The 144,179-nt window shown below is 43.9% G+C and overlaps 8 protein-coding genes and 1 pseudogene across 12 annotated transcripts in view; 5 read left to right on the top strand and 4 right to left on the bottom strand.

Annotated features, from left to right (window-relative positions):
• Window positions 1-4,967: 4,967 nt before the first annotated feature.
• Window positions 4,968-6,913, top strand: LOC311141251 (apelin receptor A-like). The gene has a single exon (XM_084176512.1). The coding sequence runs from the start codon at window positions 5,116-5,118 to the stop codon at window positions 6,199-6,201; it is 1,086 nt and encodes a 361-aa protein (XP_084032638.1). The 5' UTR covers window positions 4,968-5,115; the 3' UTR covers window positions 6,202-6,913.
• A 35,533-nt stretch (window positions 6,914-42,446) lies between these two features.
• On the top strand, window positions 42,447-48,332 carry LOC311141038 (4-hydroxyphenylpyruvate dioxygenase-like). Its single transcript, XM_084176314.1, has 14 exons — window positions 42,447-42,515; window positions 42,694-42,720; window positions 42,987-43,049; window positions 43,420-43,524; window positions 43,653-43,695; window positions 43,821-43,903; window positions 44,118-44,207; window positions 44,298-44,401; window positions 44,535-44,612; window positions 45,158-45,320; window positions 45,493-45,564; window positions 45,677-45,799; window positions 45,980-46,096; window positions 46,287-48,332. Exons 1-14 carry the CDS (start codon window positions 42,513-42,515, stop codon window positions 46,395-46,397), a joined length of 1,182 nt encoding a protein of 393 aa, XP_084032440.1. The 5' UTR covers window positions 42,447-42,512; the 3' UTR covers window positions 46,398-48,332.
• A 590-nt stretch (window positions 48,333-48,922) lies between these two features.
• Window positions 48,923-57,372, bottom strand: LOC311140944 (histone-lysine N-methyltransferase SETD1B-A-like; the record flags this gene model as incomplete). The annotated part of the gene is made up of 18 exons (XM_084176206.1): window positions 48,923-49,096; window positions 49,930-50,067; window positions 50,250-50,369; window positions 50,475-50,600; window positions 50,693-50,837; window positions 51,009-52,125; window positions 52,299-52,766; window positions 52,887-53,004; window positions 53,190-53,311; window positions 53,428-53,521; window positions 53,624-53,740; window positions 53,877-54,295; window positions 54,871-55,546; window positions 55,703-55,948; window positions 56,148-56,260; window positions 56,582-56,846; window positions 56,959-57,063; window positions 57,235-57,372. The coding sequence occupies 18 exons, from the start codon at window positions 57,370-57,372 to the stop codon at window positions 48,923-48,925; spliced, it is 4,701 nt and encodes a 1,566-aa protein (XP_084032332.1).
• Window positions 57,373-58,817: 1,445 nt separating this feature from the next.
• LOC311140943 (rho-related GTP-binding protein RhoF-like) lies at window positions 58,818-63,927 on the top strand (the record flags this gene model as incomplete). The annotated part of the gene is made up of 3 exons (XM_084176205.1): window positions 58,818-58,838; window positions 59,861-59,995; window positions 63,751-63,927. The coding sequence occupies 3 exons, from the start codon at window positions 58,818-58,820 to the stop codon at window positions 63,925-63,927; spliced, it is 333 nt and encodes a 110-aa protein (XP_084032331.1).
• A 4,293-nt stretch (window positions 63,928-68,220) lies between these two features.
• On the bottom strand, window positions 68,221-71,905 carry LOC311141364 (calcium release-activated calcium channel protein 1-like). Of its 2 annotated transcripts, none has more exons than XM_084176662.1 (2): window positions 71,570-71,895; window positions 68,221-70,324 (listed from the first exon to the last, which is right to left on the bottom strand). In XM_084176662.1, exons 1-2 carry the CDS (start codon window positions 71,681-71,683, stop codon window positions 69,770-69,772), a joined length of 669 nt encoding a protein of 222 aa, XP_084032788.1. In that variant the 5' UTR covers window positions 71,684-71,895; the 3' UTR covers window positions 68,221-69,769. The 2 variants fall into 2 exon arrangements, with proteins under 2 accessions (XP_084032788.1, XP_084032789.1); XM_084176663.1 differs by having other exon boundaries at window positions 69,061-70,324; window positions 71,884-71,905.
• Window positions 71,906-73,993: 2,088 nt separating this feature from the next.
• On the top strand, window positions 73,994-93,079 carry LOC311141748 (lysine-specific demethylase 2B-like). The gene is made up of 10 exons (XM_084177182.1): window positions 73,994-74,188; window positions 83,612-83,836; window positions 84,264-84,401; window positions 85,260-85,346; window positions 86,016-86,312; window positions 86,500-87,308; window positions 87,653-87,816; window positions 90,113-90,274; window positions 90,512-90,730; window positions 91,250-93,079. Exons 1-10 carry the CDS (start codon window positions 74,135-74,137, stop codon window positions 91,429-91,431), a joined length of 2,337 nt encoding a protein of 778 aa, XP_084033308.1. The 5' UTR covers window positions 73,994-74,134; the 3' UTR covers window positions 91,432-93,079.
• A 2,251-nt stretch (window positions 93,080-95,330) lies between these two features.
• Window positions 95,331-111,731, bottom strand: LOC311141749 (E3 ubiquitin-protein ligase RNF34-like). Of its 3 annotated transcripts, none has more exons than XM_084177183.1 (8): window positions 111,606-111,731; window positions 107,226-107,444; window positions 105,426-105,491; window positions 104,795-105,184; window positions 101,235-101,297; window positions 100,877-101,078; window positions 100,705-100,734; window positions 95,331-96,739 (listed from the first exon to the last, which is right to left on the bottom strand). In XM_084177183.1, the coding sequence occupies exons 1-8, from the start codon at window positions 111,609-111,611 to the stop codon at window positions 96,552-96,554; spliced, it is 1,164 nt and encodes a 387-aa protein (XP_084033309.1). In that variant the 5' UTR covers window positions 111,612-111,731; the 3' UTR covers window positions 95,331-96,551. The 3 variants fall into 3 exon arrangements, with proteins under 3 accessions (XP_084033309.1, XP_084033310.1, XP_084033311.1); XM_084177184.1 differs by lacking the exon at window positions 105,426-105,491 and adding an exon at window positions 100,363-100,407 and having other exon boundaries at window positions 111,606-111,694; XM_084177185.1 differs by lacking the exon at window positions 105,426-105,491 and having other exon boundaries at window positions 111,606-111,725.
• Window positions 111,732-129,191: 17,460 nt separating this feature from the next.
• Window positions 129,192-138,098, top strand: LOC311140942 (anaphase-promoting complex subunit 5-like; annotated as a pseudogene). The gene is made up of 17 exons: window positions 129,192-129,389; window positions 129,481-129,560; window positions 129,670-129,779; window positions 129,941-130,221; window positions 130,316-130,440; window positions 130,575-130,761; window positions 130,877-130,958; window positions 131,106-131,173; window positions 133,517-133,723; window positions 134,428-134,538; window positions 135,642-135,716; window positions 135,911-136,031; window positions 136,354-136,461; window positions 136,614-136,755; window positions 136,973-136,992; window positions 137,550-137,665; window positions 137,887-138,098. The product of its transcript is annotated as an anaphase-promoting complex subunit 5-like (transcript).
• Window positions 138,099-143,306: 5,208 nt separating this feature from the next.
• The window catches only part of LOC311141322 (glutathione hydrolase 1 proenzyme-like), a gene marked incomplete at its 3' end in the record, with an annotated part of 8,695 nt that continues 7,822 nt past the window's right edge, over window positions 143,307-144,179 (bottom strand). Inside the window, exons 9-12 of the mRNA XM_084176618.1 lie at window positions 144,106-144,179; window positions 143,844-143,956; window positions 143,598-143,711; window positions 143,307-143,453 (exon numbers count right to left, since the gene is read on the bottom strand). The exon at window positions 144,106-144,179 is cut by the window's right edge and continues 54 nt beyond it. Of these exons, the coding sequence (XP_084032744.1) occupies window positions 143,307-143,453; window positions 143,598-143,711; window positions 143,844-143,956; window positions 144,106-144,179 (448 nt within the window). The remainder of the gene's footprint in view (window positions 143,454-143,597; window positions 143,712-143,843; window positions 143,957-144,105) is intronic.

Raw genomic sequence — 144,179 nt, 5'->3', positions numbered from 1 at the left:
TCCGCACTACCCTCTGTAGCTCCTTGCGGTCGGAAGCCAAGCAGTTGCCATACCAAGCGGTGATGCAGCCAGTCAAGATGCTCTCAATGGTGCAGTTGATCTGAGGACCCATGCCAAATATTTTCAGCCTCTTGAGGGGGAAGAGGCTTAGTCGTGCCCTCTTTATGACTGTGTTGGTGTGCTTGGACCATGATACTATAGACCCTTAGTGATGTGGACACTGAGTAACTTCAAATCAAATGCATTGGTCACATACACATGGTTAGCAGATGTTATTGCGAGTGTAGCGAAATGCTTGTGCTTCTAGTTCCGACAGTGCAGCAATATCTAGCAAGTAATATCTAACAGTACCATAACAAAACCTAATACACACAAATCTAAGTAAAGAAATGGAATAAGAATATATAAATATATGGATGAGCAATGTCATTATCAGAGTGGCATAGTCTAAGATGCAATAGATAGTATAGAATACAGTATATACACATGAGATGGGTAATGCAAGATATGTAAACATTATTAAGATAGTATAGAATACAGTATATACCTATGAGATGGGTCATTCAAGATATGTAAACATTAAAGTGGCATTAGTAGAGTGACTAGTGTTCCATTTATTAAAGTGGCCAGTGATTTTCAAGTCTGTTTGTAAGCAGCAGCCTCTCTGTGCTAGTGATGGCTGTTTAACAGTCTGATGGCCTTGAGATAGAAGCTGTTTTTCAGTCTCTCTGTCCCAGCTTTGATGCACCTGTACTGTCCTCGCCTTCTGGATGATAGCGGGGTGAACAGGTAGTGGCTCGGGTGGTAGTTGTCCTTGATGATCTTTTTGGCCTTCCTGTGACATCGGGTGCTGTAGGTGTCCTGGAGGGCAGGTAGTTTGCCCCCGGTGATGCGTTGTACAGACCACACCACCCTCTGGAGAGCCCTGCGGTTGTGGGCTGTGCAGTTGCCGTACCAGGCGGTGATACAGCCCAACAGGATGCTCTCAATTGTGCATCTGTAAACATTTGTGGGTTTTAGGTGACAGGCCAAATTTCTTCAGCCTCCTGAGGTTGAAGAGACGCTGTTGCGCCTGCTCGGCCCTCCATTTCCTGTTGTCCACAATCAGCTCCTTTGTCTTGTTGACGTTGAGGGAGATGTTGTTGTCCTGGCACCACACTGCCAGGTATCTGACCTCCTCCCTATAGGCTGTCTCATCGTCATCTGTGATCAGGCCTACCACCGTTGTGTCGTCAGCAAACTTAATGATAGTGTTGGAGTCGTGCACTGCCATGACACCACTTTTGGACAAGCTATGTTGTCTAAACTTAAATTTTTTCACAACATCCTGAAATATATGTAGACATATTTGTTATAAAGAATACTATATTTCCCTTGATGGAGTGATGCTGAATGTAAAAAATGGCTCACCGTACCTCACTCTCCCCTAAGACTTGTTTCTCGGAGTCTGCAGTCTGAGCAACACAGCCGTGGTGTGACCAGGGTCACTGTGAGACAGAAGCAGGCACATTGCAACAGCAGGGTCATTTGAACGCCATTTCAAAAGCACCCACAGCTGTGTCAGGGCCACCTTAGCCAGCTCTCACATGTATGGTCTAACCCAGAGACAGCAAAACAACACAGGGACAGGGAAACACTTCCACCACTGTTACATGAACCAGTAAAATGGACAGTGTTAGGAATCTGTACAAATATGTGAATAGATTAAGCAAGGAAAATCTGTTAAATCTGATTTGACTGTAATCTAATAAACACAAATGAAAACTAATGATCAGATGGAAAGGTAGCTTAATGTGCTTCAAAAGTTCATTATAGGTTAGTATGTTTTATCTGTAAGACCCAGACAATGGGCTAATCTGACCATCTGTTTCTTATCTGCCCTCCTTTATTTATTTTTTAATTTGTGAATTTATTTATCTAACGGATTCTGGGCCTGAAAACAGCAGGCAGCCAATCCTCTCCCTGGGGAGTGAGATAGAGGCAGAGCCCAACCTAGGTGTGTGTGTGTGAGCATGTGTGTGTGTGTATCTTAATTGTATGACTTTATATTTGTGGTGTATCTGGGACTAGATGTTATTTTTTTGCCTGACAATATTTCCTTCCCCTTTATTGTTTTGCCTTTGCAAACCATATGCATTGAAAATAAAAAATTCAGACAAGATTATAATGTACTCTCTCAAACACACACATACACACACACACACAATAGCTGAGAGCTGTTGTTGACTTTCAGGAGGACATTAGACAGTAGTGAGAGCTGCTGAGCTGAGGGGTAGTTGTGTCTCCGCTAAGGAGCGACTGGGCGCCAGCGTCTCCATGCCGATGAGCGATGGATCAGAAGTGTAGAGTGAGTCCAATCATCTGTGTGCCCTGGATCCTCCCAGATCTCCCCATGCTACCCTGCATGCCTCATGTTGGGATTGCCTTCTCTCTCTCTCTCTCTCTCTCTCTTTCTCTCTCTCTCTCTCTCTCTCTCTCTCTCTCTCTCTCTCTCTCTCTCTCTCTCTCTCTCTCTCTCTCTCTCTCTCTCTCTCTCTCTCTCTCTCTCTCTCTCTCTCTCTCTCTCTCTCTCTCTCTCTCTCTCTCTCTCTCTCTCTCTCTCTCTCTCTCACTCTCTCGCTCTCCCTCACTCTCTCTCTTAAGGGTTAATCAACTACTACTGTCCAAAACATTAGATTACACTGGTTGTCTGTTGGATTGACCTGCAGCCAAAGGTGTTGCCTTGGAAGAGGGAGTGGTGTCAATGGCCACCGGGCATCAGCGCTGGAGGGATTTCATCACTGTGATGTTGTCCTCGATGAGAATGTTGAGAATATACATGTTGTTTTTTCAGATCGACTCTTTTGGAGGAGTATTACAAAATAGCATGCATTATGTGTCAGAGCCCCTGCACAACACCACGGTCTCCACCGGGAGGAGCAGTTCCTTATGGAGCCCAAAAAGTGTCCAACTGCTCTAGTAGTAGCCTATAGTACCCTATAGGGTAGCTTTGTGTGGTTCAAAAGCATTAGCCTATGAGTAGCTGAAATAACATTATTTCAAAACAATGTCTTGGAATGATTTTAGAATGTGGATCTTTGTTATAACATTGATGTATAATTTCAACTCAAGGTCTTGTGTATATGATGACAATTGGACCAATGACCCTCCAAACCTTGAGTTATATTTTCCTCAAAATACTTTTATGTGATGAGAAAGATTTGTCATGCAAACTTGGAATTAAAGACATTTATGTTCCTTGATTGTTTGATGAACATCATAATGTACTTTCTGTAAGCTTTTCATTACCCATTCATCTCAAAGATTTGAGGAGGCTTTACCTGTATGTGATCAGCAATTTCAAAGAGGAGTGGGTTTCTCCTATTTGTCCTATTTCATGTGTGAATCCCAACGGAATTATTTTTGCATATCCCAACTCCCCCTGAGACACCCTCGGAGAGTGGGTTCACGGCCAGGGTCAGCCATTATCAATGGCAACCCTGGAGCAATTAGAGTTATGTGCCTTGCTCAAGGGCACATTTGCAGATGTTTCACTTAGTCGGCTCAGGTATTCAAACTAGCGATCTTTCGCTCTAACCGCTAGGATAGGGGATGATGAGGTTAAATCTTATAATCAATTGCCAAATGACCTTGATTAGGCTATGCATTCATTCCTACAATGGTTTTTTAAAGAGCTCAGTAGCTGTAGCCTGTTGTTTAAAAATCACTGCACTGGTTTCCTCAAGCGCATAGGCACTGAGCAGAGCTTGGGTGGTGGGGAGAGGGCCAAATAGGCCTAACATTTTCTCTTGTACATTTTTTTAAACACAATTTCGAAATAATTGTATTTAAAAGCCGGAGTAGTTTAGGCCTATATGTTAAACATTTTGCATTAGCAGGTTAAGCCTATAGGCCTACCACGATCAAAGTAAAGCAAGTTAAGCCGAATGTGACATTTCCTTTTGTTTTTGTCTTTTATCATGGAAATGAATCCCTAGAGGTGAGAATTTAATTCACACATCCCTTGAGCTGTCTGTTTACATTTAATTTAATCATTAAACCTGTTTAACTAATTCTAAAGTGCCCGCCTATCAATCTAATTTCCATTTGGCGTTTTTATCCAGACACACCGAAGCTCTGCATGTTGCATTGGCAGCTGAATAGTATTCCTTATTATTGTCATATTTTAATTAACCTATTGCTAAATTGTTACACTTTACTACATTTTAAATAGAGCATTTTGATAACCACATTTAAGTGACAAGACCATCAGGTTAGGAAATCTCCAAGCATTTACTTTAGGCGTTGAGGCATTGTCATTGTAATTTAGTAGTTAATCTCTGAATTAGAAAACTTGCCTGTCCAGACATGCCATGAACCCTTAAGATTGAGCAATAATTCTCAAAATCTATTGAAAATCTTTTAAAAGGTGTGTTTGATTTATTGTTGATTTTAAAGCAGGGGCAGCATGGTGCACCAAACATATATATATATATATATATTTTTTTTATATTTTTTTTTACAGTATGTAAAAAAAACGTTTACATTGAATGTCTCAACAACTTGTCTAGTTGCACTATTTTACATGTGGGGGTTTTCTGCACTATTTTGAAAATGAAAGGTTATTAAGCATCAATAAACGTAACAGAAATTGATGTAAATTCTTTACAATAATGTCTTCAAGAATATTTCAAAATAGATCACTTTTTAGGGAGGCAATTTAAGTTTATATTTTCCCATTCAATTTTCAAATGCTATGAATAAAGCAAGACATGCTTCACGATTCATCGCAACTGGATAAAGGCTGGTGTGTGCTGCGCTAGAGAGAGGAGAGAAGAGGGGGTGCAGGGCTAAGTGTTTAATGGGGGAGTGGGATTCGTCCTGGGAGGGAGGGAACTAGGGGTGTGGAGCACTGAGTTTAAAAAGCCAAGCAGCATTGCCCCACTCACTCATACTGCCTGTGCTCTCCTCCAGCGACTGATAGGGACTCACCATTCTTGAAACATTACTTTTTCTCTAGTTTTCAGTGTTGACATTTGGTTTGTTCGAATTTTACTGAACCAGCTCTGGACTGTACAGAAAGGATTTTAAAAGTTTGAATTTATTTTCCATTCCAAACTCAAAATTGACTTGAACATGGATCCCACTGTGGAGTATAGAGATACCTATGATTATGATTATGGTGACAATGAAACTATGTGTGACTACTCAGAGTGGGAGCCGTCCTACTCCCTCATCCCTGTTCTCTACATGCTCATCTTCATCCTGGGCCTGTCTGGGAATGGAGTGGTCATCTTCACCGTCTGGAGGTCCAAGTCCAAGCGCCGAGCAGCAGACGTCTACATAGGCAACCTGGCCCTGGCTGACCTCACCTTTGTGATCACTCTGCCCCTCTGGGCAGTGTACACAGCACTGGGCTACCACTGGCCCTTTGGTGTGGCCCTGTGTAAGATCAGCAGCTACGTGGTGTTGGTCAACATGTACGCCAGTGTCTTCTGCCTCACCTGCCTGAGCTTTGACCGTTACCTGGCTATCGTCCACTCTCTGTCCAGCAGCCGGCTGCGGTCGCGGGGCACAATGCTGGCCTCCCTGGGGGCCATCTGGCTCATCTCAGGCCTGCTGGCTGTGCCCACTCTGCTGTTCCGCACCACTGTGGACGACATCAACAGCAACCGCACCACCTGTGCCATGGACTTCAGCCTGGTCACCCTGAACGAGAGGCATGAGTCCCTGTGGATCGCAGGGCTCAGCCTGTCCTCCTCCGCCCTGGGCTTCCTCCTGCCTTTCCTGGCCATGACCATCTTCTACTGCTTCATCGGCTGCACCGTTACGCGTCACTTTAACAACCTGCGCAAGGAGGACCAGAAGAAGCGTCGTCTGCTGAAGATCATCACCACCCTGGTGGTTGTGTTTGCCATCTGCTGGACCCCATTCCACTTGCTGAAGAGCATGGACGCCCTCTCCTACCTGAACCTGTCTCCCAGCTCCTGTGGGTTTGAGCGCTTCCTCCTGGTGGCCCACCCTTATGCTACCTGCCTGGCTTACGTCAACAGCTGCCTCAACCCCTTCCTGTACGCCTTCTTCGACCTGCGCTTCCGCTCCCAGTGCCTGTGCCTGCTCAACCTGAAGAAGGCCATGCATGGCCAGATGAGCTCCATGTCCTCCACGCTCAGCGCCCAGACACAGAAGTCAGAGATACAGTCTCTGGCCACCAAAGTGTAAAGAGAGGGGAGGGATAGGTGGAGTGGGACCGCTGGCTGGTTCCCTGCTGCCACCACAGGAACACTGACTGGTAAATACACAGTCTTTTGGTGTCCTTTATTCAAATGCTTTTAAGGCGTAACAGACAATTAACCATATCAGATTAATTGACTTTGTTTTCCTGAAAATGGGTTTGCGTATACAGTATGTTTTCATTATTGCGTATATGTACATTTCTCACCCATTTTCAACCCAATGGGTGCGTCAGTGGGTAGGGGAGAAGCCCAGGGAGTCCTCAGCCCTACAGAGGTTCCCTCTGACCCCTGTACTGGACCCTGAAGCTGGGGCCAGCTGGCTGAGCTCCGTGTAGCTGCTTTTTTTTCTTCCTCAAACTCTCAGAAAATGACAGAGGTAAATATACTTTTCAGACAGACTCTATTTTCCTCTTCTCCCTTTCAACTGTTATTCTTTACTGTACGAGGGACCAGAACCCTGAACAAAAAGACAGACGGTCATAGAGGGTTTATTTGTGTTGTTGTTACGTATATCACATGCAAACCTGTTTACACTGGGTAAATCACAAATGTGTACAGTATTTTCATACTTTTGCTGTTTCAGATGTGTTGATATTTTGTTTTATTACAAGCACTTGTTAAATGAATTAAATGTAAAAGAGGGGAAAATGTGTTTGCAAAGAGACCATATCTTTTTAAGCTTGTTGTTTGTGAAGGTAGGAGACTGGACAGAGGAGAGGGGGGTGTAAGAGGAGTAAAGGTGTTGCAGCTTAATTACAGAGTTTGAGGAGGGGGGGGGCAGACAGATGGCAGCTGACAAATGTTGTCAGGGAAGTGGGTGGGGGCTTTACAGTGCCCTCTGGTGCCGGAGAGGAAAGGGAACTTCATGAATTTTTTATTGTATTGCATATATGTTTTATTTTTTGACATCTGTGTAACTAACTACTGTATTAAAGAAATATGATCTATGAAATGGATCTCCTTGTTGATCTTTATGTAGAATTTTCTCTCAAGGAATAAGGCTATGTGTATTCTCTTTAACTTTAGTCCTGTTTGAAGTAACACACAAAGTTATGTCTTTCAGGAAATTCATGATTAATCGTTATGGTGTGTTAATGGTTCATTCATCCTGCACATGTGAACTTTCACATTAGTTTATTCAGAGAATATAGAATTTCAACATCATCCTATTATTTCAGTGATAAGGATGCCCAGAGGGCTGCAGCTCTGCTATGAATGTATTGCTCTTGGTTTACAGCACTGGACCAAACACTATACCCTATTCAATCAAAACCAATATACAGATCTGAACAATAAGGAAAAAACATTCCTCCTGCAAATGTATATTCCATGCAGAGGTTTGAAAAAAAGTGTAGTACTTAATGGTGTCTAAAAATTATTACATCAAGTATTTTGTTTGTCACATGCTTTGTAAACAACAGGTGTAGACTAACAGTGAAATGCTTACTTACTGGTCCTTTTCCAACAATGCAGAGTTAAAGAAAAAGAAAAAAATATATATAAATATATATATAGTGACATGAGGAATAAATACACAGTGAATAACGAATAACAAAATGTTGTAAAAATACAGGGACCACATGTATCATGCCCTATAAATAAAAACAAATATTGTCACATCATGAATCACCATCTACCCCATAGCACCAGTAGGGGAACCTCTAGTTCCAGTTTTACTGGACTGGGCTGTATTCACTGAGCAGTTTGCGGGCCAAGCCCCCACATGTTGGCTGAATAATGGGGTCATTACCAATGAGTGACTCCTCTAAGGGGCCCTTTGATTTGACAGTAATGAGCTCTGTTGGACATAATCACTGAGTTTAGATTGGATGGTTCCTAATCCTGGCAGAAGTTGGGCTGCAGGACAAGTCAATGTTTGTCCCTGTTGACAAGAGATTGCAGTTAGAAGCACTGAGGTGGGGGGAGGAGTGGGGTGTCTGCAGATGCTCAAACTGACAGACGCCGGTGATAAGAGCGGAGGACTCTTCCTGTGGTGATCAGGAGGGGGGGGGGGGGGGGGGGGGGGGGAGACAGAGAGGTAGAGAGTTTATTGGAAAGTATCATACATTTACAGTTTTGTCATATTTCATCCTTTAGCACAGCCAAAACAAACTCCATATGTGAAATGGTGAGAGAGAGAAGTGATTCATCTTTTTGTGTGTGAATGATCATATTACACATTTACCATCTGGGGAATTTGAAAATATTCCACAATGATAAAGCATTAAATAAATCACATATGACTGTAATTCTGTCCTTATGCCACAACCTCAACCCTTAAAGGACACAAGTAAATTCAAGCATTCAAGTTTGACAGACTACGCATGTTGATCATTACACCTGATTAGCTGATTATAAACAAATGACTGATAACGGATAATGTAATAAAAGATAGGGTGTAGCCAATCTTGCTCATGGTAGACTGGCCAGACCTGTTGTTGTTATTGAGACGAATTGGACTGACAGCTTGTCTGATGTTGTTAGCCAGTAAGGCTGCTTTGGGATAACTCACCCAGAATACAAGCTGACCAAGGCAGCGTGGGGATATGAAAGCTAAAGCCAGTGAAAAAACATAAAGGTTAGCTCTTTAAAAGCACAGACATGTTTTCTGCGATTGTGTGTGTGTGTGCGTGAGTGTGCGTGTTTGTGTTTTAGAAGCATCATACATGTTTACATTTATGCTCTGTATTCTAAATGCTGTCATCTTTGATGTTTTGTTGTTCAACCTTTTTTTTCAATGTTCAAGGCCCCAACCCTATGAATAACTGAAATGCCTCATCAGGGTGTGGGCTTGCTTGGGAGGACTGTTGTGTTTATTATCAATGGTCACACAGCTGTCACCCCTTATCAAGATGGAGAAAGCCCTGCAGCATATACCCTGCTTAATCGATGTTCACCACCAGTCCAACAGGTGTCTGTCCTCAAGTGATGTCATCGGTGTAAGCTGCCACACCCAAATGGACCCTCTGAGCACCCCACAACTAAACACAACACAAAGACAGGCCGCTACTCCGGACCTCCCCTCAGATCTCCCTGCTTTCCTATCCCACCCACACAGTGACAAATGCACACACATTTCGAGCGCACCCAAGCGCATAGACACAAAGTAATTAGTGTGTGTTTGTGTGTAAACAGAGATCTGACACATTCCACAGCCTGTCAACACTATGCCTACTTCCCCCCAGCATCCGTCCACCTGTCTCATGAACATACATACACATACGCACACACAGTATCATATGTCAAAATAAAGTTGTAAAAAACACCCTGAGATCAGAGAATGTAGCCCATAACACATTTACACACATATATAGGCATATAGAAATACGAACAGTTCCTCAAATAATCCAATGTTCATCGAACAAAAAATTTACATTCTAAAGGCATGTGTGTACACATTAAGACTCACATCACTAAACCCATTAGTGAAGTTACCATGTTGATACTAAATTGTAAATTGTAATTATTTTGCACTATGGCCTATTTATTGCCTTACCTCCATAACTCACTACATTTGCACACACTGTATATATATTTTCTGTTGTATTTTTGACTTTATGTTTTGTTTACCCCATATGTAACTCTGTGTTGTTGTTTTTATCGCACTGCTTTACTTTATCTTGGCCAGGTCGCAGTTGTAAATGAGAACTTGATCTCAACTGGCTTACCTGGTTAAATAAAGGTGCTTTTTTTTGTTGGAACAAGTGATCTGTGAGGACAGAGGTTTAGGGACCCCTCACCTCCCCCACTCCATCCACAGATCAAAGAGGCCTGGGGTGTCATCCTGCTTAGCACAGGGCATAATAATTAGACCCTGACCTGGCTACCTGTTGGCTGGAACACCCTGGATCTACTGGAGCCCACGGTCAGGGGATCAGGTTAGGGGGACTTTAATGGGACACAATTTGGTCCCACTTGGGAAGGAAAGAAAAGGAGGGATAGATAGAAAGAATGAAAGGACAGGATATCTATCAAATGAAAAGTTAGCATTCTGAATTCAGGGGGTAGGCTAAATGTAGAATGACAGAGTGTGTGTCAGATTCAACAAGTCTTTCCTTGTCAAACAAGATTTTAGTGACCATTTAAAAAATACAACCAACATCAGATATGACCATAAGCCACAGATAGGTTTGAAGTGAAGCATGATATAATTGGATGTACAGTATATTGACAGTGATCTCTAGCACAAGCAGTGTGTTATTGGTGATTATATAAGTGTATGTTGGCTAATGATAAAAACAGGCTGAGTTGAGACTGCGGCCTTGTGGAGGGACTGAAGTCTGCTTGTCCGTGAAGGGAAACCCTATCTGGCTGGAGGATTAGGACTCACACAACACTGTTAATAACTTAATGTGTCTGTGCATGGGCTCCACGCCAGTCTAGACATTAGAGCCTCTGATCCATCAAAACAAGTGGGCTCGACATGACCAAGTCTGTGCTCTGTAAGAGGACCCCAGAAAGTAGCAGGTACCCCTTTCCTGTCTGGGTGGGTTAAACTGTCTGATTTCCTCTCTAGAAGATGAAGGAGTTAGCTTTATCCTCCATAAGGACATCTTGGTAATTCATTAAAAGTGCTTGTATAGCCTATATTTCAAGTTATTTGCAGTTTAAATACACCCTTCCACTCTGTGGGTTGTCTCTCTCTTCTCTCACAGAGGTGCCCCCAAAGTGAGATCCTTTGATGTTGTAAATACCCCCCCACCCAACCCTGCTTCTCCACTGTAATGAACAGTTAGAGAATAAAAGAGAGAAAAGTACATTAGCTTGAGGTTAAACAACACTTTAACAACACAGGAGACTACTCAACCAATGTCAACGATCTCTGACTTTACCCCAGTTCAAAGGAGCCATCTATCCTTCTGCAAACAAGAGCAGACAGTGTTACAGTGTAATAAATATTCAAAGAGCTTACAAAAATAAAATAAAAGTAAATAACTGAAACTGAAAACAGTTAATCTTTTGGGAACCTCAAAGTTCAATATCCTAATATCTCCTCTCAGATTTAAACCTCTGCTTGAGTCTTCAAGATTAAATTTCATAATTTTAGTCTAATTTCATGCCATATACCTTTTCACACTCTGGAAAATTCATTTTGCAAGGCAAGCCTCCATAGCAGTGCTTGAACAATTGATCAGCTATGTCCGATGCACTTCAGCCTTACCAGCTGCCTTGTGTTGTGTGGAAACATCAGTCTCTGTTGCATGCATTCTGATCACTCTCCCCTGTTCTAAACGTGTGTGAAGCACTCACTCTGCACAAATGCTCCCACCGTGGTGTTTGTGAGCCCTGTCTCTGACACACAACCAGCATTCTCACGTGTGTGTAGCATCTCCCCAGAAATTGCTGGTTGTGAGTGAATGAAAAGAGGAGAAACATAGATGAGCAAAACGCAGACAGAGAAAATTCAGATTTCCATTGGTATTTTTCAAACCTCAGCAAAAGGGCAGGCAGGTGGGGAGCCTGTTAATCCACCTGGCTGGTTCCAATCTGTTGGGATCAAAGGGAAGACCCCCTATACACTCTGACAGTCCATAGCCGCTCTGTCAGGACCCCCTCATAATCCTTTTATGACTGCAGCACAAACATTAACTAATTTCACGAGACCAGATCCATCCACAGATCTCTCAGGGCAGACCTCATCTATCCACGGTTTGGACTCGATTCTCTCCGCTCTGAAAGGTCATAAAGGACTAAAGGAATCCAGGCATAGATGATCATTGTTGATCAATACCGCACGCTTCTCTCACCACTCTTGTTGCTTATTTGAAGATTAGGTTTTTCATATGACCCAATGTTTCATTTATAGATGTCACTATAGTTTTGAAATCGGTTTGCAGAACAAAACATTAACACAAAGCTCCATTGATAGTGATTGATAGGAATAACTATTCACAAACAATACTGTCATGGCTGCAGTCTGTCTTCTCTGTGAGACACTCGTGCTTTGATTACTAAAATAACACCCATAATGGACAATGGATGTTGAAAAATCAAGATAGCGTAATTTATTAGAGGATGGGGGAGCATTGTAAAAATCACAACATGTACAGCAAATTGTCAACAATCACTCAATGATTGGGATTTAAACCGAAACAAAGATGGCAATTAAAGTTCTTGTAATCTGAGCTAATTGAAAAATACAGGTCTTTATGCATTCAAATGGGAAGGAGGGCCATTGGATGGCCAATACACAACCATGATGTTAAAGTCTAGAACCATTCTCTTCCCTTCTCCTCCCTCCCTCTCTCTCTCTTTCTCTCTCTCTCTCACTCTCTCAATTCAATTCAATTTCAATTTCAATTTAAGGGCTTTATTGGCATGGGAAACGTATGTTAACATTGCCAAAGCAAGTGAAGTAGATAGTAAACAAAAGTGAAATAAACAATAAATATTAACAGTAAACATTATACTCAGAGGTTCCAAAAGAATAAAGACATTTCAAATGTCATATTATGTATATATACAGTGTTGTAACAATGTGCAAATAGTTAAAGTACAAATGGGAAAATAAATAAACATAAATATGGGTTGTATTTACAATGGTGTTTGTTCTTCACTGGTTGCCCCTTTCTTGTGGCAACAGGTCACAAATCTTGCAGCTGTGATGGCACACTGTGGTTTTTCACCCAGTAGATAAGGGAGTTTATCAAAATTGGGTTTGTTTTCTAATTCTTTGTGGATCGCTGTAATTTGAGGGAAATATGTGTCTCTAATATGGTCATACAGTTGGCAGGAGGTTAGGAAGTGCAGCTCAGTTTCCACCTCATTTTGTGGGCAGTGTGCACATAGCCTGTCTTCTCTTGAGAGCCAGGTCTGCCTACGACTGCCTTTCTCAATAGCAAGGCTATGCTCACTGAGTCAAAGCTTTCCTTAAGTTTGGGTCAGTCACAGTGGTCAGGTATTCTGCCACTGTGTATTCTCTGTTTAGGGCCAAATAGCATTCTAGTTTGCTCTGTTTTTTTGTTTGTTCTTTCCAATGTGTCAAGTAATTCTCTTTTTGTTTTCTCATGATTTGATTGGGTCTAATTGTGTTGTTGTTGTCCTGGGGCTCTGTGGGGTATGTTTGTGTTTGTGAACAGAGCCCCAGGACCAGCATACTTAGGGGACTCTTCTCCAAGTTCATCTCTCTGTAGGTGATGGCTTTGTTATGGAAGGTTTGGGAATCGCTTCCTTTTAAGTGGGTATAGAATTTAACGGCTATTTTCTGGATTTTGATAATTAGCGGGTATTGGCCTAATTCTCTCTCTCTCTCCCCCCTCCCTCTCTCTATTTGTTTATTTTCTCTATAGTACCCTGTACTGTGTTTCTTTCTAGAAGTTTAATGTAAGAAGTTGTTTTTCCAGATAGTCTCTGTTCCTCCAAGGCTGTGTGTTGAGTAGTGATCCATTACAGAATCACCTGTCCTGCTCGACCAGGAAGTGCCCTGCCCGCACTAACCTGTTACACCAACACATTTTACAATACAGGTGAGATGGCCAAGACATGTGTACTGTTTACAGTAAGGCAGTAGCATTGGGATGGTAATGGTAGTTTGGCCGTTTGGGCCTTCACTGGGTGGGAGATCTGAAAATTCACAAACAAGCATCTAATTAAAGCAGATTCTCTGAATGGACCGACATTGTTTAGACATGTTGTTTTGTTCCGACATTGTTTAGACATGTTGTTTTGTTCAGGCCCAGGACCACACCTTATTCCACCCACTGGTGCCAGTGTCAGACAGGTCTGTTTGGGTGAGGAGGAGGATTTCAGTCAGTTCGACAAGTGCATAAGAGGATATAAACCATGAAGACTAAGACCCTTTCATGTTGTAATACAATAAGTGAAGCATAAACACTAAATGTAAATCAGAAGGTATGGCTGCACCTCTAGCAGAATTCTGATGATGGACATTTTACAGGAAATTAAAATACTCTACATGGCGAGAAGCATACTCTACATTTTAAGTAGCGTCATAAACTCAGCAATAATACTATAATAAAAGCATGACAAGCTTTTTCTACACAATAGAGAGTACAACATGTGTATTCCTGAGAGACAGCTGTGTTGTAGCAGAGACTGATGTAAACACAGAGGGCGTGACACTGATTGACCTCAAAACGGGGGACTTCCTTCCTCATTGTCCTTCTAATTGGTGAGCTGTTAATAGGACCTGATCGTCCATTGGTGGTGTGGGTATGTGATTATTAGTAATTTCCAAATTAGATATGCATAGAATAAAGCTTAACTCATTGATGATCTGTGTTCTTTGCTGATAATTTGATATATTTGTCACTTTTCAGACATGATTGAGGAGGTAGAAATCATGCCCCATAAAAAAAAACGTTCAGGGGGATCTTTTTGACGAGAAAGCAACTATTTTATGAAGGAAGGGAGCAGTAAAATCACTCTGCTCCCATGTCAGTACAACACATCAACACCAACACAACACCAATAACTTTGTCATCAGTTTTAACTTTGCAATAAACACCAATAAGCAGCTAAGCAGGTTCAAAAAAGAGGAAGTGCATATGTGGTTTGAGGGAAATTAACAATGGCAATGGGGGGAGGGGGGGGGGGGGGTAATACGGATGGACAGACAAGGTGCCGCCTGGATCCCTCATCCTGTCAGTTAATGGCCATGTGTCTTCAGTGAGCTTTCCTGTTTTCCCACCTTGGTTTTCAAAATCATTGGGCAAGGATGGATGGGCTTGTGGAAAATCAACCTGGTTATAAAAAATATTCAAAAAATGTTTGAAGCCCTGCTGACTTCTATTATTACTCAATTAAACTGATTGATGACTAGATTCATTATAATATTGAGAAATGTCAAATACCATCTATCACAACAGAAACTAAGGCATACAGATGTTAATTAGCGTTGCTTTGGGTGGACATCGTTAGCAGAGATGCGATGCTTCCTTGGCCAGAACTGAATGTGCTCGGCTCGTGGCCCTCCGGATTTGGGCGCTCAGAGCTCATCCTCCCTGGGGTACAAAGCTCCTCTTCACAACATCCTCTATCCCATCCATTGTGAGAGAGGGGTGCCTCTGGGCACACGGCCCCCCATGCCCGTTACGGACCTAAATGCATCTCCTGTCATCGCCCATACCCAGTGCCAGTTCAGCTGGATGCATTCAGGTGCTTGTATCCTGCTAAAATATTCAAAAAGAAGAACTCTTGAATTTCAAAAAAATTAGACAAAAAGGGAACATTGCATTAAACCAATTCTCCCCAAACTCAAATGTTAAGTTCTGACATATAAGAATTGGACACATTCAGGAGATTTAGATAGTCTCACATGGCCAGCCTTCCAAATCTCGTCTCGTTGAAGTGAGAAGCCTGGGCTTCCGAGGCTATGACTTAGATAGATCAGTGATGCTCACACACAGAAACAATTGCATTATAATATATATCAGTGATGTTCTTCCATATTTCTCACCATGTCTCACCCAGTAGACCTCAAGCCCATTAAACATTATTGCCTCTAACCCTTGCCAGGTGCCCTTGACAGCTTCCTCGATTTGAGCACACATATCAATAGGGCCATTGCTGCACAAATATAACAGAACAAAGCTGCCTCAGTGATTACTTGGTGTGATGCTGTTCTCTGTCTACACCTCCTTCCTCTCACATACCCCCTCCCATTCTCCTGCATCGTGAATCCTAGGGCCTGTAGAGACAACCAACCACCGCCATATACCCCTCTCACCCCATCCTTTCTTCCTGACAGGTGCCCCAGTGTAGGTTAGCTTCATGTGCGAGCTAAGGCAAGCAGAGTGATGATCAAGAGATGCATGGCTGTTTTAAAAGTTGCAGTTGTGTATGCTATTGTAGTATAAAGTAATTACTTCAAGTTGCAAATACAAACTACAAATTGCAAACACCTACTCCAATTACATTTCCAGCAGAAACTTTTCTGTTGATGAAAATATACGTATTTTATGAAGCTGCCATCTGTTGACCAAAAATAGGTAACAGAGCAGTTTGCAATTCCCCACATTGGTCAGCAGATGGCAGCAGAGGTTGAAGAAAGAAATCCTTCCGCACCCTCAGCGCGAGCCGCGAACCAATTGAACCAATCAACGTCAACTTCCAGATTTAGGCTGCAGTTACACACCGTAGTACCACAGATAGAACAATGAGACAGATATTTCACTGGATGTATAAATGTGAAGCATCCGCTTGGCGTTTCCACTCAGTGGGAGAAGTGGGAGAAGATGGAAAGAGACGGATTTTGGCCAACATTCTGCACATTTTGTCATCGATGAAACATTTGATCTCAATACAGTTTTCTGTTCCCCAAACTAAAATCTGCTATGAACAGATTGGACTAAGGTTTGTAGACTTTACCCTTTGAAAACGTTTTTAAAAACGCGTGGTTTAGAAGGAGCGCAAAGTTATTGCACACGCGCACTTCACAGAGTAGGCGTTCCCTAACGGAAATATGCAGATGATGCTAGAACTCGCCAATAGGATCTCGCTAGCTCGTGCTTGGCTCTGCCCCCCTCCTTGCTTGTTCTGCCCACTATGGCTAGTTTGTTCTCATTTGAAACGACAGGCTCTGGTCTATCTTAGTTCAGTTATAAAAAATCTTCGGTAGTACCCGTACGAAATATGTTAATTTACTTTCCGTAGCAGGTTAGGATAATTAGGTTATGGTTAGGAAAAGGGTGAGCTAAAATGCAAAAAATATAAACTTTTGTAGTCAATTTGACATAAGCTGTAGGCTATACTATTTTTATTTTTTACATTTTAGTCATTTAGCAGACGCTTTTACCCAGAGCGACTTACAGTTAGTGAGTGCATTCATTTTCATACTGCCCCCCGTGGGAATCGAACCCACAACCTTGGCGTTGCAAACGCCATGCTCTACCAACTGAGCTACACGGGACTATCTATCTTGACATATATACACAATCAGTTAGGAAAGCAAAGGCTAGCTTTTTCAAACAGAAATTTGCATCCTGTAGCACTAACTAATAAGAGCACCTCCTCCCAGCTACCAACTGCACTGAGGCTAGGAAACACTGTCACCACCGATAAATCTACGATAATCGAGAATTTCAATAAGCATTTTGCTACGTCTGGCCATGCTTTCCACCTGGCTACCCCTACCCCGGCCACCAGCTCTGCACCCTCCGCTGCAACTTACCCATGCCCCCCCCCGAAAAACATTTGAGAAGACAACTGTCAACAGTTGTCTATAGGGAAGGGCCTTCTATGATGTAGACCAGTCTGTTTAGCTAACATGGTTGAGTTGTGCCACGTGAAATTGCACTTGAAAACAAGGATGTAAAGCAGTGAGTGAGCAATGGGTTGTTTTAATGGTTGTTTTGAACAATATATCGCTGTTTATTGTTCACCTTGTGAAGTGTATTGTGCTAATGATTTTAAAGTGTTATTATTTTCCCAAGACAGTCTTTTAACATTAATAATAACATGAAATAACATTAATATTTTCCATGACAACATGTTGAGCCTAGAAAATAGAATTAGAATTTATAACAAAGTAAAGTGGTTCGTGAAGCATATTGTAAATCTCAGCTGTGATACTAGAGCAGAAATTGTTCTATTTATGTTATATTTCCATACATTTATATACATTGTGAATTATGTATATCATTTAAACATGGGTTTTTTAAACAAAGTAATTATTGATGATTTTGAAATCCACCCCATTTCTATGAGCTTCTTTTACTGGCCAAACCAAGGGGGATGAAGTCGCTCCAACCCTTTCAGGAGGTACCTCTTAAATCTAATTAATTATTAGGAATAAGATAGATTAAACAGATTAACAGATCTAACATAAGCAATATAGTTTGTATTTGTATTTTTGTATTTATTAAGGATCCCCATTAGCTGCTGCCAAGGCAGCAGCAACTCTTCCTGGGGTCCAGCAACATTAAGGCAGCTACAGTGAGGGAAAAAAGTATTTGATCCCCTGCTGATTTTGTACGTTTGCCCACTGACAAATAAATTATCAGTCTATAATTTGAATGATAGGTTTATTTGAACAGTGAGAGACAGAATAACAACAAAAAAGGGCCAGCCATGCTGCCCTATTCTGAGCCAATTGTAATTTTCAGAGGTCCCTCTTTGTGGCACCTGACCACACAACTGAACAGTAGTCCAGGTGCGACAAAACTAGGGCCTGTAGGACTTGCCTTGTTGATAGTGTTGTTAAAAAGGCAGAGCAGCGCTTTATTATGGACAGACTTCTCCCCGTCTTAGCTACTGTTGTATCAACATGTTTTGACCATGACCGTTTACAATCCAGGGTTACTCCAAGCAGTTTAGTCACCTCAACTTGCTCAATTTCCACATAATTGAGGTTTAGGGTTTAGTGAATGATTTGTCCCAAATACAATGCTTTTAGTTTGTGAAATATTTAGGACTATCTTATTCCTTGCCACCCATTCTGAAACTAACTGCAGCTCTTTGCTAAGTGTTGCAGTGATTTCACTCGCTGTAGTAGCTGACGTGTATAGTGTTGAGTCATCTGCGTACATAGACACACTGGCTTTACTCAAAGCCAGTGGCATGCCATTAGTAAAAATTGAAAAAAGGAAGGGGGGAATTCCTGATTCTACCTGGATTATGTTGGAGAGGCTTCCATTAAAGAACACCCTCTGTGTTCTGTTAGACAGGTAACTCTTTATCCACAACATAGCAGGGGGTGTAAAGCCATAACACGTACCAGTCAAAAGTTTGGACACACCTACTCATTCAAGGGTGAGGGATTTGCTCCAGACACCCGACAGGGCCCTCATCCCCGTCATTTGCAGTAGGAATAAAAGGAGATATCGCGGAAGGAGATCTAGGTGCTTGGTAAGGAGCCGGCGACGAGTGGCTAATCTGCCTTTGCCATCGATACGATTGGCCAACTTACAATCGCTTGATAATAAAATGGACGAAATACAGGCACGAATATCCTACCAACGGGACATTAAAAACTGTAATATCTTATGTTTCACCGAGTCGTGACTGAACGATGACATGAATAACATACAGCTGGTGGGTACACTATCGGCAGGATAGAACAGCAGCCTCTGGTAAGACAAGGGGTGGCAGTCTATGTATATTTGTAAACAACAGCTGGTGCACAATATGTAAGGAAGTCTCAAGGTTTTGCTCACCTGAGGTAGAGTATCTCATGATAAGCTGTAGACCACACTATCTACCAAGATAGTTTTCATCTTTATTTTTCGTAGCTGTCTATTTACCACCACAAACCGATTCTGGCATTTAAACAGGTCAACATTCACAAGGCCGCAGGGCCAGACGGATTACCAGGACGTGTACTCCGAGCATGCGCTGACCAACTGGCAAGTGTCTTCACTGACATCTTCAACCTCTCCCTGTCTGAGTTTGTAATACCAACATGTTTCAAGCAGACCACCATAGTCCCTGTGGCCAAGAACACTAAGGGAACCTGCCTAAATGACTACCGACCCGTAGCACTCACGTCTGTAGCCATGAAGTGCTTTGAAAGGCTGGTCATGGCTCACATTAACACCATTATCCCAGAAACCCTAGACCCACTCCAATTTGCATATCGCCCCAACAGATCCACAGATGATGCAATCTCTATTGCGCTCCACACTGCCCTTTCACACCTGGACAAAAGGAACACCTATGTGAGAATGCTATTCATTGACTACAGCTCAGTGTTCAACACCATAGTGCCCTCAAAGCTCATCACTAAGCTAAGGACCCTGGGACTAAACACCTCCCTCTGCAACTGAATCCTGGACTTCCTGACGGGCCGCCCCCAGGTGGTAAGGGTAGGTAACAACACATCTGCCACGCTGATCCTCAACACGGGGACCCCTTAGGGGTGCGTGCTCAGTCCCCTCCTGTACTCCCTGTTCACTCATAACTGCATGGCCAGGCACAACTCCAACACCATCATTAAGTTTGCTGACGACACAACAGTGGTAGGCCTGATCACCGACAACAACGAGACAGCCTATATGGAGGAGGTCAGAGACCTGGCCGTGTGGTGCCAGGACAACAACCTCTCCCTCAATGTGATCAAGACAAAGGAGATGATTGTGGACTACAGGAAAAAGAAGAGGGCCGAGCACGCCCCCATTTTCATCGACGGGGCTGTAGTGGAGCAGGTTGAGAGCTTCAAGTTCCTTGGTGTCCACATCACCAACAAACTAACATGGTCCAAGCACACCAAGACAGTCGTGAAGAGGGAGACTGAAAAGATTTGGCATGGGTCCTCAGATCCTCAAAAGGTTCTACAGCTGCACCATCGAGAGCATCCTGACTGGTTGCATCACTGCCTGGTATGGCAACTGCTGGTGTCCTTTAGTAGTGGTTTCTTTGCAGCAATTCAACCATGAAGGCCTGATTCACACAGTCCCCTCTGAACAGTTTATGTTGAGATGTGTCTGTGACTTGAACTCTGTGAAGCATTTATTTGGGCTGCAATTTCTGAGTTTGGTAACTCTAATGAACTTATCCTCTGCAACAGAGGTAACACTGGGTCTTACATTCCTGTGGTGGTCTTCATGAGAGCCAGTTTCATCATAGCGCTTGATGGTTTTTGCGACTGCACTTTTTCCGTATTGACTGACCTTCATGTCTTAAAGTAATGATGGACTGTCGTTTCTCTTTGCTTATTTGAGCTGTTCTTGCCATAATATGGACTTGGCTTTTACCAAATAGGGCTATCTTCTGTATACCCCCCCCCCCCCCCCCCCCCCCCACAAATTAACTTTTTAAGAAGGCACACCTGTTAATTGAAATGCATTCCAGGTGACTACCTCATGAAGCTGGTTGAGAGAAAGCCAAGACTGGGCAAAGCTGTCATCAAGGCAAAGGGTGGCTATTTGAAGAATCTCAAATATAAAATAGATTTGTTTAACACTTTTTTGGTTACTACATGATTCCATATGTGTTATTTCATAGTTTTGATGCCTTCACTATTATTCTACAATGTAAAAATTTGTAAAAATACAGAAAAACCCTTGAATGAGTAGGTGTGTCCAAACTTTTGACTGGTAGTGTACGTTTTTCCATCAGCAGACTATGATCGATAATGTGAAAAGCCGCAATGAAGTCTAACAAAACAGCTCCCACAATCTTTTTATCATCAATTTCATTTGTGTAAGTGCCGTGCTTGTTGAATGTCCTTCACTATAAGCGTTCTGAAAGTCTGTTGTCAATTTGTTTACAGTAAAATAGCATTGTTTCTGTTTCTGGTTCCAAAAGTTCCACAGTGTCCGGTGGGTCGGACGTACGTTCCGCTCGAGGTTCAGGATCGACTTATTTATTGGGCTCACACGTCACCCTCCTCTGGACATCCAGGTATTGGCCGGACAGTGCACTGCCTTAGCGCGAAGTACTGGTGGCCAACGTTAGCCAGGGATGTGAGGGTTTATGTCTCCTCCTGTTCGGTGTGCGCCCAGTGTAAGGCGCCCAGACATCTGCCCAGGGGTAAGTTACAACCCCTGCCCGTTCCACAACGACCCTGGTCTCACCTTTCGGTGGATTTTGTTATATACCTTCCCCCCTCTCAGGGGAATACCACCATACTGATCGTTGTGGATCGGTTCTCTAAAGCCTGTCGTCTTCTCCCAATGCCAGGTCTTCCTACTGCCTTGCAGACCGCTGAGGCACTCTTCACCCACGTCTTCCGGCATTACGGGGTACCCGAGGATATAGTGTCTGATCGAGGTCCCCAGTTCACCTCCCGAGTCTGGAGAGCGTTCATGGAGCACTTGGGGGTCTCGGTGAGCCTTACCTCGGGGTACCACCCGGAGAGTAATGGGCAGGTAGAACGAGTGAACCAGGATGTGGGTAGGTTTCTGAGGTCGTATTGCCAGGGCCGGCCGGAGGAGTGGGCGAGGTATATTCCCTGGGCAGAGATGGCCCAGAACTCTCTCCGCCACTCCTCCACCAACCTAACCCCTTTCCAATGTGTGTTGGGTTACCAGCCGGTTCTGGCACCGTGGCATCAGAGCCAGATCGAGGCCCCTGCGGTGGATGAGTGGGTAAGGCACTCGGAGGAGATGTGGAACGCTGCACACGTCCATCTGCAGCGGGCCATCCGTCGACAGAAGGCGAGCGCCGATCTCCACCGCAGTGAGGGGCCGGTGTACGCACCTGGAGATCGAGTCTGGCTCTCGACCAGAAACCTACCCCTCCGCCTGCCCTGCCGGAAGCTGGGTCGGCGGTTTGTGGGGCCTTTTAAAGTCCTGAGGAGATTGAACGAGGTGTGTTACAGGTTACTACTGCCTATTGAGTATAAGAATATTAACTCCTCGTTCCATGTGTCTCTTCTCAGGCCGGTGGTAGCTGGTCCACTCCAGGAAGATGAGATTGCAGAGACTCCTCCGCCCCCACTGGACATCGAGGGGGCTCCGGCGTACACAGTTCGGTCCATCTTGGATTCGAGACGCCGGATGGGGGGTCTCCAATATCTTGTGGAGTGGGAGGGGTACGGCCCGGAGGAGCGGTGCTGGGTGCCGAGGAGGGACATCCTAGACCCGTCTCTCCTGACAGAGTTCCACCGTAGTCACCCTGCGCGCCCTGCTCCGCGTCCTCCTGGTCGTCCCCGAGGCCGGGGTCGGCGCGCGGCTCTGTCACGGTTTCGGCCGAGGCTGCTTCTCCTCCTTGCTCGGGCAGACTTCGGCGGTCGTCGTCCCCGGAGTACTAGCTACCACCGTTGTATGTTTTCGATGTTCGTTTGGTTTTGTCTTAATGTTGTACACCTGTTGTCGTTTAGCGTTGATTATGTGTCCTTTAAGTTCTCGTTTTGTTTGTCAGGTGTTGTGTGTGATTGCGCTACCTGTCTACTGAGACTGTGTTTGGTTTTTCTCCGTTGTTGTAGGAGAGGTTTCCGCACGTGTGTGCGCGTTAGTATTTTCTTTGCTAGTTTACGCCTGTGTGCGTAATCGCTCGTCTCCGGGCTCCTTTTGGCTCGTGTTGTGTTTGGAGTACTAAAGTCTGTTGGACGAAGCTTCTGTGTCCTGCGCCTGATTCCTGCACCACATCCACATACAGCACTCTTGACACTGATCATGTCTTTTTCAGTGGGCAAACGTACAAAATCAGCAGGGGATCAAATACTTTTTTCCCTCACTGTATAATTTCTCTTTGTTTCATAGTATAGTTTCTTCTTCATTTTATTCAGTTTAGTCACATGATTTCTCAATTTACAGTACATTTTCCAATCGGTTGTGCAGCCAGACATATTTGCCATTCCTTTTGCCTCATCCCTCTCATCCCTCTCAACCATACAATTTTTAAATTCCTCATCAATCCACAGGTATTTAACAGTTTTTACAGTCATTTTCTTAATGGGTGCATGCTTATTATTAACTGGAATAAGCAATTTACTTAAATGTGTCAAGTGCAGCATCTGGTTGCTCCTCATTACACACCACAGAGCAAAAAATATTTTTTACCTCAACAACATAGGAATCACTACAAAACGTATTGAATGACCTCTTATACATTATATATATAAGGGATCGGGGTTTGGCTGGGTCTAGACAGAGTCTGACACTCCCCCGATCTACAGAGAGGGGAGTCATCAGACTCGATCTGTTTCACCTGAGTTCTGAGCACACCTGTCAGTAATTAGAGTTAGGATATAAGGTGTGCTCAGAAGTTCAGTCGGTGCGAGGTATTGTTCCATTGTGACTTGCTAAGCGTTTTGTTCAGAGAGAGAGAGAGAGAGAGAGAGAGAGAGAGAGAGAGAGAGAGAGAGAGAGAGAGAGAGAGAGAGAGAGAGAGAGAGAGAGAGAGAGAGAGAGAGAGAGAGAGAGAGAGAGAGAGAGAGAGAGAGAGAGAGAGAGAGAGAGAGAGAGAGAGAGAGAGAGAGAGAGAGAGAGAGAGAGAGAGAGAGAGAGAGAGAGAGAGAGAGAGAGAGAGTGTTTGTTATTTTGATTACCAGTGTATCAGACCTGTGCTTCGTTGTTTGACTCCCCGAATTGCTTAATCCTCTGCTTGTTTCTCCCAGTGATTACCGTACTCTGATCCTGTGCCCGTGCCCTCGACTACGACTACGCCCGCTCCCTTGGTACCTCTGCCTGTCTCTGCCTTGCCCGGTCACAGCTCGCCCGACCACGATTAAGCTATTCCCTTGTCTGTACTTTAATAAAACATCGCAATTCTGCGATTGGATCTTACCACTCTGTCCGAGTATTCATTACAGAATACCTCGCCTCAACCATGGATCCAGCGGAATTACAGAGGCGATGGGAGATACAGGAGAAACGGATGGATGAACTCCTGCAGCTACTCAACGCTGGTGCGGCTGAAGGCACCACCCCGAGCACGGTCAGTCCTCGTCATGCACCTCCGATTTCTCTACCGACAAAGTACGACGGGGAACCTGGCAAATGTCAGGGGTTTCTACTCCAGACGTCCCTGTATACGTCCTATAATCGTACTATGTTTCCCGATGACCGTAGCAGGGTGGATTTCATGATTTCTCTGCTAACGGGAAGAGCACTGGATTGGGCTACTGCGCTGTGGGCAGCTGAGGTCCCCGAGTTGAATGCGGAAGTTCAGTTTAAGAAACTGTTCCGAGAGGTGTTCGACCACCCAGTATCTGGGCGTAGTGTGGGAGACCAACTATGCGAACTTCAGCAGGGCCGTCGCACAGTAGCCGACTACGCATTAGAGTTCCGTACAATAGCAGCCGGTAGCGGATGGAGCGAGACTGCTTTGCGCACCGTTTTCCGAAGAGGGCTGCGCAAAGAAGTGCAGACTGAGTTGGCTTGTCGGGGAGATATCACTGCGCTGCATGAGTTTATCAACATAGCCATCTCTATTGATAATTTGTTAGTGCAACACAAGGTATCCGCAGTCCGGGAGCCCTCGGTCACTGATCCTAAGCAATCGACAGAGCGGAGGAGAGAATCTGAGGAGGAACCCATGCAACTGGGACGGTCACCCTTACAAAGCTCGGTGAGACAACAACGTCGGCAAGACGGACTATGCCTGTACTGTGGTCAGTCGGGTCATTTCATTCGTCAATGTCCGGTACGACCAAACCGTACCCCAGAATATCGCCTCGGAACTGCCAAACCGGTGAGTGAGACTCAAGTTTTCAACATTACATCTAAACAAATGTATGTGCCAGTTACCTTATCTGTCGGAGAGAGAGTGCGCAGGTTGGAAGGTCTTATTGATTCCGGGGCGGCTGCCAGTTTTATGGATGTGGGTCTCGCTGAGGAATTGGGAGTACAACTTATCCCAATTCAACCACCCCTGCGAGACAACTCGCTAGACGGTGAGCCCATGGGTCTAGACAGAGTCTGACACTCCCCCGATCTACAGAGAGGGGGAGTCATCAGACTCGATCTGTTTCACCTGAGTTCTGAGCACACCTGTCAGTAATTAGAGTTAGGATATAAGGTGTGCTCAGAAGTTCAGTCGGTGCGAGGTATTGTTCCATTGTGACTTGCTAAGCGTTTTGTTCAGAGAGAGAGAGTTTGTTATTTTGATTACCAGTGTATCAGACCTGTGCTTCGTTGTTTGACTCCCCGAATTGCTTAATCCTCTGCTTGTTTCTCCCAGTGATTACCGTACTCTGATCCTGTGCCCGTGCCCTCGACTACGACTACGCCCGCTCCCTTGGTACCTCTGCCTGTCTCTGCCTTGCCCGGTTTTGACCACAGCTCGCCCGACCACGATTAAGCTATTCCCTTGTCTGTACTTTAATAAAACATCGCAATTCTGCAATTGGATCTTACCACTCTGTCCGAGTATTCATTACAATATAAGGCCCAGCCTTTGGAACTTTGGGTTTCCTAGATATGGCTGTTTTATTGTGATCACTACAGCCGATGGATTTGGATACTGCTTTAAATCAAATTTCTACAGCATTAGTAAAGATGTGTTCAATACATGTTGATGATTTCATTCCTGTGCTGTTTGTAACTACCCTGGTAGGTTCACTGATAACCTGAACCAGCTTGCAGGCACTGGTTACAGTTTGAAGCTTTTTCTTGAGTGGGCAGCCTGATGTAAGCCAGTCAATATTTAAATCACCCAGAAAATATACCTCTCTGTTGATATCACATACATAATCAAGCATTTCACACGTTATCCAGATACTGACTGTTAGCACATGGTGGTCTATAGCAGCGTCCCACAAGAATGTGCTTTAGGTAAGGCAGATTAACCTGTAGCCATATTACTTCAACAGTATTTAACATTTATATGCAACATACTGTAAGTGAAAGTACTATTTCACTTATAGTGAAAATATAATGTAAACAACTGCATCCCACCTGATTTTGAGCCCACTAACTCAACCATTCTGTGTGGCTGGCTGCACTGACTTCAGATAAGGCATCTTATGAGAAGGTTACATGTAGCCTATTCCTGTCTGAGCGTTGGTGTGGAGAGGCTTTTTGCGATTGTGACGTGGGGGGCAGGTAGGGGGCAGGAGTGATGGTACATGGTGCTCCGAGAAGAGAGAACAAGGAAGTCTGGATCCTTGAGGAGAAGCAGAGTACTGTTATCCCTGGAGGAGCTTAAGGTCTCTGATTTAGAGTGAGGCAAGAGGACAATCGGGGGACATGTCTTGGGGGTGAGAGTTGTCATGGTTCTGCTCAGAACTCTGGTCTTACCAGGGCCCAGTAAGGGTGTTGCTGGAAACTTCTTCTTCTTCTCAAGACTTCTGGTCTCTGACTACTCTGCTTGATACATCTGCTGGAGTATACTGTGGGAGTGTGTTTGCCTGTTCTTCACCTTGGACTCCAGACCCTTCAGAACCTGGTCTGTGTAGACTTGCATTTCTTTCCGCAGTTGGGTGATCTGCTCTTTAAACTCACCCCTCAGTACCTCTTTACTGGCCTCCAGCTCCCATTGAAAAAACGCTATAAGCTCCTCCCTTTTGACATCCATCTTACCTGTACACTCGTCTTCCAAAATCTCTGCACCTGCCTTCTCAGTGTCATTGGGGCCGTTCACCTTTGCCATCTCCAGCTCTCTGCTTTTGACCTTCTGAACTAGTTCCAGAATGGCATTCCTTGGGACGTTCATGCCCAGCTGTGATTTGACCTGCTTGCGCACCTGCTGGAAAACAGACTGCATCTTTGCTTGAGTAGTCCTCTCTGCAGGGATGCAGTCCTCCAAGCCTTCGTCACTGAGACTGACAGAATTAATCAGGAGAGAGATGGGTTGAGAAACGTCCACTGCTTTGTCAAGAGACTCCTCTCCATCCTGTTCTCCTGGTGTCCCCGCATCCAGTTGCTGTGGTGGTTTATCTGAAGATAACTCACTCATTGTTATACCTCAACTCTGTGCTTGGTCTGTGCTGATGTCTTGTTCTCCTGCACTGAATAGATACACTGATCTGTAAACTGATTGACTATACACTGTTCTCTAAACCGTGTGACTACAAGGGTCTTAATTGCCTGAGGTGTTGCTTATTTCCCCTAAGGGGTCTAGATGTCATGGGAATACACTGAAATCTGCCTCATATTCAGTTATATGAATAGTTCTCACAAACCTGGAATTTGTCACAGGCCTTTGTGTTTAAAGTGAAAAATCACTTTTGTATGTTCTAATAGTTTGGATACTTTAGGCTTAGAAGTAATAACAGCCTTTGTAACACAGTCTAATTGATTAACTAGGCTAAGTCACATTTCACTAAGTCACTGGACCGTCATACAGATACTGTACCTCATACTTTCAGGAGCCATGTGGGATCCAAGTGTTCCATTGCCTTAGACATGAGGGAACAGGAGGAAGAACACTACTTGTCTCATGTAACTACATTGCCTTGCAAAAGTATTCATCCCCCTTGGCGTTTTTCCTATTTTGTTGCATTACAACCTGTAATTTAAATGGATTTTTATTTGGATTTCTTGTAATGGACATACACAAAATAGTACAAATTGGTGAAGTGAAATGAAAAAAAGTATAAAAATAAAATAACGGAAAAGTGGTGCGTGCATATGTATTCACCCCCTTTGCTATGAAGCCCCTAAATAAGATCTGGTGCAACCAATTACCTTCAGAAGTCCCATAAATAAAGTACACCTGTGTGCAATCTAAGTGTCACATGATCTGTCACATGATCTCAGTATATATACACCTGTTCTGAAAGGCCCCAGAGTCAGCAACACCACTATGCAAGGGGCACCACCAAGCAAGCGGCACCATGAAGACCAAGGAGCTCTCCAAACAGGTCAGGGACAAAGTTGTGGAGAAGTACAGATCAGGGTTGGGTTATTAAAAAATATCAGAAACTTTGAAAATCCCACGGAGCAACATTCAATCCATTATAAAAAAAAATTGAAAGAATATGGTACCACAACAAACCTACCAAGAGAGGGCTACCCACCAAAACTCATGAACCAGGCAAGGAGGGCATTAATCAGAGAGGCAACAAAGAGACCAAAGATAACCCTGAAGGAGCTGCAAAGCTCCACAGCAGAGATTGGAGTATCTGTCCATAGGACCACTTTGGGTTCCAAGATGGCGTAGCAGTGCGGTCGTGTACTCTGTAGCATGTTTTTTGTTTAGTTTAGTTTTTTTGTAGATATTTCCCTATCACACTTTTCATCCTTCTACTAAATATACTTTCCTGCAACCCGCCTCACTCAATGTGGAACGGATTCTATTATTTACTTACCTTTTATCTAGAATCTCCAGTTGAAACAAGCTAGTTTTCACCCAGAACATCGGATTTTCTGCCGGAATAACTGAATCACTGGACCTTAACACCGGATCGCAAACAGCTAGCCGCAACCGAATGGATGTTGCTGTTGGCTAATCACCACTGCCCCCGAAGCAAGCACCAGTTAGCCTTGAGCTAGCCTCGAGCCAGGCCCATTGTCACGGATGCCGCCGAGGCTGCTCCTCCTCCTTGCTCGGGCAGGCTTCGGCGTTCGTCGTCCCCGGAGTACTAGCTACTACCGCTCGATGTTTTCGATGTTTGTTTTGTAATGTCTAGTTGGTACACCTGTTTCGTATTCTGTATTGATTATGTTACATATAAGTTCCCTTGTTTTATGTTTGCCTTTGTGTGTTATTGTCCGCGTGTCCTGTATGTATGGTTGGCATTGATCATCCTGTTTATTACGCACTCCGCGTATTATCCTCCTCTTGTGTTTTGGAGGCTTTTGTTTTGTGCGTATTTTTGGAAAGTAAAGCAGTCGTTACTGATCTTCTGTGTCCTGCGCCTGACTTCACCGCTGCATACACTTCAGCACTTTGACAGAATAACACACCACCCATGGAGTCAGCAGGAGCAGCGGCGGTGACCGAGTCACTGGAGGATCGGGTCAGCAGCCAGGACGCCATGATCCATAGACTCGGCTCCGCCATGCAAGATGTGATGGACACCCTGCGCCGATGGGAAAGAGGAGGCTTGCCCACACCTCCTCCTACATTACCACCACCATCGGCCAGCCCCTTCGTACCATCTCTGGAGTCCAGTGGGATTCGGCTCTCGCTCCCGAGGGCATATGATGGCACCGCAGCCGGGTGTCAGGGGTTCCTACTTCAAGTGGAACTCTACCTGGCAACCATACACCCGGCACCCTCGGGATACGAGAGCGTTTCCGCCCTCATCTCCTGTCTATCCGGCAAGGCGTTGGAGTGGGCCAATACCGAATGGAGGGGAATAGACGCCGCCACCATCAGCTACGCTGAGTTCTCCCGCCGCTTCAGGGCTGTTTTCGATCATCCTCCAGAGGGTAAAGCGGCGGGGGAGCGTCTGTTCCACCTCCGACAGGGGAAGAGGAGCGCACAAGAGTTCGCCCTGGACTTCCGGACTCTAGCGGCGGATGCGGGGTGGAATGAGAGGGCCCTCATCGACCACTATCGGTGCAGCCTGCGAGAGGACGTTCGACGAGAGTTGGCCTGCAGGGACACCAGTCTAAACTTCGATCAGTTGGTGGACATGTCGATCCGTCTGGATACCCTGCTGGCTACCCGCGGACGTCCGGAGTTGGGGCCGTCCATTCCATCCCCCAGCACCTCCGAGCCGAGCCCTATGGAGCTCGGGGGTGCTGGCGCTAGAGAGAGGAGGAGAGAGATCCGGAGGGAGGCCGTCCTCTGCACCAACTGTGGCCGTAGAGGACACACTGCGGTTCGGTGCTGGGGAGGGCCTCCAGGGGATCGAGGCAACAGGTCACGCACTGGGGAGTCATTCCAGGTGAGTAGGCGCCCAACTCACCCAGAGCTCTCTGTTGTTCACCTGTGTATACCAGTAGTATTTCCCCAGGTTGCATCTCATTCCCAGCATAAGGCGCTAGTCGATTCAGGCGCAGCTGGGAATTTTATTGATCGTAATTTTTGTGTTAAGTTAGGGATTCCCCTCCTACCAGTAGATGTGCCCTTTCCTATTCATGCCCTAGATAGCCGTCCGTTGGGATCTGGGTTGATTAGGGAGGTCACAGCGCCACTAAAGATGAAGACGCAGGGGGGTCATGAGGAGATCATTCAGTTGTATCTGATCGACTCTCCTGCGTATCCCGTGGTGCTGGGACTTCCTTGGTTAATCTCCCATGACCCCACCATTTCGTGGCAACAGAGGGCTCTCAAGGAGTGGTCTGACCAGTGTGTCGGGCAGTGTCTAGGTGTTTCCGTAGGGGCGACCACGGTGGAAAGTCCGAACCAAGTGCCCGCACTGCACATTCCTCCTGAGTATGATGATTTGGCACTCGTGTTCAGCAAGACGAGGGCGACGCGATTGCCACCTCATAGACAGGGGGATTGTGCGACAGACCTCCAGGCAGGTGCTGCACTTCCGCGTAGTCATGTGTATCCTCTGTCTCAAGAGGAGACGGCGGCTATGGAGACATACATAGCCGAGTCTCTGAGACAGGGATACATACGGCCCTCCACTTCTCCTGCGTCCTCAAGTTTCTTTTTTGTGAAGAAGAAGGATGGAGGGTTGCGCCCGTGTATTGATTACCGTAGTCTCAATAAGATCACTGTTAAATACAGTTATCCTCTCCCTCTGATTGCGAGTATGACGGAATCATTACACAGAGCGCGTTTCTTCACAAAACTGGATCTCAGGAGCGCCTACAACTTGGTGCGCATTAGGGATTGAGATGAATGGAAGACAGCATTTAGTACCACCTCGGGTCACTATGAGTATCTCGTCATGCCATACGGGTTAATGAATGCTCCTTCAGTCTTCCAAGCCTTTGTGGACGAGATCTTCCGGGATTTGCATGGGCAGGGTGTAGTGGTGTATATTGACGACATTCTAGTGTACTCTTCTACACGAGCCGAGCATGTAGCCCTGGTGCGTCGAGTGTTGGGTAGGCTGTTGGAGCATCACTTGTATGTCAAGGCAGAGAAATGTCTGTTTTTCCAGGAGTCCATCTCCTTCCTGGGCCATCGGTTGTCCGCGTCAGGGGTGGAGATGGAGATTGACCGCGTTTCAGCCGTGCGTAATTGGCAGACTCCAACCACGGTTAAGGAGGTGCAGCGGTTTTTGGGTTTTGCCAATTACTACCGGAGGTTTATCCGGGGTTTTGGACAGGTAGCAGCTCCCATCACCTCCCTGCTGAAGGGGGGCCCGGTGCGTTTGCAGTGGTCGGCTGAGGCGGACAGGGCGTTTGGACAACTGAAGGACCTGTTCACCTCGGCTCCGGTGCTGGCGCATCCGGACCCCGCTTTAGCGTTCCAGGTGGAGGTGGACGCGTCAGAGGCCGGTATTGGGGCTGTACTGTCTCAACGCTCAGGCACGCCTCCTAAACTCTGGCCCTGCGCTTTTTACTCTAAGAAGCTCAGCCCGGCAGAACGTAATTATGACGTGGGGGACAGGGAGCTGCTAGCCGTGGTTCAAGCCCTAAAGGTGTGGAGGCATTGGCTTGAGGGGGCTCAACACCCTTTTCTCATTCTGACTGACCATCGTAACCTGGAGTACATCCGGGCAGCTAGGAGACTGAACCCTCGTCAGGCTAGGTGGGCCATGTTTCTGGCCCGGTTTGTTTTTAAGCTCACTTACATCCCAGGGTCCCAGAACGTTAAGGCAGACGCCCTGTCCCGGCGATATGACACAGAGGAGAGGTCCATTGAGCCCACTCCCATACTGCCGGAGTCTTGTCTGGTGGCACCAGTGGTGTGGGAGGTCGATGCGGAAATCGAGCGGGCGTTACGTACCGACCCTACTCCTCCAGAGTGTCCAGTGGGGCGGACATACGTTCCGCTCGAGATTCGTGATCGTCTCATTTATTGGGCTCATACATCACCCTCCTCTGGACATCCTGGTATTGGCCGGACAGTGCACTGCCTTAGTGAAAAGTACTGGTGGCCAACATTGGCTAAGGACGTGAGGGTTTATGTCTCCTCCTGCTCGGTGTGCGCTCAGTGTAAGGCGCCTAGACACCTGCCCAGGGGGAAGTTACAACCCCTACCCGTTCCACAACGGCCGTGGTCTCACCTATCGGTAGACTTTGTCACGGACCTTCCCCCCTCCCAGGGGAATACCACTATTCTGGTCGTTGTGGATCGGTTCTCTAAGGCCTGTCGTCTCATCCCAATGCCGGGTCTCCCTACTGCCCTACAGACTGCTGAGGCTTTGTTTACCCACGTCTTCCGGCACTACGGGGTACCCAAGGATATAGTGTCTGATCGGGGTCCCCAATTCACCTCTAGAGTCTGGAGGGCGTTCATGGAACACTTGGGGGTCTCGGTTAGCCTTACCTCAGGTTTCCACCCTGAGAGTAATGGGCAGGTGGAGAGAGTGCACCAGGATGTGGGTAGGTTTCTGAGATCTTATTGCCAGGACCGGCAGGAGGAGTGGTCGGGGTATATCCCCTGGGCAGAGATTGCCCAGAACTCCCTTCGCCATTCCTCTACGAATCTGACCCCTTTCCAGTGTGTGTTGGGGTATCAGCCGGTTCTGGCACCATGGCATCAGAGCCAGATCGAGGCTCCTGCGGTGGATGAGTGGTTTCGGCGCTCGGAGGAGACATGGAACGCTGGGCATGTACATCTGCAGCGGGCTATCCGTAGGCAGAAGGCGAGCACCGATCTCCACCGCAGTGAGGGTCCAGTGGACGCACCTGGAGATCGAGTCTGGCTCTCGACTCGAAACCTGCCCTTTCGCCTGCCCTGCCGGAAGCTGGGTCGGCGGTTTGTGGGGCCATTTAAAGTCCTGAGGAGATTGAACGAGGTATGTTACAGGTTACAACTGCCTAATGATTATCACATTAACCCCTCGTTCCATGTGTCTCTCCTCAGGCCGGTGGTAGCTGGTCCACTCCAGGACAATGAGATACGGGAGACTCCTCCGCCCCCACTGGACATCGAGGGGGCTCCGGCGTACTCAGTCCGGTCCATCGTGGATTCGAGACGTCGGATGGGGGGTCTGCAGTATCTCGTGGAGTGGGAGGGGTACGGTCCGGAGGAACGGTGCTGGGTGCCTAGGAGGGACATCTTAGATCCCTCCCTCCTGACGGAGTTCCACCGGTCATCCCAAGCGCCCTGCTCCGCGTCCTCCTGGCCGTCCCCGAGGCCGGGGTCGGCGCACGGCTGGAGCCGCGCGTCAAGGGGGGGTTACTGTCACGGATGCCGCCGAGGCTGCTCCTCCTCCTTGCTCGGGCAGGCTTCGGCGTTCGTCGTCCCCGGAGTACTAGCTACTACCGCTCGATGTTTTCGATGTTTGTTTTGTAATGTCTAGTTGGTACACCTGTTTCGTATTCTGTATTGATTATGTTACATATAAGTTCCCTTGTTTTATGTTTGCCTTTGTGTGTTATTGTCCGCGTGTCCTGTATGTATGGTTGGCATTGATCATCCTGTTTATTACGCACTCCGCGTATTATCCTCCTCTTGTGTTTTGGAGGCTTTTGTTTTGTGCGTATTTTTGGAAAGTAAAGCAGTCGTTACTGATCTTCTGTGTCCTGCGCCTGACTTCACCGCTGCATACACTTCAGCACTTTGACACCCATATCCCGGCTATCTACCTCTCTGTCTACCGGACGGGAGTAGCCAGCCAACTAGCTACCTGCTATTAGCCACCGTTAGCGGTTTTTCACCATTGTCCGTGGCCTGCACTACCTACCAGCCAGCTCTAGCCTGGACTATTATCGGCCAGTCTGCACAGCGCGTTATCGACCCAGAACATATCGGATTTTCTGCTGGAATCACTGAATCACTGGACTTTAACACCGGATCATCGCAACTAGCTAGCTGCAACCGAATGGATGTTGTGGTTGGCTAATCAGCCTTGAGCTAGCCTCGAGTCAGGCCCATCTCCCGGCTATCTACCTCTCTGTAAACCGGACGGGACCTCCTAGTGTCGACACGGAGCCCCGCCGAGCCATCACGACGGGTCTGCCGACGTAATCGTCTGTGGTTTCAACAGGCTTCCCGTTGCGACGACCACGAAGATCCATCTGCTAGCCCGGCCCGCTAGCACACGCATTTCAACAGCCGTGCTTCCTGCTCACCTGTGCTGTAGCACCAATTCGAGCTGCTCTCGGACTCACATATTGCTGTTCACTGGACCTTATGATGACTCAGCTGCACAGCTGATGCCTGCTGGACTGTTCCTTTACACGGTACCCTGTCCTGTTTTATCTGTTTAGCCTCAGCCCAAACTTTCATCGCCATTACCAGTTGTTGTCTTAGTTCTCTCGAATAACACCTGTGATTGCTTTATGCCTCTATCCCATGTCAATATGCCTTGCCTATTGCTGTTCCAGTTAGTTCTTATTATAAAATTTCACTGTAGAGCCCCAAGTCCCTCTCAAACTGCCTCAAATAGCTCCTTTGTTCCACCCCCCATACACGCGGAGACCGGCTCAATCGGTGCCTCCAGTGATGTTATCTCTTTCATTGTTACCCAACGCTTAGATTTACCTCCACTGTACTCATATCCTTCCATATCCTCTGGTGGTCCTCTGTAGCTCAGCTGGTAGAGCACGGCGCTTGTAACGCCAAGGTAGTGGGTTCGAACCCCGGGACCACCCATACACAAAAAAAAAAAAATGTATGCACGCATGACTGTAAGTCGCTTTGGATAAAAGCGTCTGCTAAATGGCATAATATAATAAATATATATCCTTGTCTGTACATAATGCCCTGAATCTATTCTACAATGCCCGGAAATCTGCCCCTTTTATTCTCTGTACCCAACTCACTAGAAGACCAGTTCTTAAAGCCTTTAGCCGTATCCTTATTCTAGTCCTCCTCTGTTCCTCTGGTGATGTAGAGGTTAACCCAGGCCCTGCAGCCCCCAGTATCACTCCTACTCCCCAGGCGCTATCATTTGTTGACTTCTGTAACCGTAAAAGCCTTGGCTTTTTGCATGTTAACATCAGAAGCCTCCTCCCTAAGTTTGAGTTATTCACTGCGTTAGCACACTCCGCCAACACTGATGTTCTAGCAGTGTCTGAATCCTGGCTTAGGAAGGCCACCAAAAATTCAGACATGTCCATCCCCATTTTTTTCCGTCTAGATAGAACTGTCAAAGGGGGTGGAGTTGCAATCTACTGTAGAGATAGCCTGCAGAGCTCTATCATACTAAATTTGCATCCTGTAGCACTAACTCCAAAAAGTTTTGGGACACTGTAAAGTCCATGGAGAATAAGAGCACCTTCTCCCAGCTGCCCACTGCACTGAGGCTAGGAAACACTATCACCACCGATAAATCTACAATAATCGAGAATTTCAACAAGCATTTTGCTACCCCCCCGCTTCTCCTTCACACAAATTCAGACAGCTGATGCTCTGAAAGAGCTGCAAAATCTGGACCCCTACAAATCATCTGGGCTAGACAATCTGGACCCTTTCTTTCAAATATTAGCAGCCGAAATTGTCGCAACCCCTATTACTAGCCTGTTCAACCTCTCTTTCGTAACATCTGAGATCCCCAGAGATTGGAAAGCTGCCGCGGTCATCCCCCTCTTCAAAGAGGGTGACACTCTAGATCCAAACTGTTACAGACCTATATCCATCCTGCCCTGCCTTTCGAAAGTTTTTGAAAGCCAAGTTAACAAACAGATCACCGACCATTTCGAATCCCACCGTACCTTCTCCGCTATGCAATCCGGTTTCCGAGCTGGTCATGGGTGCACCTCAGCCACGCTCAAGGTCCTAAACGATATTATAACCGCGATCGATAATAGACAGTACTGTGCAGCCGTCTTCATCGACCTGGCCAAGGCTTTCGACTCTGTCAACCACCGCATTCTTATTGGCAGTCTAAATAGCCTTGGTTTCTCAAATGACTGCCTCGCCTGGTTCACCAACTACTTCTCAGATAGATTTCAATGTGTCAAATCGGTGGGCCTGTTGTCTGGACCTATGGCAGTCTCTATGGGGGTGCCACAGGGTTCAATTATCGGGCCAACTCTTTTCTCTGTGTATATCAATGATGTCGTTCTTGCTGCTGGTGACTCTCAGATCCAGCTCTACACAGAGGACACCATTTTGTATACATCTGGCCCTTCATTGGACACTGTGTTAACAAACCTCCAAACGAGTTTCAATGCCATACAACACTCCTTCCGTAGCCTCCAACTGCTCTTAAACACTAGTAAAACTAAATGCATGCTCTTCAATCGAATGCTGCTGGCACCTGCCCACCCAACTAGAATCACTACTCTCGGCGGGTCTGACCTAGAGTATGTGGACAACTACAAATACTTAGGTGTCTGGTTAGACTGTAAACTATCCTTCCAGACTCACATTAAGCATCTCCAATCCAAAGATAAATCTAGAATCGGCTTCCTACTTCTCAACAAAGCCTCCTTCACTCATGCTGCCAAACATGCCCTCGTAAAACTGACTATCCTACCGATCCTTGACTTTGGCGATGTCATTTACAAAATAGCCTCCAACACTCTACTCAGTAAATTGGATGTAGTCTATCACAGTGCCATCCATTTTGTCACCAAAGCCCCATATACTACCCACCACTGTGACTTGTACGCTCTTGTTGGCTGGTCCTCACTACATATTCGTCGCCAAACCCACTGGCTCCAGCTCATCTATAAATCACTGCTAGGCAAATCCCCGCCTTATCTTAGCTCTTTGGTCACCATAGCAACACCCACCCGTAGTATGCGCTCCAGCAGGTATATCTCACTAGTCATCCCCAAAGCCAACACCTCCTTTGGCCGCCATTCCTTCCAGTTCTCTGCTGCCAATGACTGGAACTAACTGCAAAAATCTCTGAAGCTGGAGACTCTTATCTCCCTCACTAACTTTAAGCATCAGTTGTCAGAGCACCTTACCGATCACTGCACCTGTACACAGCCCATCTGAAATTAGCCCACCCAACTACCTCATCCCCATATTGTTATTTATTTTGCTCATTTGCACCCCAGTATCTCTATTTGCACATCATCTCTTGCACATCTATCATTCCAGTGTTAATACTAAATTGTAATTATTTTGCACTATGGCCTATTTATTGCCTTACCTCCATAACTTGCTACATTTGCACACACTGTATATATATTTACTGTTGTATTTTTGACTTTATGTTTTGTGTACCCCATATGTAACTCTGTGTTGTTGTTTTTATCGCACTGCTTTGCTTTATCTTGGCCAGGTGGCAGTTGTAAATGAGAACTTGTTCTCAACTGGCTTACCTGGTTAAATAAAGGTTAAATAAAATAACATTTAAGCCGTACACTCCAGAGCTGGGCTTTACGGAAGAGTGGCCAGAAAAAAGCCATTGCTTAAAGAAGAAAATAAGCAAACACGTTTGGTGTTTGCCAAAAGGCATGTGGGAGACTTCCCAAACATATGGAAGAAGGTACTCTGGTCAGATGAGACTAAAATTGAGCTTTTTGGCCATCAAGGAAAGCGCTATGTCTGGCGCAAACCCAACACCTCTCATCACCCCGAGAACACCATGTTTTTCATCTGCAGGGACTGGGAAACTGCTCAGAATTGAAGGAATGATGGCGGTAAATACAGGGAAGTTCTTGAGGGAAACCTCTTTCAGTCTTCCAGAGATTTGAGACTGGGACGGAGGTTCACCTTCCAGCAGGACAATGACCCTAAGCATACTGCTAAAGCAACACTCGAGTGGTTTAAGGGGAAACATTTAAATGTCTTGGAATGGCCTAGTCAAAGCACAGACCTCAATCCAATTGAGAATCTGTGGTATGACTTAAAGATTGCGGTACACCAGTGGAACCCATCCAACTTGAAGGAGCTGGAGCAGTTTTGCCTTGAAGAATGGGAAGAAATCCCAGTGGTTAGATGTGCCAAGCTTATAGAGACACAACCCAAGAGCTGTAATTGCTGCAAAAGGTGGCTCTACAAAGTATTGACTCAAGTTTTCATTTTATTTTCAAAATATTTTGCATCTTCAAAGTGGTAGGCATGTTGTGTAAATCAAGTGATACAAACCCCCCAAAAATCAATTTTAATTCCAGTTTGTAAGGCAACAAAATAGGAAAAATGACATGGGGGGTGAATACTTTCACAAGCCACTGTATTTCATGCCCAATTGTCTCATTCTGACTTGGGTTTTTGCAAATGACCCAAGCAAATTATCGCAAGGCTATCAAACTGATGTAAATATTTGTTTTCCTAAGCCGCCTGAATTGAACATATTTGTATTATGTATTTTGTATTATGTCCTTATATATCATATGTGAATTAGACAATAATGTAATATTTGTGCCTTTTCTGGATCAGTTGACTTAAAACATAGAATAAGCAGAAATCAGTAGGCCTTGTGTCTAGACCATCAACAATCCTTCTTTATTTTAAAGGCATGCTCTGGAACTTTAGTGACTAGTAAGTATTTTTTAAACCTCCCGCTTTGGGCGGTATGTGTCAATTTGTAGTTCATACATGCATTATCTATGAGCAGAATTACTGTCTTACCGCAATTAGCCATGAAATCCCTAGCTGTGCGGCGCCATTTTCCCTACATTTTCTCCTAAGTGGACCAGCCCCCTAGCAATTCGAGTTCTAGCCAATGAGCTTCAGCCCATCGCCATTTGAGTGACAGCTAGCAAGATGCACACACAGCAGAGCGAGAGAGAGAGAGAGAGAGCAATGAGATGTGATGTAGTAAGCAATTTTCGGGGGCTAAAAAGTATACAAAAGTACCAGAGAATCTCTTTAATGTACAGAATGTAAAGAGTAACCATCTACCACTCCAACAGCACACTGTTGTATAAGCAGCACCATCTTCATTTACTGTCTCTAATTGCATCTCTTGACAGCAAAAGGCCTCCTGGTAGTAGTAAGAAAAACAAACCCCATCAGGGACAGTTGCAGAGGGAGGGTGTCAAATGCTAATTAGTGTGACATTGCACTTTCATTAATCAAATCAAATGTTATTTGTCACATGCGCTGAACCCAACAGGTGTAGACTTTACTGTGAAATGCTTACTTACGAGCCCTTTCCCAACAATGCAGAGTTAAAAAGTAAGAAACATTTGCTACAAAAAAAGGAACTAGTTACACAATAAAATAACAATAAAGAGACTATATACAAGGAGCATCGTTACCGAGTCAATGTATAGGGGTATGAGGTAGTTGAAGTAATTGAGGTAATATATATACATGTAGGTAGGGGTAAAAGTAACTAGGCAATCAGGATAGATAATAAACAGAGTAGCAGCAGCGTATGTGAAGAGTGTGAAAGAGTGTGTGTGTGTGTGTGTGTGTGTTGGAGTTTCAGTGTAGTATGTGTGAGTGTGTGGGTAGAGTCCAGTGAATGTGCATAGAGCCGGTGCAAGAGAGTCAGTGCAAATAAAAAGGGGGTCAATGCAAATAGTCGTGACCAGCCTTTCAAAGCAATTCATGGCTGCAGATGTGAGTGCTACGGGGTGATAGTCATTTAGACAGGTTACCTTGGCATTCTTGGGCACAGTGACTATGGTGGTCTGCTTGAAACATGTAGATATTAAAGACTGGATCAGGGATAGGTTGAAAATGTCAGTGAAGACACTTGCCAGCTGGTCAGCACATGCTCTTTAGTATGCGTCCTTGTAATCCGTCTGGCCCTGCGGTCTTGTGAATGTTAACCTGTTTAAAGGTCTTACTCACATCGAGTACGGAGAGAATGTTCACACAGTCGTCCAGAACAGCTGGTGCTCTCATGCATGGTTCAGTGTTGCTAGCTTCGAAGCTACCATAGAAGGCATTTAGCTCGTCTAGTAGACTTGCGTCACTAGGCAGCTCATGGCTGGGTTTCCCTTTGTAATCCATGATAGTTTGCAAGCCCTGCCACATCCGACGAGCGTCAGAGCCGGTGTAGTAGGATTCGATCTTAGTCCTGTATTGACATTTTGGCGGTTTGATGGTTCATCCGAGGGCGTAGCGAGATTTCTTATAAGCGTCCGGATTAGTGTCCCGCTCCTTGAAAGCAGCAGCTCTAGCCTTTAGCTCAGTGCGTTTGTTGTCTGTAATCCATGGCTTCTGGTTGGGATATGTACATGGTTGGGATACTTGAAGAGAATTGATAGAACAATATCTGTTCTACAGAATCTCTGGGTACATATTGTTACACCAGAGAGCTTGCATGGTCAAATATCAAATAGGGGGTGCTTATATTTGCCCTGTTTCACACATGTACAAGTGTGTAACCTATACAAGTGTGTTGGGGTGAAATGGAAATTCGTTTTTTGCATATCCCACTCCCCCTGAGACTGGGGTCACAGCCAGAGATCAGCTATTATTGACCGCGACCCTGGAGCAATAAGGGCTAAGTGCCTTGATCAAGAGCAGATTGACAGATTTCGCCTACTCGGCTCGGGGATTCGAACTAGCAACCTTTTGGTAACTGGCCCAACGCTCTGACCACCTGTCGGATAGTGTCACTTATTTTCTTGGAAACTGAGTCCTATGAATACAAGGGGTAAGTCAGTGTAATGACCATGTGCTTGAGGGAAATTACAGGGTTATGAAATGCATTGTTTCGTTGATGTACTTAATCCTATTCACCCCCACTGGGATATAAATCCACATGGCTGTAAAACAAAAAAAAAGTATAATATAATCATCACTATGACAAGGTGCAACCTCGTGTTGTGTTGATTCGGTTGACGCTATGAAACTTAAACTGCTCACAATCTAGGAAGCAATGAATAGCTTGACCGGAGTCTATTTCTGCTGTAGTGTAATTTGACAATATGTCAAATGTCATCTTCTGTAGGAATAATAAATTTTTCAGCAGCCCATTCCATGTCCACACTAGGGTTACATGGTGTCCCCATTTATGCAGGAATTTAACGAATTTATTCACATCACATTTTGAGACAGATTACTAGGTCACTTGAGGAGAAGAACTGTAGTGTTGTAGTGTATCATATTCACTACTAAGTAAATCAGTTGTGCGGGCTGTCAATATTGGCATGTTGGGCAAAAGTACATCAGGCACACACCAATAGATCAATGAAACATCTCTGGAAGAACCATTTCCATACCAATGTTAATAATAATATACCATTTAGCAGACGCTTTTATCCAAAGCGACTTACAGTCATGCGTGCATACATTTTTGTGTATGCGTGGTCGCGGGGATCGAACCCACTACCCTGGCGTTACAAACTCCGTGCTCTACCAGCTGAGCTACCACAGAGGATTTGTAAAGAATGATGCAAGAGGTATAAAACACTTTCTCATACATTGATTAGGCCTACTAATTAATTAATAGATTAGGCCACTAATTATGAAAAGGGGGAGGGGGGCTATTGTAGCCTACCAATAGTAAATTACTGCAAGGGTCCACAATAAGCATAAACTTGTTTAATGTCAAAATTGTGGATGACTGACTCCAACATACTTCCAAACGAACAGCCAATAGGAAACCTCAACGAGTGAACCTCCTCTCGAGACTAAATACAAACACATGGCCTGACAGTTGAAATGATTGTGAATGCATTATGTCTGTGTCTTTGCATTTCAGTTTGAAATAAAACATAAGAATTTAGGTGTTTGTGGCCTGACAGTTGAAATGATTGTGAATGCATTATGTCTGTGTCTTTGCATTTCAGTTTGAAATAAAACATAAGAATTTAGGTGTTTGAGTAGAGAAGGTAAGTGCGTGTTTTTCTGATATTACTTGTTGTTATATGCGATTTGAATAAGTTATGTGATTCACCTAATATAAACTTTTGGTATAAAATGTCTTCCAAGCTCTATACAGAGTCAAGCGTTCGATTACTTTTATTTGTTTATGTATATTATGACGCAAAAATGATTGTGTAACCTAAAGTGAGCATCACTATTCTTCTCTTGATCTTTCTCTCTCTCTTTCTCTTTCGCTCCCACTCTCCTCCTCCTCGAACACCGGGGGCGTGGAAGTTCGAATTTGATTCTGAACGTTTAAACACTCGACTTTATTGTACTGATTTTCTTTTCAAGCAGTTGAAAGGCTAAGGGTACAAGATGGTAAGATAAAATATATATTTATTCGAAAAGTATTATTATTCATTACATACATTGTCTGTTGTTATGTCATCTTATTCAATGTCTTATTTCAATTTCACATTCCAAGATTTGTGAGCTATTGAAAGAATGATCTTTAACGTTAATGCTTATATGTCATGTTTTGTATCAATCTATTTAGACTACCTACATGGACAGAGGTGAAAAGGTTAGTCCTTTAATTAATACTCTTTTTGAATTGCCCATAGATATTTTAATGAACACATAATTATTAGAATGACTTTTAACTAGTTCAAAGTATGATTCAATAGTTGAGAAACTTACAAATGTATTTAAAATGTGTAAATAGCCTACCAATATGTGTAAATGTGCAATAATCGTTCTCTTACATCTAAGAATGTATAATTGCTATTTCATAAATTAATGAATGGGCTGATACATACCGGTATTAAATTGTTCTGGATTTGTTCGAAGCACGACCATGGCAAGTTCGTCTGTTTCGACCACATCACATTCTGGGTTGGAAATGCCAAACAGGTATGAGAATCATGTGCCAGGATGGCTGTTTTTCACTTTTTTTTTTCATGTGGTAAAAATGTTCCTGAACTTTCTCAAAGTTAAAGGAGTATTCACTGAGGGATGGCTATTGGCTCTCTTAAGGGGTGGGGGCAATAGGCATGAAACCTCAGAGTAGACCCCACCATTCTCCCTGCTCTTAATTTGATCCAGAAGCTGGAGGTTTTCCACTCCATCACCAGGAGGTGGCGGCCCACCACAGTCCTTTACAGTTCACAACACACTATAGAACTGTTATTAAGGTTTTGTGCCTGATAGTAAATGTAAAAATATTGTATTGCTTGGTGATTGATTGTGAGTGGCAATAGTGTTTTTTCTTCTGTTTCAACAGGCAGCATCTTACTATTGTAACAAGCTTGGATTTGAACCGTTGGCCTACCAGGGTTTAGAGACAGGCTGCCGTGATGTGGTGTCCCATGTGGTCAAACAAGACAAGGTGAGCAGAGCATTGCAGCATTCTGAATTCATTATGGCACATGTTTATAATAGTGAGGTAACTTGATACAAGTGATGGAGGTCCTTGGTTGTCCACCATGTAACTTTCTGGCTCTTTTTTCCCCACAGATTATTTATGTATTCGCGTCCGCCCTCAATCCTGGAAACAAAGGTACAGTATGACACAAAAATGTAATCCTTCATGTGGTTAGATATGATGAGATAAGCTGTCACTGACTAGTGTGCTACTTCACCCACTCCGATTTGAGTATACTTTTGTCCATCTCCTTTATTCAGAAATGGGGGAGCATTTGGTCAAACATGGGGATGGAGCCAAGGACATTGCATTCACTGTGGAGAACTGTGATTACCTTGTGCAGGTACCAAAGCAGGCTTACCGTTTAAACCAATATCGCTGCTCTTTCTGGAATGAGGAGAATGCCTCTTTCCTAATGAGATGGGTTGTAAATATACTTTTGGATTGCAATCGTTTTCTTTGATTTATTGAAAAGATGCATAGCCATAGGATTAGTCTTTTTTTATCTTCCTGGATCTTCATCACATGCATATGATTATCTGTCTATTATACTCTAGAAAGCCAGAGAGCGTGGTGCCATCATAGTGAAAGAGCCGTATGTACTGGAGGACAAATATGGCAGAGTAAAGCTGGCTGTTCTCCAGACGGTAAGTCAATCAATATCTGGTGAAACTGAGTGCCGAAAAGTAGATTTACAGTATGCTCTAGATTTGGGATTTTCTCTTATATCACTATAGTATGGGGACACCACACACACATTTGTGGAGAGGATGGCGTACAACGGGCTGTTCCTCCCAGGGTTCCATCCTCCTCTCCACCGGGACCCCTTATTGGCCAAGCTGTGAGTATGAACAATTTGATCTGGTGTTAGAGAGTATAGTGCTCTTTACAGATCATTGTAAACAAGACAGAATTCGAGTGACTGTTTCAGTTAAACAGTTGACATCACTGTGAGGCCTTATCTAACGTTACAGACCCAGTGGATTACTGAACTTCATTGACCATGTTGTGGGGAACCAGCCAGATGATGAGATGGTGCCTGTAGTGGAATGGTAAGGCATTGTCTAGGCCTAGCCTAGGGCACAGGGATGTATTAACACACACACTGGCCTGTATATTTTATTCCAGACAAAAACATCCATGAACATCAGAGTTTCCTCTACCACACACTGAATGCAGTATAAAAGAAACAGCAACCTATAGCCAACATTTTAGGATTAATTTTACATTCTCTAGAATGTTCTCCATCCAATGCAACTGAGGCCAAGTTGACTACTCCTCATGGTTCTGCATGCAGCTGTAGTTAGGTGGGTGAATAGATGGGTGGATGGGGAGGCGTCAGTATTATGTAACCCAGGGTGTTTGGCATAGGCCAGATGCTACTATGACTTAACAGTTTTTGAGCCGGGTCCCTGGGGTTCCCCACATCTGGAGTCAGTTAGAGCTCCACCATGCAGCTCTGAGATAGAAAACAGGGATGGGTTTGATCTCTAAAGGGAAGGGCCAGGGAAGAGGGCTGTGGGATAGATATAGTGTAGTCTCTCACCTGTCCATCCAACACACAGGGGTTCCTGAGTAGTAAGTTCTGTTTCCATAGGTACCAGAATAACCTGCTCTTCCACCGGTTCTGGTCAGTAGACGACAAGCAGCTGCAGACAGACTTCAGTGCACTGCGCTCCATCGTTGTGGCCAATTATGAAGAGACAGTGAAGATGCCCATTAATGAGCCAGCCATGGGTAAACGCAAGTCCCAGATCCAGGCAAGTCATCGCCATGTTATTCAATATATCATATATTAAGTATGTAAAGAAAAGTTTACCAACGTAACAAAGACATCCATACACATATTCAGTACTGTACCTTTCAAAAACAGCATTACAAAAAATTGAATGAGTAGAGCTTGTACCTCGCTAAACTCACTGGACTTAACAGGAGTATGTGGAGTACTACGGTGGCCCAGGTGTCCAGCACATCGCCATGAACACATCAGACATCATCACCGCAGTAAGTCTTTTCACACAAAACGCTAAGCTCAACCTGGTTACTTTTACATACACATTAATGGAAGATGGAAGATTGAAAGATTGGTGTGGTTAGTGTATTCTCTTTGTTGTAGATCCGTAACCTGAAGGAGCGTGGCATGGAGTTTATGTGTGTGCCAGACTCCTACTACCAGCTGCTGAGAAAGAATCTCCAACAATCCCAAGTCAGGATCAGTGAGGACCTGGACATTCTGGAGGTCAGAGACACCATTTTCTCTGATGTTTTAATAAATGTTTCAATTATTTATTATATTTCAATTATCCAAATACCTGATAGTTAATTGCATTATGATGATCATTCAGTTAATTTGAACTTCCATGGTAGGTTCTTAGCTACTCAGCCTGATAAGCACTCTAATGTCCTGTTGCTCTGACAGGAGCTGAAGATCTTAGTGGATTTTGATGACAATGGCTACCTACTCCAGATCTTCACCAAGCCTGTTCAGGACCGTCCCACGGTGTTCCTGGAGGTCATTCAAAGACACAACCATCAGGTGAGAGGAGCATGAAATTTCAAAGAGCCTTACCAATGAAACAATATATAACCAGATTGAATTTAGGACTATAAGCTTTGCTAGTGGATTGAAAAGTCAATTTACAGTATGTAATGATGATAAAGATTGATGTGCAGATCTACATTTAGACTGAAAACTATGTGAAAACATGTCTTTGTACTCTTCCTAGGGCTTTGGTGCAGGCAACTTCAAGGCTCTTTTCGAGGCCATCGAGGCAGACCAGAACGCTAGAGGGAACTTGACTATCCTGACCCCTAATGGAGTGTCTAACCAAATTTGAAGTACCCCTCTGATTTACACGATTGATATAATGTCCATCATCTCTGAAGATTACATTTAATTTAGAAATATTGCAAATCATTTGTTCAACAATTTATATCTGAGGTGAACCAGAATCTAGTTGAATGACTGATGGATAAATTGCTGCTCTGTGCACACACAAATTGAAATTATGATTGACATGCCTTGTGGAGTCAAACGTAGGAATGATTGTTAATTATTTGAATAATTTAGTGACACTAAAAGACCATAAAAAATATATTTTACTTGATGCCAATTTTAAATACAGTGCCTTCAGAAAGTATTCATAACCCTTGACTTATTCCACATTTTGTTGCGTTACAGCCTGAATTCAAATGGATTAAATAAAAAAAATGTGTCACCCATCTACACACAATACCATATAATGACAAAGTGAAAACATGTTTTTAGACATTTTTGCAAATGTATTAAAAATGAAACACATAAATATCTAATTTACATAAGAATTTACAGCTGTGAGTATTTCTGGGTCTCTAAGAGCTTTGCACACCTGGATTGTACAATTTTTTTTTTATTATTATTCAAGCTCTGTCAAGTTGGTTGTTGATAATTGCTAGACAGCCATTTTCAAGTCTTGCAATAGATTTTCAAGACGATTTAAGTCAAAACTATAACTAGGTCACTCAGGAACATTCAATGTCGTCTAGGTAAGCAACTCCAGTGTATATTTGGCCTTGTGTTGTAGGTTATTATCCTGCTGAAAGGTGAATTTGTCTCCCAGTGTCTGTTGGAAAGCAGACTGAACCAGGTTTTCCTCTAGGATTTTTCCTATGCTTAGCTCTATTCCGTTTATTTTTATACAAAAAAAACTCCCTAGTCCTTGCCGATGACAAGCATACCCATAACATGATGCAGCCACCACCATGCTTTAAAATATGAACAGTTGTCCTCAGTGATGTGTTGTGTCGGATTCGCCCCAAACATAACGCTTTGTATTCAGAACATAAAGTACATTTCTTTGCCACATTTTTTGCAGTTTTACGTTAGTGCCTTATTGCAAACAGGATGCATGTTTTGGAATATTTTTATTTTGTACATGCTTCCTTCTTTTCACTCTGTCATTTAGGTTAGTATTGTGGAGTAACTACAATGTTGTTGATCCATCCTCAGTTTACTCCTATCACAGCCATTCAACTCTGTAACTGTTTTAACCTCCCTGGTCTTTGTGGTTGAATCTGTGTTTGAAATTCACTGCTAGACTGAGGGACCTTACAGATAATTGTATGTGTGAGAGATGAGGTAGTCATTTAAAAGTCATGTTAAAAACTATTATTGCGCAAAGAGGGAGTCCATGCAACTTATTATGTAACTTGTTACACAAATTTCTACTCCTGAACTTATTTAGGCTTGCCATAACAAATGGGTTGAATAGTTATTGACTCAAGACATTTCAGCTTTACATTTTTAATACATTTGTAAACATAAAGACATAATTCCACTTTGACATTATGGGGTATTGTGTGTGGCCAGTGACACAAAATCTCAATTTAATAAATTCAGGCTGTAACGCAACAAAATGTGGAAAAAGTCAAGGGGTGTGACTACTTTCTGAAGGCTGTGTATTTGTTTCTGGCTTAGAAAACACATTTTTGTGACTGATCAAAGAATTATCAAATATGTTGATGTACAATCCAAAGCAACAGCAACAGAGCAGACATCATCATTAGATTTGAGCCAGCTATGTTATAAAATCTGGTATTAACAAGCAATTTTTAAGTATGACATTAACTCTGTAGTCTTAGCTTCATATTGTCTTATTTGCCTTACTTCTAAAAAAATAATCATATTTAAGTGAAACTAAGTAATAAACCACAACATATGACTCAATAAGACGCACAATGTATTCTTTCCATGAACTAAAAGGCATTTTTACACATTACTTGTTCATTTTGATTCCTCCAATTGCTTTCGTAACCTTTTTTACTTTGACTACTTTTAGCATTAGTTTTTAAGAGCATGTAATAAAAAATACAACTGCATTGAGACTCCTTCCTCATTCACAGTATTTGTTTGTGTGTGAGAGAGAGAACTTATGAAAAAGACATAATGAACCAAATAATTTATAAATATAGTGACTACTCTGCCTAAAACAACAAACCTGAGAGAACAATTACCAAAATAACTTAATAAAATGCTTGACACAAGCAGAATATATCTGCATTAGCTCTCATGAATGAAAACATTTAACTCATCATGTACACATTTGCACAAGAAATCACCTCAACAGGGCAAGGTAATATCATACCCCATCCTGTATAGTACTTTTAAGGGAGAGGAGAACAGCGCCCATCCCTGGTGCAGTGGGGGTGTGTTTTTTTCACAAACTGTTTTAACAATAAAACACTTTTTTTTTCAGCTTGCTCCACTCTTCATGAACCTTGGTTGGAAAGGGAGGCATTATTTTTCCTATGTCAGGAACTGTAAGGCAGCAGGACAGTCAGGAGTTAATGCTTGAGAGGGGGGCTGGAGACAAGGGTTCAGAGTTCAGTTGAGGGAGCCCTGGCAGTTCTCTGCTCCACACAGACAGGGAATCTTCTCATCCTCAATGGGGAACTTGTAATCATACGTGATCTCCTCATTGACACCGATGGGCTGCCGGGAGTAGATCACTATCTTCTTCTGGGATTCCACTGTGATGATTTTTGCATAGCAATTAGGCTGAAGAGAGAAAAATGATTACTAAATCATCAGTGTGATTAGGGTTGCAAAGCTACCGGTAATTTACCAAAGTTACTGGAATATTCAGTCATTTTGGTAATTAACCGAAAATCTATGGCAATCTATTATAACTTTGGTAATTTACACTTGAATAACTTTTGAAAAATTTATTCATATATAGTATTCATTTTTTTATATCTATGTCCATATTGTCCATGAGTTTCTAGTGGATAGACCATATGGTTAAAGAGAAAATAGCCTAATTAATGAAAAAAGCATCTAATCAACAATTGCATTATTTTCTATTAACTCTGAAACTATATACTTTTTTCACAACTGTCACCAGTTTGACGCCAAAACATTGACAACAAATACATACTGACATAGTAAAATAAATAAGTGTGTAAAAAATATAAAGTATATTTCATACTGAAACCCTCATATTAAACACCAATGGTATTAACTAAGTTGATGGTTTATATTTAGGATAATGTTTTACAGCAATCATCTTTTTTAATTACTTAATTAATTATTTAATTAATTTAACACACAGAGGGACAGAGATAATTAGACACCTGTAATAATCTGAAGTACCAAAAGGGCCACTAGGTGTCTTGTGCTAGATTGAAAATGCCAAAATTCTGGTATTTTACTGGTAAACTTTGAACGTTTCCGGTAATATACCCTCCATTTACAACCCCTAAGTGTGATAGTCTGACCATTGTATCTGTTTCCAAAATGTTTTATAAATTATCAATACTATAAATCAAACCATTTACAACACATAATAGTTCTGAAATGTAAATTTTTTCCATAGACCATAAACCACTCACATTGCAGCTGTGGTTGATAAATCTGGCCAAGTTCCCATATTTAGTGGCGTCGATGATGGTATCCTGATCGACCCGGAACAGGTAGCTGCTCCCAATCCCCTCATCTTCATAGCACTTCTCCCGCATATCTGCAATCACCTGAGGAGAGGGGTGGCAGGCCCATTCACACAAGTCACTCAGTTAAGAATTAGCTCTAGATTAAATATACATGTACATTAATATGTATCAAAATTTTACACCAGTCTGCTGTGCCCCTTACTTGGCATGTCCCTTATTGTGCTACCTATTTACTGTGTACTGTGGCCCAGTCTGTGTCTCACCTGTCTGATGCACTGGCCCACATACTCAATCACCATCTCATCTGCTGCTATGGGCTCCAGGGCAAACAGGCCCCAGTCATGGATGTGACTGCGGCAGAAACGAATTCTCTTCTTGCGGAACTGAAACACAGGAATATTGTCTGTGAGTAAAGCCTCATGTTGTCTGCAGTAAGAGATACACTAAACTGTACTGTCTGTCTGGGCACAGATGAGTGGTTGACTGACCTTAAGCTGGTTAAACTTGAGCAGGTCACTGTCACAGCTGAAGGAGGAGAGCAGACGGCGTTGTTCAGACCTGAACTCAGACCCAGACCGCAGGGAGGGCTGCGGCTGGGCTGAAAGACTCACCCCCTGCAGAAATAAAATCATGTCCATTATCAAAGCTGTCAGTTATCAGGTATGGCATAGAATAACATGGGGAAGAGCTTTTCCTCTCTGAATACCTGGGTGTCTGTAGCCAAACACGTGTTGTTGAGGTATTTCATTTTGTCCATCTTGCTGATTTTGTAAAAGCCCTCGCTGCGGGCAGATCCTGTCACATGGTCCCGCATCCAATCATTGAGCTCCTTCCTCTTCTCCGTCAAGACTCTGGTGAGTGCAAAGGGGTCAAGGGAACTAGACACTCATTCACTGATGTATAGAGGGATATGTATGCAATTCTTAATTAATGTCAATGTGCAACAGTTAGTCTATAAAAATGAGTTCTAAAACATACACAATAACAGTTGAGATCCCATTAGTGTATCAGTGTCCAGTGACAGTATGGTAATAACAGCTCTGTAGTAAAGGATATGAGGGTGGGGGACCCAGAGAGTGTCACTGAGCCAGCTGAAGCCATTGTCCTGCTGTAGCAGCCTGTCATAGGTGACCTGCAGCAGCTTGGCATCCTCCTCATCCAGACCCTCCCTCCAGACACTGTGGAGGACAGTCATCTCCTCACTTCGTGACCGACGACAGGGTCTGGCAGAGAAGACAGAGGGCATGGCTGTCTGCAGTGACGTCATCCTTTGCCATCGCCTCATCCTCCGCCTCATCCTCCGCCTCATTCTCGGTTGTACCCTCCTCCAAGAGCACTTCTCCATTTCTCTGTGGTTCTCCACATCCGCCAGCCCTGACCAGTTCTCCAGGCCCTGCAGGGGCATCTTCCTCTGGGTCCCAGGATTAGGATTAAGCCACACACCCCCATGGTCAGGAGTCTCTGCTGATGACTCAGACAGGCTGCTAGGAGAGGAAGCTAGAACAGATGAGTCTGTAAGCAATTCATCACAGGATAAAGGAGCACCATTAGTCCTCTGTGAAGAGGCCACCATAAGTGTAGTATTCCTGTGTGTTCTCTTGGTTGGGATGAAGTCCCTCCCAGGGGTTCGTGGGGTCCTGATGTAGAGGCCGGTGGACAGGGAGGGGAGGGGGAAAGGGCTACAGGGAGTGGGACTAAACCCCAGGCCTCCCTCTGTGAGGCCTGTCTCTCTGCCCGGTGTCACTGGCACCCTCCAGGGGGTAAGGTGATTCCATAGACCCCTCTCATCTCTGCCTGGTGTTTTGGGCATGTCCTCGTATGCTGGGTATGAGGCTAAGGCAGGGGGATGAGTGGGATGGCTCTGGGACAAAGGCTCACTGTCTGTGGGAGAGAGGGAGAGGAGATGGTCCATAGAGTCCTCCTCACTCTCCAGGAGGGCCTCTGCTCCCCGACCAGGAGTGTGTGGCAGTTCCAACTCTTCCACAGCAGGGGGGGTTGTTTTGCTCTTGAACAGCAGGTCTGAGTCGCTGTCTCCCAGAGAGCCAGTAGGGGTGAGAGGCCGGAGGTTCTCCACATTATCTGGTGACTCAATGCTCCATTCAGGGCTATCTATCTCCACCTCAAAATCAGGCTCCACCACTGTAGGTAGAGGAAAACAAACACAATTTTTTGTTCAACCCTGTAATTGCTGTCAGGCCTAAAATGAAGACATTCTACAATGTACCCAAGCATTCATAAGAGTTGTTCAAATGTTATTGAAGAGCACTTCTATTATTATTTACCAACACATGCATGTCTTTAAATAAATCTACCTGGCAGTCCTATGGGTGAGGGGGCCTGGAGATCATGGTCGTGCTCACTGGGCAGGCGCTCCATCCCTGGGTCAGGTTGGCTGGTGCTGCTGGTGCGCCCAAAAACATCTCCAGTCAGACAGACTGAGTGCTTCTCCTCCCCAGGCTGATCCCTCAGGAGCGTCTCTGAACCATCCAATAGGTCCAGCTCTGTGCCTGGGGTATGAGGGGCTGAGGGTGTGGCCGGGGGCTCCAGATCCATCTCATCCTCATCTGATGACAACACCACACACTCTACCTCCCTGTTGACCTCATCAGCATCTCCATCTGTCTCCTCCTCTTCCTCTGTCTCCTGGTTAGAACTGGAGTCATAGTCTGAGAAGTCTTCACTTTCCTCAGAGAAGGAGTCTGAGGAGTCAGACTCTGAGAGGTATTCACTGTCTTCTGCGGAGTAAGACTCTACCTCCGAGAGGCTTACCTTGGCAACTTCTGGTAAATGAGAAAACAATAATGTGCATTTCAGTAGGTGTAACAGAATCATTGAGCATTACGTTTATTATAACTATTAAAACCCCTTAAGACAAAAACTCAAAGCTTCTTAAACATTACCCTCATTTGGAGACTGTAATCCTGTTGTAACTTTAGAGAAGACCACATCTTCATCTTCATCTTCATCATCGTCCACTTCTTCCTCTTTTTGGTCATTGTCATCATCTTCATCCCTCTGCTGAAAAAAAATCCAAACAACTGGTCATTGCAACTTAATCATGTCATTTTATTAAATACATTTGTCATTTTGGTATTTCTGTTGATTGACAGCTGGAAACCTCTGTGTACCTGGCGTTGGGGAACCTTGTCTGCTGCCTCCTCTTTCTCTCTTGTTGGCTCCCCCTCTTTCTCTCTGCTCTCCTCTTCCTCCTCTTCCCCCTCACTGTCCAGCTCCAGTGGCCTTGCATGTCTTCGCCTCAGAGCTGGAATACTTCCAGTTTTTGGGGACCTGTCCAATGTGTGATTCGCTATATTATTATCCAGCTCTGAGGGGGAAAGAGAAAGAAAGCGTGCTAAGCATTCACAATATTCTCATTTGAAAACCAATTGAAATCGTACTGGGGAATGAATATGTTGCCTTGTCCTGGTGCACAGCACTAACCAGCACTCTCATGCGCATCATTAACAGGTGTGTAGGGACACTTTCTTTTGGGGTCCTCTGAGGCAGTTCGATCGTCGGGCTCTTTCTTCTTTACCTACACATGAACACAAGTCACGATCATCATGATAATCACCCCCACAGACACAGTCACACTGTACCTTGTTTGAGCTCCTTCATGGTAGCAGCAGTAGCCTACCTTGAAGGAAGGCAGGTTGGTGGCACCACGCTGGCCAATGTTCTGTCTTAGGGAGTCTCTTGGTTTGGTCCTCACCTCCACTCCACCCTCTATGGCTCTCACAAGAGTTACAGCAGTCTGACAAATGACGAAATGAAGAAGCATTATAAACATTATAGCAACAAACCACAAGAATCAAAACAGATATTTTGCTGTGGTGTAGAAGAGTTATGTATCTTCAACTATACTGGACTTCAACTATGTAGTAGCTCACCTTAGCTTTCTGCTCCTGGCCATCCCACCACTCATCAAACGCCCTGAAGGCTACCCCCTCAACCAATTTACGGTTGATGTCTCTCTTCACGATGGACTTCAGCTCCTCCGTAATGACTGCCAGCACCTTTTCCACTGTGGCCTTATGAGAGTCCTCCTGCAGAGGCAGGTAGCCTGGCGGGGGCACAGAGGGGTTGAAGGTGGGCATGAAGGGAGGCAGGGGCCAGGGTTGCCCAGCAAACGACACTGGCACACTACCACACCCGGGCAGACCATTCACCTTGTCCATATGCACAGTGTGCAGCGTATTCAAGGGATATGGGTAAACTGGATGTACGATAGAGGGAGGGGCTGCCATAGTTGGAGGAGGCCCAAAGACAGTGAGAGGAGGAGGAATGTGTTGAGGAAGCAGAGGGAATCCTGGAGGTGGGATTGGAATAGAAAGAGGAGCTGGAATGGGAGGGATGGAAGGGGGGATTTGAGGGTGAGGGTTGGAGGGAGAGAATTGAATGGGGAGGTTGGAGTGAGTGATTGGAGGGGGACGATTGGAAGAGAGAACTGAAGAGTGAAGATTGGAGGGAGGGATTGGAGCAGGGTGATTGAGAGAGGAGATTGGAAGAGGCTGTCGCAAGGAGGGAATGGAGGAGTTGACTGTGATGCTCTTGGAACAATGGCTTTTGGGATTCGACATTCCAGATCGCCCCGCATTTGAGATGTCCTTGTCTTCCCCTGGCAAATGGAGACCCTGTGAAAGAAATGTAAAATGAATAGATTGTAACCCCCCCCCCCCACCCCCCACCCCCCAATGTGCAATGCAAGAAATCTGTCCCTAATTCTTTATCTATGATGTTGCTGGTAACGTGTGAAACATATCAATGTGTTCATCCTCTGCATTTTCTCCAATACCTGAGGAAATGATAAGGAATGGAGTCCCCGTCCCATATACTTTTCACCAGAGGTTGTCTGATCTGCATGGTCCAACTCTGTTCCTTTACTTCTCTCCCTTTGAGTGAGAGAGAGGGTCCCAGGGGGACAGGGGGGCTGTGAGGTCCATATTAGGGAAGGCATCCCTGGAAGGGACTCGTCTCCTTCCCACTCAGGGAGGGGAGTGGGACTGACATCCTCCAGACCATCACTGGTGGTGTGGTGGGTAGAGTTAACGGGAGATCCACTACGGGCTGGGGTGCGGTCAGACTCAGGAGAGTACATCGAGACAGGGGAGAATGGGGAAACAGGGCTGTCCTGAGAGTGCACTTCAGCATCCAAACCCCTTTTACCATGGAGAGGGAGGCAGGAACTCTGAGTCTTCCTGAGCAGCATCTCAATGCGTGAGTCCAGGCTGTGGCTCTCTGCCTCTGGGATGGGGCTTCCAGGAGAGTTATCGGGAGTGGAAGGGGTCGGTTCTGTAATGCCCGCATTGGGCCCAGAAGGGAGAGACTGGGGTCTCTCCTTCAGAGGTACCACGTTCATACTTGTGGCACTGGCAGAGCTGCTGCTCAGAGGGAAAGACTCAGAGGCAGGAGGTAGAGAGGGCACCCTCCAGGACTCCTGTTCAGGAAGGGAGAGGTGGAGGGGAGGCTCTGTGGCAGGGTTATCATCAGCCGAGGGCAGGCGGTTCTGATACCAGAGGAAGGAAGATTTGTAGCTGCTGCCCGCAGCCTGGGTTTGGGGCTGGAGAGGACGGTGAGGTTGGAGGTGTTTGAGGAGAGAGCTCAGCTCTGAGCTCCGATGGTGGGATCTCATATAAGTTCTCCCTGGTTGACGATAGCAGACATCGCGCCTCAAGCGTCTGTGAGTACCGTATGAGGAGTGTTCACCCTGACTGACTTGGTGGACTGGGGTGGTGTGCTGGCTGGAGTAGCAAGAGTCCTGAGAGAGGGGGGTCCCAGACAGGCAGGGGGTGTGAGGGGTGCCCTGAGAGAGGGGTGTCTGCCCAAAGCTGCCCGGTGTGTCCTGCCAGATACTGGAGTAGGCTGTGTCCAGGGAGAAAGGTGTAGCAACGCTGGTGGGACTGGAAATAGACCTTGTCAATGATGAACTCCCATCAGTCAGTTTCTGCAGAGGTTTGCTGTCCTAAAGATGGAGGAGACAAAACAGAATGGCTAAAATGAAGCAATGAAGCATCTCACATCACCTCAGCCGAGTCTACTCACATCACCACAACCAAAAACAACTTCTCTAATGAGCAGTAATAAACATAAGATTGAATTATGTCTGTCGAAGAACTAGAAATGGAACACATTAGAACAGTAGAGCAGTAGAATTATATTACCTGCAATCTCTCAGTTAGGCTATTGAGGGTATGCTCATCACTGCCCAGTGGCAATGTCCAAGGGGTGTAGAGTCCACTAACAAGGAGATGGAAGTACCGCATTCTGTTTTTACCTGAGGAGGATTAGAGTCAGATGGATCACCACCCAAAAGTCAATTGAAAATCATAAATCATAATCTATTATCACATGTATTGACATTAGTTATGTATGTGTAATTATGTATGTGTAATTAAGTGGTCCTCTGTAGCTCAATTGGTAGAGCATGGTGCTTGTAACGCCAGGGTCGTGGGTTCGATCCCCGGGACCACCCATACGTAAAAATTTATGCGCACATGACTGTAAGTCGCTTTGGATAAAAGCGTCTGCTAAATGGCATATTATTATTATTATTATTATTATTATTTTCAATTATCATTCTATTATATTAACGTACCTTTTGGATCAAGTTCCACGTGGATAATGTTCCCCATGACAGAGGTGTCATGAAGGTGTTCCACAGTGTCCTTTGCAGCCTTGACTGTGTCGAAGATGACTTTAGCAATTCCTAAATGCTTCTTGTTTTTAGGATTATACAAGATTTCCACTTCCTCAATCTGTCCGTACTTTATGCACATGTCAGTCAAGAAACACTCCCTTACATTGTCATTTAACCTGGCAAATGTCACTTCCTTGGGAGGGCCGACATAGCATTCATCAATCTATAAACATTAATCAGATAACAGATTGTCAGTTGGTAAACAATTATTATTATCCATCTATGATCAGAAATTGCATTTCACATGACTGTCGTCACAGAAAATTAGGTGTTACCTTAAATTTGGGGACCAGCAGGTCAGTGTCTCTGAATTTGGTCCAAATAGGACAGATTCTGGGATCCCGAACAGTATCCACAGGAAATACCCCTAAGTCCTGAACCTGATACAGCATACATCAAGGAGGTAAGAACACTCATGTGGGAACAGAAAAAAAGTGTGTTGTCAAAAGAAAGTTTAGGTCAAGGGCTACAGTATCTGGAACAACATTCAACAAGTAGCCAAAAAATATGAATACAACTACATGTACAAATCAATAATTAAATGTACTCACTGGCATGTTGAAATGTTGCCCATCATAACGATACACTTTATAAAACCCATTATTCAACGCAGGATCTATGATCAACTTGCAGCTCCTCCAGTGCTGAGGATGTTTTTCTCCGTGATTTACCTGATGGTTGTTTTCCATTACATTCACCACACCTGAAAACGTAAACAGTAGGCCTATTGAACATACGGCATATGCAATAGGCTATATTACACGCCATGTTGATAATATTTATATAACAACATGTAAAACAAAAAAAACATTGTTCAATGCGACACGATAAAATGTATAAATGTGATGGTAGACTGGCTACTCGTTAGAGAGATTTATTATCTGGTCCTAGCCATTGAAACACGCCCTGACAGGTGATGGAGAGATGGCGATTCCCCTGTAGCTACCAATATAATGTTATGGTAATTCGTGATGCTTGACATTTTTTGCTAGTTTTGAGCACATTTTTATCGAGCTTTTCTTTTAATCGAGAATATGTTGCAATGTTTTTTTATTTGCAAATTCTCTCTTACCTGCACGGAAAGCTGCCTCCCACGGACCTACATTGTGCACCTGTTGTCATAGCACTTTTTTCCTTCCAGTTTACGGTATTGGGGACTGGGGACGGGAACCCACTTAAGAATCACTCCGCACATTCGATACTTTAAACCGAAGAAAATAATGTTAAGCTTCTGTCAATACAATAGGCCTACATTAAAAGATAAAGGCTATACAGCTATGCTATATGGAAAGTAATAGAACTATGTAGAGTGTAGGATCTAGACGATGAATTGTTGGAGAAAGTACCTAAATCTACAATCATTCATCAGGTGGCCCAAAAAAAAAGAAAGGAAAACAAACACCTGTACATGCCGTATACAGGTCACCCACCTCAGTTATTGATCACTGTGTTTTATTAGATCATTTTTATTAGATATAAATGATTCGATTATTATTGGATTATACCTACGGTCTATGGATTCTACAAACAAGCACAGTATTCGTACATAAAGGATCTACTATCTGATTGATGTACATCCTTTAGCATTTGATCCACTAGGTGGCATATACATTTAATCTGTTTTGAACGGGTGGAACAGCACCAATTGTAACATACAGCCATAATACTAAAGGGCCTGTTTCCATGACCCATATTAAAGCATTTCAATTGTTTCACTCTCCTGCTAACAGTTGATTTTGTTCTGCAGCTAATGAACAAGGGGTTGTCAGCTTCCTTTGATTATGTCTCTTCTGGCTTTCATGTGTTCCTTGATGAGGCACTGGTAATGTGCCCATTCATTAATAAATGGGTGGGGCAGAGAAAAGGGGAGGCCCTACGTTTCTGTCATGGTAAGTACTCAACCAAGAGGAGCCTCCTTAAAACCACTGGATATTCAGCCCAGGTATATACAAGGTGACAATGGACAGGTAGTCCAGTGCTATTCACTCACTATGTTAAGCTAGTTTTCTCACTCAGGGTTTTTTGTCATTTATTCTTATCTCAAGTGTCTGCGGCCATTATCCAGATAACCAAATCTTCTTCAACAAGAGGAGGCTCTTTTGCCACATTTTCATCTAGCTTCTCAGAGAGAGCCATGCCACAGAACGTGTCAGGGGTGAGCAGAGGGCATACCAGGCGGCGAGAGGGGTTGAAGGTTGTGATAGTAGGTGATGGTGGATGTGGGAAAACCTCCCTCCTCATGGTTTACACTAAAAAAGGCTTTCCAGAGGTAAGACAACTGACAAAGCCAGCTCATCATCTGGCTGCTTCTCTTCTCTTTTTACACTTGCTTTAAGGGAAAAGTGTATATATTTTCATTCGTTTTTCAGCACTATTATTACTCTGCATGCAGACAAATTATAGTATATAATTTGTATATAACCTCTACGATACTGCAGGTAAGGTCTTGTATACCCATGCTTTTGAAAGCACCAGTGCACTTACACCTGGCTAAACAGTCTTTAATGGGCGTGTTGTGCTATTATTAAGTAGTCAAAGATATCTTAGAAATGCAATAACAAACACCCTCTGGTTGCTAAATAATCTTAATCATTTACTATAGGCCTAAGTGAAATTCAGGAGAGAGTTATAAACATTTATATTTTAAAGAAAGATAGAGGTATAACCGATTTAGGAATAACAGAGAAGACTGCCATTGATTTAAGTAGCCAATGTCTTAAGAGAGTTACGATTATTTTCAAGGCAGACTAATAATGCACATCCATCTGTTTCTGTGTATTTCTGTGCATTTCAGGTCAAGAGGACTATGACTGATTACGGCCTCTGTCCTAACCGAGTGCCAACCTGGTGTTGATCTGACAATGTCCTAATAAAGGTACTGCACTGTCTTCTCTTCATACTTTACTGCTCGTTTGTCTGTTTAAATCCACAGAATGAGGAAGAAACATTATCAACATACATGCCATATAAAGTTTTATGACATTTACAACAGATTTAATATCGCTGAAGACAGGTGACAATGTCAGCTGAGTATCAGAAAGATATTTGAATACTTGCTCAAGCAAGTATTTATCAGGTTCATGGTCAATTATTTTTGTACAGTAGATGCAGTCACTCTCACAAGAATGCATGACGTAGAATGTTTAGAATATCTAACTCTGTTTACATATCTTTCAGTGGTACCCTGAGGTGCATCACTTCTGCCATGGCGTGCCCATTATCCTGGTAGGATGCAAAACAGACCTGCGGAAAGACAAGGCCTTGGCAAGGAAACTGTGGTCTTCAGGCCAGAACCCCATCACATACATCCAGGTAGAGATTTCATGCATAGCCAAACAGTATGTAGGTACAGTACCAGTCAAAAGTTTGGACACACCTACTCATTCCAGGGTTTTTCTTTATTTTTTAAACTATTTTCTACATTGTAGAATAATACTGAAGACATCAAAACTATGAAATAACACATATGGAATCATGGGGGGGGTATACAGAAGGTAGCCCTATTTGGTAAAATACCAAGTCCATATTATGGCAAGAACAGCTCAAATAAGCAAAGACAAACAACAGTCCATCATTACCTTAAGACATGAAGGTCAGTCAATACGGAACATTTCAAGAACTTTTAAAGTTTTTTCAAGTGCAGTCGGCAAAAACCATCAAGCGCTATGATGAAACTGTCTCTCATGAGGACCGCGACAACAATGGAAGACCCAGAGTTAACTCTGCTGCAGAGGATAAGTTCATTAGAGTTACCAGCCTCAGAAATTGCAGCCCAAATAAATGCTTCACAGAGTTCAAGTAACAGACACATCTCAACATCAACTGTTCAGAGGAGACTGTGTAAATCAGGCCTTCATGGTCGAATTGCTGCAAAGAAAACACTACTAAAGGACACCAATAAGAAGAAGAGACCTGCTTGGGCCAAGAAACACGAGCAATGGACATTAGACCGGTGGAGATATGTCCTTTGGTCTGGAGCCCAAATTGGAGATTTTTGGTTCCAACCGCTGTGTCTTTGTGAGACGTGGTGTGGGTGAACGGATGATCTCCGCATATGTATTTCCCAAAAGCATGGAGGAGGAGGTGTTATGGTGTGGGGGTGCTTTGCTAGTGACACTCTCCGTAATTTATTTAGAATTCAAGGCACACTTAACCAGCATGGCTACCACAGCATTCTATAGCGATACGCCATCCCATCTGGTTTGGGCTTAGTGGGACTATAATTTGTTTTTCAACAGGACAATGACCTAACACACATCCAGGCTGTGTAAGGGCTATTTTACCAAGAAGGATGGAGTGCTGCATCAGATGACCTGGCCTCCACAATCCGCCGACCTCAACCCAATTGAGATGGTTTGGGATGAGTCGGACCGCAGAGTGAAGGAAAAGCAGCCAACAAGTGCTCAGCATATGTGGGAACTCCTTCAAGACTGTTGGAAAAGCATTCCAGGTGAAACTGGTTGAGAGAATGCCAAGAGTGTGCAAAGCTGTCATCAAGGCAAAGGGTGGAAGAATCTCAAATATAAAATATATTTTGATTTGTTTAACCGTTTTTTCGTTACTACATGATTCCATATGTGTTATTTCATAGTTGTGATGTCTTCACTATTATTCTACGATGTAAAAAATAGTAAAAATAAAGAAAAACACTTGAATGAGTAGGTGTGTCCAAACTTTTGACTGGTAGTGAATGTATAACTTAGAAACAATGCCTTCGGAAAGTATTCAGACCCCTTGACTTTTTCCAAATGTTGTTATGTTACAGCCTTATTCTAAAATGGATTAAATAAAACAAATTCCTCAGCAATCTACACACAATACCCCATAATGACAAAGCGAAAACTGGTTTATAGAAATTTGTGCACATTTACTAAAAATATAAAAAACTAAAATATCTTATTTACGTAAATATACAGACCCTTTGTTATGAGACTCGAAGTTGAGCTCAGGTGCATCCTGTTTCCATTGATCATCCTTGAGATGTTTCTACAACTTGATTGGAGTCCACCTGTGGTAAATTCAATTGATTGGACATTATTTGGAAAGGCACACACCTGTCTATATAAGGTCCCACAGTTGACAGTGCATGTCAGAGCAAAAACCAAGCCATGAGGTCGAAAGAATTGTCCGTAGAGATCCGAGACAGGATTGTGTTGAGGCACAGATCTGGAGAAGGGTACCAAAAAATGTCTGCAGCATTGAAGGTCCCCAAGAACACAGTGGCCTCCATCATCTAGAGCTGGCCGCCCGGCCAAATTGAGCAATCGGTGGAGAAGGGCCTTGGTCAGGGAGGTGACCAAGAACCCGATGGTCACTCTGACAGAGCTCTAGAGTTCCTCTGTGGAGATGGGATAACCTTCCAGAAGGACAACCATCTCTGCAGCACTCCACCAATCAGGCCTTTATGGTAGAGTGGCCAGACGGAAGCCACATCTCAGTAAAAGGCACATGACAGCCTGCTTGGAGTTTGCCGAAAGGCACCTAAAGACTCTCAGACCATGAGAAACAAGATTCTCTGGTCTGATGAAACCAAGATTGAACTCCTTGGTCTGAATGCCAAGCATTACATTTACATTTACATTTTAGTCATTTAGCAGACGCTCTTATCCAGAGCGACTTACAGTTAGTGAGTGCATACATATTTTTATTTATTTTTTCATACTGGCCCCCCATGGGAATCGAACCCACAACCCTGGCGTTGCAAACACCATGCTCTACCAACTGAGCTACATCCCTGCTGGCCATTCCCTCCCCTACCCTGGACGACGCTGGGCCAATTGTGCGCCGCCCCATGGGTCTCCCGGTCACGGCCAGCTACGACAGAGCCTGGATTCAAACCAGGATCTCTAGTGGCACAGCTAGCACTGCGATGCAGTGCCTTAGACCACTGCGCCACTCGGGAGATATTACGTCTGGAGGAAACCTGGCACCATCCCTACAGTGAAGCATGGTGGTGGCAGCATCAGGCTTTGGGGATGTTTTTCAGCGGCAGGGACTGGGACACTAGTCAGGATTGAGGCAAAGATTAACGGAGCAAAGTACAGAGAGATCCTTGATGAAAACCTGCTCCAGAGTGCTCAGGACCTCCGACTAGGGCGAAGGTTCACCTTCCAACAGGACAACGACCCTAAGCACACAACCAAGACAACGCAGGAGTGGCTTCGGGACAAGTCTCTGAATGTCCTTTAGTGGCCCAGCCATTGCCCGGACTTAAACCCGATCGAACATCTCTGGAGAGACCTGAAAGTAGCTGTGCAGCAATGCTCCACATCCAACCTGACAGAGCTTGAGAGGATCTGCAGAGAAGAATGGGAGAAACTCCGCAAATACAGGTGTGCCAAGCTTGTAGCGTCATACCCAAGATGACTCAATGCTGTAATCGCTGCCAAAGGTGCTTCAACAAAGTACTGAGTAAAGGGTCTGAATACTTATGTAAATGTGATATTTCAGGGTTTTATTAAAAAATTAGCAAACATTTCTACAAACCTGTTTTTGCTTTGTCATTATGGTGTATTATGTGTAGATTGGAAAAAAAAATGTCTTAATCAATATTAGAATAAGGCTGTAATGTAACAAAATGTGGAAAAAGTCAAGGGGTCTGAATACTTTCTGAAGGCACTGTACGTACATTGAATGTATATCTGCCATGCCACTTACTGTACATAATAATAAGTAATTAGCATTGGGTTTATTGAAAATGCAATACAAGTGGTTGAATTTGAGTTGTGTGATTGGAATGGGAGACTTTGATCAGAAGTGTTTGATTAAAAACACTTTCAAACGATCAAGAGCATTGATTATATTATGTTAATGACAGTCATGACAATGCGATTCCCCACATTTGTGAGTGATAATCAAATTTCTGAATAACCCTTTCACATGGACTCAATTTATTTATCTGCCATTTTCTTTTTGACAATAGAGCTAGTTCATGTCATGGAGGGAACTTTTATGTCATACAATATTTTCCTGATAACGCATAACAGGAAAGGTTACCTCAGAATAGTAGGACAAGGTAAATGTTTTTTTGGGCCTCTCTCAATTAGGAAGATCACTATATATGATCATCTGAGCAGGGTGAAGAGACCAAAAGGAAGATCAAAGCTGAGCTCTACTTGGAGTGTTCAGCCAAATACAAGGAGAATGTGGAGGACATATTCAGAAAGACTAACAAACGAGCCCTTGCAACAACAAGGAAGTCCAGAAAGGCAAAGAGGAGGAATGGATTCTGTGCCCTTCTGTGACCCAAGAGATAATGCTATCCACCACCATGAGCTCCTGATACAGACAATGCCCTACTCTCAGGGAAAACACAGATGATGACAGACTACTCCTCCCTATGAGTCCTTACAGTATTGTTGCTGCAGTTTACCCTTCTGTTAACCAACTTCCTTTGTTGTTCCTTCCTGCTAATTCTTGACATATTGTCAAAATGTGTTTCTTTAAAAGAAATGGACAACGCCCTCAAGTTATAGAACCACAAATGGGGAAATTTGGTCTTAGAAAATTAAGGATGCATGAGGGGGAAGTTGAAGGTACCATTGTATAATAATTGAAGGCACCATTGTATTTTTCATTTTGATGCATCCAATCTTTTAATTTATATAAAAAAGAAGGTTCACTCAAACAGTAATTCACATAGTACATCTCATAGATGTAAAAAAAAAAATATATATATATATATATATATATATACAGTGGGGAAAAAAAGTATTTAGTCAGCCACCAATTGTGCAAGTTCTCCCACTTAAAAAGATAAGAGAGGCCTGTAATTTTCATCATAGGTACACATCAACTATGACAGACAAATTGAGGAAAAAAAATCCAGAAAATCACATTGTAGGATTTTTAATGAATTTATTTGCAAATTATGGTGGAAAATAAGTATTTGGTCACCTACAAACAAGCAAGATTTCTGGCTCTCACAGACCTGTAACTTCTTCTTTAAGAGGCTCCTCTGTCCTCCACTCGTTACCTGTATTAATGACACCTGTTTGAACTTGTTATCAGTTTAAAAGACACCTGTCCACAACCTCAAACAGTCACACTCCAAACTCCACTATGGCCAAGACCAAAGAGCTGTCAAAGGACACCAGAAACAAAATTGTAGACCTGCAGCAGGCTGGGAAGACTGAATCTGCAATAGGTAAGCAGCTTGGTTTGAAGAAATCAACTGTGGGAGCAATTATTAGGAAATGGAAGACATACAAGACCACTGATAATCTCCCTCGATCTGGGGCTCCACGCAAGATCTCACCCCGTGGGGTCAAAATGATCACAAGAACGGTGAGCAGAAATCCCAGAACCACACGGGGGGACCTAGTGAATGACCTGCAGAGAGCTGGGACCAAAGTAACAAAGCCTACCATCAGTAACACACTACGCCACCAGGGACTAAAATCCTGCAGTGCCAGACGTGTCCCCCTGCTTAAGCCAGTACATGTCCAGGCCCGTCTGAAGTTTGCTAGAGTGCATTTGGATGATCCAGAAGAGGATTGGGAGAATGTCATATGGTCAGATGAAACCAAAATATAACTTTTTGGTAAAAACTCAACTCGTCGTGTTTGGAGGACAAAGAATGCTGAGTTGCATCCAAAGAACACCATACCTACTGTGAAGCATGGGGGTGGAAACATCATGCTTTGGGGCTGTTTTTCTGCAAAGGGACCAGGACGACTGATCCGTGTAAAGGAAAGAATGAATGGGGCCATGTATCGTGAAATTTTGAGTGAAAACCTCCTTCCATCAGCAAGGGCATTGAAGATGAAACGTGGATTTGTCTTTCAGCATGACAATGATCCCAAACACACCGCCCGGGCAACGAAGGAGTGGCTTCGTAAGAAGCATTTCAAGGTCCTGGAGTGGCCTAGCCAGTCTCCAGATCTCAACCCCATAGAAAATCTTTGGAGGGAGTTGAAAGTCTGTGTTGCCCAGCGACAGCCCCAAAACATCACTGCTCTAGAGGAGATCTGCATGGAGGAATGGGCCAAAATACCAGCAACAGTGTGTGAAAACTTTGTGAAGACTTACAGAAAACGTTTGACCTGTGTCATTGCCAATGAAGGGTATATAACAAAGTATTGAGAAACTTTTGTTATTGACCAAATACTTATTTTCCACCATCATTTGCAAATCAATTCATAAAAAATCCTACAATGTGATTTTCTGGATTTTTTTTCCTCATTTTGTCTGTCATAGTTGACGTGTACCTATGATGAAAATTACAGGCCTCTCTCATCTTTTTAAGTGGGAGAACTTGCACAATTGGTAGCTGACTAAATACTTTTTTTCCCCACTGTATATATACGTTAATATGAATAAATGAAGCAACATAAATCTGGATTAGCTTGTAGAATTCGTTCTTTGGTAAGCCATGGATTGTTACGCATAATAACAATTGAACATTGACTCCAGTCCTTCCAATGACAATGAATGAAATATGACATACAAAATATGTATAATGTATTTCATAATATGTATAATGGGGAGACTCACCACATTGTAACAGATTTACAGTATACGACTATGAAACTATTCAACCTCTTTGATTTGGCACCAGACACAAGGTAGTATATTCATAGATTAAACATAATTGTGTGTGGTTTAGTAAGCCCCAGGCACTCAAACACAACATCTTAAAAACATAAAATGGCATTTAAAGGGGATGTTTTAAAAAAGGCATAAACCATCATACAGTATACTGACGCATAAATAATAAAAACAGCAAATAATAATATGCCATTATTTGATTAAAGTAATATGTGCACTTGGATCACATTCAAAGGTTGACGATAAAGATCTGAAGTTTTGCCTCCATTGAAATTAATTTAGAAGCAGCTACTTGTGACTTCACATAAACGCAAAACAATCAGTGCTTTACAGTATTGTTAAGGGAAGTACATTATGTTGAGGACAATATTTCAGCGTGACATACAGTGAGGGAAAAAAGTATTTGATCCCCTGCTGATTTTGTACGTTTGCCCACTGACAAAGAAATGATCAGTCTATAATTTTAATGGTAGGTTTATTTGAACAGTGAGAGACAGAATAACAACAAAAAAATCCAGAAAAACGCATGTAAAAAATGTTATAAATTGATTTGCATTTTATTGAGGGAAATAAGTATTTGACCCCCTCTCAATCAGAAAGATTTCTGGCTCCCAGGTGTCTTTTATACAGGTAACGAGCTGAGATTAGGAGCACACTCTTAAAGGGAGTGCTCCTAGTCTCAGTTTGTTACCTGTATAAAATAAACCTGTCCACAGAAGCAATCAATCAATCAGATTCCAAACTCTCCACCATGGCCAAGACCAAAGAGCTCTCCAAGGATGTCAGGGACAAGATTGTAGACCTACACAAGGCTGGAATGGGCTACAAGACCATCGCCAAGCAGCTTGGTGAGAAGGTGACAACAGTTGGTGCGATTATTCGCAAATGGAAGAAACACAAAATAACTGTCAATCTCCCTCGGCCTGGGGCTCAATGCAAGATCTCACCTCGTGGAGTTGCAATGATCATGAGAATGGTGAGGAATCAGCCCAGAACTACACGGGAGGATCTTGTCAATGATCTCAAGGCAGCTGGGACCATAGTCACCAAGAAAACAATTGGTAACACACTACGCCGTGAAGGACTGAAATCCTGCAGCGCCCGCAAGGTCCCCCTGCTCAAGAAAGCACATATACAGGCCTGTCTGAAGTTTGCCAATGAACATCTGAATGATTCAGAGGAGAACTGTGTGAAAGTGTTGTGGTCAGATGAGACCAAAATCGAGCTCTTTGGCATCAACTCAACTCGTCGTGTTTGGAGGAGGAGGAATGCTGCCTATGACCCCAAGAATATGGAGGACTAAAAGTGCCACAATTAAATAAATAAATACACCATTAAATAATTACTTAAATGTGTCATTAATTAATTAAAATTAGAATTAAATACATAAATGTGTAATTAAATGTATCATTAATTAATTCAAATACCGATTCATTTTATGTAAAATACATATATAATTATTTCACTATTTACATTTACATTTCATGATCCTGCATTGCAGTGATTCATGAATTACTTAAAACTGTCAAACTGACCCATCAAAGTCAGTGGGCGGGGCTAACGCGAATCTAGTCTGATCCATTGCTTTGGTCTGAAGTAGAGTAGGCCAACCTGGATAGAGACAATGGAGGATCTCCGTGAACTTTCCAGGGAGTTGGTTAGAGACATTTTAAACTTAGCAGAGGATGTAGAAGCAGGACCTGCTGACATTATCCGGAATTGATTTGTCTTGGCTTGATGCAGAGGGTAACCAATCAGGCGTTAGGTTCCGCCTACCAACTTTTGATGGGTCAGTTTGACAGTTTTAAGTAATTCAGGAAGCACTCCAACGCAGGACCATGAAATGTAAATGTAAATAGTGAAATTATTATATATGTATTTTACATAAAATGAATCGGTATTTGAATTAATTAATGACACATTTAATAACACATTTATGTATTTAATTCTAATTTTAATTAATTAATGACACATTTAAGTAATTATTTAATGGTGTATTTATTTATTTAATTGTGGCACTTTTAGTCCTCCATACAAGAACACCATCCCCACCGTCAAACATAGAGGTGGAAACATTATGCTTTGGGGGTGTTTTTCTGCTAAGGGGACAGGACAACTTCACCGCATCAAAGGGACGATGGACGGGGCCATGTACTGTCAAATGTTGGGTGAGAACCTCCTTCCCTCAGCCAGGGCATTGACAATAGGTCGTGGATTGGTATTCCAGCATGACAATGACCCAAAACGCACGGCCAAGGCAACAAAGGAGTGGCTCAAGATGAAGCACATTAAGGTCCTGGAGTGGCCTAGCCAGTCTCCAGACCTTAATCCCATAGAAAATCTGTGGAGGGAGCTGAAGGTTTGAGTTCCCAAACGTCAGCCTCGAAACCTTAATGACTTGGAGAAGATCTGCAAAGAGGAGTGGGACAAAATCCCTCCTGAGATGTGTGCAAACCTGGTGGCCAACTACAAGAAACGTCTGACCTCTGTGATTGCCAACAAGGGTTTTGCCACCAAGTACTAAGTCATGTTTTGCAGAGGGGTCAAATACTTATTTCCCTCATTAAAATGCAAATCAATTTATAACATTTTTGACATGCGTTTTTCTGGATTTTTTTGTTGTTATTCTGTCTCTCACTGTTCAAATAAACCTACCATTAAAATTATAGACTGATCATGTCTTTGTCAGTGGGTAAACATACAAATCAGCAGGGGATCAAATACTTTTTTCCCCTCACTGTATCTCAACCACAGTATAATAGTTAATCTATCATGTACCAACAGTATGATGAGTGTGCTTAAAATGCATTAACTTATCAAAAAACCATCAGAGCATATCTTTAATTATCAATTATGTGGAGTTTAAAAAGTTTAAATATAAATATTCCAACCCTGATGGACAGATTAAGGTCACCTGACAAAAAATATCTGAATTCTGCACTTCCCTTGCACCAAAACTATTACAGCAGTTAATGCATGTTATGCTCTCCTGAGGAGTTTTACTTTCATGGAAATTGGTCGGTTATCGTTTGTAAATTAATAATTCTAGCTACTTCACAAAATGTTATCTTATGTTCATCCCACACTTTTGGTGTTCCCCAGCCGCCATAGACAAAACATAGTGTAGTTATGTGCATGTGATATGAATACAAATATAATCTATGTAATGAAGATATCCCAAAATATTAAACTACAGATTTTACACAGGTGCTCACTCACGTTCAGCTATTCAGATCTATTTCTGAAGACAATAGACATGCAGCACATAAAAAAAAAAAAAAGAGTGGCTTGAGTCCAATCGAATTAGCAATACAAAGCAAATTCTCCTGACCTCTCAACAACCATTTAAGCAAATAGAAAAAGCCTAGAGCAGAGTCCAAATCCCAATACAAAACATCTGTAGAAATGATATATTACTATATAAAGTATCCTTTCTCAGGGTGCTCATGCAAATAGACAAAAAAATATATAGATATCATTATAGATTTCTTACAGCTGTCTACTGCTCTATTCTCCCTACTCGTGTGTATGTTCCCGTTAGGGGAAGTGGACAGAGGAGGGCTGCAGACTGGTCGTCTCTGCCCTGTGGTCCAGCTGGTTCTGCAGCCGGGTGATATTTGACAGCTCCTCCAGCTCCTGAAACTGACGGTCAGTTTTGTGACTGACCAGAGAGCGGTAGAAGTGCACAGCGAACACGATGAACACTAGTCCAAATGGCACCATGATGGAGGTGGAGGCAATGGCTGCCGCCTCACCAGAACTGATGGTGCCATTATCACTGGGGCGCCTGAGGGGCAGGAACTTGACCCAGCACAGCAGAACCACCTCGGTCAGGAAGAGCAGGGTGCCGATGACAGTGGAGAAGGCCCAGGCCAGCTCAATGTGGTGGTGCATGCGCTCATGGGGTGACTCGTTGACCGAGTTCAAGTTGTGAACGTTGCTGACGGCCTCCAGGTTTGGCAGGATGCAGGTGCTGATCATCAGGGCGAAGAGGTGCACTGCCACTAGGACAGTGGTGCAGGCGCTGAAGGCTATCAGCAGCCCTGGGGGATACACATGATCTGGCTCCAGCTGCACCTCTACCATAGCCACCTGAAATACAGAGACGCATTTTAACACGAAACACTGACCGAGAGAGCAACGAGCAGGATTTGATTCAGAACAATTTGAACAGAGACGATCTCATTTATAGCTCAACCACTGCATGTGACAATTCTATATTTTTTCTCTGTTGGGTGCAGGCTGCACAGGAAGATGTAGCCTAACCCCTGTGACCAGGTGACAACTGTACTGGGTCTAACTGTCTGTTGGGTGAGTGACTGTCAGATTAAATGTTATTGGCTTGTATGGAACAGTAGGATTTGCTGCAGTTTATTTGTGGTAGGTTAAGGTTTAGATATGAGTCTGACTCACTAATGCCATTTTTACTTTGCATCTGGCCTTGCATAGTGGTTTAAACTTGCAGAGACATTTAAATGCATTCAACTATGCTCCATCCGTGGCCGTGGGTATGCAAATCTATGCATACTCTGTGTTGTGTTGTGCTTAAGAACAGCCCTTAGCTGACCTCGATTGGCCATAAACCACACCTCCTCGGGCCTTATTGTTTAAATATACCACACTTCATCAGGCCTAATGCTGCGTTCATAACCAAGTGGGAAGGTGGTATTTACCACATATGACTGGGAAAAATCCACTTGAAAAAACTAGATAAAATCATGACGTCAGTGATCGTCAGGTCAGCGCTCTAGAAAGATGCCTGAGTTTCCGACTTGAATTCCGAGTTGGATGACCGTTCAAATAGATTTTTCTCAGTCTGAGCTAGTTTTTTCCAGAGTTCCCAGTTGCCTTGAACGCACTGTAGTCGGAGATTTAAGAGTTCCCAGTTGTTTTGAAAGCGGCATCATCCCTGAGCTCCGACTTCTCCCACATGCTGACCTCTGACTTCCCCTACTAAGGGAATGACCTCGATAACATTTTCGATAGTTAAATGTAACAACAAAACATTATTTATAAAAAGTAATCTACTAATATGGTTTTTGAACACTATATTTTGTTTACAGACATGATAGCTGTGAGCCTACTTTTAGTTTATGGTTGATACAGCTTGTTGCCCATTACATTAGCCAATCGGCGTTTCTCAACGAGTTCAAAGCGCTTGAATTTGTATTTACGACTTCACAACTGGTAATTACTACCTTCCCACTTGATTACGAATGCTACGTTATTAGACAGTCAAATAGGCCGGTAGGTCTCATGTGTCATGAAATTGTGCGTCATATCACTCAATTTTGGCAAAGTTGTCAGAATCCGCTCCAATCGCTGAGTTGTACTCACCATTGCGAAACCCGACAGGAGAGCTGAAGTTCTGCTCGTAGCCTTTAGCTTTGCTCGACTCAAGTAAAGTTTTCTCCATGACAGAGCTTGCAAAGAGTGTTCGTTCAAACTCATTGCTGGCTACCGTTCTAACTTGTATAACTTTTCAAGCAGTCAACCTGTAGTTTCTACACGAGATGCGGACTCATGCGAATTGACATACAATTATACTTTTAAACTAGAGATTTGTAAAACAAAAAACGTTATTTCTAAAAACGTTAACCTTCTGCTACTGTAGCCATAACTAATTCAGGAAACACAATATATTATCTTACCCACAATCCAATGCTGTTTCTGTGTGCGGCGCTGCTTGAGAGGGCACTGCTTGCGGTAGTAGTAGTGCACCTATGAACATTCCTGTGTTTTTCCTCTGTGGGTGCACGTTTGAATAGGCCACATCAGCTTCGCCTAAAAAATGCAAACAATGTGTTGAATACCGTGGGGTGATTATATTTATTTGTGTGCGTCCATAGCCTATAGAATTGCACAAATGCTACCATACTTTTTCACTTGCATTTCAGCCATAGAAGACTGACAATATTCTAGTACCAGAATTCCATCTGCAATAATTCGATGCATCTGTGACATTGGACGTGATGGTAAACTATCTCTATATGTGCTGTTGGCTTGGTAGTATTCATTAAACGTTTTTATGAATTAATTATCAAAATACTGATTTGATGGGAGACATGCTATTGAGCAGCCATCTTTGACTGCCACCTAGTGGAGGCCATAGGATATTATGACAAATCAATGAAGCCCTGAGAATGAAGGCCTAGAAATGATTTTGTTGGCGAGTGCTTTTTGTCAATTATTTTCATGTTTGACTTCTTTATTGTTCTCCCTTTCGAACTATTTGGTTAACATTTTCTACTAGTACAATAATTGTTTCCCTTTTTATTGCTCTGATTTTATGTGCGTTGGGTCTCAATAATACTTGTCTCTTCCCTCACACACAGGTGCTGCTAGCTTTGAGAGTATCTGCACTGTGAAATTTAATTGGTTTTGGGAGCAGGTTTCTGCACCGACTGCACTGACCAAGTATTAAAGACAAGGTAGGTGAGCACACAATCATGTACCAAGTCCCTGATGTCAGAGAGAACAAGGCCCAGCTAGGCATGTAGAACAATCTAATCATAGCTGTTAATGCCAGTTATTGGGGGCAGGTTAAAGAAGGAGAGACATGGATTGTGTATGTGCGCCATTCAGAGGGTGAATGGACAAGAAAAAAAATGTAAGTGCATTTGAACGAGGTATGAACTGAAACGCTGCTGGGTTTTTCCATGCTCATATATGCAGCGCAATATTAGGAACGCAATAAATAGAAACTACTCAGTGTAGTTTCTATTTAGTGGGATACTTAGTGTGATGGGGGGATTTTGGGAAGGCGTGTGCAGCTGTCTCTTTATCCATCATATTTTAGTCGAACAATTGTATTAGAATATCCTGCTATTTAATCTGTTCATATGCACAGATGCAAGAATTTCACAAAATTTTAACAAGCACAAATAAGGTTCTGGGCATTATTAGATCAGACTTAAACAGTATAATGATGGTGATGATGACACTTGTTAAATTGGTAATACTTGTGCAGCAATTAGATGTAATTCTTCCAATGAAAGCACTCAATAATGTCCTAGATGAGTACTTTAGTTGCTGGCTATTAATTATTTCTGCCTTGAACTACCAAGAAATCACGAGATAGGTATTTTGTCCTCTGACTATCTGTAGACATTAAGGGCAGAGCAATCAAACCCAGAGCAGCTGATGGCTTCCTGTGTCTGTCGCAGGTTAGCGTTTTTCTTCATGAATCTTGTTCTGGAGGCAGCTCTGCAGAGTGGTCACTAGCTGGCACAGACACAGTCATAACATCTGATTTTTAAACCTAACCTTAACCACACTGCTAACCCTAATGCCTAACATTAAATTAAGACCAAAAAGCAAATGTTTAGTTTTCATGAATTTTTACAGTATAGCCAATTTTGGCCTAAGGGGAAATCGCTAAATTCTGCCTACAGGACAAGACTCATGACAATAACTGACTGTAGTAAAGTGAAATATGTCCTAAATCATTATGAAAAATGTTTGCGTCATAACATGCCCCCCCCCCCCCCCATTCCCAAGGAGCCAGATGTCTTCCCCTTGCCCGTCTTCTCTAATGACACTGTCTGTACTATTCCTGACCATTCCCTCCCTACCACTCTCCAGTCCCACCCTCTCTGACTCTGGGTGCCCTTTGTAAGCAACCCTGTAAGCAAATGCCATCTGCCTCTCCATTGGCTTTGCCTGCCCCCTCTCTCTCCTGACCTTCCCTGTGCATATTCATGAGACTTCCTGTCGCCTTGTGTGTGCCTGTACAGCTGCTTGTTCCTGAGCGGTGTGTGGAGAGCGAGCGAGAGAGAGAGGGAGGGAGAGAGTCAGGGAGAGGGTGACGACAGAGTGAGCAGGGAACAGCAGCAGGGCTGGAGGCTTCAGCCATGTCAGTTTTCTCTACAACACTGGACAGACGATGAGAAGAGAGGAACCATGGCCTTGTCACTGAGTGCAGACGAAGAGGATTATGATTCAGAATCTGAACAGGTCAGAGAATAGAATGTTAACACCGACCACGTTGGGTTTCTAATCTGCATGCTGTTTTGTCTTTCTCAAGGGGGGGGGGGGGGGGCTTTAGACCAGTAATCCTGTGAGTAGAATGTATTTTCTCTCCCCACCTTCTATCTCTTTATTTTCTCTATCTCCACTCACTCGGCACCATAAGCAGGAATAGGGTAATCATTTGAATAGGGAATGGATGGAGAAGGGAAACATGGTTTGTTGTTTCAGTAAGAGAACTAATCCACTGGGCAAGAGATAGCTATTTAAGAGGTCATAGAGACACCTTCTCCTGTCCCTGGCTCATGTTGTTGTATCCAGACGACCTATCTCAGACCCTAGCAAGAAAATAATGAGCTGCTCACCAAAGTAGTTATTTCATCCCCATAATTGCTTGGCTTTAAATGTGATCCAGTATGAAAATGTATGCACTCACTAACTGTAAGTCGCTCTGGATAAGAGTGTCTGCTAAATGACTAAACATTTAAATAAAATCCAGAATCCTCTCACCTTTGGAACAAACCTTTCTCAACAAAAACCCTGAAGAAGACACATTGCCCCTCTCTGTTGCCTACTAGCTATTTGTCACACACTGAGCTGTCAGATTGTGTTCTTGGTCAAGTTACTGTGATCATGGAAAGGGATTGGTCATTGTGACTGGTATTTTTGTGTGAACAGTCAGGGTGTGGGAGAGTAGTGTAGGAGGCAGCATGACTATACATGTGAGGCCTTTCACTACACTTCACCTGAGGCTCAGTGTTGACTGTTTCTAAAACTAAAGTAAATAGATTACGCTAAATCAGGCCATGCCTGATGTAGCACCATTGTCACATTCAGGTCTAGCTCTCTTGACAGACATACTTATTCCTTCCATGTCTAACTATCTAGATCACTGAGAAAGAAAACTCATATCCTGTGAATTGTCCTTCATTGCTCATACTCACACCTCACCATGCTCTGTGCCTTTAAGAGGGCTGGAGGCAATGTTGTTTCGCAGGAACTGAACTGAACTGGGGAGGGGGATGGGGAGAGGGAACAATGAGCTGCTCTTACAGCGATTGACCGCTCTTAACTGTTTGGAGACTTTTCGTTGTAGGTTACCTTACAATAGTGCTGAGCTATTAACCGACATGTCGTTTTTTTTCGGTTATTAAACAACAGATTGACCGACATTGGTTAAATTACTTTAAACCCATTTAGGTCGGTTTTTTGTGAGCCCATTGCGCCGTTTCTCAAGGGAAATAAAATCCTTTAAGAGTGAAATCAAGTCAAGAACTATGCGGGACGCTGGGCTGAAGGGAGTTGTAGTGTTCATGAAGCAAATATTCAACGTGGTAATTAACTAGGTTTCCATCCAATTTGCGACATATTTTCATGAAAATATTCGAAAATCTGCATAAAACAATATGCACATTTTACCACCAGAGATGTTTCAATCAAACTGACTTTTTGCGGATAAAAGGCTCGGCGTCATGACGTAGCGCACATAAACATTACTTTTACCATTAGAATGAAACAGTTAAATGGGTTTCCATCGCATTTTCAACTCTACTGATGGTTTTGTATCAACTGTTGTTATATAGTAAATGTGACCACTCTGGTCATGGCACATGCGCTCTAGCCAACAGCTCGCAGATATAACCTACGTTATGGGATTATTATGGATAAGAGCGCTATTATTTGTATTTGTCAAACGGCAGCCAAGCATCGATCATCATGTCACCAGAATAAGACCCTCGATATTTATTGGAAAGGAACATCAAGATCGTCACCTTGCACATTCACCACCCTGTGAAGTTCATAATGTATAGACCCCTTTCTGTGTTTACAAACATTGCCACACGAGGGCAATCCGCGCAAGTTGGTGGCAGAACAAGGGGGAGTTCTAGAACGCCAGCAAAAATAGCCTCTCTTTACATGTTGTTTATGAGTGCATTTCACACAACTTTTGGATTATAATTTGATTGTAAGGCTCATATAAATGTCCTGCTTAAAATAATGTTTGTCATCATCGCAAATCAACTGCGTTATACTTTAAAAACACTTCAACTTCAACCACTAAAATGGCTCTTTGGCTAGCTTTTGCTACAGCCTATATCAATGAGCGTTAGCATTCTAGCTAACAACTGCTGCATCCAAATAGTTATTTTGCAAAGATCACAACCAAATATAATATTAGCGAATGTTCAATCAAGAACCATAACATAATTGTAACAGTATGAGAACCCCAACAAGTTATTCTGTTTAGAAGTAATAAAAACGTAAATGTTGAATGGGCGCAGATGGCGATAGCTTTCTTACTGCCGCTGGGAAAGGGTATATTCCAGCTGTAGCCTAATAAACTGCATGCTTTCCCAAGTCGTAGTGGGAGGACCACACAACATATTTACATTTACGTCATTTAGCAGACGCTCTTATCCAGAGCGACTTACATTATTTTTTATACCCCCGTGGGAATCGAACCCACAACCCTGGCGTTGCAAACGCCATGCCCTACCAACTGAGCTACATCCCTGCCGGCCATTCCCTCCCCTACCCTAGATGACGCTGGGCCAATTGTGCGCCGCCCCATTGGTCTCCCGGTCACGGCCGGCTACGACAGCCTGGATTCGAACCAGGATCTCTAGTGGCACAGCTAGCACTGCGATGCAGTGCCTTAGACCACTGCGCCACTCGGGAGTGACTCCAAGTTTACTTAGATATGATGGTATGATGGTTATTATATCAATATTTGTGCATAAAGGCGTTTCGCCGATATTTCTCAGTATCGGATACACTTTTAAGCCTGCTACGTTAGGTTAGATAAACACAGACCGCATAGACCTTGAGAGAGGAATGTACACAACACAACGATGAGAGGCACATAGACATTTCGTGAAAGTATGCCTTATCTACTTTGAAGAACTAGTCAAATGATTTCGTCAGACATCTCTGCAGTTTGAAATTTACTGGTGGGGGCTGGTCCCTCCCCTTGTACTGTAAAAAACACTGCATACCCTCCGCCCTCAGAATTAACTCAAAATAATGTTTACGACCACAAATAACGATAGCGACCCTGTGTTTATAAATATGGATATCGACTTTGCCACTTCAGCATGCTCTTGTGGCACAGTTGATGCCATGCAGGGTTATGGGCCAGAAGGTACCACCACCACGGACAAGCTCACTTACTCTGTTTGTTTCATTAGGCCTACACTACGATCAAAACCGGCTGCAGACATTGATCAGCTAGGGGGAAATCAGATTTTCAACATTTTGATGCCATATTTAATTTATAATGATATAAAATATCTGCAACAAATTTTCCCCAACAGGTTTCTGTGCCAATGAGTAAAGCCAGTGTATCTATGTATGCAGATGACTCAACACTATACACGTCAGCTACAACAGCGACTGAAATGACTGCAACACTTAACAAAGAGCTGCAGTTAGTTTCAGAATGGGTGGCAAGGAATAAGTTAGTCCTAAATATTTCAAGAACTACAATCATTGTATTTGGGACAAATCATTCACTAAATCTCAACTAAATCTTGTAATGAATAATGTGGAAATTGAGCAAGTTAAGGTGACTAAACTGCTTGGAGTAACCCTGGATTGTAAACTGTCATGGTCAAAACATATTGATACAACAGTAGCTAAGATGGGGAGAAGTCTGTCCATAATAAAGTGCTGCTCTGCCTTCCTAACAACAAGGCAGGTCCTACAGGCCCTAGTTTTGTCACACCTGGATTACTGTTCAGTAGTGTGGTCAGGTGCCACAAAGAGGGATTTAGGAAAATTTCAATTGGCTCAGAACAGGGCAGCACAGCTGGCCCTTAAAAGTACACGGAGAGCTAACATCAATTATATGCATATCAATCTCTCATGGCTCAAAGTGGAGGAGAGATTGACTTCATCACTACTTGTTTTTGTAAGAGGTGTTGACAAGCTGAATGTACTGAGCTGTCTGTTTAAACTATTAGCACACAGCTCGGACACCCATGCATACCCCACAAGACATGCCACCAGAGGCCTCTTCACAATCCCCAAGTCTTGAACAGACTATGGGAGGCACACAGTACTACATGGAACTCTATTCCACATCAGGTAACTGATGCAAGCAGTAGAATCAGATTTTTTTTTAAACAGGTAAAAATACACTTTATGGAACAGCAGGGACTGTGAAGAGACACACACAAAGGTACAGACACGCATATGCACACAAGCACTTGGCAGCAGCTAATGGGGATCCCTAATAAATACAAATAAAAAGACCGTCAATCTCGACAAACAGAAAATATATCCCTCCTACCTTGTAGGCCTACCCAGTGTCAAGCCAAACCTTCGATAATCTCTGAATGTCATTCAACTTTTTGGTGTTTTTTAACAGATGTCTCTTTCCATTCATCAAATGGCCGCGCTGCACAGTTTGGATTAATTAGATTTTTATTTGCCAGTAAAAAAAATTGTGCATATACAGTGAGGGGAAAAAAGTATTTGATCCCCTGCTGATTTTGTACGTTTGCCCACTGTCAAAGACATGATCAGTCTATAATTTTAATGGTAGGTTTATTTGAAGAGTGAGAGATAGAATTAAAAAAAAAAAATCCAGAAAAACGGATGTCAAAAATGTTATAAATTGATTTGCATTTTAATGAGGGAAATAAGTATTTGACCCCTCTGCAAAACATGACTTAGTACTTGGTGGCAAAACCCTTGTTGGCAATCAGAGGTCAGACGTTTCTTGTAGTTGGCTACCAGGTTTGCACACATCTCAGGAGGGGTTTTGTCCCACTCCTCTTTGCAGATCTTCTCCAAGTCATTAAGGTTTTGAGGCTGACGTTTGGCAACTCGAACCTTCAGCTCACTCCACAGATTTTCTATGGGATTGAGGTGGAGACTGGCTAGGCCACTCCAGGACCTTCATGTGCTTCTTCTTGAGCCACTCCTTTGTTGCCTTGGCCGTGTGTTTTGGGTCATTGTCATGCTGGAATACCCATCCACGACCCATTTTCAATGCCCTGGCTGAGGGAAGGAGGTTCTCACCCAAGATTTGACGGTACATGGCCCCGTCCATCGTCCCTTTGATGCAGTGAAGTTGTCCTGTCCCCTTAGCAGAAAAACACCCCCAAAGCATGTTTCCATCTCCATGTTTGACGGTGGGGATGGTGTTCTTGGGGTCATAGGCAGCATTCCTCCTCCTCCAAACACGGCGAGTTGAGTTGATGCCAAAGAGCTCGATTTTGGTCTCATCTGACCACAACACTTTCACACAGTTCTCCTCTGAATCATTCAGATGTTCATTGGCAAACTTCAGACGGGCCTGTATATGTGCTTTCTTGAGCAGGGGGACCTTGCGGGCACTGCAGGATTTCAGTCCTTCACGGCGTAGTGTGTTACCAATTGTTTTCTTGGTGACTATGGTCCCAGCTGCCTTGAGATCATTGACAAGATCCTTCCGTGTAGTGCATGCTTTCCAGAGTCTTAGTAGGAGGACCACACAACATACCATCACATGACTCCAGGTTTACTTAGATATTATGGTTATTATATCATATTATACAACGGGTGGGTCTAATCCTGAATGCTGATTTGTTAAAACAGCATTCCAGCCGGTGTCTATTCCACAAGTTACCACCGGCTAAATCTATGATGTGAAAATTTACTCTGTTCCATTTGGCTGCGCAATCCACTCTCATCAGCCCAGCCAAGCAATTTATAAACTTGATCTCCACTATAAAAAGCATCTAGACATTCTCACAATTCTTTTAGACTAACATTTTGTTTTCAACAGCGGAGATTTGTATAAACCTTGCTGTCTGTCTCTCCGACATTTGTAACATTGTTTCAATATTCAAATTCGATCTCCAGCTGTCCAATAGTAAAGAACTCGGGAGTCGGGACGAGACAGACAGGCAGGCAGCGTTTCTCAGCCAGTCAAAATCATGAATCAGCTGGCATCATTTTAAAGGATATATACAAATAAATGTCAATTGAAAAAAGGTAAAACGAAACGAAGTGCAGCTAGTTTGCAGTCTTTCCCGCTTCAGTTCGAAGTGATTGTGTTAGCTGTGTTGTTGGCTAGCTCCTCTGAACAACAGAGTCCTGACGAGCGAGCACATTTTCTATGCTAGGCGAAATCACGCCTCATTAGCTCATTGTTATGGATGTATCCAAGTAAATATTGGCACGGTTTGCAAAATGGCTTGACAAAATATAATTCCAGCATCCTCAAAATGGCTTGACATTAACCAAGTTTCCATCCAACCTTTTTATTCGAGTCAAGTACATGTCGGATAAAAAAATGTAATGACAGTCCTGATGGAAACAGCAAATGTCAGTAAACTTTCCAAATGTCGACAAAAGAAAATACGCTAGCAAGGTGGGATCTTGTATTATGTGTGAAATGGCGGTTATTTAAGTGATAATGCCAGAGAAGCCAGTGTTTGGAGGATATATTGGCAAGGGTGTTGCAAACTGTGCCAATATATCCTCCAAACACCGGCTTCTCGAAAAAACACCTTGATATAGGTGAGGCGCATGCAAGCAGATGAGGAAATTTGGCTAGCATGGAAGACCTTATATAGTAAAACCTGCAAAAGAGCGAATGTAAATCAGGGGGAAAAATGCACTACACTCCTGTGCCCAATAAAACACCACCCTCCCCAAAGTTAGACAACTCTGCCCTATTTTGGACCAGCCCTAAATATTTTAATTTCATTATTTCATAATGCATTTAATGTAAAAAATTATAATTGAAAACCGTTATTTATTTTTAAATAATCGAACCAACCTCTAAAAGTACTAATCGCTCAGCACTACCCTACAAGTAGAAAATACCTGGTAGACCAGTGGGATCCAGGACCTTATGAAGGAAGATATAGGATTGGTTCGCTGAGCACTGGGCGGTACATGGCCCCGTCCATCGTCCCTTGCTCTTTCAGCTTGAATAACCAGATGAATGATGTGCTCCTCAGGGGTACGAGTAAGGAAGTGCAACGCATTAAACCCACTCACAGTCATTGTTTATGAAGTGGGTTATTTTGATCTTGTTCTTTTGGCACAGTTGTAGAGATGTCAGACTTCCCTCCCTTTTGTGTGGGCATCGCTGTGGTGTGCTGTGGTCCACTGAAGACAGGCAGAACGTGAACCCTGTGACTTCCTCCCACAGCACTGAGATCCACAGTAATACTGATCAGATATGGCCCCCATCTCGGCCTAGTGTTTTAGGGCCTCATCAAACCAACCTAACATTCCTAGCACATTAGTCAGCTAAGTTACAGTAAGTGCTGCTAAGCAGTCTGGAACTATTATAGGTCAAGATGCTTTTGTAAACAATCAACACATTTAGTGTTTCATAGGCCTGCTTTTGACTCAGACGACTTTAGTTTTTTAAAAAGACGATACAAATGTCTTAAAGATTGAATTTACGATTATTGAAAGAGGGGCATAGGAGGAGAATAGCCTGGCTGAGTGAGTACCTGTTCCCCTGACTCATGGATGTGTCATCCAGAGAGGATCACTCCTCATGTTTGCCACACTATTTACTGCTTTCTCCTGTAATTCAGTGGTTTCACATAAATGGCAAAGAAGACCATACTCACCCACTTGTTGGTTAAAACAAATAAAAGATAAACAAATTCATGCCCCCTTGGCAGAACAGATATTCGAAGAACGTCACTATTTTCACAACTCACATACACAGAACACTTTGTCAAGCATTCTGTCAGGCTAAAACACTGTTGCACAAATTACTTGAATATTTGGAGTAAGAGGGTATCAGCTACTTTACTCAAGATGAGTTTGTTTGAGAGGAAAATAGGTAATGTAGCACACATGGGTTTCTAGTAGTCCTACATTGATTGCTTTGGGGATTTGTTGTGTTGGATATGATGTTGTAGAGATTTTTGTTAAAAGGTCTCTAAAAAATCTGTTTGAGGAATTTCAACATTTTAAGACAATGACAGGAATGTGCCAATCACACTTGAATGTTGTGCAATGCTGATAGTCATAGCATTTGCAGCCTCAGCCCTCCTTCTGATGTCTTCTTCGTACACCTTTCCACACACTCCTTGGTTGAACAGATTTATTAGGAAAACCATCAGATTGTAGTCTGTTTCCCAATCCCAGTTGGATGTGGTGTCATCAACAACAGTGTATGCTTGAGAATCTCAGTTTGGATCTGGAAATATGCTTGAGGATGGCCAAAGATGAGACAAAGGTAAAATGTTATTATAACAACTCTCTCTCCAAACCTGAAGAAAAGCTTCCTGGTAAAGAATCTTCTTGTGGTATGTCTCCCCAGTGATATGTTATTCTGGTATTCATGAAGGAACACTTTGTTCTCAATGACCCTGCTCTAGTGTTTTTCTCTCTCTTTAAGCCCTCTGCAAGAATTCCATCTGCTTTTATAAGATGGAGGTTTGGTCCTTTAGTAGCTATATATGTTCCAGGAGGATGATTATGTAAGGGCTGTGACATGACAGTGTTTCTCAGTGTTGTGGATTAATCCTTAACTGAGGAGCATTGCCAGGTGGTAAGACATGTTTTGTGGACCTGTGTGTGTTGCTGTCTTGTGATTTTGTTTCTTTAATCTCACCACATAAACAGTGTTTTTAGTGCCAGTAAGAATAGCCTCCAGGGGAATGAATAACCCAATCTACAGTATCACATTTAACTCTGTGTTTTTCCAGCATGTCTCCTAGCGCCTGAAGCTATATGTGTACTTTATGGGAAAATAAAGTAACAGTTTTACTTCTGGAAGAGGAGCCATGAAAATGTTCAATTTTAAAACAATCATAACCCCTCCACAGCCCTCCCATTTAAAGCTAAAGTACAGTATGTCTCTGCTAGTTCTCATCTCCTTTCATTATTCTATTCAAATGGTTAGGAAAAGCAGGGGAACTGTGTTGCCAAGGAAACACTCGCCTCTGCAGCAAAAAATACATTCCTCAGTAATGGCGTAGGGAATATCTCATTTTTATTGTTCTGGTGGCTCTAGGCTCGGCTAAAGAGTATTTGAAATTATTATTTTTACCTGTGAACCTCTAACTATTTGTGGTGTCACGGGGTGGGAGAGAATATTTTTATTATATTGGACAGAGGTGGATTTACAGATTTGGCGTTTAGAGAGGTTCGAAAGGTACTGTATGTGGCTCGCAGCCGGTGGCCTCAGTACTGTTTCACTAGCTTTATAAACGTCAGGAGTAGACCATCCTAGATGTTTTGTGTTCAGTAATGAAGTAGAATGTAGGTTACTGTCTTGGGCAATAGTGTCCATTTGAATTGCCTTTATAAAGTAGTTTCCTAATGCTCAGGGTTGAATATTGATTGGGGAGGACCAGGGAGCCAATGACCGGACTCAAGAAGTCTACTTCCAGGGACAAGAGGTAATGGATGTTTTAACATAAATTTTATTATTTTTCTCTGCAGCAACGGGAAGCCAACCGGCCAAAGCCCAAAATGGGGACTTCAGCAGCGGTCAAGCTGCCATCCAATCGCAGTGCGTCTGGCGCCAGACGCAGGAGAACACGCTGCCGAAAGTGTGAGGCGTGCCTCCGAACCGAGTGTGGAGAATGTCACTTCTGTAAAGACATGAAGAAGTTTGGAGGACCAGGGCGCATGAAGCAATCCTGTATCATGAGGCAGTGCATTGCAGTGAGTAAAGCCATAGTAACCACACAGGCTTTTCATCATTCATACTATTTAGCAGATAGTTCAGTTAGCCAATATTGTCTTATCCAGTGCTACAGTGCTGTGCCACAAATGCAAAAGACTGCATTTGACATGAAAACCATAATGACAGGTTCACAGTTCAGGGTCTGAAAGAAGGGTCAGTGTAAGCGAGAACCAACCAGAAGTACAATGATACCGAGCGAGACCTCAGGAAGTTTTTGCAACAGTATGACTCATTCATGTGTAACATTTTCTTGATTATTTTGAGTCCATTCAGTGGATATTTGTTTACGGCTTGGCATTGTTGCCAATGTCTGTTAATGATTCTCCTAAAACAGGAAACAGACCAGTAGCAGCTTATCAACACTATTTGTGTCACTGAATGTGTTTTTGTGTTTGTCCTTTGCAGCCCGTCCTGCCCCACACAGCTGTGTGTGTGGTGTGCGGAGAAGCAGGGAAGGAGGACACATTGGAGGAGGACAAGTTCAGTGTCATGCTCATGGAGTGCTCCATCTGCAATGAGATTGTCCACCCCAACTGCTTAAAGGTGAGACAGGATGAGCATGTCGAGTCGTGACTGAACACGACCATGACTGAACACAAGGCCAAGCCTCCATCTGATGAGTTTGATGATTCATAATTTTTGTGAGTGAGATTCACCTGAATGTTTATGATACGGTTGAGTGATTCATATGCTTTGTGACACACAAGTGAGGGCAATATCCTGGAATGTTTGCCTTTGTACAAACGGCAGGTGATTCACTGTGTTTGACTGTCAAACTGTTTTACAAGGCAGCTTGATGAGTCATTGGTGTGGTGGGGACTTCCTGTTGTTGTTTGACACTGAACCACCTCATCACATTCCCTCCTCCAGCTTGACTTGCAGTAGGCTGTGTCCAGTTGAAATTACATGATGCTAGAATACCACTTTGCAGTGTTGTTGACATTGCCGGGTGGAGCCGGATGCAAATAAAATGTAAAGCGGCTCATGCACTCTTAGCAACCATTCTACCAAAGCATAACATGTCATAGCATGTCCTTGCTCGAACCTGTTCTAATGAAGGGAGGTTGTGATCTACATCAAATATTAGGAACACAGCCTTTGTATTTGTGGTATTCCAGGCACATAACACACTTGTGGTAAGGTATTTCTGAAGAATATTTATTTTTCATTTTGATAAGACTTTGTGAGTCTTTATATGTTAGAGGTTGTTGTTTGCTAGAGTTTCTCACTTTTTAAATGTGTCAGAAAATAAAGTGTTAAACTGCCTCACATAAAGAGGTCACAACAGTCACACTTTCAGTTCCCTGTTCATTTCTCTCTGTGGTGAACACATTGTACATTAGACTGACTCCCCTTCTGCCCTTCTCTTCTTAACTCTCTATTTTACTTCATGCTTTTCAGGTAAAAGATGCCTCTGGCGTGGTGAACGATGAACTTCCTAACTGTTGGGAATGTCCCAAATGCAACTATGCTGGGAAAACCGGAAAAGTGAGTACCTACAAATGTAGGATCTTAATTTGAGCCAGTTTGCTACAGCAGGAAAATAATCCTGCAGCAAAAGGATATGTGAATTATTATGTGGATTATATTTAATGGATATTTTGTAGGGGTTGATACATTTGAAATTATAAACTTCAGAAGCCTTTTTAAACATCAAATGCACTACAAGTTTAAAATGTCCTGCAACAGGGTGATCATACATCTATATATGAATGCATCATTTTGAGGTCTTACTGTAGGCAGCCTATCATAGAATACTATCTATTCTCAAGTTTATTAGCATTAATATGAAATGGATATTTCTGATTTTAGTTTACCCTTTCGCCAAAGATAAAGCACACACCAATTTTGTCATCTGATGTTGGATTAGGAAACAGTGCTGTGAACCACTCCAAATAATGTCTTTACTTTGTGGTTTCTTACTTCCTGTTCATCTACTTACTATATCACATGGTTCAATGCCTTGTTTCTGTTACACGGGAAGGAAACCAACACCTAATTCTCTAGAAGTGGCACCGTCACAGTCTAAGTAGTTTTTACAATGTCTGACTTGTTTCCATTGTGAAACAAGTACAGTAGCTCAGTTTGGTGACCCTGTCGTGATAGGCAAAATATATAAAGTTGTCTTCCCTGTTTTTCCACCTTTTGGTCTGCAAGCAAAAAAGGGGACCAGGATTCAAGTATGCGTCTAACCTCCCTGGCTCCCTGCTGAAGGAGCAGAAGGCAGTCAAGGAGGAGGGCGAGTCCACATCCACCTCTACGTCTACAGCCAAGAGGAAGCCTGAAGGGGATGAGACCCCCAGACACAGACCTGAGGAACGGGAGCCCCTCCACAGACACCCCCCTGTCCTGACCCCCAGCACCCTGCCTCGGCCCAGACCTGAGGACAAACTGAGGAAGAAGAGGAAGCTCTTCGACGATGATGAGGAAGAGGACTTCAGTGTGAGGAAGAAGGTAGAGAGACTGATTTCATAATGCAGTTTCTGTTTGTGTCTGTTAGTACAATGTTACTCATTGACTATGGATGGCCATTTTCATGCTGTGCCAAGCAACTCCTTTTGTAAAATGTTTGGATGTTGATATGTGCTCTGGTATCCATAGTTGAACATGCTCTCTAACTAAACCTCCCTCTCCCCCACAGGGAAAGTCAGATGAACCTCTGTTCCCCAAACTCCTTCATCAGATCAAGACTGAGGAGGAGGAAGTGGATGAGAAGGAGAAGGACTCTCTGTTCTGGCGAGGCCTGGAGAGGAGAGTGCGTTTAGGAGATACCGAGGACGAGGCAGAGGACAGGGATGACGAGGACACAAAGACAAACCTGCCAAGGCCTCCTCTCAAAACTCCTGTTCTAGACAGTGACCAGTCTCACTGCAGCTCTCCACAGGCTGGCCCCAGCAGCGAGGGGGGCAGTGAACCCCAGGAGAAGGGCCCACGCCCCAAAGCACGCCGCAAACGCCGTTTACCCAACAAGGAGCTGAGCAAAGAGCTGAGCAAAGCACTGAACCAGGAGATCCAGAAGACTGAGGACTGCCTAGCCAATGAGAACCGCCAGCCCCTCAAGGTGGAGCCAGAGAGTGAGAATGAGGAGCCCAAGAGGGGCTTCCGCATCGGCAGTGACCTGGGAGGGGAGCGCCCCCACCTCCGGACCAAGGAAATGAACGGCACCCCCTGGGAGCTGCGCCACTTCTACCCCAGCCAGATCACCCCTCTGGGCTTCAACAGGAGCTCCCCTGGTACCCGGCCCCTGCCCCCACGCTCCCCACCCAAGTGTGTCCAAATGGAGCGTCACGTCATCCGGCCACCCCCCATCAGCCCCCCGCCGGACAGACTGCCCCTGGTGGATGGGAAGACCCATGCGGTGCAGCGAGAGATCTGGATGAAGATCTTTGGACACTTCACACACAAGGAGCTGTGTGTCTGCATGTGTGTCTGCAAGACATGGAATAGATGGTTAGAGCTCTTTTACTATTCCCACTCAGATTTTTACTTTACATTAAGGGCCTATAAAACATAAATGAAAGATGCGTTATAAAAGTAGCTCTCACGAGCCAAACTGAGTCCCTGAAATTTGTGCACAATTGTGTATGTCATCCATTTCGTATGATGTGTTACGTCCTGTATATTTTTTTTTTAGGAATTCCAATTCGTAAAATATGTTACTAATTTGTAAGTGCTTAAGATCCCGTTCAATCTCTTTTAACACTCACATTCAAATATACTAATTATCTAGAACATAGTGAATTTTAGTCCAAGCCAGATAGTGACTGTGTATCTCTATTGTCTATTTCTGACAGGTGCTGTGATAAAAGACTGTGGACCAACATTGATCTGAACCGCTGTAAATCTATCACTCCCCTCATGCTGAGTGGCATCATCCGCAGACAGCCCCTCTCACTGGACCTCAGCTGGACCAACATCTCCAAGAAGCAGCTGGGCTGGCTAATTAACCGCTTACCAGGTACATACCAGGACCATGTGAACCTCTGATCTATGGGAGAGAAATATGTTTTGGCTAGACACTAGAGCAGGGGTGTCAAACTCATTTTAGCTCAGGGGCCACATGGAGGAAAATCTATTCCCAAGTGGGCCGGACCGGAAAAATCATGGTATATATAACTTAAAAACAACAACTTCAGATTGTTTTCTTTGTTTTAATACGATCAACATCCAACATAAAGCTGGAGCCTGAGGACAGTGTGTCCAAAATAGTACAAGCACAACATCACTATTAATCATAAAACACGTCAAGTTTATTTGAAAATTCTAAAGAAAAAGAACACACAAACACACAATGCCTCAGTGATTAACATAACTGTTTCACAGATCACAGAACTATATCAGGGTGTCATTTCTCAGGCAGAAATGTAGATAAAAATAATGAAATCCTGTTCCCCAAACAAGTGCAAGAACCACAGAGTCAAGAATAGGTTAAATATACAAATAAAATAAAATCAATTAAAAACAATAGCACATCAACATAAAAACATATAAACATAAATCTGAAAGCGTTGCTCAAACTCCCATAACAGTCCAGTTATTTTATCTTTGAACCGCTTCATGTCTGCCACATGTTGGGTCGCGCACACATTTTTCAGACAGGGGAAGTGAGCTGCATCACCACCGGCAAGTTGCGTCTCCCACAATGACAGCTTCAACTTGAAAGAACGTATGCTGTCATAATACTGCGTGACAACTTTGTTGCGCCCTTGCAGCTGTTTGTTCAAGTTATTGAGGTGCTCTGTAACATCCACCATAAATGCAAGGTCCGGCATCCATTCTGCGGAATGAAATTCTAACACTGGTTTGCCCTTTTCTTCCATGAACTGTTCAATTTCTTCTCGTAAATCAAAGAAACGCCTCAGCACAGCACCTCGGCTTCTGATTCAGGCTTCTGGATCGGATGAAATTAACAGTTTGGATGACCACCTTCATGACGTTATCCATCTTTAATGACTTGCAACACAAAGCCTCCTGGTGCAAAATACAGTGAAAAGTCAAAAAATCACGTCCTCCATTTGCAGATTGCACTTTCTCTCTGAACTTTGTCACAACGCCTGCTTTTTTCCCGATCATTGAGGGCGCACCATCTGTAGCCAGGCTGACAGCGCGGGACCAGTCCACTCCGACCCTGTCCAGCGCGCCGACGAGTGCGGTAAAAATATCAGCTGCTGTCGTTGTATCTGTCATCGGCACCAACTCCACGAACTCCTCGGTGACGGTCAATGTGTCATCAACTCCGCGGATGAAAAAATGGCCAGTTGTGCAACATCTGTAATGTCCGTGCTTTCATCAATTGCAACCGAAAACACAATAAATGACTTTACTTTTTGCTTCAACTGGCTGTCCAAATCCACTGAAAGATCGCAAATCCTGTCTGCAACTGTGTTTCTTGTCAGGCTGATATTTGCAAAAGCCTGCCGCTTTTCAGGGCACACAATCTCCGCTGCCTTCATCATGCATGTTTTTACAAATTCACCCTCACTAAATGGTTTTGAAGCCACTGCGATTTCATTAGCAATGAGGTAGCTAGCTTTCACTGCAGCGTCACTGATGTCTCGGCTGTGAGTAAACACAGACTGCTGTTTCTTCAGACCCGCCAACAGTTCATTCACCTTCTCTCATCTCCGCTGTCCTTGAAAGTTGTCATATTTGTCGGCATGAAGACTCACATAGTGGCGACGAAGGTTATATTCTTTCAGCACTGCAACATGCTCTGAACACACCAAACATACAGCTTTCCCATTCAATTCCGTGATTAAATAGGATGACCATTTTTCTTGGAACACTCTGCACTCTGCGTCCACTTTTCTCTTTTTTGACAGAGACATATTGGGGCAATGAGGGTGCCAAAGCACATAATGTTAAAAGTAGAAGCCGTAATAAATATCGCGGGCAAAACAAAGTAGCTCATTGGCTGCACGTGCTTGACCTACTTGCTCTGCCCCGGTATAAACAGTTTGCTTGCTTAACACAATTGCTATTGCGCCATCCAGTGGACGCAATTGGAACAGCAGTTTATTTTATTGAAAAATTGCAGCGCATTTTTATACTTAAATAAAAATAAAATATATATATTTTTTTCATTATTATTAATTTTTTTTAAATCATCTCGCGGGCCGGATTAAACCCGTTTGCGGGCCTGATCCGGCCCGCGGGCCGTATGTTTGACACCCCTGCACTAGAGACTGTCCACCCCTCTATGTGATTGTGTCTGTTGAAACCCTTCGGACACTACACCGCTCTGTGTCCTGCAGGTCTGCGGGTGTTGCTGCTCTCAGGGTGCTCGTGGGTGGCTGTATCTGCCCTCTGCACCTCTAGCTGCCCTCTGCTGCGCACCCTGGACGTGCAGTGGGTGGAGGGGCTCAAAGATGCCCAGATGAGGGACCTGCTCTCCCCACCGACCGACAACAGACCAGGTAACCACCGGCAACAAGAGGGGAGAGTTAGATGAAATTGACATGACTGTATTATAGCAGCCTCTGGTGGTTCTCCTGGGTGTGACAGGACTGGGAGGCTTTTCTTTCTAAAAACCCATTAGGCAGAAAATATGAGTGTATCTTAAAGGATGTTAACGAAAATGAATGAGATTACTCACCATGCTTGACTGCGAGATGGGAAATCACTCCTATTTTATTCCTGCTGTCCACCCTCAGGTCAGTTGGACAACCGCTGTAAGCTGAGGAACGTTTTGGACTTGTGTCTGGCCGGACTGGACATCACAGACACCTCTCTGCGTCTGATTATCAGACATATGCCGTTACTTTCCCGACTGGACCTGAGCTATTGCAACCACATCAACGACCAGTCGGTCAACCTGCTGACGGCCGCAGGGACAACAACCAGAGATTCCCTCACAGAGATCAACCTGTCAGGTAGGAACCCTCAGTCAGTCACACCACTCTCACAACCTCAGTATTAGCACTTGGGGCTAGAGTAATACAGCACCGCAGAGGATCATTTTATTTACTCTGCTATGTCACTTTTTTTTCTTCTTTTTTTACCTTCGGATGACAAAAATAAACTTTTGTTTTTACAGCTTTTTCTTTTGTTGTTACATGTACATTCTAAACACATTTTAGAATCATGCCACTTATTTTTTTTACAGTAGTTACATAGCAAGAATAAAGTAATTTGATATACATTACATCTGGATAGATAGTAATTATACATTGTCTTTTCAGTCATAACTATTATAGAACGAGCTATTTCACTTATTTTGTGTCTTCATATTAAAGAATATAGAATATGTATTTATTCTTTGTCTTATCTTGATTTTAGTTTTTTTATTTATTATAATTTGCAAGTCTTTGTTGCAGTTAGGCTTCATAATATTCAATCTGGCTCTCTACTTGTTTTCTCATGCCTGGCTCTGTTTTTGTCTCCCCCTCCAGTTTGTAATAGGGTGACAGACCATTCCCTTACCTTCTTCAAGCGCTGTGGAAGCATCTGTCACATTGACCTGCGCTATTGCAAACAGGTGACCAAGACTGCCTGTGAACAGTTCATAGCAGAGATGTCTGTGAGTGTACAGTTTGGACTCAAAGAGGACAAATTACTGCAGAAACTCAGCTAGACACTGACATTAAGGCCAAAATGTACACAGCAAAAAAGAACTACCCTTTTTACTAAATGGAGCAAGACAAGGTTTCCCCCATCAAGCCTGCACTGGTTGGTTTTGTATATTTATTTCCTCTTCATTGGAGAATCTACTGTATTAGATTTGTGAACGAACAATGTCACATTTTTGCATCAATGTCATTCTGGACGTTAAAGGGGAAGATGTACTGGACAGAAGGAGATGGGGAGGGAAAACAAAACATGCATGTGTTTATTTTTGTGTTAAGATTATACCCTTTTCAAAGGCTTGTGTTTGTTGCATTGAATTTGTTGGGGAATTTGTTTTCTATTACTTAGAAATGTTAAATGTTTAAAACATTAGATTTTTTTTTTTTATACAATAATAATTCACGCATTGGGCTAACAATTTAGGTTATAGTGAAACTCTATGTATGCAGTACCATACACACCCCAGATTTCAACTTATGAACAGTTTCCAGATAATTCTTAGAACTGAATATTGACCTACAGTACTTTAAATCAGTTTGCCTTGACACCGATGGTAATATATATTTTTGGATGCTGTGTTTTACCTGATATCATGTGCCAAATTCTGAAGGTGACATTACAAGTTAATGGTAGTTACTGACTTGGACTGGATTTACTTTAATACTTTACTTAAAACATGAACATAAGACAATTAGAAAATACATGTTTTAAATGTTTAAATAAGATTTAAATAAATGTTGCAAAGATGGTTAGGTTAATGAATATATCTTGAAATTAATCAGTCAATAAATATTGACATAAGGAATGTTAGTCAATGTATTTTTTAAATCTCTTAGTACCTTCTGCATTTTCCTCTGTTTCGTACATATTTCAATCTCATTGTGTTTCGCATGTTTTAGCACTCGAGCCCATAATGTGAGATTCTGTTTCGTACATATTTCAATCTCATTGTGTTTCGCATGTTTTAGCACTCGAGCCCATAATGTGAGATTCTGTCAAGTAATTGAATAATCCGCTTTAAAGGGACAATCCGCATTTGAAACAATAACAAAGCGTTACCCGCCTGTTTTGGTAAAAAGCTGAGGGCTGGGCCTGGAGAAATGTAATCACTCTCAAATTCGAAGACATATGGATGCAAGGACTGACCATCCATGATATCAAAATGATAGTTTTAACCACATTTTGAGGCTATACAGTTTGTTTACATTTGTTTACTAAAGCTCATGAGGCATTTGTAAGTTATATTAAAGAATCAATGAGAATATATAATTAATTTCTAAGTCCAAAAATGGGTGTAGCAACTGCAGACTGCCCCTTTACAAAACTGTTTCCACCAGTGCATACAGTAACAGTGGCCTCCACAGACTTGGCATGTTTCTATGAAAGAGCATTTGATTATCCGATTATTAATTCCAAGATTGACTTTATCTATTAATTTTGTATTTATTTATATTTGATAGTTATCATCCATAATTGTGGTTTTGTGCAAATAATGTAATTATAATTTGCCATTATCTGTTGTGACTGTGACCGACAATGTCACAAGTGAATGATGTTGGCCACCTTGACTACAGATGCACGATGTAGTTCATATTTGTAAATCTAAAATCAAGTGCGATGATTGTCATTAAAAGTATATTTCTCTGTATAACATATTTTTGACCCTCAGTTGTGGCCTTTTGATAGGGCACAGCAGAGTATTTCCTAAATGCCAGGGTAACTGGTGACCTCAGGTGGCTTAGCTTTCGATGAGCAGGAAATAACATTGGTATATGGACATATTTTTGGAACCTTCTCACCCAACTCAGGTGATGTATCAACCATGTTTTTTTGTTTTACATTCAGCGTTTGTCACATGGAAGCTGCTGTCTGCAGCTGTCCTCTCCTAGACAAAGGTATAATCTGGTAATCTAAACACTAGTTCACCCTACAGGATTGCTTTCATTTTCCTAAAGCATTTCCCTATTTATCAAATTGTTAATTTCATTTTTCAAAGGGGTGCCAAGAATGAGTGGTCTGGGCATCACCGCATACTAGACAAGTAGACAGTCTAATGTATTTAATAAAAATCTTTAATTGCCTAAATAAAAAGTTATACATTCCCAAATACAAAGACCAGACCTTGCACACTATTTGTTTAGCATACCCTTCCAAAGGGAAGTGCAACCTTCTCAGCTACTATAGGCGCTTGCATGTGACATTTTCTGAAATAGCAGCAACGTTGACTTTGAAACAGTACAGTGCTTAGTATTTTAAAAGGGCAGGAAAACGATCAGTATGGAAATAAGATCTCTAACCCAATGTCAGTGCCTATGTCAAATGGCACCCTATTCCCTGGCCTATATAGTGCACTACTTTTGACCAAAGCATCATAGGTTCTGGTCGAAAGTAGTGCACTTGACAATTCATCTTGATGGTTGTACAGTTGTCTAAAAACAAAACTGTGTAGGACCTCAGCGTTACTCTGGACCCTGATCTCTCTTTTGACGAAAATATCAAGAATATTTCAAGGACAGCTTTTTCCATCTTCGTAACATTGCAAAAATCAGAAACTCTTTGTCCAAAAATGATTCAGAAATGCTAATCCATGCTTTTGTCACTTCTAGATTAGACTACTGCAATGCTCTACTCTCCGGCTACCTGGATAAAGCACTAAATAAACTTCAGTTAGTGCTAAACACGGCTGCTAGAATCCTGACTAGAACCAAAACATGTGATCATATTACTCCAGTGCTAGCCTCTCTACATTGGCTTCCTGTTAAGGCTAGGGCTGATTAAGGTTGTATTGCTAACCTACAAAGCATTACATGGGCTTGCTCCTACCTATCTCTCCGATTTGGTCCTGCCGTACATACCTACACGTACGCTACGGTCACAAGACGCTGGCCTCCTTATTGTCGCTAGAATTTCTAAGCAAACAGCTGGAGGCAGGGCTTTCTCCTATAGAGCTCCATTTTTATGGAATGGTCTGCCTTTCCATGTGAGAGATGCAGACTCGGTCTCGACCTTTAAATCTTTACTGAAGACTCATCTCTTCAGTAGGTCCTATGATTGAGTGTAGTCTAGCCCAGGGGTGCGAAGGTAAACGGAAAGGTACTGGAGCGATAAACCGCCCTTGCTGTCTCTCCATTGGGATTCTCTGATTGACTTTGGCAAAGTGGGTGGGGTTATATCCTGCCTGGTTGGCCCTGTCCGGGGGTATCGTCAGACAGGGCCACAGTGTCCCCCCCCCCACCGTCTCAGCCTCCAGTATCTATGCTGCAATAGTCTGTGCCGGAGGGCTAGGGTCAGTCTGTTATATCTGGTGTTATTCTCCTTTCTTATCTGGTGTCCTGTGTCCTAATTCTCTCTCTCTCCCATCCCGGAGGACGTGAGCCCTAGGACCATGCCTCAGGACAACCTAGCCTGACGACTCCTTGCTGTCCCCAGTCCACCTGGTCGTGCTGCTGCTCCAGTTTCCACTCTTCTGCGGCTATGGAACCCTGACCTGTTCACCGGACGTGCTACCTTGTCCCAGACCTGCTGTTTTCAACTCTCTCTCTCTACCACACCTGCTATTTCAACCTCTAAATGCCCGGCTATGAAAAGCCAAGTGACATTTACTCCTGATGTACTGACCTGTTGCAACCTCTACAACCACTGTGATTATTATTTGACCCTGCTGGTCATCTATGAACATTTGAACATCTTGGAGGAAAATTGCTGTTTGGGGTTTTAGGCTGGGTTTCTGTATAGGACTTTGTGATATCTGCTGATGTAAAAAGGGCTTTATAAATCACATTTGATTGATTGATAAGGAATAGGGTGCCATTTCGGACATAACCGTACATCTTCATACTCTGCTTCTTGTTTGGGGACAGAAAGCTCAAGCAAACCAATGCAGTAACAACACATTTCAATCCACCTGACAGTGAAACATAACTCTTTAATAATAAACTAGCCAAATCTGAGGGACATCTTCAATAATTCAATATTACACGTTCAAATTAAATGGAAAAAATATAGGTATGTACAACTCAGTGATATGCAAATGCACAGCAAGTCACTTTTCCTTTATATATACACTTTATATTCCAGTTTCAGTTAAGTTGCAGCTCTATCTTTGATTAGTTCTGTGCTAAAACTACAATAATGTATCAATTAATAATATTCCGTTAATAAAAGCATATCCACAATTTAAGTTGGTATACTAGCTGAAACAGGAAAAACATTTGAATGTATTTAGCACCTGTTTTTCTTTTTCATCTTAACATTCAGTGCTAAGACATGACAAAAGAGCAAATAATGACATTGGATATTGCTGTTATGAATTAAAATACAAATGTGACAGACTTCCTCTGTCGAATCAAAACAGACCTCTATATGGACAGATATTCCATGATGGGCTTGGTAATTTGGACAGGAGGAACAGTGAGTTACCAGTCACAGTTAAAGGTTCACTCTGTAGATAACTGGGAACAATGGTGTACGTGAAATCAAAGTGCCACCTGATTGGTTACATCATGACATCATGACATACAGTACTAATAATTAACATTCACACTGGGGGGAGGGGTAACATTCTCATTTGGCACCTAATTCGCTCACCCCCCATCCTCCTCTGTTGCACAGTACAGTATTTTCTTCAGAATTACTAAGCTATGCAGTCATTTGCAGCAAATGCTACAGTTCATAGTAGGCAGATTCGAAAGTGATACGTCATGTTAGACAACAATGCACATGATTGAATAGCTCACATTCTTGATAGGTAGAGAAGATAAGGTAGATAGTAACAAGTCAAGGATGTGTTTAGGAATGGAATGGATTAATACGACGGTAGACTGCTGCCCTTTTCCTTCAAACACTGATTAGTCAAACTAAATAATAAAAGTGAAAAAGATATAGAACACTGCATTTCCAATATTCATGTTTAAGTGTGCAAATAATGTAAGCGTTTCAGGGGATGATAACAGAGAACACCCACAACAAAGTATTTTGGAATTTTTCTGAGCTACTTCGGTTGGCTGGTGGTGAGCATGGAGGCAGTCTCCCAGTATGGACTGTGACAGAACAACAGATCTCTGTTTCTCTGGAGGTGAATGTTTTGTTGAGGTTGTGAGACTGTGGTGGCGGTTGTGGGTTGAGACATTAGGACTTGAAGACGTGCACGGCTCTCACAACGTACTGCCTGCAGATGGGACACTCGCTCATCCGCTTACCACACTTGGTGCAGGTGACCATGTGACCACACTCCAGGAGGACGCAGTCGATCGCAGCGTCCATGCAGATCCTGCACAGACTGTCATCCAGGTTGGTCAGCTGGGCCTTCTCCCCATCTGGAGGAAGACAGAGGGGAGGAATCAGAGAAAAAAGCAAAAGAACAGAACATTCCATACAGATCAGAGTGGAGGAGAGCAATGATGATGTCATGCCCCGAAGAGGTAAAAGAGAGTGACACTGCCTATGAGAGAGATCACAATATCTCCTCTCTCTCTTATCTAGGGTGCCTTATCTTAGGAAGGTCATGGCTGGTACAAAGCAGAGGGCAAGCTCCATACAGGCTCCTGGAAATGTCAGAGCCGGTTAAAAAGGCTTCCATAAGAGGAGTTTCCATGACAATGAGACCCCTTCCTCATCCTGACTGTGTATCAGTGGATGTTTGAATTCAGACCCCAGACATCATACAGCTGGACAGAATAGAGTGTCTTCAGAAAGTAAATTGAGATTGTGTCACTTAACAAGTCACATACAGTGGGGAGAACAAGTATTTGATACACTGCCGATTTTGCAGGTTTTCCTACTTACAAAGCATGTAGAGGTCTGTAATTTTTATCATAGGTACACTTCAACTGTGAGAGACGGAATCTAAAACAAAAATCCAGAAAATCACATTGTATGATTTTTAAGTAATTAATTTACATTTTATTGCATGACATAAGTATTTGATACATCAGAAAAGCAGAACTTAATATTTGGTACAGAAACCTTTGTTTGTAATTACAGAGATCATACGTTTCCTGTAGGTCTTGACCAGGTTTGCACACACTGCAGCAGGGATTTTGGCCCACTCCTCCATACAGACCTTCTCCAGATCCTTCAGGTTTCGGGGCTGTCGCTGGGCAATACAGACTTTCAGCTCCCTCCAAAGATTTTCTATTGGGTTCAGGTCTGGAGACTGGCTAGGTCACTCCAGGACCTTGAGATGCTTCTTACGGAGCCACTCCTTAGTTGCCCTGGCTGTGTGTTTCGGGTCGTTTTCATGCTGGAAGACCCAGCCACGACCCATCTTCAATGCTCTTACTGAGGGAAGGAGGTTGTTGGCCAAAATCTCGCGATACATGGCCCCATCCATCCTCCCCTCAATACGGTGCAGTCGTCCTGTCCCCTTTGCAGAAAAGCATCCCCAAAGAATGATGTTTCCACCTCCATGCTTCACGGTTGGGATGGTGTTCTTGGGGTTGTACTCATCCTTCTTCTTCCTCCAAACACGGCGAGTGGAGTTTAGACCAAAAAGCTCTATTTTTGTCTCATCAGACCACACGACCATCTCCCATTCCTCCTCTGGATCATCCAGATGGTCATTGGCAAACTTCAGACGGGCCTGGACATGCGCTGGCTTGAGCAGGGTGACCTTGCGTACGCTGCAGGATTTTAATCCATGACGGCGTAGTGTGTTACTAATGGTTTTCTTTGAGACTGTGGTCCCAGCTCTCTTCAGGTCATTGACCAGGTCCTGCCGTGTAGTTCTGGGCTGATCCCTCACCTTCCTCATGATCATTGATGCCCTACAAGGTGAGATCTTGCATGGAGCCCCAGACCGTCATCTTGAACTTCTTCCATTTTCTAATAATTGCGCCAACAGTTGTTGCCTTCTCACCAAGCTGCTTGCCTATTGTCCTGCAGCCCATCCCAGCCTTGTGCAGGTCTACAATTTTATCCCTGATGTCCTTACACAGCTCTCTGGTCTTGGCCATTGTGGAGAGGTTGGAGTCTGTTTGATTGAGTGTGTGGACAGGTGTCTTTTATACAGGTAACGAGTTCAAACAGGTGCAGTTAATACAGGTAATGAGTGGAGAACAGGAGGGCTTCTTTAAAAAAAACTAACAGGTCTGTGAGAGCCGGAATTCTTACTGGTTGGTAGGTGATCAAATACTTATGTCATGCAATAAAATGCAAATTAATTACTTAAAAATCATACAATGTGATTTTCTGAGCAGTGAATTTCAAACACACATTCAACCACAGACCAGGGAGGTTTTCCAATGCCTTGCAAAGAAGGGCACCTATTGGTAGATGGGTAAAAAAAAAAGCAGACATTGAATATCCCTTTGAGCATGGTGAAGTTATTAATTACACTTTGGATGGCGTATCAATTCACCCAGTCACTACAAAGATACAGGCGTCCTTCCTAACTCATGAGGCCAATGGTGATTTTAAAACAGTTACAGAGTTTAATGGCTGTGATAGGAGAAAACTGAGGATGGATCAACAACATTGTAGTTACTCCAGAATACTAACCTAAATGACAGAGTGAAAAGAAGAAAGAATATTCCAAAACATGCATCCTGTTTGCAATAAGGCACTAAAGTAAAACTGGCAAAAATGTGGCAAAGAAATAAACTTTATGTCCTGAATAAAAAAGCGTTATGTTTGGGGCAAATCCAACACAACCCATTACTAAGTACTACTCTTCATATTTTCAAGCATTGTGGTGACAATCATGTTATGGGTATGCTTATCATCGGCAAGGACTAGGGAGTTTTTTTTTGGATAAAAATAAACTGAAATGTTCCATAAGCACAAAAAGCTTATTTCTCTCAAATGTTGTGCACAAATTAGTTTACATCCCTGTTAGTGAGCATTTCTCCTTTGCCAAGATAATCCACCTGACAGGTGTGGCATATCAAGAAGCTGATTAAACAGCATGAACATTACACAAGTGTACTTTGTGCTGTGGACAATAAAAGGCCCCTTTAAAATGTGCAGTTCTGTCACATAACGCCACAGATGTCTCAAGTTGAGGGAGCGTGCAATTGGCATGTTGACTGCAGGAATGTCCACCAGAGCTGTTGCCAGAGAATTGAATATTAATTTCTCTACCATAAGCCACCTTCAACGTTGTTTTAGAGTATTTGGCAGTACATCCAACTGGCCTCACAACCACAGACCACATGTAACCACGCCAGCCCAGGACCTCCACATCTGGCTTCTTCACCTGCAGGATCCGTCTGTAATAAAGCCCTTTTGTGGGGGGAAAACACATTCTGATTGGGTGGGCCTATGCCCTCTCAGGCCCACCCATGGCTGCACCCCTGCCCAGTCATGTGAAATCCATAGATTAGGGCCTAAATAATTTATTTCAATTGACTGATTTCCTTATACTGTATGAACTGTAACTCAGTAAAATCTTTGAAATTGTTGCATGTTGCGTTTATATTTTTGTTCAGTATATATGGCAAGACTTGAAAATTAATGTCTAGCAATGTTCAACAACCAACTTGACAGAGCTGAATCCTTTTTTAATTCAGGCTGTAACACAACAAGATGTGGAATAAGTCAAGGGGTATGAATACTTTCTGAAGGCACTGTATGTGTGTGAACTTATAAAATACCATCTTGGGCTTTCTAAGAGGTAATAAACTTAAGGATAGAACTTGGGTGACTGGTTCTTATTTCGCAATGGAAAGGGGCAATGATGCCTCCAATAGCTAGACATGCTCAGATTGCATGGAGGTACCTTTGGTATGGATGAGATACAAAGACACCATGATGGATGTGCAGCAGTAGTAGTGGTGGTGGTGGGACCAGATGTAGTAAGTAAGGTGAAACTGATGGTTGTATATGAGGATGGATGCCTGTGTTACATGCAGACTGAGGGGCCGGGCCATGAGAAGGTAGGAGTGACCAGGTCAACAGTTGGAGTGACCAGGGGAACACTTGCCCTTTTCAGATACCTTACCTCCAATCCCTCCAATGCAGATGGGAGGAAGGGGCAAGACCATCACTTGGAAGGAGTAAAGCAAATGTAATTAAATACTGATTCTGAATTTTAAAAAACACTACAGAAATCAACTAAGAATCAACCCCTGGTACAAAGCATTGATGGGATACAGGAACTCTGAAGGTACAATATTAATGGTAGCTACAGTAATGAACATACTGTACGTCCTGAGCTAGAATATCACTGACGAGACAGAGACTGAACGGTTACATGTCAAGTAGCTGTACTTTCCATTCCTGTTCCACAGACTTTACATATCACGTACCATCACAAATGACAGACAGAGCAGTGATCTCTTACCTGAAGTTATAGCTGTGTTCACGTTTTCCACTAGAGGAAAGTAAGAAAAAACATTTAGGTACTCAAGCTAATAAAACTAACGTACACCATTTTAATGGGCAAACATGGCGTAGTAATGACCATAGGAGTTGGCGAGACAGCTCAATCTGGGACCAGGCTCACAGCTACTCACATGACTTCCTGTTCTCTTCTGTCTCTCTGTACAAGTGGCTGACGCGATCTACCAGCTCCCACTTCTCACAGCAGCCTGAATAGTTGACAAAGTTCCTGGCCAGGATCTCCTTCAGCTGTCTGACGGACAGGCCTTCGATGTCCCTCAGGCCAGAGACGTCTGAGAGAGAGGCCTGTGCTCGCTGCCGCGTCAGAGGGCTCACCTGCAGGAGGAGAGAGGGGAGCCATAAGCCATTACATACATGACACACTGCATTGGAGAGAAAGGGGCAGATTGGACAGGACAAAGTTGCACCCCTCGGAATAAGCTCCAGATGCTGTGAGAGGTAGTAGCCTACTGGGTGATGTTCATTATTTACCTCTGGTGTGTGTTCAATGGGTTCCAGGTTCAGGATGGAGAGAGACGTGGCGTCTCCTATATCCTGTACAGCAAAAACAAACACAAAACATATGACTCAGACGGAAACCTCCACAGAGAACTAAACTCAGCAAAAAAAGAAATGCCCCTTTTTCAGGACCCTGTCTTTCAAAGTTAATTTGTAAAAATCCAAATAACTTCACAGATCTTAATTGTAAAGGGTTTAAACACTGTTTCCCATGCTTGTTCAATGAACCATAAACAATTAATGAACATGCACCTGTGGAACGGTCGTTAAGACACTAACAGCTTACAGACGGTAGGCAATTAAGGTCACAGTTATGAAAACTTAGGACACTAAAGAGGCCTTTCTACTGACTCTGAAAAACACCAAAAGAAAGATGCCCAGGGTCCCTGCTCATCTGCGTGAACGTGCATTAGGCATGCTGCAAGGAGGCTGCAGTAAAAGGACTGCAGATGTGGCCAGGGCAATAAATTGCAATGTCCGTACTGTGAGACGCCTAAGACAGCGCTACAGGGAGATAGGACGGACAGCTGATCGTCCTCGCAGTGGCAGACCACGTGTAACAACACCTGCACAGGATCGGTACATCCGAACATCACACCTGCGGGACAGGTACAGGATAGCAACAACAACTGCCCGAGTTACACCAGGAACGCACAATCCCTCCATCAGTGCTCAGACTGTCCGCAATAGGCTGAGAGAGGCTGGACGGAGGGCTTGTAGGCCTGTTGTAAGGCAGGTCCTCACCAGACATCACCGGCAAAAATGTCGCCTATGGGCACAAACCCACCGTCGCCAGACAGGACTGGCAAAAAGTACTCTTCACTGACGAGTCGCGGTTTTGTCTCACCAGGGGTGATGGTCGGATTCGCGTTTATCGTCGAAGGAATGAGCGTTATACCGAGGCCTGTACTCTGGAGCGGGATCGATTTGGAGGTGGAGGGTCCGTCACGGTCTGGGGCGGTGTGTCACAGCATCATTGGACTGAGCTTGTTGTCATTGCAGGCAATCTCAACGCTGTGCGTTACAGGGAAGACATCCTCCTCCCTCATGTGGTACCCTTCCTGCAGGCTCATCCTGACATGACCCTCCAGCATGACAATGCCACCAACCATACTGCTCGTTCTGTGCGTGATTTCCTGCAAGACAGGAATGTCAGTGTTCTGCCATGGCCAGCGAAGAGCCCGGATCGCAGGAAATCAGAGGGTGAGGACTAGGGCCATTCCCCCCAGAAATGTCAGTGAACTTGCAGGTGCCTTGGTGGAAGAGTGGGGTAACATCTCACAGCAAGAACTGGCAAATCTGGTGCAGTCCATGAGGAGGAGATGCACTGCAGTACTTAATGCAGCTGGTGGCCACACCAGATACTGACTGTTAATTTTGATTTTGACCCCCCCCCTTTGTTCCGGGACATATTATTCAATTTCTGTTAGTCACATGTCTGTGGAACTTGTTCAGTTTATGTCTCAATTGTTGAATCTTGTTATGTTCATACAAATATTTACACATGTTAAGTTTGCTGAAAATAAACGCAGTTGACAGTGAGAGGACGTTTCTTTTTTTGCTGAGTTTATAAATACTTACTGTACAGTCTAGGTAGGGATTAGGATTAGTCACCCGCTGCTTAGTCCATAAATACCTTGGGGACTACTATGTTTACCTTCCATTCCTAGTAAAGCTTTTACTGCGGTCTACACCAGCTGAGCAGGTAAAGTACAGGTATTTATAGCAGTCAACAAATGTCAGAGATGTGATGGGAAAAAAAGCTCAAAAATTGTGTAAGGAACAGCGAGGGGGAGGTCCAGAGAGGTACTTTACCCCCCTAATGAAGCTGAATAACTTTTTGATTTTTTAAAACCTGAAACAGACATTTCCTGCAATCTAGCATGAAATATCATGAATTGTGACGCATAAACCATGAGAAGACATTTAAAAGAAATATTTTGTTTACAGGAATTGAGAAACAGGACAGGACTACTTCCTATATCTTTGAGAGAGAAGAGAGGGGAGGCGAGGGGAGAGTCCAACAGGAGGCCTCATCTCTCTATGGGGGGGGGGGGGGTAGAGTCCAACAGGAGGCCTCATCTCTCTATGGGGGGGAGAGTCCAACAGGAGGCCTCATCTCTCTATGGGGGGGGGGGGGGAGAGTCCAACAGGAGGCCTCATCTCTCTATGGGGGGAGAGTCCAACAGGAGGCCTCATCTCTCTATGGGGGGGGAGAGTCCAACAGGAGGCCTCATCTCTCTATGGGGGGGAGAGTCCAACAGGAGGCCTCATCTCTCTATGGGGGGGAGAGTCCAACAGGAGGCCTCATCTCTCTATGGGGGGGAGAGTCCAACAGGAGGCCTCATCTCTCTATGGGGGGGGAGAGTCCAACAGGAGGCCTCATCTCTCTATGGGGGGGAGAGTCCAACAGGAGGCCTCATCTCTCTATGGGGGGGAGAGTCCAACAGGAGGCCTCATCTCTCTATGGGGGGGAGAGTCCAACAGGAGGCCTCATCTCTCTATGGGGGGGAGAGTCCAACAGGAGGCCTCATCTCTCTATGGGGGGGGAGAGTCCAACAGGAGGCCTCATCTCTCTATGGGGGGGAGAGTCCAACAGGAGGCCTCATCTCTCTATGGGGGGGAGAGTCCAACAGTCATGTCCACAAGGGGGAAATAGAACACAGGGCTTGACTGAAGTGTTTGAAAATGAGAACTATGAGTCTATGAATCAACAGATTTCTTTTGAATTTACTAAATTACTCCCATCGTTTTTAGTCACCAGGGGTTGACAGTCTGATAAGGACAAGCAAAATTTATGCTTTCTAAAGCTAACATAAGTAGAAAGGAACTGTGAAGCGCCATATTTCGGACATGTCTTGAATGCACTTTCACACACAAAACATCAACAGTCAGTGTTCACCTGCTCGTTGCTGGTCTGAGTACCAGACACTGGAATTCTGGATTAATCCGGAAGAATCACAACCCTGAAATGTAGACCTCACTCACAGAGTTTCTAAACCCAGAGGTGCAACATCGCCTCGAAACAGAAACAGTGAAACAGATCAAACAGACCAGGCCAGGGTTTGAGAAGTCAATGAGAGAAGTGAAAAATTATTCCTTAGTTGTTAGGAAGAAATCTAAAGGCACAATCTAAATTCAAGCCAATGTCTTAAGTAGTTGAACATGTTATTACTCCAACCTCGTGAAAGTGTCAAACTGACCCGTATTCATTTTCATCAAAAAACAACTTTATATCGAAGGAATGCCTTTGATTTGACGGCCTGCACATGCGCAGTTCGGCGTGAGACGACTGCTAGACGCGATGACGTGTTTCTGCGCATAAGCTTAGCTAACCAACGTCGCCATGACATCGCCTACAAGTGTGATTGGGTTTTCTATTGGAGAAGCACTTTCTGCCTATCTTCATACTGTACTGTCTTTGCCTCAGTCATTTCCAAAGCAGACCTAATACCTTTTACACACTCTCTACCTGCATTGCGTGTACTGTACCTGGTTGGTAGTTGGGGAGGGTGTATAAGAAGTATGTGTACCTGGTTGGTAGTCCCTGAGCTGTCACTTCTGCTGAGTGCTTCCCCGTGAGAGGCGGAGAGCACAGACAGCTCGGAGGCGGAGCGTGCGGCGGAGGGGGGCGGGGTGTAGAGGGAGCGGGAGTTGAAGCTAGCCATGTCGGGGTCCTCCTCCCCTTCGGTCCCCTGGTGACACAGCACCAGGTCCACCAGGTCCTCCTTCTCCCTGCATGTGTCTGTGGGGACGTTGCGTAGCAGCAGGTACTGCCGCAGGTCTTTGACCCTCAGCCGCATCAGCTGTGGTCTCTGGAAGGCTGTCCCCTTCAGCAGGTGACATGTGGCACATATACGCAGGTTCTCCTGAAGCATGGAGCACAGCGTGCAGAAGCTTTTCTTACAGTCGCAGCAGATATGCTGGGGGAAGAGAGCGATAGAGTGTAGGCATTAAGCAGGAGAAGATACAGGAGAAGTGACATTGACACAGTAATGTAGGCTTCAGGGCACATTGTGCCTTAATAGGATCTGCAAAGCCTGCCCAATATTCAGCATTTAGAATTTATCTCCATTAAACCATTAGTGCAGAAGGAAGATTTAAAATGATTAAATTTCAGATAAGCCTACTCAATAAGCAATCACCTCCCTCTATATACTGTACCTTGAACGGTCGTTTGTTCTTAACAAAGCAACACTGATGCTTAATCTTCAATAGAACCTTCACAGGCTGTGGTGGACAGATGAGAGGAAAGTGGGGTATTGGAGCTCAAACAAGGCATGAGGAAGCAGAATATCAATGTCTTGATACTGTTACTGCATTTTTCAATCATGTGCATCTGTTCCGCTCCCTCTCCAGACAGTCGGACAGGAGGCAGGCAGTTCATTTCTTTCATGTCACAAACATCAAACAGTAATAACATGCAAGCGGTGGGATTAGACGCTGTGTTGGCATGGTGACTCAGAGCATCAGAGGGACCAAACCAGACAGAGTAATGGAATTCAACCCTGCAATATGGAGAGGATCTCTTCCCCCCCCCCCCCATCAGCAACAAACCCCCAGACTGATCTACATTTACATTTTAGTCATTTAGCAGACGCTCTTATCCAGAGCGACTTACAGTTAGTGAGTGTATCTACAGTGCATTCGGAAAGTATTCAGACCCATTGGCATTTTCCACATTTTGTTACGTTACAGCCTTATTCTAAAATGAATGTAATTGTTTATTTTCCTCATCAATCTACACACAATACCCCATGATGACAAAGCAAAAACAGGTTTTTAGAAATGTTCTCCCATTCTTCTCTGCAGATCCTCTCAAGCTCTCACAGGTTGGATGGAGAGTGTCGCTGCACAGCTATTTTCAGTTCTCTCCAGAGATGTTAGATCGGGTTCAAGTCCGGGCTCTGGCTGGGCCACTCAAGGACATTCAGAGACTTGTCCCGAAGCCACTCCTCCGTTGTCTTGGCTGTGTGCTTAGGGTTGTTGTCCTGTTGCAAGGTGAAACTTCACCCCAGTTTGAGGTCCTGAGCGCTCTGGAGCAGGTTTTCATCAAGGATCTCTCTGTACTTTGCTCCGTTCATCTTTGCCTTGATCCTGACTAGTCTCCCAGTCCCTGCCGCTGAAAAACATCCCCACAGCATGATGCTGCCACCACCATGCTTCACCATAGGGATGGTGCCAGGTTTCCTCAAGATGTGACGCTTGGCATTTAGCCCAAAGAGTTCAATCTTGGTTTCATCAGACTAGAGAATCTTGTTTCTCATGGTCTGAGAGTCTTTAGGTGCCTTTTGGCAAACTCCAAGCAGGCTGTCATGTGCCTTTTACTGAGGAGTGGCTTCCGTCTGGCCACTCTACCATAAAGGCCTGATTGGTGGAGTGCTGCAGAGATGGTTGTCCTTCTGGAAGGTTATCCCATCTCCACAGAGGAACTCTAGAGCTCTGTCAGAGTGACCATCGGGTTCTTGGTCACCTCCCTGACCAAGGCCCTTCTCCCCCGATTGCTCAGTTTGGCCGGGCGGCCAGCTCTAGGAAGAGTCTTGGTGGTTCCAAACTTCTTCCATTTAAGAATGATGGAGGCCACTGTGTTCTTGGGGACCTTCAATGCTGAATACATTTTTTGGTACCCTTCCCCAGATCTGTGCCTCGACACAATCCTGTCTCGGAGCTCCAAGGACAATTCCTTCGACCTCATGGCTTGGATTTTGATCTGACATGCACGGTCAACTGTGGGACCTTATATAGACAGGTGTGTGCCTTTCCAAATAATGTCCAATCAATTTAATTTACCACAGGTGGACTCCAATCAAGTTGTAGAAACATCAAGGATGATCAATAGAAACAGGATGCACCGGAGCTCAATTTCGAGTCTCATAGCAAAGGGTCTGAATACTTATGTAAATGTCATATTTCCGTTTTTTATTTTTAATACATTTGCAAAAAAATCCCAAACCAAACACCTACCTTCCTCCTGAAGACAGAGAATGCCTGGCCACAGGCCTTACATACGAGGCTGGGGCTCCCTGAGGTTGTGGGCGGGTATGTGGAGTATCCTGTGCTGGGGGCGAACCGGAAGGGTCCGGCACCGGCTCCGAACCCGGGCTGCTGGCCTCTCACTGCCCCTGTGCCCATGACTTCATTCAGCAGACCACAGCATGAAGCCCACATGGATGAGGCCCCCGCCTGGAGAACACAAAACAGAGACAGCAGTTTTCAGACTGCACAGCTCCACAGATGTGAGAAGGGGTCACCACCTCAGTGAGGTATCACTGTCAAACATCACCAGTAGCAGTCCTGTAGTGTCGACAAGCCTTCTCTCCCTGAGCTGAGACCTCTCTGTGCAACACCACACAGCCTATAGTCATTATCACAGTGATACCTACAAACAGATTGGCTAGATGCTGCAATGTATTGCACACAGGTTATTGCAAGTCTGATAACATCTCCTAAAAACAGAGTGGTCATGGAAACACCGGCTATTATACTATTATGCAGCCACAGGAGAAGCTGGAGGCATCACTTTATATGGCTGAGGAAATGAAAAGCATAAGTTGAGAATAGCACAATAGACTAGACATGCCCAGGGACTGCATGCAGACCAGCCCTAATAGACCTACATCTAGCACATCCTATCTTTGTTTCTCTAAATGGGATACTTTGTCTGCAGGGGAAAATGTGTGAGAAAGCAAAGGCACGTAGTGGAGAAATGATTAATGTATCAGATAAACTAACCTCGATGAGTGGCTGCAAATGATAACTCGATATCTGTTCCCTGGAAATATAACACTAGAGAATGCATTCCCTGTATTAACATGGGGAGATAATTCCACATACTCCATTTCAGTTCAGCTCCTATCTCTATCAATGAGGTAATCTGTTTCCAAACGTAGGCCCTATCAATTGGCCATTGCATACTATAATGGTCTCTGTTACATGAACAATAGTACTGTGCAGTAGTCAAATACAGGAATATACACTACATTACCAAAAGTATGTGGACACCTGCTCTCATTCCAAAATCAGAGTTGGTCCCCCCTTTGCTGCTATAACAGCCTCCACTCTTCTGGGAAGGCTTTCCACTAGATGTTGGAACATTGTTGCTGGGATTTGCTTCCATTCAGCCACAAGAGCATTAGTGAGGTCGGGCACTGATGTTGGGCGATTAAGCCTGGCTCGCAGTCGGCGTTCCAATTCATCACAAAGGTGTTTGATGGGGTTGAGGTCATGGCTCTGTGCAGGCCAGTCAAGTTCTTCCACACCGATCTCGACAAACCATTTCTGTATGGACCTCGCTTTGTGCACGCAGGCATTGTCATGCTGAAACAGGAAAGGGCCTTCCCCAAACTGTTGCCACAAAGTTGGAAGCACAGAATCGTCTAGAATGTCATTGTATGCTGTAGCGTTAAGATTTCCCTTTACTGGAACTAAGGGGCCTAGCCCGAACCATGAAAAACAGCCCCAGATCATTATTCCTCAGGCAACAGGTCAATTTATGCATAAATTGGTGTACTATTTTGTTACTACTGTTGTAATAATGTTGCATTTTCTGCTCTCAAGTTGTTAGTCTAAATGTGAGTCTGCATTCACTTATTTTTTTATGGATGTGTTGTGGGGGTGTTTCTCTTGAAGGTGCAGTTTCTCCTGGTAAATAAGCTTGTGTACATTGACCTGTATCTGCATTGAGTCCCCTGCTGATCTGGTTCTACCAATAATCATCCATTCAGCAAAATGCCTCAGTTGTCTCTCAGTTTGAGATTGTATTATGATCAAATGAAATACAGTATTCGTTCAATATCTTTACTAATACATATTAATTGAAGAGAGATAGTACAACAATTACAAAATTGCATTAGGTGGGCAACAATGTGATAATTGTTTTTGAACATTATAACTCCCACTATAAACTTGGCTAAACATAATTTGATAGATACACACACACACACAAACTACATGTTAATGTTTTTAAATGTATGTAAATTGTAAAGACTTTTGTCTGTAATGTCTTTTTCGTTATGTGTCGGACCCCAGTAAAACCAGCTGTCGCCATTGGCGTCGGCTAATGGGGATCCTAATAAATCAAATCAAAATCATTATGCCCAATGAATTAACTTTATGATTTCTACAGATGTGCGACCAAACAGCCTACAGACAACGCTAACATACATTTAAAAAAATTGAATAATTTGTTGACAAGAAGCGTGCTTCCTAGGAGGGAGGATATGAACTGTGATATAAATATCCATTCAATCACAAATATCAGTCACAAGCAAGGAAAAATGTCAATCAATCTACTGTTCTTTCACAAAGCAGGCTACAACTAGCAGTAGGCACAGACACAAAACATCAAGCTACCCTTGGTCTTGGGAGCAATCATCAATAGTACTGATATTGGATATTAAAACTGGTTAATGATAATTTTCCTGGATGAGTAGCTAGTGTAATCTAGCTAGCTCTTACAGTTAGAAAAGAAAATCTAGCTAATAGTAGCTAGCTAACGTTATTTCGGCAGCATTGTAACTTAGCTAGCTACAGTGCCTTCAGAAAGTATTCATACCCCTTGACTTATTGCACATTTTGTTGTGTTACAGCCTGAATTCAAAATGATTCAAAAAAAATATTTTTTCTTCTCACTCATCTACACAAAAAAAATAAAAAAATAAAAAATGTTTTTATAAGTTTTTGCAAATGTATTGAAAATGAAATACAGAAATCTCTCATTTACATAAGTATTCACACCTCTGAGTCAATACTTTGTAGAAACACCTTTGGCAGCGATTACAGCTGTGAGTCTTTCTGGGTTAGTCTCTAAGAGCTTTCCACACCTGGATTGTGCAACCTTTGACCATTATTAATTTTAAAAAATTTCAAGCTCTGTTAAATTGGTTGTTGATCATTGCTAGATAATCATTTTCATGTTTGCCATAGATTTTCAAGTAGATTTAAATCAAAACTGTAACTAGGCCACTCAGAAACGTTCAATGTCGTCATGGTAAGCAACTCCTGTGTATATCTGGCCTTGTGTTCACGTTATTGTCCTGCTGAAAGGTGCATTTGTCTCCCAGTGTCTGTTAGAAAGCAGATTGAACCAAGTTTTCATCTGGGATTTTACCTCTGCTTAGCTCTACTCTGTTTCTTTTTATCCCAAAGAATCCCTAGTCCTTGCCAATGACAAGCATACCCATAACATGATGCAGCCACCATGATTGAAAATAAGAAGTGTGGTACTCAGTAATGTGTTGGATTTGCCACAAACATAACGCTTTGTATTCAGGACATAACGTTTATTTCTTTGCCACATTTGTTAGTGCTTTATTGCAAACAGGATGCATGTTTTGGAATATTTGTATTTTGTAAAGGCTTCGTTCTTTTCACTCTGTCATTTAGGTTAGTATTCTGGAGTAACTACAATGTTGTTGATACATCCTCAGTTTTCTCCTATCACAGCCATTAAACTCCTAACTGTTTTAAATTCACCATTGGCCTCATGGTGAGTTACGAAGGACGCCTGTATATTTGTAGTGACTGGGTGTATTAATACACCATCTAAAGTGTAATTAATAACTTCACCATGCTCAAAGAGATATTCAATGTCTATTTTTATTTTACTGATCTACTAATAGATGCCCTTCTTTGCGAGGCATTGGAAAACGTCCCTGGTCTTTGTGGTTGAATCTGTGTTTGAAATTCCCTGCTCGACTGAGGGACCTTACAGATAATTGTATGTGTGGGGTAAAGAGATGAGGTAGTCATTCAAAAAAACATGTTAAACACTATTATTGCACACAGAGTGAGTCCATGCAACTTATTATGTGACGTGTTAAGCAAATGTTTACTCCTGAACTTATTTATGCTTGCCATAACAAAGAGGTTGAATACTTACTGACTCAAGACATTTCAGCTTTTCATTTTTGATTAATTTGTTAAAAATAATCATAAAACATAAATTCCACTTTGACATTATTGGGTTTTGTGTGTGGGCCAGAGACACAAATGTAAATGTAATAAAATTTTTATTCAGGCTGTAACACAAAATGTGTAAAAAGTCAAGTGATGTGAATAAGTTCCTTTCCTTAGGCACTGTACATACTGACAATACAGTAGCTGGCAATAACGTTAGCTGCATTAGCTAGCTACCAAGCATCTATGCTACAGATAGAGATGATTGAACTCAGATCACTCAACATAGCTAGCTAGCTATCTCTAGCTGGGTAGATAGCTCTTGTAAAAATAACAAAACAGCGACCTAGCTAGCTAGCTAACACATTCGCTGACAGTCAACTATCTTGACAGCAATCACCTATTGATAATTGAGGAAAGCATAATTTCAACAAGAAATAATTGTACCTTCATAGCAACTCCGGGTTGTGGAATTTGTGGCAATAAATGGATAGTCTGACCATTGCAAAAACTCAGGAATCCTCACTTAATTTACGTCTTCCTTCTTTCCACCAGCATCTCGAGCTTGAAACCAGGCAGCGAGGGTAACATGATGGACATAAATTCCACCAATTGAATCTAAGTCTCGTGCAGCAGTATCTATAATGTCCAATCACAATTTAGGGGCGTTAACTTTACTGCTGCTGTTCACTGCTATCCACCATTGTACGTTTTAGTCATTTAGCTGGCGACATACAGGAGCAATAAAGGTTAAGTGCCTTGCTCAAGTCGGCTCGGGGATTCGAACCAGTTAGGCTTTCGGTTACTGGCCCAACGCGCATAACCGCTAGGCTACCTAATGTATGTGCTCGTTTAGTAGAGAGAGCTGTCTTAAGATTGATTTGTATAGGTATTACTTCTTCACTAGCTAGGTTTCCATCCAATTGGCGACAGATTTTCATGCGAATATTCTAAAATTTGATGGAAAGAGATGTCTTTCCATCAAATTGATTTTTGCTGTACCGAATCAAAATCAAAATCTTTCCACCGCCATTTCTTGCTAATTAACCAAGACACAAATGTCATGTCCAATGATAGTTACCGGAGTGTAACTCCAGTTCTATGAGTGGAGCGGAACCCAGTGGCGGTTCTAGACACATTTTACTAGGGGGGCCAAGGAGGGGCCAGTGTTTAATCAGGGGGGCACACATAAAAAAACTGGCAACACATGATATTCAAAGATTATAAACTTTATTTTACTTTAAAATCATATGACATTTATTATAACACGTATTTTGTACAAGAGTGCAGATGCAAGAGAGATAGTGCCATAAAAATGAAAAAATAAATAAATAAAAAAAAAGTAAAAAGTACAGGGTACAAATACAGGGTTCATATTCAATGTGAACAAAACTCCAGGATACAACAAAGGGTACAACAATGTGCCATTTCCTATTTATGGAAGCCCCACTACTGTGGACAGTTGATTCCACATTTTGTTTTAAGAAAGAAAACTTTCTGAGTGATTTATAAACAAAACACACTACCCTGTATCCATTTAGGTAAAATAAACCAAATCAGAAAAGAAATTCAATTCAAAGAGGCTTTACTAGCATGACCATATTGACATACAGTATTGCTAAAGCACATAAACAGGGAAACGTGTTACACATTAACATCCAGTAGTCCAATAGGATGCAGACAATAAACATTAAGTTAACATTTGTTTAAAAGCAACAATCATGTCAACACAATGTAGCAATATGAACAACACTGATGGATATCAGCAACAACATGAAAACAAGAATATTACAGGTGTCTGTGTGTGTGTGTGTGTGTGTGTGTGTGTGTCTGTGTCTTTGTGTACTTCACTGTCAGTTGATGAGCAGGTGTACAAAAAAAGGCTTTACAACATATATGGGCAAGTCCATTTAGGACAGCACATTTCCACCATAGTTCACATTAGGAAAAAATGACAGCATGAATGCTCACTAAACAAACATATACTACATATACCTTTTTATACACATTTTTTTTCAGTAATTTTTTAAGAGTGAAAGGGAAGTAAGCAATCGCTCATCATAGGATCATACATATTTCAGTTACAATATTAGTTACAATATTAGTGTTAGTTAGATCATCATGTCAAAGCTGGACCTGCAAAGTCTGAACGACACAAGTGTGCAATGATTGGAGTGATTTTGTTTCTTTTTTTTCTTGCTTTGCTTGTTTTCAAAAGGAAAAATCATAGTTGGTAAAAAATAAAATAAACTTTCGTTGAAAGGTATCACACTGTATAATTTACAAATATCTAAAGAGGTTTAGTGGATGCCATAAAACATCTGTGGAGCTTGAAGATTTGTAGTACATAGATGTTTGGCAGAGATAATTCAAAAGAATAAAATCATAAACTCTATCTATCTATCGAGAGAGAGAGAGAGAGAGAGAGAGAGAGAGAGAGAGAGAGAGAGAGAGAGAGAGAAGTGTTTCCTTAGAGCAGTACATGCAGCAATCACTTAATGGAGTGATGTCATAATGGGCCACAAAACTTTGGGGATGTGGATGGAAAGTTACAGGCAGGAGAGGGGAACCAACAGAAGCAGGTCTTGAGACATGAGTTTGCCCCTTTTTGAAAACCTCTTGAGAGAGGATTGGTGGGATATATATACATACATACAAACATACATACACTCTAGTAGTGTGTGGAACTACTGGTACTGTGAGGAAAAAAAGATAGATGATGTAAAATGAAAAATAAAACAAGCTTCAGCTTCTTAAGACACGGTGGGTTCATCTAAGTAGACACATGTAACTTCATGTGGACACCAGACTGTCTTTGTCTACACATCTAACTTCATATGGACCCCAGACCGTCTCTGTTTACACATGTAACTTCATATGGACACCAGACTCTTTGTCTACACATGTAACTTCATATGGGCACCAGACTGTCTCTGTCTACACATGTAACTTCATATGGACACCAGACTGTCTTTGTTTACACATTTAACTTCATATGGGCACCAGACTGTCTCTGTCTACACATGTAACTTCATATGGACACCAGACTGTCTTTGTTTACACATTTAACTTCATATGGGCACCAGACTGTCTCTGTCTACACATGTAACTTCATATGGACACCAGACTGTCTCTGTCTACACATGTAACTTCATATGGACACCAGACTCTTTGTCTACACACGTAACTTCATGTGGACACCAGACTAACTCCATTCATTTTACCGGTGGTATTGAGAACAGATAAACCCACCGTGTCTTAAGAAGCTCAAGCTTGTTGTTTTATTGTTCATTATATCTCTTTTTCCTCACAGCGGCACTCATACGCTACTAGCGTATATATCATATAGATACACTACAGCAACAGGATACGGCGGTTGTGCTGTCTGGCAAAACGGTCCACAAATACATCAAGATCCAGAGCCTTGGCCCTTCTGGACTCTATGCTCAGGACACCAAGATCACTGAGTCTCTCATCACTAGTGGTGGACCGCAGGAAGGTTTTTATCAGTTTCAGTGTGGAGAAACTGCGTTCGCAAGAGGCTGAGCTTACAGGAAGGGTTACAGCAATCTTGCACAGTCTAAAGAGCTCAAAGAAAACTTCCCTGTATGGCTCAATAAAACAAACCAGCTCAACTGTACTGCATGGCTTTTTGACTTCACCACTCTGTATTTTTCTGTCCAAAACTCTCTTAAATTGATGGAGCTCATGCCCTAAATCATCAATGTCTGCATTATACAAACGGCCAAATGAAAAAACATTGCTCTCCTTTAAAAAGGTATCACTCTGGGGACTGAGAGACTGTATGCTTCTCATGAGCTCACAGTTTGTATTGGAGAAACGTCTGTTCAACTCATTGAGCATGCTGTCAATTACAGGATAGAAAAATGATGTGAGAAACATATCTTTGTCACGTTCTACCTCCCTCTGACCAACAGTGCTTAGCGTGCAGTAGCCACTGAGTCTAGAGCTCAGCATTTTCTGACGTTTCGCCACTGACCTTGTTGCAGAATCACACTGCTCACAAATATTCAATGCTTCATCCCACAACTCATCAAAGAAAGACTCCTGCCTGTGGTCTTTCAATGTCAGGACTAAAGCATTTACTAAGTCAACAGCACTTGACAGATCAACAGTTTGTGACTGTAACATGTCAGACAATAGCTTTGTCTCCCCAAACAACTTACGCAGAGTAACAAGATGCACAACAAATTCTAGGTCAATTTGAGCAAGAAGACCTCGGGCCTCAACAGTTCTTTCACCATGACGTTCTTGAGCAATCTCTTGCAGTAGTCGTTTAAGGGCAGGTAGAGTGTCCATGATATTACGTAGGGCTAGAAATCGGCATGACCAACGTGTGTCGCTTAAACGTTGCAGCTCTCTGGTTCTGCCATACATTTCTCTTTGGAGAGACAGCCATTTTGGGTGCACATATGAGGAAGAAGTAAACATATAAAGACTCTGTAACAAAGAAAAAAACTCCTCCGTTTCTGGGACACTTTTGACTACATCAACTAACACTAAATTCAGACAATGAGCACTACAATGGACGTAGAAGGCAAATTTAGCCTGTTCTTTGATCCTTGCCTGAACCCCTGAATGCTTACCGCTCATAACGGCAGCGCCATCGTACGCTTGGCCTACGAGGTTATTTTTGTAGTCCAGGCCATAACGTTCCAGTAAGTGTACTATTTTTCCAGTAAGCCCTGATGCATCTAACCTCTCTGCAGATTCAAAATGGAGAAAACTCTCCTTAATGGCCCCATTGTAATAGTACCTGAGTGTGAAGGACATCTGTTCTTTTTTTGAAAGATCCTTTGTTTCATCTGCCATGACGCTAAAAACCTCACTTTTCTTCACTTCTTCTATGATTTCAGACCGAACCATTTCTGCCAAACAACCCAAAACCTCATTCTGGATGATCTTGCTTGTGTACTTTGCATTGTGAATGGAAGTTAATCTTCTCTTAACAAGTTGGTCGTGGTTAGCAACTGTGTTAAGAATTTCCCTAAAGTTTCCTTTGTTAGTGGACCCTTCAGATTCATCATGTCCTCTTTGTGCTATGTTTTGTGTAGCTGTAAGCAACAGCACTTCCCCAACTGTTTTAATGTATGCCTGATTTTCTTGTACTTGTTTAGTGTGTTCTTTGTCAAGGAGATCTGTTAGTGTTGCGTCAGTTCTAACAGCTCTTTGATAATCCCTCCATGCGATCATTGCACACTTGTGTCGTTCAGACTTTGCATGTAGTGAAAACCCTGCATTTCTCATAGTTGCCTTTTTCCAGTTTGTAAAACCAGGTGTTGAAACAAAAACGGTGTCTGGGGCATTTGGTGTGCTAAAATGTCTACATGCATAGCAACATGTAGAGTCCGTCATTACAGAATACTCAAGCCATGGATGAGTAGTGTACCAGTTTGGTCTGAAGCTTCGTCTTCTGTCCCCCATCAGTGTGGTTGGGAATATCTTCAAGTTCGGCTGTACTGGTACGTCATACTTAGACTTGCTGATATCTGAAGAAGATGGACAGTAAACATAGGGCACAACTACAACATTTATTTACTGTATATCTGCATGTATTTCAAAATGTAGGCAAAGTATTTACTTTAAAAAAAAAACAGAGCCATATTGACACAAAAAAGAATTAACAGCAGAAAGCAGCATTTTAAGGACACCCAGCAGGCCTACCATTACATTGTAATTGCATTGCTTTGCAAATAGTAAGAACCTTCCTCATCACAAACCTGATGGTGCAGTACTTGATCCACATGGATCCACTTGCTGTCCCTCTGGCTGTTCATCTCTCTGTCCCTGTATGCTTTCTTCTTCATGCTTCTCACCCTCTTCTTCATTCTCCTCGCCCTCTTCTTCATTCTCCTCACCCTCTTCTTCATCCTCCTCACCCTCTTCTTCATCCTCCTCACCCTCTGGAATTTCCCTCTCTTTGTCAGACCCCTCACTTTCATCACATGCTGGCTCTCCCTCTTCCTCAACTTTCTCAAAACCTCGATTTGTTTCTCTCACTTTTTTGTTTGCTGGGGCAAAAAATGACTTTATGTCCCTTCCTCGTTTCATGATAACTATTAGAAGAAGAAAAAACGTAGGGGCATGCATTACATTTTGTTACCTAACCATCCCTCCCTACTTAACACTGGCAGATAACCTGTTGATTACTTTACTAAAAATTTATTTGTTATCGCGATGCAACAGCCAAGACGGATGAAGTTACGTGGTTAACATCACAACATTGTGTAGACCTAGCAAGGATAGCCTACTAACATTTGGATATTTGCTTCTGCTTCGATGAGTTTGCTTAGATATGATTACATTTCTAAACAAATCGAGACCAGACATTTAAAAACTTGATTTGATTTATGTGTGAGGAACAAAAGGAACATGTAGGCTATGTGCAAGAACAACAAGTCACTTATGATATTAAATCGTTTTCTTACCTTCGACTCCTGCAAATCATAGCTCCTCTCGCAAATAGTAGTTGCTGAGCTCTCATTCACCGAAGCAGCACCACACGTGGCAGGCAGGCAGATGGCAGGATACAGTTTTTGGGTGCGCCACTCTAATTTACCCGTGTAGAACGTTGCCGTGTAGAGCGTTGCATTAGTTCCGCTTTTGGCGCTCGCGTGTAAAATAGTTATAAATTCATAATTTTTTATTTGGTCAGCACAGGGGGGCCACAGGGGTGGCCAGGGACATTTCCAGGGAGGCACGGGCCTCCCCCGGCCTCCGTGTAAAACTGCCACTGGCGGAACCCCATAGGTGAGCTCTGCTCCTATTGGTTTACCCCGCTGCCTACATTTACATTTTAGTAATTTAGCAGACGCTCTTATCCAGAGCGACTTACAGTTAGTGAGTGCATACATTATTATATTTTTTTTTTCATACTGGCACCCCGTGGGAATCGAACCCACAACCCTGGCGATGCTCTACCAACTGAGCTACATCCCTGCCGGCCATTCCCTCCCCTACCCTGGACGACGCTAGGCCAATTGTGGGTCTCCCGGTCGCGGCCAGCTACGACAGAGCCTGGATTCAAACCAGGATCTCTAGTGACACAGCTAGCACTGCCTTAGACCACTGTGCCACTCGGGAGTATGGCAGCGAACAGCCTGAGACAAAATTATGCATACACCTGCAGCCAATAGGAGTACAGTTGTCCCTATAAGAGGGGACGCTTCCCCTCAATCAGCCTCCCGAGAATTATCTTCAGCGAGACTAGAGGGTGGGCAGGGCCTTAAATCCTATGGGGCTTCGCTCCACTCAGAACTGGAGTTACACGCCGGTAACTATCGTTTTATATCGTGGAGCTCCGCCCCATAGGGGAGCTCTGCTCCTATTGGTTTAAGGCGGAGCGCAACGCTCCAAAATGTACTCCCTGCCGAGCCCAACACTTCCCATCGAAATGAAAAGGTCGGGCCTAGCAATGTCTGCGACCAAGTCCCACAGTACTGTAACACACTGTGTCACAATATACTGTGTCCTCGGTACAAATCCGCCCCACCTAGTCCAAAGGTATTGCCAATGTCTAGTGGGCAGATAACCAGAATATGAGTCATACTAATCTGAACCAGCAGATAGATGACATCACAATTCCGTCAATATTTTATGATGGTCCAATAGTAATGTAACAAAGTTACAAAAACTATTTCCCTCATCATTCCGCCCCAACCCAGTAATACTGGTGGGCAGATCAATAACATTCCCTCTACTGTACTGAACATGTCAGTCAGGAGTCATGTCATATATGTCTTCCTCTAAAAGGAGCGGACCTGAAAGAGACCTACCTCTTTAGTCCTACATTCCTTTCTCCTAGCTCAAGGCCTCCCATCAGCTACGCTGAGTACAGACCGAGCCAAAGACATGTCTCTTAGAAGACATGTCCAAGAGATAGAAACTGATAAATGGAGACGGTGACGACCACGACGCTGCTGCACAAATATCCTCTACCCCTGTTCCTCTGAAAAGGGCAGTAGAAGCCGCTACTCCACGAGTGGAGTGGGCCCTTATACCCTGAGGCAATTGTCGCCCCACCTGCCTCATAAGCTGTCTCAATGCCTTCGCAAATCCAATGAGACAGACGCTGTTTCGAAAGTGGTCTACCTAGTGCAGCCGCACCGTGACACACAAAGAGCTGAGGTGATGACCTAATCGCTGCTGTGCTCCCAACGTAACACGCCAATGCGTGTACTGGGCACAGGCGATGGAGCCTTTCCTCTCTCCTCTCCCCATGGGGAGGGGGGGGGAAAGCCCACAGCTCCACGGTCTGTGATCTATATGAGCTCTTAATAACCTTCGGCATAAATGCCGGGTTAGGACGTAACACCGCTCTGCTCAAATCGACATTAATGGCAAGGCAGTCAGGTCTCGTCGAAAGAGCACACAAATCACTGACACGCTTAGCAGTAGTCAAAGCGAGCAACAGTGCTGTCTTTAAAGACAGCATCTTGAGGGGAATCTGATTCAATGGTTCGAAAGGCGACTCACAGAGCGCTTCGAGTACCAGAGCCAAATCCCACTGAGCCTCCGTGTTCCTAAAAGGAAACGTTTCACCAGAGGGTGGCTGAAGACAGTGTCTCTGCCAAACCCCTCATGACAAGCCGAAATCGCCTCTGCAAACACCTTAATGGTGGCGGGCGAACGTTGCTTATCAAATAAAAACTGTAGGAACGAGAGAACACTCTCAACCTGACAGCACACGGGGTCCACATTTTCTGTGGCACACCACTGTGAAAACACGTTCCTTTTGCTGGCATACACCCTTCAAGTGGAACTGGCACGTGAACCCTGTATGGTCCTGATTATCAGAATCAGATAACCCACGGCGCTCTAGCCTGTCCCTCTCAGGAGCCTTCAGTGGTTGGCCAATTATGGGCAATTGCCCTATCGCACCTCCTGCCTGAGACAACGCGTCCCGTTGATGTGGAATTGGCCAAGGTGGCGCAATCAACATCTGAATCATCTCCGCGAACCATGGAGCCCCTGGGCGATCGGGAGCCACCAATATGATTGACAGTCCGCCTGATCTCACCCTGGCTAACAGTGAGAGCCCACAGCTCCACGGTCTGTGATCATTAGCGCGTTCTGAGAGAAACGGGGGCGCCGATACGTTGATTACACTCGTAACCTCGATATCCCGGCCCTCCGTGAATGCAGGACAGCGGTGGGAAAGCATACAGGAGAACTCTCGGCCACGGTCGGTGCGCAAATGCGTCCCTCCCCAGTGGCGGTTCGTCCTGAGCTCGAAGAGAGAACCAAAGAGGGAAATGCACGTTCACGCGTGACGCGAATAGATCCACCTCGGCTCTCCCGAACTGTTCCCAAATCTGGAGAACGATGTTTGGGTGCAGACGCCACTCGTCGTCTTGAGGACCTCCTCAAGACATGATGTCTGCCCCTACGTTCAAGTAGCCTGGAATGTGTGCTGCTCTCAATGAGCGAAGGTGCTCGTGAGCCTACAGCTACAATTCCTCCGCCGCCCGGTGGAGTGCAGGAGACCTGACTCCTCCCTGGCGATTGATGTGGGCTACTGTGGTTCGGTTGTCTGACCAGATCAGCACATCGCGACCCCGAAGGGTAGACGCGAAGTGGGTCAGAACCAGTAGAACGGTTTCCAATTCTAAGAGGTTGATGTGACGAGGCCACACACCTCCAATCGCTTGGGTCTGACATGTCCCTCCCCATCCAGTTAGAGAGGCATCTGTAAACACTGGAATGTAGGAGGACACTTTGCCTATTGGGACTCAGTGCGTGAGAACACGCGGGTCTCTCCAATAGTTCAGATCTGCACTGAGCGAGAGGGGAACCACCACCAACCGACGACGATGACGCACTGGGTCTAGTCGTAGTTGGGCGAACCATCGCTGTATTCTGCGCATGCGCAGAAGTCCCAGCGGAACCACGAAATGGGCCGACGACATGAGACCCAAGAGTGACATGACCGAAAGCGCCGTTACCTTGTGATTCGGACGAAACCGTCGTAGGGCTAGCAACAGAACAACCCTTCGAGGGTCTGAAATTCGACCCCTCATCGTCTCAGTGTCTATCTGTATCCCCAGATTTGACAATCTGATGACTGGGCCAGGGTGCACTCTTTTTCCAATTCACAGCGAACCCCAGACACGTGAGATGAATCACTGTGTGAGTGAACGCCAGCTCTGCTGACGGGGCGAGAACCAGTAGGTCGTCTAGGTAGGCTAGTAGCCTTATTCCCTGACGACGCAACGGTTCCAATGCCGCCTCCATACATTTGGAAAACGTACGAGGTGCCAGGGCGTACCCGAATGGCATCCTCGTGAACTCGTACGCCACCCCTTGAAAGGCGAACCGCAGAAACTTCCTGTGACGTGGCTGCACCGGCACATGAAAGTACGCGTCCTTTAGGTCTATGCTCGTACAAATGTCTCCCTTCTGGACACATTCCAGTAGATGTTTTGTCGTTAGCATTCGGAAGGGCTGTTTGGCTACGCTCTCGTTGAGAATGCGTAAATCCAATATCGGCCTCATTCCCCCTGTCTTTTTCGGCACCAGGAAATAGGGCGAATATAGCCCTTTGTTCCTTTACTCCCAGGGAACTACTGTGACCGCCTCCTTCGCTAAAAGTTCCGTAATCTCTGCAACGAGAGCGGCGACTTTTTTGGGCATTTTCATCACCGTCTCCACCACCCCCCTGAATGGGGGAGGGGTCCGATGAAATTAGATGGCATAACCTTTCTGCAACGTCTGGTCTAACCAGAGGGAGAGGGTACAGCTTTGCCGCCACTCCAAGCAATGCAGAGAAAGCGGAAGAGCGCGAAGCTGTGGTACATTCAGTAGGAAGGACCTGTATTCCTCGACGGCCCTCGCCACCGCTGTTCCCCAACACTGAAGTGGTGGAACAGCCCAAGGCGGGCCTACCAAGAAAGGGAGAGGAAACATTAGCGCGTTCTGAGAGAAACGGGGGCGCCGATACGTTGATTACACTCGTAACCTCGATATCCCGGCCCTCCGTGAACGCAGCACGGGTCTGAACTGCACTGACTGAGGCGTTAGCCTGAGACAGAGCACCGTCCCCGCACAGCGATTGCGTCATCGTTCAATTACCTGGTTGTGACTGCAGTCTGCTATGGGAGACCTTCACTACAGCACTCCTAGGAGTCTGTAGTGAGAGGTCTTTATGAGGTAAACTAAGGCGGTGCCTTGTTACCTTTCTTACACTCGCCTCTTGGTGGGCTGAGCTACACTCAGAGTGGTGGGAGAGAGACATAGAGAGTGAAGGGTTCTGAACGTTCTCAGACGTGTTATGGAAAAGGGTCTCTCTTGTGACAAAGTCAATTGGAGCCAACTCTTTATTGAACACATCGAAACATACAGTTTCCTCCGTACCCTCAACAGAAGGGTGGGGGGGAATAGTGGGCTCAGTTGGACCATGCGCTGTGCCAGCTCCCATTCTCTCCCCCTCGTCCCGTCATTGGCGCCGTCTCTTCTGGCTTCCCTTAGGGTGCTGCCAGGTCGGCTTCTTGATCACCTCTCTCGCCTGCAGAATCGTCGAGGCCTCGGGTGCTGCTGGGGGGGCGGGGCCCTCTCGCCTGCTACTTGAGGCCGACACCTGACGCCGGGCACGACGCCTCGCTGTAGATCCAGACCTACTGGAGGCGGTGGAGGTGGACGGCTTCTGCGACGCGTGGCTAGACTTCCCTGCCAGTGGCAGGTGTCTGGCCAGCTGCTTCCTCTCTTCGTCTAACTTCATAAAGCGCTCCGTCGCCTCTTTGACGGCGACTCCGAAGAGACCATTGTCAGAGATGGGGGCGTTGAGAAGTGACGCTCTGTCGGCCTCCTTCATGGCCGTCAAGGACAGCCAGAGGTGTCGCTCCGTGACCACCGAAGTGGCCATGGACCTCCCCGCACAGACGGCCGACACTTGAGTCAGGTGAAGAATAGCGCCAGAAATCCTGGACGCCTCTTCCACCTCCTCTCTCGTGAGCTCAGTCCTACCCGTTGTTAGATGAGACAGAGAAGCTGTGAGGAGGGCAATGTTGTTAGCTGCTGCTACTGCCTGGGCTCCCAACGAGAAAGACTTCTCCGCCAGCTGTGCTGTGAGTCTGTCTTTCTGCGTCGGCAATGTGGCCTTTTTGGAGGAGGGCCAGGGACTCTGACCCGGCACGAGATACGCCGCCATGGCGCTCTCAAGCCTGGGGATTCCCTTAGAACCCAGCTGTCTCCCTTCCACTCTAGTGAATGGGAGGTACGCTTTAGCCGGCGAACGCGCCGCTAAAGGTGCCTCCCATGAGCCCTCGACGTACTTTCGAACAGAGGGCATGGCTGGAGCCAGAAGCTCTGCCGCCCTCCTCGGCCGAGAATAAGGTCCGCCCTCCATCATATGCACCTCCGAAGCAGGGGGAATGGGGGGCAGCGCTATCTCTAGACGTCTAGCAGGCCTCTCAATGAGCCCAGGAAAGTCTGAGCGCAGAGAGGCTGCAGCGAAGGACAGGGCTACTGATCTCTCAGAGCCCGTGTCGTCATCGCCCAGGGAAGTACAGGACCTCTCACTCTCCAAAGGAAAGGGGGTCTTGAAGGTTCGGGTCAGAGGGTCGGACTGTTCCATAGGAATGTCCATCTCCTCCCCGTCATCCCTGTCTTCTCCAGAGTCTGAGCCTTTGGATGATGCCTCAGAAGCTGAGGCTAACACCGAAAGCACGTCCTCTAAAGGGATATCCTCCCTATAAAACGCCCAGCGCTGCTTCCTCTCCTTCAATGGAAGGAGGGCGCAGCTGGCGCAAATAGGGGGATCGCTGATGCCGTCCTTGGCTTGCTGTGGACCCAAACACACAAAACATAGGTTGTGGGGGTCCGCAGCCATCATGGAGGAGCAGCGGCAGGGAGCTATGAAAAGAGCTTTTAGGGGTGGGAAATTTCCCGGTGTGCTCATATCGGACGATGTCGAGAGCTGGAAATCGACGGCGCTATCTTCATCCTGAGTCTTCGTCTCTTCTTGGCTTTTTCAGTCTAGTCCAGTTGCGGCCGGCTGCGACAGAGCCTGGATTCGAACCAGGATCTCTAGTGGTGCAGCTAGCACTGCATCGCCTTAGACCACTGCACCACTCGGGAGGCCCCATCCCATTTGTTCCTGCATGGTAGCATTGCCTTTAAATAGTTTAACTTGGGTCAAACGTTTCGGGTAGCCTTCCACAAGCTTCCCACAATAAGTTGGGTGAATTTTGGTCCATTCCTCCTGACAGAGCTGGTAACTGAGTCAGGTTTGTAGGCCTCCTTGCTCGCACACGCTTTTTCAGTTCTGCCCACACATTTTCTATAGGATTGAGGTCAGGGCTTTGTGATGGCCACTCCAATACCTTGACTTTGTTGTCCTTAAGCCATTTTGCCACAACTTTGGAAGTATGCTTGGGGTCATTGTCCATTTGGAAGACCCATTTGCGACCAAGCTTTAACTTCCTGACTGATGTCTTGATATATATCCACAAAGTTCTATTTTTGTTTCATCAGACCAGAGGACATTTCTCCAAAAAGTACAATCTTTGTCCCCATGTGCAGTTGAAAACCGTAGTCTGGCGGTTTTGGAGCAGTGGCTTCTTCCTTGCTGAGCGGCATTTCAGGTTATGTCGATATAGGACTTGTTTTACTGTGGATATAGATACTTTTGTACCTGTTTCCTCCAGCATCTTCACAAGGTCCTTTGCTGTTGTTCTGGGATTGATTTGCACTTTTCGCACCAAAGTATGTTAATATCTAGGACACAGAACGCGTCTCCTTCCTGAGCGGTATGACGGCTGCGTGGTCCCATGGTGTTTATACTGGCGTACTATTGTTTATACAGATGAACGTGGTACCTTCAGGCGTTTGGAAATTGCTCCCAAGGATGAACCAGACTTGTGGAGGTCTACAATTGTTTTTCTGAGGTCTTGGCTGATTTCTTTTGATTTTCCCATGATGTCAAGCAAAGAGGCACTGAGTTTGAAGGTAGGCCTTGAAATACATCCACAGGTACACCTCCAATTGACTCAAATGATGTCAATTAGCCTATCAGAAGCTTCTAAAGCCATGACATCATTTTCTGGAATTTTCCAAGCTGTTTAAAGGCACAGTCAACTTAGTGTATGTAAACTTCTGACCCACTGGAATTGTGATACAGTGAATTATAAGTGAAATAATCTGTCTGTAAACAATTGTTGGAAAAATTACTTGTGTCATGCACAAAGTAGATGTCCTAACCGACTTGCCAAAACTATAGTTTGTTAACAAGAAATTTGTGGAGTGGTTGAAAAACGAATTTTAATGACTCCAACCTAAGTGTATGTAAACTTCCGACTTCAACTGTATCTCTGAATACCATCCAGTTTTGATTTCTATTTGCCATATATTTTTCAACTGTGCTATGATGTTTCACAAAAGTTCTGAACCTTTCTATTCTCATAGTTTCTACAGATTGTAAATTAAAGATAAAATTTTTTGCTAAGAGTATTATTATATTATTGATCGATTGACTATGACATTTTAAATCACCCAGCAGTGCTATTTGCAGAGTTAGCTCCAGGTAAATGTTGCAATTCTTCAGCCATTGCTGAACTTGCGAACCTGCTTACGTTTTCTAATTTATTTTAAACTTCAACAATGCCTCCTTGTAGTCTGTACTCTATTATTACAGGTGCGTATGCTGTGGTATTCTAGTAGGACAGTTTATGAAAGTGTAGTAGGCTAGTCTGAGTGTAGTTATTTGTGATGAAATATGTGATCTAACTGCCCCACAATCCAAAGTAATAAGGTTGATAGTGTAGTCTATCAAAGTAATCAGACCAATTATTTTACTAAATTTAACATTGACTATATTTAACTGCTTGGCTTAAATAAATCATTTTAAACTTCTACCACTACCAGAGAAATACTTATACTTAAAATACGTATTACTTTTCTATTATTTCTCTATTTTCTCTCTCTCTGCATTGTTGGGAACGACCCCAAATTAGCATTTCACTGTTATTTTACACTTGTTGTTTACGAGGCATTTGACTAATAATGTACTGACATGTAGTGGTGTGGCCATATAGCTACGTCACTAGAGAGGGACAGAAAAAGGTACATTTGAAGAAAAAAACTATGAAACCCATGGCAGGATTAAACAGATTTGTATACAGATAAGATGTACTTGGCTCCCATCCCATGTGGGGGTGGAGGGGAACGAGGCAGTAGATGAACAGGTTAAACAAGCAGTTAGTAGTGGGGATGTTGATGTTGAAGTTGAGCAAGGCAGAGGCAAAAAGACTGATATATACAGTGATGGTGCAGAGATGGCAGGAGCAGTGCAATAGAGATAATAAGGGAAGGCATTTATGTCAAGTACAGAGGAAAGTCGGGGAGGGGAGGACGGCAGGAAGGAACAGAAGAGAGGAGGCTATTTTTACAAGATTAAGGGTGGGACACAGCCTGTTGAATAAGACATTAAATGTGATAGGAAAGCATCCAACAGGAAAGTGTGATTATTGTCAGGAAACAGAGACCGTGGAGCATGTTGTCACGTTCGTTCATAGACGGGTCAGACCAAGGCGCAGCGTGATATGCATACATGTTTATTTTAACGAATAAACAACGACAAAACAATAAACCAACGAAACGTGACGTCCAACGGTAACACACAACAAACCTCTCACGGAACAAGATCCCACAACCCACTAGTGCCAATAGGCTGCCTAAGTATGGTCCCCAATCAGAGACAACGAGCGACAGCTGCCTCTGATTGGGAACCACACCGGCCAACATAGATCTAGACCTACTAGATCCTATAACATAGAACAAGCACAACAAGGAATATACACACCCTGACTCAACATATAAGCGTCCCCTGAGTCAGGGTGTGACAGTACCCCCCCCCAAAGGTGCGGACTCCGACCGCACAACATAAACATAACAGGGTAGGGGCCGGGTGGGCATTCCGCCTCGGAGGCGGATCCGGCTCAGGGCGTGACGACCTCTCACTCTCCGCCTCCCTGTTGCGCCCCTGGTCTGGTCTAGACCTCGGCGCGTTGCTTCCCCTCTCCTTCCTCCCACGATACGCCAGGCCCAGTCTGGACCCTGGTGTGGGAGACCCCGAACCTGGAGAGGGGCTGACGTCATGGTCTGGACTGGAGCCGCTGACCGGAGCTGGACTAGGCACCGGTGGAGCGGACTGCTCTGGCTCCGGAGTGGAGCCGCTGACCGGAGCTGGATCAGGCACTGGTGGAGCGGACTGCTCTGGCTCCGGAGTGGAACAGCTGACCGGAACTGGATCATTGGTGCGAGGAGTAGGAACAGGCCGGGCCGGGCTGGCGACGCACACCACTGACTTGGTGCGATGAGCAGGAACAGGCCGGGCCGGGCTGGCGACGCGCACCACTGGCTTGGTGCGAGGGGCAGGAACGGGTCGGGCCGTACTGGGAACACGCACCACTGGCTTAGTGCGGGGAGCAGGAACGGGCCGGACCGGACTGGCGACACGCACCACTTGCTTGGTGCGAGGAGCAGGACTGGGTTCCTTTATTAACCCCCGCTCCTTCTGCTGCCTAACCAGCTCCTCTCGCCGTGCCTCTACCTTTTCCTTCTCCCTTTTAGCTTCCTGTAGCGCCTCCCTCTGACCGAATAACTCCTGCTCCCTCTGAACCAATAGCCCCCGTAACATGGTGGCCTCCTCTCCTAACCTGCAGAACCACCCTGTCGCGGCCTCCTGCTGCCTCGTCGTCCACACGGTGTGCCCCCCACAAATTTTTTTCTTGGGGTTGCCTCTCGGGTCTCCGTCGTCGGCACTCCTCTTTCCGTGAGGACTCCTCCGGGAGCCCCCACGAGTTAGGGAGCAGAAACTCGTTGTCGTCGTCATCCTCCGACTCCTCAGTATAATATTGTTCCCACTCCTCTTCCCATGGTCGTCGGGACCCAATCTGGAAACCAACCGGGTGCAGTGGTCGGGGCTCTTCTCTCTCGCTCCCCGACCACCCCTTTAGCCCCCCCAAAATGTTTTATTGCTACAGTGTGGGCAGTATCAGAGGGAAAGAGAGAGGATGAGATCTAGTATGAGGGATAAGGGGATACAGGAAATTAGTGTAAAGAGTATATTGAGTACAACGTCATTAGATATAGTCTCAAAAATTTTGTTATCTTTTTTAAGAGCAACCTGGCTGGCAGGTAGGATTTAGTTTCTCCCTGTCTGTGGCCTACACTCCAGTACAGTAGGTGGTGGTAATGCACCATGACGTTGGATGCCAACCGCCGATCAACCCCACTGAAGAAGAAGAAGAAGAAGGTTTCAAAATGTCCAGTTGGTGGCAATACAACTTTTGGATGTAGTCTGCCATAAAACCCACAGAAGAAGAAGAAGAAAAACGATGAGCTTGTAACAGTAAACATATTTTCAAATTCATACAAATACTACTGTTAATAATGCCATATGTTGTAGACTTTAAAGAGGATAAGTCAGCCTGCCTGCAAAATTGCTCACAACAATATAAGATAGTTAGCTAGTGTTGTTTCTAAAGGATAATGCTAATTATGCTGTTAGAACAAGGAGTCCGCTTACACTGCACTTTGATTATAAAGGTTTATTTATATCACAAGATTTCAGCGTAAGTTTACAGACATCTGCAGGCATCTGGAGAACAATGACCCAAAATAATATGTTGTTCTGTCCTCCTTTGTCTCAACCAAGTATTTATAATCTTTAACATGATATGGGTGGTTTTCCCTAGAGACCAATCCCATGACTCCACACAACAGACTTCCTCTGTTTTATGGGGTGCCCCTATAAAACTGCTCCCCAGATGCTTCCCTAAGCTGAATCAACATCCTCCAAGATACCATTTGCAAACGTTAGCAAAGTCATAAATTCCTTAGACACCACACTAGTCTCTCAAGTAGTTAACTAACAAGCAATGAAATCAGCCTAGCTCGATAACATGGTTTGCGAACTGTTGCATGTTTTTCTTGATTATTTGACTTCATACAACATTGTTGAAAGGTAACCTTATAATATTTAGAAGCTAGCTAGGTAACGTTTCAATTTAAACAATGTCGAGCATACATGAAAGTTTATATTTCAACCCAATGATGACCAATGTGGTCCATGCCAATGTGTTTGGCATTAATGATTGGGTGACTCCGTACAACATCTCCGTTCTGGCCTTACTGTACCAGATGATCACGTCAAAAACAATTGCTCTTCAGGAAAGAAGGCACTTGAACAAACTCATCCTGCCTCTACAACAGGTCGGAATAGCTTATTGATCACCTTTACAACTTCAACTTTCCACTGTCAATTGCTTGCTTTTCTTTATCAAAGGTTTTGTCTGTCTATCAGGGTCCAGACTTGATTCATGGCCAATACCTGAAGACTGTGGAAGAATTGTGCCTTCAAACAGCATATGCTGTGAGATGCCAGTATGGATGAGTCCTCGATTCAATTGCAGTGACCTAGGCCTATTTGTAACGTAAGAGGTCAGTGCTGCATGTTATCTGCTCTTTCATCACACACATTTTATCCTTACAGGTTACATGAAATGGCTGATGGAGAGCTGAAGGACATGGAATGCTTCTTTGCCACCCTCCCCACTCCTTTCAGTGCTATTGATTCTGAGGCATTTAAGACCAGTGTTGTTGGCAAGTACACATAATTTGATCCAAGGGTCTAAGGGTTGGATCAAAGGAGCACTGTGTCTAGTTAGAGAGCACTGCTATATGAATTTACTTAGAATTTATGGGACAGATTGCTCACTGAATGCTAGTCTCTCATCATGACAGCGTCCTCTGTATGTTTTTAGGTCTGTTCATGAGACGCATGCTCCTGGCCTACAACAAGCAGTCCTTCAGCCAGGTGTACAAACTGTACAAAGCCCTGCAGCACTACTACCAGAGTCACTACACCCAGCCTGGTGATGGCCATGGCCAGGTGGGGCTGCCTGCCCTGGCTGCAGATGACTCTGACATGGACCTCACCAGCACAGAGGACACTGTAGGGGAGAGCATGGAGAAGGAGGAGCTGGACACAGCACCGCTGCATGAGTCGGAGCTAAGGTTTGTATAATTAAAAGTAGAGGTGGTAGTAGAGGGGAGTACTGTGTCATCAGTTTATCCTTTGCAGTTTGCACATTTCTCGTTTTCCCTATTTGAGACCTTTTTTGTTCTATAGAACTGAGGACGCCCCAAGCAAGCAGTGTACTTCCTTGCTAGACAGGCGTACCTTTTAAAGAATGATGAGAACAAAGCCATGAAGCCAGCTGCCCTGCAGGATGAGCTGAACAACCCTGACTTTGCTGAGGCGGTGAGGCTTTACTATCAATTAATATGGACTCACTCAAACAAACATGACAGGAAATTTGTCTGAAACTAGAAGTGAGCTTTTGGTTTTCTGTGAATCTGATTTGCATCTGAGGCACCTGTTTTGTGTCTCTGCAGCATTACCTGAGCTACCTGAACAGCTTGCGAGTCCAGGACATCTTCATCTCCACCCACAGTTTGTTACATTACTTTGCCTCATCCTGTCAGGGAGCGAGGGAAAGAGCAACGGGGATGAGGGCTACGGGAGAAGTCTCCGCTACGCTGCCCTCAACCTGGCAGCACTGCACTGTCGCTTTGGACACTAGTGAGTAGTGATGGGCATAGATATGGAAAGTCTGTAGTCTGTATCAATATCAGTTGCAATTTTATCAGCTGCAATATCATGGCAAAATGAAAATCAACTCCAACTCTTGACTCAGTCAACAGGCTGACCTGGCTCTACAGGAGGCTATCCGCATCGCCCAGGAGTCAAATTATCACGTGTGCCTGCAGCACTGCCTGGTAGGAGCTTTTACTTTTGTGTTATATGCCCAACATAAAGTATTTACACAAAATGTGTAGTCAAGGTTGGTCAGTGTCTATGTCACTTTCTCAGCACCAATACTGTACCTGTGTAATCATCCATGAATGTATTTGTATCTCTTTCAGAGTTGGCTTTACACAGCTCTGCGCTAACTGAGGACTCTGTGAAAATGGCTGCCCACTTCTGTCTACCGGTAAGAATAGCATGAGCCTGCAGATGAGACTGGAGCACTCCAGGTTTACTTACCGTTTTATCCAATAGATTCAGGAAACTGAGAGGCTATGGCAGTTCAGTAGATCCAGGTGTTTACTAACTCTCACATTACCACCCCCCTTGGTACCAGTGCACCAAATCTGGAACCAACAGGACCCTGAACAGGTTCTACCCCAAGCCATAAGACTGCTAAATAGCTAATCAAATGGCTACCCGGATTACCTGCATTGACCCTTTTTTGCACTAACTCTCTTGCACTGACTCTATGCACACACACACTGGACTCTACCCACACACTCACACATGCTTATACTGACACCCCAACACACAAAAACACACACACACTACATACGCCCACACACACAACACGCACACACATGCATACTGATGCCTCACACACACATTCACACTCACCACATACGCTGCTGCTACTTTCTATTGTCTATCCTGTTGCCTAGTCATTTTACCCCTAGCTATATCTACATAGCTACCTTAATTACTTTATACCCCAGCACATCGACTCGGTACTGTTACTCCCTGTATATAGCCATGCTATTTTAACTCGTTATTGTTATTAATTATTTACTGTGTATTAATTCCTCGTGTCACTATTTTTTTGTGTGTAAAAATATATATACGGTACCAGTCAAAAGTTTGGACACACCTACTCATTCAAGGGTTTTTCTTTATTTTTACTATTTTCTACATTATAGAATAATAGTGAACACATCAAAACTATGAAATAACATATATGAAATCATGTAGTAACCAAAAAAGTGTTAAACAAATCTAAATATATTTTAGATTTTAGATTCTTCAAATAGCCGCCCTTTGCACACTCTTGGCATTCTCTCAACCAGTTTCACCTGGAATGCTTTTCCAACAGTCTTGAAGGAGTTCCCACATATGTGGAGCACTTGTTGGCTGCTTTTCCTTCACTCTTCAGTCCGACTCATCCCAAACCATCTCAATTGGGTGGAGGTCGAGGGATTGTGGAGGCCAGGTCATCTGATGCAGCACTCCATCACTCTCCTTCTTGGTCAAATAGCCCTTACACAGCCTGGAGGTGTGTTGGGTCATTATCCTGTTGAAAAACAAATGATAGTCCCGCTAAGCCCAAACCAGATGGGATGGCGTATCGCTGCAGAATCCTGTGGTAGCCATGGTTAAGTGTGCCTTGAATTCTAAATAAATCACAGACAGTGTCACCAGTAAATCACCCCCACACCATAACACCTCCTCCATGCTTTACGGTGGGAAATACACATGCGGAGATCATCTGTTCACCCACACAGCGACTCACAAAGACACGGCGGTTGGAACCAAAAATCTCCAATTTGGACTCCAGACCAAAAGACAAATTTCCACAGGTCTAATGTCCATTGCTCATATTTCTTGGCCCAAGCAAGTCTCTTCTTATTGGTGTCCTTTAGTATTGGTTTCTTTGCAGCAATTCGACCATGAAGGCCTGATTCACACAGTCTCCTCTGAACAGTTGATGTTGAGATGTGTCTGTGACTTGAACTCTGTGAAGCATTTATTTGGGCTGCCATTTCTGAGGCTGGTAACTCTAATGAACTTATCCTCTGCAGCAGAGGTATCTCTGGGTCTTCCATTCCTGTGGCGGTCCTCATGAGAGCCAGTTTCATCATAGCGATTGATGGTTTTGCGACTGCACTTGAAGAAACTTTATAGGTTCTTGAAATGTTCCGGATTGACTGACCTTCATGTCTTAAAGTAATGATGGACTGTCGTTTCTCTTTGCTTATTTGAGCTGTTCTTGCCATAATATGGACTTGGTCTTTTACCAAATAGGCCTATCTTCTGTATACCCCCTCTACCTTGTCACAACACAAGTGATTGGCTCAAATGCATTAAGGAGGAAAGAAATTCCACAAATTAACTTTTTAAGAAGCCACACCTGTTAATTGAAATGCATTCCAGGTGACTACCTCATGAAGCTGGTTGAGAGAATGCCAAGAGTGTGCAAAGCTGTCATCAAGGCAAAGGGTGGCTATTTGAAAAATCTCAAATATATTTTGATTTGTTAAACACTTTTTTTGGTTACTACATGATTCCATATGTGTTATTTCATGGTTTTGATGTCTTCATTATTATTCTACAATGTAAAAATAAAGAAAAACCCTTGAATGAGTAGGTGTGTCCAAACTTTTGACTGGTAGTGTATGTAACTCTGCATTGTTGGAAAAGGACCCGTAAGTAAGTATTTCACTGTTAGTCTACACCTGTTGTTTACGAAGCATGTGACAAATAAAATTAGATTTCAGAGGGGCTTTCCTTTCATTTTATTTTCTCTCTTCAGTACCTGGCATCTCTGGGCATTCAGTCCCTGGTCCAGCAGGGGTCAATTCAGGGCAAGACAGCTCATGAGCTCATGGACGCGCTGAAGGACACAGACATCCTGCACTGGAGGCACAGCCTGTCAGAGTTCATAGACATCAGCCTGGCTCAGACTACATCCATATGGAGGATGTATGGCAAGAAGTGGGTCTCCTTCACTTATTCTGATATTACCTGACATAAGGAATCCACACTAAGCATAAACAATTCTAACCACAATGAGTTTAATATAAAATAATAAAACCTGGTTGTCAGTCACATATTTGGCAGAAATGTGAACCGCAGTTCACAGACAGTGAATGTCCATTCTTGATGTCAAGTCTTGACTAATTTAATTAATCCAACACAGATTCACTGACTGCGTGTCTGTAACATCCCTGTTCTGTCATGTCCTGTTAAACATATGCATTCCTCCAGCACCATGGCTCAGTGTCACGGTTTCGGCCGAGGCTGCTCCTCCTCCTGGTTCGGGCAGGCTTCGGCGGTCGTCGTCCCCGGAGTACTAGCTGCCACCGATCTATGTTTCATGTTCGTTTGGTTTTGTCTTTATGTTGTACACCTGTGTCTTGTTAGTCCTCGTTAGTGTCCTATTTAGTTCTCGTTGGTTGGGTTTGTCTTTGTGTGTGATTGCTCTTCTGTTTTCGTGTTGGAGCTACGTACTTCCCTCCAGTGTTTTGGAGAGGTTTTTCGCACATGTTAGTGCGCCGTTTGTTTGACGCCTGTGTGCGCCGTGATTTCGCCTTCGGGCTTATTGTGCTTATTTTCTACGTGAATATTGCACTAAAGTCTTTTGGACTGAGCTTCTGCGTCCTGCGCTTGATTCATGCACCACACCCACCTTCAGCACCCCTTGACACTCAGCAGCAGGCCTAGCTCCTTCTGAACATGAACAGCCTGGAGTAGGTCAACTTTTGGGTCCAGCAGAACAACACAGAGGCCTTTGCTGTGGCCCTCTGCCACCTGGTTGTGCTGCATGCTGAACAGATACTGTAGTTACTAGTTAGTACACCTCTTCCCACTATCTCTGTCTCCACCCCTATCTGTCTTCTGTCCCACTGTCACATCTCCCTCAGGGCTGTTTCACAAGCATTGATGTGGTCCAGATTACATCTCAAATAAAATAAAATAAAATAAAATAAAATTTTATTGGTCACATGCGCCGAATACAACAAGTGCAGACATTACAGTGAAATGCTTACTTACAGCCCTTAACCAACAGTGCATTTATTTTTAACAAAAAAAGTAAAAAATAAAACAACAACAAAAAAAGTGTTGAGAAAAAAAAGAGCAGAAGTAAAATAAAATAACAGTAGGGAGGCTATATATACAGGGGGGTACCGTTGCAGAGTCAATGTGCGGGGGCACCGGCTAGTTGAGGTAATATGTACATGTGGGTAGAGTTAAAGGGACTATGCATAAATCATTAACAGAGTAGCAGCAGCGTAAAAAGGATGGGGTGGGGGGGCAGTGCAAATAGTCCGGGTAGCCATGATTAGCTGTTCAGGAGTCTTATGGCTTGGGGGTAGAAGCTGTTGAGAAGTCTTTTGGACCTAGACTTGGCACTCCGGTACCGCTTGCCGTGCGGTAGCAGAGAGAACAGTCTATGACTAGGGTGGCTGGAGTCTTTGACAATTTTGAGGGCCTTCCTCTGACACCGCCTGGTACAGAGGTCCTGGATGGCAGGAAGCTTGGCCCCAGAGATGTACTGGGCCGTACGCACTACCCTCTGTAGTGCCTTGCGGTCCGAGGCCAAGCAGTTGCCATACCAGGCGGTGATGCAACCAGTCAGGATGCTCTCGATGGTGCAGCTGTAGAATTTTTTGAGGATCTGAGGACCCATGCCAAATCTTTTCAGTCTCCTGAGGGGGAATAGGCTTTGTCGTGCCCTCTTCACGACTGTCTTGGTGTGTTTGGACCATGATAGTTCGTTGGTGATGTGGACACCAAGGAACTTGAAGCTCTCAACCTGTTCCACTACAGCCCCGTCGATGAGAATGGGGGCGTGCTCAGTCCTCTTTTTTTTCCTCAGGAGATGTTCACTGGTACTGACTGTGAGTGAGACTTGGTTTAGTTACATGTTCCTCCAGGGCTTGTATGGGGCTGTGTCTGAGGTCCTGAAACATCTGAAGGAGCAGTTTCCCCCTCACACCCAACATGCCAAGGTGAGGCAATCTGAACTCCTACTTATCTCTATCCATCAACTTTAGACTTGACCTCGATCACCATGTTTGGCACTTTTCTATTGATATAGTATACAGAAACACCATTGCCTCCTTATAGTAGGCAATGGCACTGACATGGCTGGTATGAAGTGGACTTTAGTGAATTCTAAAGGTTTGTGTCATCTATCACCCAGCTGTGGATGCTATGTGACCTCAAGATCCAGTTTGACACAGCTATGAAGGATGGGAAATACCACTTGGCAGAACCCATGTCACAGCCATTGCTGCCTTGAACAAAACAGAGAGTCTTTATAGCTAAGGAAGTGTCTTGACTCAGAACACAGAACACCTTTACACAGTCTTCCAGTGTTCTAGTTCAAGGGTTCCCAAACTTTTTCACTCGGGGCCTCCCTTCCAGCATTGGTTAACACCTACCAACAAAACACCAAATGATGGAATTTCTCGTCAAAGAATGGTGTCGCATCCCTTCAATAGAGTTCCAGACACTTGTAGAATCTATGCCAAGGTGCATTGAAGCTGTTCTGGCGGCTCGTGGTGGCCCAACGCCCTATTAAGACACTTTATGTTGGTGTTTCCTTTATTTTGGCAGTTACCTGTGTATGTGTCATGTTAACAGGAAAGCTCAAGTGCTGAAGGCGCTGAACTGGACCACTGAAGTGTACAATATCCTGCAGAGGCTGCAGCTGTACAGTGAGAAGACCAAGTACACAGAGATGATCATCAGGTAAGCCAGGACACTAAATGAAAACACCAGACTTCATCTGTCGATGGAGTCCTAGAATGTTGTGTGAATATGTATTTATCAAATTGTCAAAGCTATTTGTTTGGGTAAGGGTTGTGTGGCTGTGTTTATATTTGTGTGTATGCCTTGTGCAGGGTGATGCTGGCCACTGCAGAGTTGCATTGAGAGTCGTCAGGTGTTGCCACAGCCCTTGCTCTCCTGCTGCAGGCTCTGGCCAGACAGCGCCACCTACAGGCCTTGGCCTCTGAGACCATCCTGCACCTGGCCTTCACTCAGGTCAACACAACACACGCCTGTTATGGCCAACACCATTGTTTGCTCGGTATACACACATATTCTCAGATATACAAATCTTCAATCCCTTGACCTTAGACGGAACTGCATACTGTATGCAAAGCAAACTCCCACATGTAGGCAAAACAAGGAAATTCATACTGGGTTATATTTAAAAACTCCATCAATAGTTTGTGTTGTTTTCTGTCACCCTGTCCAGTTGATGCTGGGAGTGCTGGAGCAAATCAAATCAAATCAAATTGTATTTGTCACATGCGCCGAATACAACAGGGATGTAGCTCAGTTGGTAGAGCATGGCATTTGCAACGCCAGGGTTGTGGGTTTGATTCCAGTATGAAAATAAATAAAAATGTATGCACTCACTAACTGTAAGTCGCTCTGGATAAGAGCGTCTGCTAAATGACTAAAATGTAAAAATGTAATGTAAATGTGTAGACCTTACAGTGAAATGCTTACTTACAAGCCCTTAACCAACAATGCAGTTTTAAGAAAGAATACCAAAAAACATCTAAAAAAATACTATATAAAATAATACTAAATAAAAGTAACAAATAATTAAAGAACAGCAGTAAAAATAACAATAGCGAGGCTATATACAGGGGGTACCGGTACCGAGTCAATGTGCGGGGGCACCGGTTAGTCGAGGTAATTGGGGTTATATGTACATGTAGGTAGAGTTATTAAAGTGACTATGCATAGATAATAAACAGAGAGTAGCAGCAGTGTAAAAGAGGGGTGGGGGGGCAATGCAAATAGTCTGGGTAGCCATTTGTCCTTCATGAGTCTATTCTGGCCAACGGAGCAGTCATGGATAAGGGCAGAGCTCTGCTGCTGGCAGCCTGCTGGCAGATGGCCATGGCTGGGTCCCGGCCCAAAGGTCAGAGGCATGCAGGTAACACACATCCCCAACACCAAAACTTCATATCACTATCTCAAAGAAATGTACACGTTTGTTGGTGGTTATGATAACTTTACCATTTGAGTACACATAGGAGTCTTTCAGCATCATATTTTTCTTTTGAGTCACATAAGCAGTACCAGCAATGAGAATTACACTACAATTTTGAACATTTACACAACCCCAACGTCTGATTCCCTGTTGTCTCCCTCCAGGTCTGGGCCAGGCTGTGCAGACGCTGGGTGAGGCTGTAGCCTACTTCTCCATGCTGGACTGTAAGGAGCGTCTCCGTGACGTCCACTACCTGCAGGCCCGACTGCACCACACCCTGGGCCAAACCCCCCAACGCAACAAATGTGCCATGCTGTTCTGCCTCCTGGACCAGGAGCTGCAGGAGCCGGGGGCAGCCGTTGCCATGCGTCTCTAAACAGTCTTAACCACCTGAACACAGACAGGTACATATACTAATCTTTGTCATGGACTTTGCATTTTATGCTATCTTTTGTTTCAAATTGCTGCATTACTTGTGTGTGCAAACGTGTATCATCTCTCTACAATATAAAGATCTGACATCAAGTCTCTAATCTTATCTCCCAAGTTTGTTGTCCTTTTTTTTGATTGGACACACCTAGTAAGCAATACTATACACATTAAAAAGTTAAATACAGTAACTATGTTATCATACAAATACAACTCCAAGTTAGAAGTATCAGAACACTTAGAAAGGTAGTTCTAACCTTAAATATTACTTGGAAAAGTGTCAAAAATAAGAAAGCAATATATTCCATAGTACATTAGAAACCAGCAAAACATGAACAACAACAGTCTAAACGTAGCTGAGGGTAATTGAGCACAATGTCCACTAGATGACAGCAAATGGACCTATCACAACCCTACAGGAAGGGTGAGAAATCCATATCTTCATTTAAACCAGGGTATTTAGTGGTCTGTAGTTTGTAAATCCAAAAACTTTCCCTTTGGTTTAACTGTTTAAGACGGTCCCATTTTCTAATAGAGGCTGGAATATGCTACGGGTATTGATCATATTGCAGCCTCTATTAGAAAAGGGGACCATCTCACATAGTATTTGAATTTCAGCATAGGCTACATACCAGTAGACAACAAGGAGTTTAACCTTAATCAGGAAAGGAAATCTCTGGACCTTTAGAGGTTGCCGTTGCCTCTGTTGTAGGATGTCTATAGAATAGATATGGACTTGTGTTCAGTCATTTATCATCAACATATTTTTCAAAGTCCTTGTGGTGCGATCCCATCAGAGGTCAAGACAAAGATGTCTAGTAGCATAGAGGATTTTTTTGTCTACGCTTAGAGAATGAGAAAGGCTTACCTGAGCTGTCAGGAAGAGGCAGTTTTACCCACCACGATATGATGAATGACGGTAATATCAGAGCCGGGCAGAAGATTAATACGTTTTAGAGAGCAAGGTGATTTTTCTTCAGTTGGAGCATGCCAATGAACGATGGAATTTCAACCATTTTAGTGAAGGAAAATATTTTGTGATTTTAATGTGATAGTCCTGACATTAATTGAAATGAGATCTCTGTGTGTGTGCCATAACGTGACACATTCTGTGGGAAACTGAGCTGAGCAATGACACTGCACATTGTTTTGGTTAGTCTGATGTAGATTTATGCAACCTGTAAGAGTGGTCCTTTTTCTATGTGCCAGTCATGAGTGCCACTATGTTCACATTATCTCTTCATAAGAAAATGTGGATGTTTTCAATATCCTTAACTGCCCTTTGGTTTGTATACAGAAGAAGCTTAGTCTAATAGCATTTAAAACATTACGTAACGTTGGTTTGCAAACACTGAAGTCTTATTACTGAAAGGAAGCAGTGACATGTTGAAACAGCCCTGAGCCTTGAAATATTACATTCTGGGTCTTTAATCATTTCAGAGGTACAAAGTAGAACCAATTTAGGTAAAAGGCAATCGACTATTTAACATTTGAGTGGGTTCGTTTTTGATTGTTCTTCATATCCCTCTCGCAAGAAAAATGCATTGTCATCATTACTTGAACCTTTTTGGTTGATTTCAACAGTTTACATTAGACAGGAAGAACGTATTTATGTTCAATTTCCCAATCACTCTTACCATTAGCATGTAGGTTTAGTCCAGGTGTTGAAAGTTCTACAATTGAAGTTTTTTGTATGTTTCTGAATGTTTGCACAAGAAGCGCTCTGTAAGGCCCTGTGTGGGGTCTGAAAGAAACTGTGTTTAGCTACCTCACTCTATAAACACATAGATCATGGGCCTCATGGAACAGTAAACGGGACAGAGACTGTCTGTGTAAATACACACAGTAAATTGACGCACGCTGCATAATTCACTCTGCTCTTGTGTGTGCGCGTGTTTATATCTCTGGAGAGTCTGACAACGGTGAGCTGCAGCCGTGGGATGGTCTACTGTGTCTTTCCATCATACGACTCTAGATGGGCTATGTGATCAGTGATGCTAAATGCCCTCTGCACCATTAGCCTACCCTGTATGTGAGCGCTGAGCCTCAACACTGACACTATACTCTGTTCAGGCCTGTGTCGGGGGCATGGGATATGTTCTATTAGCACAGTTAAGATGAGCTGTGTCAAAGGATTGAAAAACACTTGCTTTACTATTTATGTATGTAATGTACAGCTTCATTAGCCATCATTTCCCAGCTGCCCACAGGCCGAATGCTGTCTGAATAAATATGAATAATTTCACTCTCACAAGGAAGCAGAGAGTGGAGTATACACAGATAGTGTCTCAGGCCACATTCAATGGGGCCAACTGGGTTGTAGCCAGACAACAGGATACTACCGTAGATGGACTTATATGTTTAGTAAGTTGTGCACAGTAGAGTTGACTTACTCGGCAGCTATACACTGAGTATACCAAACATTAGGAACACCTTCCTAATATTGAATTGCACCTCCCTCTTTTGCTCTCAGAACAGCCTCAATTTGTCAGGGCATGGATTCTACAAGGTGTCAAGTGTTCCACAGGGATGCTGGCCATGTCGACTCCAATGCTTCCCACAGTTGTGTCAAGTTGGCTGGATGTCCTTTGAGTGGTGGAACATTCTTGATACACACGGGAAACTGTTGAGCGTGAAAAACTCAGCAGCATTGCAGTTCTTGACACAAACCGGTGCACCTGGCACATACTACCATACCCCATTCAAAGGCACGTCAATCTGTTGTCTTGCCCATTCACCCTCTGAATGGCACACATCCTTCTTTAATCTGTCTCCTCCCCTTCATCTACACTGATTTTAACAAGTGACATCAATAAGGGATCATAGCTTTCAACTGGTCAGTCAATGTCAAGGAAAGAGCAGGTGTTCTTAATGTTTTGTATATTCAGTGTATATCATTCTCATGAAGATTATCACATTACATTTAAGTCATTTAGCAGACACTCTTATCCAGAGCAACTTACAGTTAGTGAGTGCATACATTATTTTATTTTTCATACTGGCCCCCTGTGGGAATTGAACCCACAACCCTGGCGTTGCAAACGCCATGCTCTACCAACTGAGCTACATCCCTGCCGGTCATTCCCTCCCCTACCCTGGATGACGCAGGGCCAATTATGCGCCGCCCCATGGGTCTCCCGGTCACGGCCGGCTACGACAGAGCCTGGATTCGAACCAGGATCTCTAGTGGCACAGCTATCACTGCATCGCAGTGCCTTAGACCACTGCGCCACTCGGGAGGCCAGCTATCACATCTATGTAGGTAAATGTTTTACACTTTATTCAACTGCCAAGTCACCAACTCTGCCAGCTATAGTCCTACTGGTGAGGGCACTTTGATAGAGAGGAAGTATTTAGGCTGAGTCCTATCTGTGTGATTTATTGGCTATTTAGCTTCCTATACATCACTGGTCTATGGAAGCACAGGCAGTTCAATGGCTTCAGTGATTAATCCATTTGGAGGCTTTTGTAAAAGCCACAGCTGGCGCCAAATGCCACGTCTTGCTAAGATTTGTCAGAAGGAAGCTGCTTTGTATTTTGTTCTTCAGACTGTTTAAGGAAGCTGAGGCAAACTTTTTGGTATGAAATGGTACTTCAGTCAGTTGGTTAGACATAATGTAGCTGTTATTAACATAGTGTACTGTAAAACATTCTGCTAAAACCTTGCATCAATAATTTGATTTCATACTACAGTAACATTAGTTCAGCAGTTCTTTGGTTACAGTTATCGATGCAGAGAAAGAGGTCCCTAAGAATATGGGGAACAGGTGGAGTAAAGTAAAATATGTATTTGTTTAAAATGTTTAATAACAAGCATGGCAACAAGCATGGCATGAGAACAATGCATGTTTAAAAAAATATATCTGCAAATGTATTTTAAAAAATACACTACATTCACTGTACCGCTATGGTCTTACTCGATATTAAACATTAACAATTTGTCTTTCTTAACAATCTGCATCACAAAAAATATAAAAATAACATTTGAATAGGTAAATGGCAGCCATATTTGAGCCCTTATTAACAGTAGGCCCCCATGGGCAATGGTCAGAGTTGAGATGAAATCAGTCAAACAGAAATCACAGTTTTCAGTTACAGATCAGAATTCTCATGAAAATAAAAATGTAGCTACCTGTGACCAACATCTTCATATGGTAGACCTGTAGCCTGGTTGCCAGATTTGTTTGTGCTTTAGCCAACCCATAAAGCAGAAACAGATCTGACAACCTGACCTGTTAAGACCTGAGGTGGAAGTCAAGGAGTTTTCAGTGACCAACAGTGGTATTTTACATGGTTAAAACATTTTTTTTTTTTTGTCATTTAGCAGACGCTCTTATCCAGAGCGACTTACAGGAGCAATTAGGGTTAAGTGCCTTGCTCAAGGGCACCTTTGACAGATTTTTCACCTAGTCGGCTCTGGGATTAGAACCAGCGACCTTTCGGTTACTGGCACAACACTCTTAACCACTAAGCTACCTGCCGCCACATACGGTCCCATTTTTCCTTGATGGAGAGACAAAACAGTCATTTCTCTATATTTGATTTGTTCAATGGACAGAGACAAACTACTTTGACAACCTTTAAATTGGTGTTCACATTATCCCTAAAACATTACCTTTCTTAAATATCAGATAAATGGCTATTTTTCTGTCAAACAGAAAGATTGCTCATCATCACAGAGTAATTTGACTAATATGTTGGCTAATAATTCATAAGTAAACTATTTCAGAATGTACATCAGATGATCCATGGCGTCCATTTCAGTTCTGGCCGATGGTATTTACATCCAGCAGGAAACGACAGTTACAGTCCAGCGTTCTGCTACCCCACTGCATTGCATAAATAAACATCTTTCTTCAGGATAATTGATAATGATCTCTTGATACAGCAAGGATTAAAAAATGCCACTCAGAGTTGCAATCGCACTTTCAAAACACAAAAATAAATAATGCTGAAATAAAAGCAGAAATGCTGCCGATTATTTGGTGTGAAGGGAGGAGGTATTGATGTGGAGTAAAGTCATTTTCCATGTCTTGAAATGAATTCCGGCTGAAGAAAGAGTGGCTGTGCCTCCTTGAGGAGCCATTGTTCGCGTCTCATTGCAGATACATGGCCTCTCTATGGCCTCTTTATGGCCCTGCCTCTTTATGGAGACTCAGTAGCCCGCTGGATAGCCCCCTTTTCTGGGGTCGGACTCGGCACAGAGCCGCTCACCCTGTCGCACCACCACCTGAACCACTGATCCAGGAGTCATCAGCAGCTCTGTTACGTGGTTCTTCTGTGCCAGACCATCTAATACACTCTATTACACACACACACACACACACACACACACACACACACACACAGATTAAATGTCAGAGTTACCCAAAAGTCTTTTCAAATCAATGAATTTGTATTTTTTCATAGAATAATATTCTATGCAATATTGTTCAAAATTACCCACCTTTTCAAAGCCATCCTCCACTACAGTCATATTTGGGTTAAGTTGATTGTGAATTCGAGGTTGTGTTACAGCTTTTTTGAGGTCGTAGTCAAAGAACAAGGAATTCAGAATCACCTATGTAAATCAGAAAAGGAAGCTACTTGTACTCCGATTCATCACAATATCACAATGTAAGGATAGATGGCCGTCATGTGTAGGCTTTATCTGTTTTAGAGTATCAATTCATTTGTATGGATCAAGACTTACTAGGGCAGTCGCTGTGGTGATCTTTGTTCCACCAGAGGCTCCCACCACCATTTTCACTCTATTGTCTTTGTCCAAGATAATAGTTGGGCACATAGAAGAGAGAGGCCTTTTACCTAAAACAGAGAGAGAGCTAAATATTCAGACAAAGTTATTCTCAGAAAACATACCAGCCAAGGCTCAAACTGGGGCCATGCGTACATTGAGAACTTTCAGTAGCTTACCAGCAATAAGGATATTTATTTCAGTTCCTATTCTATCTCACCAGGCTGGATGAAGTTGTTAGGAGATGGAGGGATTCCAAAGCCATTGGTGATGTGTGGAGAGCTGAAGTCATCC

The sequence above is a fragment of the Coregonus lavaretus genome, assembly GCF_964263955.1.
Source record: "Coregonus lavaretus genome assembly, chromosome: 14".
Classification (NCBI taxonomy): domain Eukaryota; kingdom Metazoa; phylum Chordata; class Actinopteri; order Salmoniformes; family Salmonidae; genus Coregonus; species Coregonus lavaretus.
This window is presented reverse-complemented; position numbering and strand designations above follow the sequence as displayed.

Coding starts and splice junctions, on each gene's coding strand:
- LOC311141038 (XM_084176314.1), top strand. Junction 43,525..43,652: donor ATGTGGTCAAACAAGACAAG/GTGAGCAGAGCA, acceptor TTTTCCCCACAG/ATTATTTATGTATTCGCGTC. Junction 44,208..44,297: donor AGCTGGCTGTTCTCCAGACG/GTAAGTCAATCA, acceptor ATATCACTATAG/TATGGGGACACCACACACAC.
- LOC311141251 (XM_084176512.1), top strand. CDS start 5,116: ATGGATCCCACTGTGGAGTATAGAGATACCTATGATTATGATTATGGT.
- LOC311141748 (XM_084177182.1), top strand. CDS start 74,135: ATGGCCTTGTCACTGAGTGCAGACGAAGAGGATTATGATTCAGAATCT. Junction 87,309..87,652: donor TGCAAGACATGGAATAGATG/GTTAGAGCTCTT, acceptor TATTTCTGACAG/GTGCTGTGATAAAAGACTGT. Junction 90,275..90,511: donor ACCGACCGACAACAGACCAG/GTAACCACCGGC, acceptor GTCCACCCTCAG/GTCAGTTGGACAACCGCTGT.
- LOC311141749 (XM_084177183.1), bottom strand. Junction 105,185..105,425: donor AGAACAAACGACCGTTCAAG/GTACAGTATATA, acceptor CTCTTCCCCCAG/CATATCTGCTGCGACTGTAA. Junction 100,735..100,876: donor AGAAGAGAACAGGAAGTCAT/GTGAGTAGCTGT, acceptor ACTTTCCTCTAG/TGGAAAACGTGAACACAGCT.
- LOC311141364 (XM_084176662.1), bottom strand. CDS start 71,683: ATGAGTTTGAACGAACACTCTTTGCAAGCTCTGTCATGGAGAAAACTT. Junction 70,325..71,569: donor TCCTGTCGGGTTTCGCAATG/GTGAGTACAACT, acceptor TCTGTATTTCAG/GTGGCTATGGTAGAGGTGCA.